Source organism: Heptranchias perlo, unplaced genomic scaffold (assembly GCF_035084215.1).
Source record: "Heptranchias perlo isolate sHepPer1 unplaced genomic scaffold, sHepPer1.hap1 HAP1_SCAFFOLD_637, whole genome shotgun sequence".
Taxonomy (NCBI): Eukaryota; Metazoa; Chordata; class Chondrichthyes; order Hexanchiformes; family Hexanchidae; genus Heptranchias; species Heptranchias perlo.
The window spans coordinates 1-120,761 of NW_027139663.1; the positions used below are offsets into that span (position 1 = coordinate 1).

The 120,761-nt window shown below is 49.2% G+C and overlaps 4 protein-coding genes and 3 non-coding genes across 9 annotated transcripts; 1 reads left to right on the top strand and 6 right to left on the bottom strand.

Moving 5' to 3' along the window:
- Nucleotides 1–2,524: 2,524 nt before the first annotated feature.
- On the bottom strand, nt 2,525–16,166 carry LOC137317890 (serine-rich 25 kDa antigen protein-like). Of its 2 annotated transcripts, XM_067980894.1 has the most exons (8): nt 15,942–16,166; nt 15,256–15,351; nt 14,311–14,406; nt 13,481–13,576; nt 12,818–12,913; nt 12,408–12,497; nt 11,812–11,927; nt 2,525–4,790 (listed from the first exon to the last, which is right to left on the bottom strand). In XM_067980894.1, exons 1-8 carry the CDS (start codon nt 16,150–16,152, stop codon nt 4,701–4,703), a joined length of 891 nt encoding a protein of 296 aa, XP_067836995.1. In that variant the 5' UTR covers nt 16,153–16,166; the 3' UTR covers nt 2,525–4,700. The 2 variants fall into 2 exon arrangements, with proteins under 2 accessions (XP_067836995.1, XP_067836996.1); XM_067980895.1 differs by lacking the exon at nt 12,818–12,913.
- A 380-nt stretch (nt 16,167–16,546) lies between these two features.
- Nucleotides 16,547–32,643, bottom strand: LOC137317892 (uncharacterized). The gene is made up of 14 exons (XM_067980897.1): nt 32,627–32,643; nt 32,469–32,545; nt 31,002–31,097; nt 28,930–29,025; nt 26,237–26,332; nt 25,154–25,249; nt 23,059–23,154; nt 21,976–22,071; nt 20,870–20,965; nt 20,201–20,296; nt 19,141–19,236; nt 18,242–18,337; nt 17,487–17,582; nt 16,547–16,729 (listed from the first exon to the last, which is right to left on the bottom strand). Exons 1-14 carry the CDS (start codon nt 32,641–32,643, stop codon nt 16,587–16,589), a joined length of 1,293 nt encoding a protein of 430 aa, XP_067836998.1. The 3' UTR covers nt 16,547–16,586.
- A 6,709-nt stretch (nt 32,644–39,352) lies between these two features.
- On the bottom strand, nt 39,353–75,073 carry LOC137317891 (zinc finger protein 436-like). The gene is made up of 6 exons (XM_067980896.1): nt 72,238–75,073; nt 65,664–65,813; nt 64,652–64,806; nt 62,004–62,154; nt 45,668–45,717; nt 39,353–39,731 (listed from the first exon to the last, which is right to left on the bottom strand). The coding sequence occupies exon 1, from the start codon at nt 74,893–74,895 to the stop codon at nt 74,050–74,052; it is 846 nt and encodes a 281-aa protein (XP_067836997.1). The 5' UTR covers nt 74,896–75,073; the 3' UTR covers nt 39,353–39,731; nt 45,668–45,717; nt 62,004–62,154; nt 64,652–64,806; nt 65,664–65,813; nt 72,238–74,049.
- A 16,275-nt stretch (nt 75,074–91,348) lies between these two features.
- Nucleotides 91,349–91,442, top strand: trnay-gua (transfer RNA tyrosine (anticodon GUA)). Its single transcript has 2 exons — nt 91,349–91,385; nt 91,407–91,442. It is a non-coding gene; the product is annotated as a tRNA-Tyr (tRNA).
- Nucleotides 91,443–102,604: 11,162 nt separating this feature from the next.
- LOC137317893 (zinc finger protein 585A-like) lies at nt 102,605–120,753 on the bottom strand. Of its 2 annotated transcripts, XR_010961769.1 has the most exons (3): nt 120,666–120,753; nt 113,316–116,036; nt 102,605–105,265 (listed from the first exon to the last, which is right to left on the bottom strand). XR_010961769.1 is itself a non-coding variant. In XM_067980898.1 (2 exons), exon 2 carries the CDS (start codon nt 115,685–115,687, stop codon nt 113,948–113,950), a length of 1,740 nt encoding a protein of 579 aa, XP_067836999.1. In that variant the 5' UTR covers nt 115,688–116,036; nt 120,666–120,753; the 3' UTR covers nt 109,643–113,947. The 2 variants fall into 2 exon arrangements, 1 of the variants encoding a protein (XP_067836999.1); XM_067980898.1 differs by lacking the exon at nt 102,605–105,265 and having other exon boundaries at nt 109,643–116,036.
- Nucleotides 104,286–104,370, bottom strand: trnak-uuu (transfer RNA lysine (anticodon UUU)). Its single transcript is given in 2 exon segments — nt 104,286–104,321; nt 104,334–104,370. It is a non-coding gene; the product is annotated as a tRNA-Lys (tRNA).
- Nucleotides 110,394–110,467, bottom strand: trnat-ugu (transfer RNA threonine (anticodon UGU)). Its single transcript has one exon. It is a non-coding gene; the product is annotated as a tRNA-Thr (tRNA).
- Nucleotides 120,754–120,761: the final 8 nt, after the last annotated feature.

Here is a 120,761-nt window from a genome sequence, read left to right on the forward strand (position 1 = left end):
TTCCCTTTGTCCTCCTCCCTCTCTGTGTGTCTGTGTCTCTCTCTCCCTGTGTGTGTGTGTCTCTCTCTCTCTCTCCCTTTCTCTCTCATTTCCTTATCCCTCCCCCCCCTCCCCCCCTCCTCCCTCCCCTCCCCCCTCCCCTCCCTCCTCCCCCCCCTCCCCCCTCCCTCCTCCCCCCCCCTCCCCCCTCCCCCCTCTCTCATCCCCCCTCCTCTCCCTGGGGGGGGGAGAGGGACTGGGGGGGAAACACCAGGGGGAGAGGGTTTGCGGGGGGAACACCAGGGGGAGAGGGGGACTGGGGGGAAACACCAGTGGGAGGGGGACGGGGGGGGAAACACCAGGGGGAGAGGGACTAGGGGGAAACACCAGGGGGGGAGGAACTGGAGGGGAAAACACCAGGGGGAGAGGGGGACTGGGGGGAAACACCAGGGGGAGAGGGACTAGGGGGAAACACCAGGGGGAGAGGGGGACTGGGGGAAACACCAGGGGGGGAGGAACTGGAGGGGAAAACACCAGGGGGAGAGGGGGGACTGGGGGGAAACACCAGGGGGAGAGGGACTAGGGGGAAACACCAGGGGGAGAGGAACTGGAGGGGAAAACACCAGGGGGAGAGGGGGACTGGGGGGAAACACCAGGGGGAGAGGGGGACTGGGGGGAAACACCAGGGGGAGAGGGGGACTGGGGGGGAAACACCAGGGGAGAGGGGGACTGGGGGGAAACACAGGGGAGAGGGGGACTGGGGGAAACACCAGGGGGAGAGGGGGACTGGGGGGAAACACCAGGGGAGAGGGGGACTGGGGGGAAACACCAGGGGGAGAGGGGGACTGGGGGGAAACACCAGGGGGAGAGGGGGACTGGGGGGAAACACCAGGGGGATAGGGGGACTGGGGGGGAAACACCAGGGGGAGAGGGGGACTGGGGGGGAGGGGAGAGGGGGACTGGGGGGGAGGGGAGAGGAGGACTGGGGGGGGAGGGGAGAGGGGGACTGGGGGGGGAGGGGAGAGGGGGGACTGGGGGGGGAGAGGGGGACTGGGACTGGGGGGGGGGAGGAGAGGGACTGGGGTGGGGGGAGGAGAGGGACTGGGGGGGGGGAGGAGAGGGACTGGGGGGGGGGGAGGAGAGGGACTGGGGGTGGGGGAGAGGGGACTGGGGGGGAAACACCAGGGGGAGAGGGACTGGGGGGAAACACCAGGGGGAGAGGGACTGGGGGGAAACACCAGGGGGCAGAGGGACTGGGGGGGAGAGAGGGACTGGGCGGGAAACACCAGGGGGAGAGGGAGAGAGAGAGGGTCTGGGGGGAACCAGGGGGCAGACGGGGCCCTCGGTTGAACGTCTCATCCCTGTGACGGAGAGGGTGGGGAGACGGGAGGGGAGAGGGGGACTGGGGGGGGGGGGGGGGAGAGGGGGACTGGGGGGGGGGAGAGGGACTGGGGGGGGGGGGAGGGACTGGGGGGGGGGGGAGGAGAGGGACTGGGGGTGGGGGAGAGGGACTGGGGGGGAAACACCAGGGGGAGAGGGACTGGGGGGAAACACCAGGGGGGCAGAGGGACTGGGGGGGAGAGAGGGGACTGGGCGGGAAACACCAGGGGGAGAGGGAGAGAGAGAGGGTCTGGGGGGAACCAGGGGGCAGACGGGGCCCTCGGTTGAACGTCTCATCCCTGTGACGGAGAGGGTGGGGAGACGGGAGAGATGTGGGGGGAGATGGGGCTGGGGGTTTTTGCTGTGAGTCTGTCCAGTCCGAGTTCTCCTGCTACGTTTTGTCAGCAGACGGGGAAAGTTCTGAAACTGGCCAGAAAGGGAAACAGTAACTTCCAGCTCCCGTCGAAATCCCCGATTCCTCGGAAAGTGACAGATGCATCTGTGACAGGGAGATTGGTGAGGACGAGGTGAAATGTGTTTGTTCTCACTGATAATTTAATCCTCAAATCAACAGGATTCCCAGAATGTCCAATGTCACAGGTTTATTAAGCAGACAATAATTACACCCACTTTACAACAATACTTACAATAAAACCCGGCGAGTTTTCGCCTGAGAACTCAAACACGTTCCAGTCCTGAGCTCAGTGTACAGGTTGATCAAATCTTCATCCAATTCCAAAGTCTCGGTTTCAACCCCCACTTTTTGGACCTTTCCCTCTCCCTTCTCCACCACAATTCTCCCCTTTCATCGTTACAATCAAGAGGGGCCTTGGATTATGTTTCAGTCAACGCTGATTTGATGATGTTCTGTCCTTTCAGGGGACAGATCCCAAACTCCCTTAACTTGACTCACACTCCCGAACTGTGCAGCTCCAGGCTCAGCTCTTTCTCAGGCTGGTGCTTATCATCATCTACATTGGCTCCCGGTCCGGCAACGCCTCGATATTAAAATTCTCATCCTCATGTTCAAATCCCTCCATGGCCCTCGCCCCCCCTCCCCTATCTCTGTAACCCCTCCAGACCCTACAACCCTCCGCGATGTCTGCATGGCCCTCCCCCCCACTCCCTATCTCTGTAACCTCCTCCAGCCCCTACAACCCTCCAAGATCTCTGCGTTTCCCTCGCCCCCTCCCCATCTCTGTAACCTCCTCCAGCCCAACAATGTCAATGGATGTTATTTACATGGACTTCCAGAAGGCATTTGATAAGGTCCCACATAAGAGACTAAGATAGAAGCCCATGGAATCGAGAGAAAAGTACGGACTTGGTTAGGAAGTTGGCTGAGCGAAAGGGGACAGAGAGTAGGGATAATGGGAAGGTACTCACATTGGCAGGATGTGACTAGTGGAGTCCCGCAGGGATCTGTCTTGGGTGCTCAATTATTCACAATATTTATTAACGACTTAGATGAAGGCATAGAAAGTCTCATATCTAAGTTTGCTGATGACACAAAGATTGGTGGCATTGTAAGCAGTGGAGATGAAAACATAAAATTACAAAGCGATATTGATAGATTAGGTGAATGGGCAAAACTGTGGCAAATGGAATTCAATGTAGACAAATGTGAGGTCATCCACTTTGGATCAAAAAAGGATAGAACAGGGTCCTTTCTAAATGGTGAAAAGTTAAAAACAGTGGATGTCCAAAGGGACTTAGGGGTTCAGGTCCATAGATCATTGAAGTGTCATGAACAGGTGCAGAAAATAATCAAGAAGGCTAATGGAATGCTGGCCTTTATATCTAGAGGATTGGCGTACAAGGGGGCAGAAGTTATGCTGCAGCTATACAAAACCCTGGTTAGACCGTACCTGGAGTACTGTGAGCAGTTCTGGGCACCGCACCTTCGGAAGGACATAATGGCCTTGGAGGGAGTGCAGTGTAGGTTTACCAGAATGATCCCCGGACTTCAAGGGTTAAGTTACAAGGAGAGATTACACAAATTGGGGTTGTATTCTGTCGAGTTTCGAAGGTTAAGGGGTGATCTGATCGAAGTTTATAAGATATTAAGGGGAACAGATAGGGTGGATAGAGAGAAACTATTTCCGCTGGTTGGGGATTTTAGGAGTAGGGGCACAGTCTAAAAATTAGAGCCAGACCTTTCAGGAGCGAGATTAGAAAACATTTCTACACACAAAGGGTGGTAGAAGTTTGGAACTCTCTTCCGCAAACGGCAATTGATACGAGCTCAATTGCTAAATTTAAATGTGAGATAGATAGCTTTTTGGCAACCAAAGGCATTAAGGGATATGGGCCAAAGGCAGGTATATGGAGTTAGATCACAGTCATGATCTTATCAAATGGCGGAGCAGGCACGAGGGGCTGAATGGCCTACTCCTGTTCCTATGTTCCGAACCCTCCGAGTTCTCTGCATGGCCCTCGTCCCCCTCCCTATCTCTGTAACCTCCTCCAGCCCCCACAACCCTCCGAGATCTCTGCGCTCCTCCAATTCTGGCCTCTTGCTCATCCCCCGATTCCCATCGCTCCACCATTGGCGGCCGTACCTACAGCTGCCTCGGCCCTAAGCTCTGGAATTCCCTCCCTAAACCTCTCCGCCTCTCTCTCCTCCTTTAAGATGATCCTTAAAACCTGCCACTTTGACCAAGCTTTTGGTCACCTGTCCTAATATCTCCTTATGTGGCTCGCTGTTAAATTTTGTTTGATGATCGCTCCTGTGAAGCCCCTTGGGACGATTTACTCCGTTAAAGGCACGATATAAATGCACCTCCTTCTCATTGTATGAAAGGCTCCATGTCCTCCCTTCTAATGAATGGAATCTTTCTCTCCCTCACAAAGGAACCTTTCTCCCCGTCCTGTGTCTGTGCTGAATCCCGTCTTACCCGAGTCTCCGATTAACGTCTCCCATCAAACAGGTGGTTACAACTTTCCAATTGCTAAATAATTCTCACTGTGAAGAGCTCACAATTTAAGAATCTTACTTCCCAACGGAACAAACAAAGGCTAAAAGCTGACATTACTGCAGTATAAAGAGAAACCCATCCCCAGTGTTACATTAGCCCATTTCAAGACTGTCTGATTAACCCTTTCTAAACAAAAACCTCTTCATAAATCACCTTAATAAACAACATTTTTAAACACACTTTTAAACACCCCTTTTAAAAACCCTTTTAAACACCCCTTTTAAACACCCTTTAAACACCCCTTTTAAAAACCCTTTTATAAACCCTTTTAAACACCCTTTAGACTCCCTTTTTAAACACATTGGCCCAGAGTCGGGTTGCAACCCACCCACTGACATTCCCTGATCTCCTGGTTCCGATCTGTTACTTCTTCCCATTCACATCCTCCTCTTCACCGTTAACCTTCAGCGTGTATCTCTTGCAGGGGAGATGGTCTTTCAGCATCTCTTGTATCTGGGAACGGGTGAGAATTACCCGGTGAGGAGTCAGGGAGGAGAGAGGGATCACAGTTATACCGCACGTTACCAGGGGGTCTCAGGAACTATCTCCCCTCCCCATAACACCAGGGGAATCAACGTAAACTGGGGATGGTCAATCAACGTAAACTGGGGATGGTCAATCAACGTAAACTGGGGATGGTCAATCAACGTAAACTGGGGATGGTCAATTAATGGAAACTGGGGATGGTCAATTAACGTAAAGTGGGGATGGTCAATCAACGTAAACTGGGGATGGTCAATCAACGTAAACTGGGGATGCTCAATCAATGTAAACTAGAGATGGTCAATCAATGTAAACTAGAGATGGTCAATCAATGGAAACTGGGGATGGTCAATCAATGTAAACTAGAGATGGTCAATCAATGTAAACTAGGGATGGTCAATCAATGGAAACCAGGGATGGTCAATCAATGTAAACCAGGGATGGTCAATCAATGTAAACCAGGGATGGTCAATCAATGTAAACCAGGGATGGTCACTCACTGTAAACTAGGGATTGTCAATCAATGTAAACTGGGGATGGTCATTCAATGTAAACTGGGGATGGTCAATCAATGTAAACCAGGGATGGTCAATCAATGTAAACCAGGGATGGTCACTCACTGTAAACTGGGGATTGTCAATCAATGTAAACTGGGGATGGTCAGTCAATGTAAACTGGGGATGGTCAGTGTAAACTGGGGATGGTCAATCAATGTAAACTGGGGATGGTCAGTGTAAACTGGGGATTGTCAATCAATGTAAACTGGGGATGGTCATTCAATGCAAACTGGAGATGGTCATTCAATGTAAACTGGGGATGGTCACTCAATGTAAACTGGGGATGGTCACTCAATGTAAACTGGGGATGGTCAATCAATGTGAACTGGGGATGGTCAATCAATGTAAACTGGGGATGGTCAATCAATGTAAACTGGGGATGGTCAATCAATGTAAACTAGAGATGGTCAATCAATGTAAACGAGAGATGGTCAATCAATGTAAACTATGGATGGTCACTCACTGTAAACCAGGGATGGTCACTCACTGTAAACCAGGGATGGTCACTCACTGTAAACCGGGGATGGTCAATCAATGTAAACTGGGGATGGTCAGTGTAAACTGGGGATTGTCAATCAATGTAAACTGGGGATGGTCATTCAATGTAAACTGGAGATGGTCATTCAATATAAACCGGGGATGGTCTATCAATGTAAACCGGGAATGGTCAATCAATGTAAACCGGGGATGGTCATTCAATGTAAACCGGGGATGGTCATTCAATGTAAACCGGGGATGGTCATTCAATGTAAACCGGGGATGGTCAATCAATGTAAACTGGGAATGGTCAATCAATGTAAACTACAGATGGTCAATCAATGTAAACTGGGAATGGTCAATCAATGTAAACTAGAGATGGTCAATCAATGTAAACCAGGGATGGTCAATCAATGTAAACCAGGGATGGTAAATCAATGTAAACCAGGGATGGTCAATCAATGTAAACCAGGGATGGTAAATCAATGTAAACCAGGGATGGTCAATCAATGTAAACCAGGGATGGTCACTCACTGTAAACTGGGGATGGTCAATCAATGTAAACTGGGGATGGTCAGTGTAAACTGGGGATTGTCAATCAATGTAAACTGGGGATGGTCATTCAATGTAAACTGGGGATGGTCAATCAATGTAAACCGGGGATGGTCAATCAATGTAAACTGGGGATGGTCACTCAATGTAAACTGGGGATGGTCAATCAATGTAAACTGGGGATGGTCAATCAATGTAAACTGGTGATGGTCAATCAATGTAAACTGGTGATGGTCAATCAATGTAAACTGGGGATGGTCAATCAATGTAAACTAGAGATGGTCAATCAATGTAAACGAGAGATGGTCAATCAATGTAAACTATGGATGGTCACTCAATGTAAACTGGGGATGGTCAATCAACGTAAACCGGGGATGGTCAATCAATGTAAACCAGGGATGGTCACTCACTGTAAACCAGGGATGGTCACTCACTGTAAACCGGGGATGGTCAATCAATGTAAACCGGGGATGGTCAATCAATTTAAACTGGGGATGGTCAATCAATGTAAACCAGGGATGGTCAATCAATGTAAACCGGGGATGGTAAATCAATGTAAACCAGGGATGGTCAATCAATGTAAACCAGGGATGGTCACTCACTGTAAACTGGGGATTGTCAATCAATGTAAACTGGGGATGGTCAATCAATGTAAACTGGGGATGGTCAGTGTAAACTGGGGATTGTCAATCAATGTAAACTGGGGATGGTCATTCAATGTAAACTGGAGATGGTCATTCAATGTAAACCGGGGATGGTCTATCAATGTAAACCGGGAATGGTCAATCAATGTAAACCGGGGATGGTCAATCAATGTAAACTGGGGATGGTCATTCAATGTAAACTGGGGATGGTCAATCAATGTAAACTGGGGATGGTCAATCAATGTAAACTGGGGATGGTCAATCAATGTAAACCGGGGATGGTCAATCAATGTAAACCGGGGATGGTCAATCAATGTAAACCGGGGATGGTCAATCAATGTAAACTGGGAATGGTCAATCAATGTAAACTAGAGATGGTCAATCAATGTAAACTGGGAATGGTCAATCAATGTAAACGAGAGATGGTCAATCAATGTAAACCAGGGATGGTCAATCAATGTAAACCAGGGATGGTCAATCAATGTAAACCAGGGATGGTAAATCAATGTAAACCAGGGATGGTAAATCAATGTAAACCAGGGATGGTCAATCAATGTAAACCAGGGATGGTCACTCACTGTAAACTGGGGATTGTCAAACAATGTCAACTGGGGATGGTCATTCAATGTAAACTGGAGATGGTCATTCAATGTAAACTGGGGATGGTCAATCAATGTAAACTGGGGATGGTCATTCAATGTAAACTGGGGATGGTCATTCAATGTAAACTGGGGATGGTCATTCAATGTAAACTGGGGATGGTCATTCAATGTAAACCGGGGATGGTCAATCAATGTAAACCGGGGATGGTCAATCAATGTAAACTGGGGATGGTCAATCAATGTAAACGAGAGATGGTCAATCAATGTAAACTAGAGATGGTCAATCAATGTAAACTAGAGATGGTCACTCAATGTAAACTGGGGATGGTCAATCAACGTAAACTGGGGATGGTCAATCAATGTAAACCAGGGATGGACACTCACTGTAAACCAGGGATGGTCACTCACTGTAAACCAGAGATGGTCACTCACTGTAAACCGGGGATGGTCAATCAATGTAAACTGGGGATGGTAAATCAATGTAAACCAGGGATGGTCAATCAATGTAAACCAGGGATGGTCACTCACTGTAAACCAGGGATTGTCAATCAATGTAAACTGGGGATGGTCAGTATAAACCGGGGATGGTCATTCAATGTAAACCGGGGATGGTCATTCAATGTAAACCGGGGATGGTCAATCAATGTAAACCGGGGATGGTCAATCAATGTAAACCGGGGATGGTCAATCAATGTAAACCGGGGATGGTCAATCAATGTAAACCGGGGATGGTCAATCAATGTAAACCGGGGATGGTCAATCAATGTAAACCGGGGATGGTCAATCAATGTAAACCGGGGATGGTCAATCAATGTAAACCGGGGATGGTCAATCAATGTAAACCGGGGATGGTCAATCAATGTAAACCGGGGATGGTCAATCAATGTAAACTATGGATGGTCACTCAATGCAAACCGGGGATGGTCAATCAATGTAAACCGGGGATGGTCAATCAATGTAAACCAGGGATGGTCACTCACTGTAAACCAGGGATGGTCACTCACTGTAAACCGGGGATGGTCAATCAATGTAAACCGGGGATGGTCAATCAATGTAAACCGGGGATGGTCAATCAATGTGAACCGGGGATGGTCACTCACTGTGAACCGGGGATGGTCACTCACTGTAAACCGGGGATGGTCACTCAATGTAAACCGGGCATGGTCAATCAATGTAAACCGGGCATGGTCAATCAATGTAAACCGGGGATGGTCATTCAATGTAAACCGGGGATGGTCAATCAATGTAAACCGGGAATGGTCATTCAATGTAAACCGGGGATGGTCAATCAATGTAAACCGGGGATGGTCATTCAATGTAAACCGGGGATGGTCAATCAATGTAAACCGGGGATGGTCAATCAATGTAAACCGGGGATGGTCAATCAATGTAAACCGGGGATGGTCAATCAATGTAAACCGGGGATGGTCAATCAATGTAAACCGGGGATGGTCAATCAATGTAAACCGGAGATGGTCATTCAATGTAAACCGGGGATGGTCAATCAATGTAAATCGGGGATGGTCAATCAATGTAAACCGGGGATGGTCATTCAATGTAAACCGGGGATGGTCAATCAATGTAAACCGGGGATGGTCAATCAATGTAAACCGGGGATGGTCAATCAATGTAAACTATGGATGGTCACTCAATGCAAACCGGGGATGGTCAATCAACGTAAACCGGGGATGGTCAATCAATGTAAACCAGGGATGGTCACTCACTGTAAACCAGGGATGGTCACTCACTGTAAACCAGAGATGCTCACTCACTGTAAAACGGGGATGGTCAATCAATGTAAACCGGGGATGGTCAATCAATGTGAACCGGGGATGGTCACTCACTGTAAACCGGGGATGGTCACTCACTGTAAACCGGGGATGGTCACTCAATGTAAACCGGGGATGGTCAATCAATGTAAACCGGGGATGGTCAATCAATGTAAACCGGGGATGGTCAATCAATGTAAACCGGGGATGGTCAATCAATGTAAACCGGGGATGGTCAATCAATGTAAACCGGGGATGGTCAATCAATGTAAACCGGGGATGGTCAATCAATGTAAACTATGGATGGTCACTCAATGTAAACTATGGATGGTCACTCAATGCAAACTGGGGATGGTCAATCAAAGTAAACCAGGGATGGTCACTCACTGTAAACCAGAGATGGTCACTCACTGTAAACCGGGGATGGTCAATCAATGTAAACCGGGGATGGTCAATCAATGTAAACCGGGGATGGTCAATCAATGTAAACCGGGGATGGTCAATCAATGTAAACCGGGGATGGTCAATCAATGTGAACCGGGGATGGTCACTCACTGTAAACCGGGGATGGTCACTCACTGTAAACCAGGGATGGTCACTCAATGTAAACCGGGGATGGTCAATCAATGTAAACCGGGGATGGTCAATCAATGTAAACCGGGGATGGTCAATCAATGTAAACCGGGGATGGTCAATCAATGTAAACCGGGGATGGTCAATCAATGTAAACCGGGGATGGTCAATCAATGTAAACGAGGGATGGTCAATCAATGTAAACCGGGGATGGTCACTCAATGTAAACTGGGGATGGTCAATCAATGTAAACGAGGGATGGTCAATCAATGTAAACCGGGGATGGTCACTCAATGTAAACCGGGGATGGTCAATCAACGTAAACCGGGGATGGTCAATCAATGTAAACCAAGGATGGTCAATCAATGTCAACCGGGGATGGTCAATCAATGTAAACCGGGGATGGTCAATCAATGTGAACCGGGGATGGTCACTCACTGTAAACCGGGGATGGTCACTCACTGTAAACCAGGGATGGTCACTCACTGTAAACCGGGGATGGTCAATCAATGTAAACCGGGGATGGTCAATCAATGTAAACCGGGGATGGTCAATCAATGTAAACGAGGGATGGTCAATCAATGTAAACCGGGGATGGTCAATCAATGTAAACCGGGGATGGTCAATCAATGTAAACTATGGATGGTCAATCAATGTAAACCGGGGATGGTCAATCAATGTAAACTATGGATGGTCACTCAATGTAAACTATGGATGGTCACTCAATGCAAACTGGGGATGGTCAATCAACGTAAACCGGGGATGGTCAATCAAAGTAAACCAGGGATGGTCACTCACTGTAAACCGGGGATGGTCACTCACTGTAAACCAGGGATGGTCACTCAATGTAAACCGGGGATGGTCAATCAATGTAAACCGGGGATGGTCAATCAATGTAAACCGGGGATGGTCAATCAATGTAAACCGGGGATGGTCAATCAATGTAAACCGGGGATGGTCAATCAATGTAAACCGGGGATGGTCAATCAATGTAAACCGGGGATGGTCAATCAATGTAAACCGGGGATGGTCACTCAATGTAAACTGGGGATGGTCAATCAATGTAAACGAGGGATGGTCAATCAATGTAAACCGGGGATGGTCACTCAATGTAAACCGGGGATGGTCAATCAACGTAAACCGGGGATGGTCAATCAATGTAAACCAAGGATGGTCAATCAATGTCAACCGGGGATGGTCAATCAATGTAAACCGGGGATGGTCAATCAATGTGAACCGGGGATGGTCACTCACTGTAAACCGGGGATGGTCACTCACTGTAAACCAGGGATGGTCACTCACTGTAAACCGGGGATGGTCAATCAATGTAAACCGGGGATGGTCAATCAATGTAAACCGGGGATGGTCAATCAATGTAAACGAGGGATGGTCAATCAATGTAAACCGGGGATGGTCAATCAATGTAAACCGGGGATGGTCAATCAATGTGAACCGGGGATGGTCACTCACTGTAAACCGGGGATGGTCACTCACTGTAAACCAGGGATGGTCAATCAATGTAAACCGGGGATGGTCACTCACTGTAAACTGGGGATTGTCAATCAATATAAATTGGGGATGGTCAATCAGTGTAAACTGGGGATGGTCAATCAACGTAAACCAGGGATGGTCAATCAATGTAAACTAGGGATGGTCAATCAATGTAAACTGGGGATGGTCAATCAATGTAAACTGGGGATGGTCAATCAATTTAAACTAGAAATGATCAATCAATGCTAATTAGAGATGGTCAATCAATGCCAGCCTTGTCCAGCGAGGCCCACACCCCGAGAATGAATGATGAATCTATCCCTCACCTGATGGAGATGGGCTTCCTTTTTCTCGGGGGTGTCCAGTTTGGTTTTCCCGAAGTACATCACTTGGACCTCGGCACTGACCTGCTCACACGCCTCGTCCGAAAGGACCAGCGCCCCTGGAACATGGAGAGGATAAGTCTTCAGTCGCACCGCCCACCCCCTGAGCAGAGTTAGAGGCCGAAACACCAACCGGGTGCGGGAGAGGGGTGGGGAGGAGAGGAGGGGGCAATCTCGGAGCACCAGGCCAACCCGGTGTCTTCTGCCCTGGGAGCGGAATGAGGCAACGAGGGTCACTGCTTTCACTGTCCCTACCCCCACACCTCCACTTTCACTGGGCAACGAGAGAGGGGGCAATAAATGAGGAACCCCCCCAGAGAGACAATCGAAAGAGAGTCAAGGGGAGGGGGTGATGTTTCCAGGTTCATTTTAGGAGAGACTTGCCCTGGTCACATGGACTGAGCAGTCAGATTATAAACCAGGAGATTTGGGAGGTCCAGTCACTAATGTTGGTGGATTGTGTCGGGGTCTGAATGTTTCTGGGCTCGGACCCTGGAATGGGTCTGATTGGATGGTGCTGACCAGAAGACGACAGATACCTGGTCTGAAATGGTCCTTCTCTGACTGATTCAAATGACGGTCTGATGTTGACTGATCCTCAGCTCTCGGACTTGTCTTCCTCCCCGAATCTGTAACGCAAGAAGAGTCACATGGGAGCTGGAGTGGGGAGAAATAGCCCAGGATCAAGGGTCTTCATATCACCAGAAACTGTACACCACTTAGGAATTGCATCCCACACCCCTCAGACACTACATCTTACTCGCCTCAGTCATTACACCCCACTCCCCTCAGTCACGACATCCCACTCACCTCAGTCACAACATCCCACTCCCCTCAGTCACAACATCCCACTCCCCTCTGTTCGAGACTGGATGATTCTCAGGGACTGAGCATTTCACGAGTGACATTGGGTGAAGAGTCTGTTTGAATGAACCCACGAGACTGATACCTGAGTCTGCAGACCCCGCTGGGATAGAGGACGGACTCTCAGCGGATTCTAGAGTCGTTTGTTCCTCGGGTCCCTGACTTGTGGATGTCTCTGGATCTGTAATAAAGGGACATAAACATGGGAGAGTGCAGGAGTGGAGAACACACGGATAGGTCATCGGGCTGGTACTGGAGTCCGGAGAATGGGAGACACCGGTCTTAATATAACCCACAATCATCCAATCCCACTCCCCTCAGTCACCACATCCCACTCCCCTCAGTCACCACATCCCACTCCCCTCAGTCACTACATCCCTCTCAACTCAGTCACGACATCCCACTCCCCTCAGTCACCACATCCCACTCCCCTCAGTCACCGCATCCCACTCCCCTCAGTCACTACATCCCACTCCCCTCAGTCACTACATCCCACTCCCCTCAGTCACTACATCCCTCTCAACTCAGTCACGACATCCCACTCCCCTCAGTCATTAGATGCCACTCCCCTCAGACACGACAACGCACTCCCCTCAGTCACGAAATCCCACTCCCCTCAGCAACTAAAAACACTCATCTCAGTCACGACATCCCACTCTGTTTGAGACTGGATGATTCTCAGGGACTGAGCATTTCAGGAGTCACATTGGGTGAAGAGTCTGTTTGAATGAACCCACAAGACTGATACCTGAGTCTGGAGACCCCGCTGGGATAGAGGACGGACTCTCAGCGGATTCTCGAGTCGTTTGTTCCTCGGGTCCCTGACTTGTGGATGTCTCTGGATCTGTAATAAAGGGACAGAAACATGGGAGAGTGCAGCAGTGGAGAACACACGGACAGGTCATCGGGCTGGGACTGGAGTCCGGAGAATGGGAGACACCGGTCTTAATATAACCCATAATACTCCAATCACTCTCCCCTCAGCCACCGCATCCCTCTCCCCTCAGCCACCGCATCCCCCTCCCCTCAGCCACCGCATCCCACTCCCCTCAGCCACCGCATCCCACTCCCCTCAGCCACCGCAACCCCCTCCCCTCAGCCACCGCATCACCCTCCCCTCAGCCAACGCATCCCCGTCCCCTCAGCCACCGCATCCCACTCCCCTCAGCCACCGCATCCCACTCCCCTCAGTCACCGCATCCCCCTTCCCTCAGCCACCGCATCCCCCTCCCCTCAGCCACCGCATCCCCCTCCCCTCAGCCACCGCATCCCCCTCCCCTCAGCCACCGCATCCCCCTCCCCTCAGCCACCGCATCCCCCTCCCCTCAGCCACCGCATCCCCCTCCCCTCAGCCACCACATCCCACTCCCCTCAGTCACCGCATCCCCCTCCCCTCAGTCACTCCATCCCACTCCCCTCAGTCACCGCATCCCCCTCCCCTCAGTCACTCCATCCCACTCCCCTCAGCCACTCCATCCCACTCCCCTCTGTTTGAGACTGGATGATTCTCAGGGACTGGGAATTTCAGGAGTCACATTGGGTGAAGAGTCTGTTTCAATGAACCCACAAGACTGATACCTGAGTCTGGAGACCCCGCTGGGATAGAGGACGGACTCTCAGCGGATTCTCGAGTCGTTTGTTCCTCGCGTCCCTGACTTGTGGATGTCTCTGGATCTGTAATAAAGGGACAGAAACATGGGAGAGTGCAGGAGTGGAGAACACACGGACAGGTCATCGGGCTGGGACTGGAGTCCGGAGAATGGGAGACACCGGTCTTAATATAACCCGTAATCATCCAATCCCACTCCCCTCAGTCACGAGATCCCACTCCCCACAGTCACTACATCCCACTCCCCTCAGCCGCGACGTCCCACTCCCCTCAGACACGACCTCCCACTCACCTCAGTCACTCCATCCCACTCCCCTCAGTCACTCCATCCCACTCCCCTCAGTCACTCCATCCCACTCCCCTCAGTCACTGCATCCCACTCCCCTCAGTCACCACATCCCACTCCCCTCAGGAACTACATCCCACTCCCCTCACTCACCACATCCCACTCCCCTCAGTCACAACATCCCACTCCCCTCAGTCACGACATCCCACTCCCCTCAGTCATGACATCCCACTCCCCTCAGTCACTGCATCCCACTCCCCTCACTCACCTCATCCCACTCCCCTCACTCACCTTATCCCACTCTCCTCACTCACCACATCCCACTCCCCTCAGTCACGACATCCCACTCCCCTCAGTCACGACATCCCACTCCCCTCAGTCACTACATCCCACTCCCCTCAGTCATTACACCCCACTCCCCTCAGACACTACATCCCACTCACCTCAGTCACAACATCCCACTCCCCTCAGTCACAACATCCCACTCCCCTCAGTCACAACATCCCACTCCCCTCAGTCACAACATCCCACTCCCCTCTGTTCGAGACTGGATGATTCTCAGGGACTGAGCATTTCACGAGTGACATTGGGTGAAGAGTCTGTTTGAATGAACCCACGAGACTGATACCTGAGTCTGCAGACCCCGCTGGGATAGAGGACGGACTCTCAGCGGATTCGAGAGTCGTTTGTTCCTCGGGTCCCTGACTTGTGGATGTCTCTGGATCTGTAATAAAGGGACAGAAACATGGGAGAGTGCGGGAGTGGAGAACACACGGACAGGTCATCGGGCTGGTACTGGAGTCCGGAGAATGGGAGACACCGGTCTTAATATAACCCACAATCATCCAATCCCACTCCCCTCAGTCACCACATCCCACTCCCCTCAGTCACCACATCCCACTCCCCTCAGTCACGACATCCCTCTCAACTCAGTCACGACATCCCACTCCCCTCAGTCACTACATCCCACTCCCCTCAGTCACTACATCCCACTCCCCTCAGTCACTACATCCCTCTCAACTCAGTCACGACATCCCACTCCCCTCAGTCACTACATCCCACTCCACTCAGTCACGACATCCCACTCCCCTCAGTCACTACATCCCACTCCCCTCAGTCATTAGATGCCACTCCTCTCAGACACGACAACGCACTCCCCTCAGTCACGAAATCCCACTCCCCTCAGCAACTAAAAACACTCATCTCAGTCACGACATCCCACTCTGTTTGAGACTGGATGATTCTCAGGGACTGAGCATTTCAGGAGTCACATTGGGTGAAGAGTCTGTTTGAATGAACCCACAAGACTGATACCTGAGTCTGGAGACCCCGCTGGGATAGAGGACGGACTCTCAGCGGATTCTCGAGTCGTTTGTTCCTCGGGTCCCTGACTTGTGGATGTCTCTGGATCTGTAATAAAGGGACAGAAACATGGGAGAGTGCAGGAGTGGAGAACACACGGACAGGTCATCGGGCTGGGACTGGAGTCCGGAGAATGGGAGACACCGGTCTTAATATAACCCATAATACTCCAATCACTCTCCCCTCAGCCACCGCATTCCCCTCCCCTCAGCCACCGCATCCCACTCCCCTCAGCCACCGCATCCCCCTCCCCTCAGCCACCGCATCCCACTCCCCTCAGCCACCGCATCCCCCTCCCCTCAGCCACCGCATCCCCCTCCCCTCAGCCACCGCATCACCCTCCCCTCAGCCAACGCATCCCCGTCCCCTCAGCCACCGCATCCCACTCCCCTCAGCCACCGCATCCCCCTCCCCTCAGCCACCGCATCCCCCTCCCCTCAGCCACCGCATCCCCCTCCCCTCAGCCACCGCATCCCCCTCCCCTCAGCCACCGCATCCCCCTCCCCTCAGCCACCGCATCCCACTCCCCTCAGCCACTCCATCCCACTCCCCTCTGTTTGAGACTGGATGATTCTCAGGGACTGGGAATTTCAGGAGTCACATTGGGTGAAGAGTCTGTTTCAATGAACCCACAAGACTGATATCTGAGTCTGGAGACCCCGCTGGGATAGAGGACGGACTCTCAGCGGATTCTCGAGTCGTTTGTTCCTCGGGTCCCTGACTTGTGGATGTCTCTGGATCTGTAATAAAGGGACAGAAACATGGGAGAGTGCAGGAGTGGAGAACACATGGACAGGTCATCGGGCTGGGACTGGAGTCCGGAGAACGGGAGACACCGGTCTTAATATAACCCATAATCATCCAATCCCACTCCCCTCAGTCACTAGATCCCACTCCCCACAGTTACTACATCCCACTCCCCTCAGCCGCGACCGCCCACTCCCCTCAGACACTACCTCCCACTCACCTCAGTCACTCCATCCCACTCCCCTCAGTCACTCCATCCCACTCCCCTCAGTCACTCCATCCCACTCCCCTCAGTCACTGCATCCCACTCCCCTCAGTCACCGCATCCCACTCCCCTCAGTAACTACATCCCACTCCCCTCACTCACCACATCCCACTCCCCTCAGTCACAACATCCCACTCCGCTCAGTCACGACATCCCACTCCCCTCAGTCACGACATCCCACTCCCCTCAGTCACTGCATCCCACTCCCCTCACTCACCTCATCCCACTCCCCTCACTCACCTTATCCCACTCCCCTCAGTCACGACATCCCACTCCCCTCAGTCACAACATCCCACTCCCCTCAGTCACAACATCCCACTCCCCTCAGACACTACATCCCACTCCCCTCAGTCACAACATCCCACTCCCCTCAGTCACAACATCCCACTCCCCTCTGTTCGAGACTGGATGATTCTCAGGGACTGAGCATTTCACGAGTGACATTGGGTGAAGAGTCTGTTTGAATGAACCCACGAGACTGATACCTGAGTCTGCAGACCCCGCTGGGATAGAGGACGGACTCTCAGCGGATTCGAGAGTCGTTTGTTCCTCGGGTCCCTGACTTGTGGATGTCTCTGGATCTGTAATAAAGGGACAGAAACATGGGAGAGTGCAGGAGTGGAGAACACACAGACAGGTCATCGGGCTGGTACTGGAGTCCGGAGAATGGGAGACACCGGTCTTAATATAACCCACAATCATCCAATCCCACTCCCCTCAGTCACCACATCCCACTCCCCTCAGTCACCACATCCCACTCCCCTCAGTCACGACATCCCTCTCAACTCAGTCACGACATCCCACTCCCCTCAGTCACTACATCCCACTCCCCTCAGTCACGACATCCCACTCCCCTCAGTCACTACATCCCTCTCAACTCAGTCACGACATCCCACTCCCCTCAGTCACTACATCCCACTCCCCTCAGTCACTATATCCCTCTCAACTCAGTCACTACATCCCACTCCCCTCAGTCACTACATCCCAAACCCCTCAGTCACTACATCCCTCTCAACTCAGTCACGACATCCCACTCCCCTCAGTCATTAGATGCCACTCCCCTCAGACACGACAACGCACTCCCCTCAGTCACGAAATCCCACTCCCCTCAGCAACTAAAAACACTCATCTCAGTCACGACATCCCACTCTGTTTGAGACTGGATGATTCTCAGGGACTGAGCATTTCAGGAGTCACATTGGGTGAAGAGTCTGTTTGAATGAACCCACAAGACTGATACCTGAGTCTGGAGACCCCGCTGGGATAGAGGACGGACTCTCAGCGGATTCTCGAGTCGTTTGTTCCTCGGGTCCCTGACTTGTGGATGTCTCTGGATCTGTAATAAAGGGACAGAAACATGGGAGAGTGCAGGAGTGGAGAACACACGGACAGGTCATCGGGCTGGTGCTGGAGTCCGGAGAATGGGAGACACCGGTCTTAATATAACCCACAATACTCCAATCACTCTCCCCTCAGCCACCGCATCCCCCTCCCCTCAGCCACCGCATCCCACTCCCCTCAGCCACCGCATCCCCCTCCCCTCAGCCACCGCATCCCCCTCCCCTCAGCCACCGCATCCCCCTCCCCTCAGCCACCGCATCACCCTCCCCTCAGTCACTACATCCCCCTCCCCTCAGCCAACGCATCCCACTCCCCTCAGCCACCGCATCCCCCTCCCCTCAGCCACCGCATCCCCCTCCCCTCAGCCACCGCATCCCCCTCCCCTCAGCCACCGCATCCCCCTCCCCTCAGCCACCGCATCCCCCTCCCCTCAGCCACCGCATCCCCCTCCCCTCAGCCATCGCATCCCCCTCCCCTCAGCCACTGCATCCCACTACTCTCAGCCACCGCATCCCCCTCCCCTCAGCCACCGCATCCCCCTCCCCTCAGCCATCGCATCCCCCTCCCCTCAGCCACTGCATCCCACTACTCTCAGCCACCGCATCCCCCTCCCCTCAGCCACCGCATCCCACTCCCCTCAGTCACGACATCCCACTCCCCTCAGTCACGACATCCCACTCCCCTCAGTCACGACATCCCACTCCCCTCTGTTTGAGACTGGATGATTCTCAGGGACTGAGCATTTCAGGAGTCCCATTGGGTGAAGAGTCTGTTTGAATGAACCCACGAGACTGATACCTGAGTCTGGAGACCCCGCTGGGATAGAGGACGGACTCTCAGCGGATTCGAGAGTCGTTTGTTCCTCGGGTCCCTGACTTGTGGATGTCTCTGGATCTGTAATAAAGGGACAGAAACATGGGAGAGTGCAGGAGTGGAGAACACACGGACAGGTCATCGGGCTGGGACTGGAGTCCGGAGAACGGGAGACACCGGTCTTAATATAACCCGTAATCATCCAATCCCACTCCCCTCAGTCACTACATCCCACTCCCCTCAGCCGCGACCTCCCACTCCCCTCAGACACTACCTCCCACTCACCTCAGTCACTCCATCCCACTCCCCTCAGTCACTCCATCCCACTCCCCTCAGTCACTCCATCCCACTCCCCTCAGTCACCACATCCCACTCCCCTCAGTCACTACATCCCACTCCCCTCAGCCGCGACCTCCCACTCCCCTCAGACACTACCTCCCACTCACCTCAGTCACTCCATCCCACTCCCCTCAGTCACTCCATCCCACTCCCCTCAGTCACCACATCCCACTCCCCTCAGTCACTACATGCCACTCCCCTCAGCCGCGACCTCCCACTCCCCTCAGACACTACCTCCCACTCACCTCAGTCACTCCATCCCACTCCCCTCAGTCACTCCATCCCACTCCCCTCAGTCACTCCATCCCACTCCCCTCAGTAACTACATCCCACTCCCCTCACTCACCACATCCCACTCCCCTCAGTCACAACATCCCACTCCCCTCAGTCACGACATCCCACTCCCCTCAGTCACGACATCCCACTCCCCTCAGTCGCTGCATCCCACTCCCCTCACTCACCTCATCCCACTCCCCTCACTCACCTTATCCCACTCCCCTCACTCACCACATCCCACTCCCCTCAGTCACAACATCCCACTCCCCTCAGCCACCACATCCTACTCCCCTCAGTCACGACATCCCACTCCCCTCAGTCACTACATCCCACTCCCCTCTGTTTGAGACTGGATGATTCTCAGGGACTGAGCATTTCAGGAATCACATTGGGTGAAGAGTCTGTTTGAATGAACCCACGAGACTGATACCTGAGTCTGGAGACCCCGCTGGGAGAGAGGACGGACTCTCAGCGGATTCGAGAGTCGTTTGTTCCTCGGGTCCCTGACTTGTGGATGTCTCTGGATCTGTAATAAAGGGACAGAAACATGGGAGAGTGCAGGAGTGGAGAACACATGGACAGGTCATCGGGCTGGGACTGGAGTCCGGAGAATGAGAGACACCGGTCTTAATATAACCCATAATACTCCAATCACTCTCCCCTCAGCCACCGCATCCCCCTCCCCTCAGCCACCGCATCCCCCTCCCCTCAGCCACCGCATCCCCCTCCCCTCAGCCACCGCATCCCCCTCCCCTCAGCCACCGCATCCCACTTCCCTCAGCCACCGCATCCCCCTCCCCTCAGCCACCGCATCCCCCTCCCCTCAGCCACCGCATCCCCCTCCCCTCAGCCACCGCATCCCCCTCCCCTCAGCCACCGCATCCCCCTCCCCTCAGCCACCACATCCCACTCCCCTCAGTCACTACATCCCACTCCCCTCAGTCACTCCATCCCACTCCCCTCAGTCTCTACATCCCACTCCCCTCAGTCACTACATCCCACTCCCCTCTGTTCGAGACTGGATCATTCTCAGGGACTGGGAATTTCAGGAGTCACATTGGGTGAAGAGTCTGTTTGAATGAACCCACAAGACTGATACCTGAGTCTGGAGACCCCGCTGGGATAGAGGACGGACTCTCAGCGGATTCTCGAGTCGTTTGTTCCTCGGGTCCCTGACTTGTGGATGTCTCTGGATCTGTAATAAAGGGACAGAAACATGGGAGAGTGCAGGAGTGGAGAACACACGGACAGGTCATCGGGCTGGGACTGGAGTCCGGAGAACGGGAGACACCGGTCTTAATATAACCCATAATCATCCAATCCCACTCCCCTCAGTCACTACATCCCACTCCCCTCAGCCGCGACCTCCCACTCCCCTCAGACACTACCTCCCACTCACCTCAGTCACTCCATCCCACTCCCCTCAGTCACTCCATCCCACTCCCCTCAGTCACTCCATCCCACTCCCCTCAGTCACCACATCCCACTCCCCTCAGTCACTACATCCCACTCCCCTCAGCCGCGACCTCCCACTCCCCTCAGACACTACCTCCCACTCACCTCAGTCACTCCATCCCACTCCCCTCAGTCACTCCATCCCACTCCCCTCAGTCACTCCATCCCACTCCCCTCAGTCACCACATCCCACTCCCCTCAGTCACTACATCCCACTCCCCTCAGCCGCGACCTCCCACTCCCCTCAGACACTACCTCCCACTCACCTCAGTCACTCCATCCCACTCCCCTCAGTCACTCCATCCCACTCCCCTCAGTCACTCCATCCCACTCCCCTCAGTAACTACATCCCACTCCCCTCACTCACCACATCCCACTCCCCTCAGTCACAACATCCCACTCCCCTCAGTCACGACATCCCACTCCCCTCAGTCACGACATCCCACTCCCCTCAGTCGCTGCATCCCACTCCCCTCACTCACCTCATCCCACTCCCCTCACTCACCTTATCCCACTCCCCTCACTCACCACATCCCACTCCCCTCAGTCACAACATCCCACTCCCCTCAGCCACCACATCCTACTCCCCTCAGTCACGACATCCCACTCCCCTCAGTCACTACATCCCACTCCCCTCAGTCACTACATCCCACTCCCCTCTGTTTGAGACTGGATGATTCTCAGGGACTGAGCATTTCAGGAATCACATTGGGTGAAGAGTCTGTTTGAATGAACCCACGAGACTGATACCTGAGTCTGGAGACCCCGCTGGGATAGAGGACGGACTCTCAGCGGATTCTCGAGTCATTTGTTCCTCGGGTCCCTGACTTGTGGATGTCTCTGGATCTGTAATAAAGGGACAGAAACATGGGAGAGTGCAGGAGTGGAGAACACACGGACAGGTCATCGGGCTGGTACTGGAGTCCGGAGAATGGGAGACACCGGTCTTAATATAACCCATAATACTCCAATCACTCTCCCCTCAGCCACCGCATCCCCCTCCCCTCAGCCACCGCATCCCCCTCCCCTCAGCCACCGCATCGCCCTCCCCTCAGCCACCGCATCCCCCTCCCCTCAGCCACCGCATCCCCCTCCCCTCAGCCACCGCATCCCCCTCCCCTCAGCCACCGCATCCCCCTCCCCTCAGCCACCGCATCCCCCTCCCCTCAGGCACCGCATCCCACTTCCCTCAGCCACCGCATCCCCCTCCCCTCAGCCACCGCATCCCCCTCCCCTCAGCCACCGCATCCCCCTCCCCTCAGCCACCGCATCCCCCTCCCCTCAGCCACCGCATCCCCCTCCCCTCAGCCACCGCATCCCCCTCCCCTCAGCCACCGCATCCCCCTCCCCTCAGCCACCACATCCCACTCCCCTCAGTCACGACATCCCACTCCCCTCAGTCACGACATCCCACTCCCCTCAGTCACTGCATCCCACTCCCCTCAGTCACTACATCCCACTCCCCTCAGTCACTGCATCCCACTCCCCTCAGTCACTACATCCCACTCCCCTCAGTCACTACATCCCACTCCCCTCAGTCACTACATCCCACTCCCCTCAGTCACGACATCCCACTCCCCTCAGTCACGACATCCCACTCCCCTCAGTCACTGCATCCCACTCCCCTCAGTCACTGCATCCCACTCCCCTCAGTCACTACATCCCACTCCCCTCAGTCACTACATCCCACTCCGCTCAGTTACTACATCCCACTCCCCTCAGTCTCTACATCCCACTCCCCTCTGTTTGAGACTGGATGATTCTCAGGGACTGAGCATTTCAGGAGTCACATTGGGTGAAGAGTCTGTTTGAATGAACCCACGAGACTGATACCTGAGTCTGGAGACCCCGCTGGGATAGAGGACGGACTCTCAGCGGATTCTCGAGTCGTTTGTTCCTCGGGTCGCTGACTTGTGGATGTCTCTGGATCTGTAATAAAGAGACAGAAACATGGGAGAGTGCAGGAGTGGAGAACACACGGACAGGTCATCGGGCTGGTCCTGGAGTCCGGAGAATGGGAGACACAGGTCTTAATATAAACCATAATACTCCAATCACTCTCCCCTCAGCCACCGCATCCCTCTCCCCTCAGCCACTGCATCCCCCTCCCCTCAGCCACCGCATCCCCCTCCCCTCAGCCACCGCATCCCACTCCCCTCAGCCACCGCATCCCACTCCCCTCAGCCACCGCATCCCCCTCCCCTCAGCCAACGCATCCCCCTCCCCTCAGCCACCGCATCCCACTCCCCTCAGCCACCGCATCCCCCTCCCCTCAGCCACCGCATCCCCCTCCCCTCAGCCACCGCATCCCCCTCCCCTCAGCCACCACATCCCCCTCCCCTCAGCCACCGCATCCCACTCCCCTCAGCCACTACATCGCACTCCCCTCAGTCACGACATCCCACTCCCCTCAGTCACTGCATCCCACTCCCCTCAGTCATTGCATCCCACTCCCCTCAGTCACTACATCCCACTCCCCTCAGTCACTACATCCCACTCCCCTCAGTCACTACATCCCACTCCCCTCAGTCACTGCATCCCACTCCCCTCAGTCACGACATCCCACTCCCCTCAGTCACTACATCCCACTCCCCTCAGCCGCGACCTCCCACTCCCCTCAGACACTACCTCCCACTCCCCTCAGTCACTACCTCCCACTCCCCTCAGACACGACCTCCCACTCCCCTCAGTCACTCCATCCCACTCCCCTCAGTCACTCCATCCCACTCCCCTCAGTCACTGCATCCCACTCCCCTCAGTCACTGCATCCCACTCCCCTCAGTCACCACATCCCACTCCCCTCAGTAACTACATCCCACTCCCCTCACTCACCACATCCCACTCCCCTCAGTCACTACATCCCACTCCCCTCACTCACCACATCCCACTCCCCTCAGTAACTACATGCCACTCCCCTCACTCACCACATCCCACTCCCCTCAGTCACTACATCCCACTCCCCTCAGTAACTACATCCCACTCCCCTCACTCACCACATCCCACTCCCCAAAGTCACGACATCCCACACCCCTCAGTCACGACATCCCACTCCCCTCAGTCACTGCATCCCACTCCCCTCAGTCACTGCATCCCACTCCCCTCAGTCACAACATCCCACTCCCCTCAGTCACTGCATCCCACTCCCCTCAGTCACTGCATCCCACTCCCCTCAGTCACTACATCCCACTCCCCTCAGTCACAACATCCCACTCCCCTCAGTCACGACATCCCACTCCCCTCAGTCACTGCATCCCACTCCCCTCAGTCACAACATCCCACTCCCCTCAGTCTCAACATCCCACTCCCTTCAGTCTCGACATCCCACTCCCCTCAGTCACGACATCCCACTCCCCTCAGTCACCACATCCCACTCCCCTCAGTCACTACATCCCACTCCCCTCAGCCGCGACCTCCCACTCCCCTCAGACACTACCTCCCACTCACCTCAGTCACTCCATCCCACTCCCCTCAGTCACTCCATCCCACTCCCCTCAGTCACTCCATCCCACTCCCCTCAGTAACTACATCCCACTCCCCTCACTCACCACATCCCACTCCCCTCAGTCACAACATCCCACTCCCCTCAGTCACGACATCCCACTCCCCTCAGTCACGACATCCCACTCCCCTCAGTCGCTGCATCCCACTCCCCTCACTCACCTCATCCCACTCCCCTCACTCACCTTATCCCACTCCCCTCACTCACCACATCCCACTCCCCTCAGTCACAACATCCCACTCCCCTCAGCCACCACATCCTACTCCCCTCAGTCACGACATCCCACTCCCCTCAGTCACTACATCCCACTCCCCTCAGTCACTACATCCCACTCCCCTCTGTTTGAGACTGGATGATTCTCAGGGACTGAGCATTTCAGGAATCACATTGGGTGAAGAGTCTGTTTGAATGAACCCACGAGACTGATACCTGAGTCTGGAGACCCCGCTGGGATAGAGGACGGACTCTCAGCGGATTCTCGAGTCATTTGTTCCTCGGGTCCCTGACTTGTGGATGTCTCTGGATCTGTAATAAAGGGACAGAAACATGGGAGAGTGCAGGAGTGGAGAACACACGGACAGGTCATCGGGCTGGTACTGGAGTCCGGAGAATGGGAGACACCGGTCTTAATATAACCCATAATACTCCAATCACTCTCCCCTCAGCCACCGCATCCCCCTCCCCTCAGCCACCGCATCCCCCTCCCCTCAGCCACCGCATCGCCCTCCCCTCAGCCACCGCATCCCCCTCCCCTCAGCCACCGCATCCCCCTCCCCTCAGCCACCGCATCCCCCTCCCCTCAGCCACCGCATCCCCCTCCCCTCAGCCACCGCATCCCCCTCCCCTCAGGCACCGCATCCCACTTCCCTCAGCCACCGCATCCCCCTCCCCTCAGCCACCGCATCCCCCTCCCCTCAGCCACCGCATCCCCCTCCCCTCAGCCACCGCATCCCCCTCCCCTCAGCCACCGCATCCCCCTCCCCTCAGCCACCGCATCCCCCTCCCCTCAGCCACCGCATCCCCCTCCCCTCAGCCACCGCATCCCACTCCCCTCAGTCACGACATCCCACTCCCCTCAGTCACGACATCCCACTCCCCTCAGTCACTGCATCCCACTCCCCTCAGTCACTACATCCCACTCCCCTCAGTCACTGCATCCCACTCCCCTCAGTCACTACATCCCACTCCCCTCAGTCACTACATCCCACTCCCCTCAGTCACTACATCCCACTCCCCTCAGTCACGACATCCCACTCCCCTCAGTCACGACATCCCACTCCCCTCAGTCACTGCATCCCACTCCCCTCAGTCACTGCATCCCACTCCCCTCAGTCACTACATCCCACTCCCCTCAGTCACTACATCCCACTCCGCTCAGTTACTACATCCCACTCCCCTCAGTCTCTACATCCCACTCCCCTCTGTTTGAGACTGGATGATTCTCAGGGACTGAGCATTTCAGGAGTCACATTGGGTGAAGAGTCTGTTTGAATGAACCCACGAGACTGATACCTGAGTCTGGAGACCCCGCTGGGATAGAGGACGGACTCTCAGCGGATTCTCGAGTCGTTTGTTCCTCGGGTCGCTGACTTGTGGATGTCTCTGGATCTGTAATAAAGAGACAGAAACATGGGAGAGTGCAGGAGTGGAGAACACACGGACAGGTCATCGGGCTGGTCCTGGAGTCCGGAGAATGGGAGACACAGGTCTTAATATAAACCATAATACTCCAATCACTCTCCCCTCAGCCACCGCATCCCTCTCCCCTCAGCCACTGCATCCCCCTCCCCTCAGCCACCGCATCCCCCTCCCCTCAGCCACCGCATCCCACTCCCCTCAGCCACCGCATCCCACTCCCCTCAGCCACCGCATCCCCCTCCCCTCAGCCAACGCATCCCCCTCCCCTCAGCCACCGCATCCCACTCCCCTCAGCCACCGCATCCCCCTCCCCTCAGCCACCGCATCCCCCTCCCCTCAGCCACCGCATCCCCCTCCCCTCAGCCACCACATCCCCCTCCCCTCAGCCACCGCATCCCACTCCCCTCAGCCACTACATCGCACTCCCCTCAGTCACGACATCCCACTCCCCTCAGTCACTGCATCCCACTCCCCTCAGTCATTGCATCCCACTCCCCTCAGTCACTACATCCCACTCCCCTCAGTCACTACATCCCACTCCCCTCAGTCACTACATCCCACTCCCCTCAGTCACTGCATCCCACTCCCCTCAGTCACGACATCCCACTCCCCTCAGTCACTACATCCCACTCCCCTCAGCCGCGACCTCCCACTCCCCTCAGACACTACCTCCCACTCCCCTCAGTCACTACCTCCCACTCCCCTCAGACACGACCTCCCACTCCCCTCAGTCACTCCATCCCACTCCCCTCAGTCACTCCATCCCACTCCCCTCAGTCACTGCATCCCACTCCCCTCAGTCACTGCATCCCACTCCCCTCAGTCACCACATCCCACTCCCCTCAGTAACTACATCCCACTCCCCTCACTCACCACATCCCACTCCCCTCAGTCACTACATCCCACTCCCCTCACTCACCACATCCCACTCCCCTCAGTAACTACATGCCACTCCCCTCACTCACCACATCCCACTCCCCTCAGTCACTACATCCCACTCCCCTCAGTAACTACATCCCACTCCCCTCACTCACCACATCCCACTCCCCAAAGTCACGACATCCCACACCCCTCAGTCACGACATCCCACTCCCCTCAGTCACTGCATCCCACTCCCCTCAGTCACTGCATCCCACTCCCCTCAGTCACAACATCCCACTCCCCTCAGTCACTGCATCCCACTCCCCTCAGTCACTGCATCCCACTCCCCTCAGTCACTACATCCCACTCCCCTCAGTCACAACATCCCACTCCCCTCAGTCACGACATCCCACTCCCCTCAGTCACTGCATCCCACTCCCCTCAGTCACAACATCCCACTCCCCTCAGTCTCAACATCCCACTCCCTTCAGTCTCGACATCCCACTCCCCTCAGTCACGACATCCCACTCCCCTCAGTCACCACATCCCACTCCCCTCAGTCACTACATCCCACTCCCCTCAGTCACTGCATCCCACTCCCCTCAGTCACAACATCCCACTCCCCTCACTCACCACATCCCACTCCCCTCAGTCACAACATCCCACTCCCCTCAGTCACGACATCCCACTCCCCTCAGTCACTGCATCCCACTCCCCTCAGTCACAACATCCCACTCCCCTCAGTCTCAACATCCCACTCCCTTCAGTCTCTACATCCCTCTCCCCTCATTCACTACATCCCACTCCCCTCAGTCACAACATCCCACTCCCCTCAGTCTCAACATCCCACTCCCTTCAGTCTCGACATCCCACTCCCCTCAGTCACGACATCCCACTCCCCTCAGTCACTACATCCCACTCCCCTCAGTCACTGCATCCCACTCCCCTCAGTCACAACATCCCACTCCCCTCACTCACCACATCCCACTCCCCTCAGTCACAACATCCCACTCCCCTCAGTCACGACATCCCACTCCCCTCAGTCACTGCATCCCACTCCCCTCAGTCACAACATCCCACTCCCCTCAGTCTCAACATCCCACTCCCTTCAGTCTCTACATCCCACTCCCCTCATTCACTACATCCCACTTCCCTCAGTCACTGCATCCCACTCCCCTCAGTCACGACATCCCACTCCCCTCAGTCACTGCATCCCACTCCCCTCAGTCACTACATCCCACTCCCCTCAGTCACTGCATCCCACTCCCCTCAGTCACTGCATCCCACTCCCCTCAGTCACTGCATCCCACTCTCCTCAGTCACGACATCCCACTCCCCTCATTCACTACATCCCACTTCCCTCAGTCACTGCATCCCACTCCCCTCAGTCACGACATCCCACTCCCCTCAGTCACTGCATCCCACTCCCCTCAGTCACTACATCCCACTCCCCTCAGTCACTGCATCCCACTCCCCTCAGTCACTGCATCCCACTCCCCTCAGTCACTGCATCCCACTCTCCTCAGTCACGACATCCCACTCCCCTCAGTCACTGCATCCCACTCCCCTCAGTCACGACATCCCACTCCCCTCAGTCACAACATCCCACTCCCCACTGTTTGAGACTGGATGATTCTCAGGGACTGATCATTTCAGGTGTCACATTGGGTGAAGAGCCTGTTTGAATGAACCCACAAGACTGATACCTGAGTCTGGAGACCCCGCTGGGATAGAGGACGGACTCTCAGCGGATTCTCGAGTCGTTTGTTCCTCGGGTCCCTGACTTGTGGATGTCTCTGGATCTGTAATAAAGGGACAGAAACATGGGAGAGTGCAGGAGTGGAGAACACACGGACAGGTCATCGGGCTGGTACTGGAGTCCGGAGAATGGGAGACACTGGTCTGAATACAACCCGTAATCATCCAATCCCACTCCTCTCAGTCACTACATCCCACTCCCCTCAGCCGCGACCTCCCACTCCCCTCAGACACGACCTCCCACTCACCTCAGTCACTCCATCCCACTCCCCTCAGTCACTCCATCCCACTCCCCTCAGTCACTCCATCCCACTCCCCTCAGTAACTACATCCCACTCCCCTCACTCACCACATCCCACTCCCCTCAGTCACTACATCCCACTCCCCTCAGTCACTGCATCCCACTCCCCTCAGTCACTACATCCCACTCCCCTCAGTCACTGCATCCCACTCCCCTCAGTCACGACATCCCACTCCCCTCAGTCACTACATCCCACTCCCCTCAGCCGCGACCTCCCACTCCCCTCAGACACTACCTCCCACTCCCCTCAGACACTACCTCCCACTCCCCTCAGACACTACCTCCCACTCCCCTCAGTCACTACCTCCCACTCCCCTCAGACACGACCTCCCACTCCCCTCAGTCACTGCATCCCACTCCCCTCAGTCACTGCATCCCACTCCCCTCAGTCACCACATCCCACTCCCCTCAGTAACTACATCCCACTCCCCTCACTCACCACACCCCACTCCCCTCAGTCACAACATCCCACTCCCCTCAGTCACCACATCCCAATCCCCTCAGTAACTACATCCCACTCCCCTCACTCACCACATCCCACTCCCCTCAGTCACAACATCCCACTCCCCTCAGTCACGACATCCCACTCCCCTCAGTAACTACATCCCACTCCCCTCACTCACCACATCCCACTCCCCTCAGTCACCACATCCCACTCCCCTCAGTCACAACATCCCACTCCCCTCAGTCACGACATCCCACTCCCCTCAGTCACGACATCCCACACCCCTCAGTCACGACATCCCACTCCCCTCAGTCACGACATCCCACTCCCCTCAGTCACTGCATCCCACTCCCCTCAGTCACTGCATCCCACTCCCCTCAGTGACTGCATCCCACTCCCCTCAGTCACAACATCCCACTCCCCTCACTCACCACATCCCACTCCCCTCAGTCACAACATCCCACTCCCCTCAGTCACGACATCCCACTCCCCTCAGTCACTGCATCCCACTCCCCTCAGTCACAACATCCCACTCCCCTCAGTCACTACATCCCACTCCCCTCAGTCTCAACATCCCACTCCCTTCAGTCTCTACATCCCACTCTCCTCATTCACTACATCCCACTTCCCTCAGTCACTGCATCCCACTCCCCTCAGTCACGACATCCCACTCCCCTCAGTCACTGCATCCCACTCCCCTCAGTCACTACATCCCACTCCCCTCAGTCACTGCATCCCACTCCCCTCAGTCACTGCATCCCACTCCCCTCAGTCACTGCATCCCACTCTCCTCAGTCACGACATCCCACTCCCCTCAGTCACTGCATCCCACTCCCCTCAGTCACGACATCCCACTCCCCTCAGTCACTGCATCCCACTCCCCTCAGTCACGACATCCCACTCCCCTCAGTAACTACATCCCACTCCCCTCAGTCACCAGATCCCACTCTGCTCAGTCACGACATCCCACTCCCCTCAGTCTTGACAAGCCTCTCCCCTCACTTACTACAACCCACTCCCCTCAGTCACTACAAGCCACTCCCCTCAGTCACGACAAGCCACTCCCCTCAGTCACGACATCCCACTCCCCTCAGTCACCACATCCCACTCCCCTCAGTAACTACATCCCACTCCCCTCAGTCACCACATCCCACTCCCCTCAGTCACTACATTCCACTCCACTCTGTTTGAGACTGGATAATTCTCAGGGACTGAGCATTTCAGGAGTCCCATTGGGTGAAGAGTCTGTTTCAATGAACCCACAAGACTGATACCTGAGTCTGGAGACCCCGCTGGGATAGAGGACGGACTCTCAGCGGATTTGAGAGTTGTTTGTTCCTCGGGTCCCTGACTTGTGGATGTCTCTGGATCTGTAATAAAGGGACAGAAACATGGGAGAGTGCAGGAGTGGAGAACACACGGACAGGTCATCGGGCTGGTACTGGAGTCCGGAGAATGGGAGACACCGGTCTTAATATAACCCATAATCATCCAATCCCACTCCCCTCAGTCACGAGATCCCACTCCCCTCAGTCACCGCATCCCACTCCCCTCAGTCACTACATCCCACTCCCCTCAGTCACTACATCCCACTCCCCTCCGTCATGACAACCCACTCCCCTCCGTCATGACATCCCACTCCCCTCAGTCACGACATCCCACTCCCCTCAGTCTCTGCATCCCACTCCCCTCAGTCACGACATCCCAAACACTGAGCCTATCATGACCCGTGCATCTTGGAGAAGGAGTGTGGGGTATCCAGTGAAACACTCGGGGCCTCTCGCCACACGTGGGCACTGGAGAGGGAGTGTGGGGTGTCCAGTGATACACTCGGGGCCTATCGTGACCCGTGGGCCCTGGAGAGGGAGTGTGGGGTGTCCAGTGATACACTCGGGGCCTATCGAGACCCGTGGGCCCTGGAGAGGGAGTGTGGGGTGTCCAGTGATACACTCGGGGCCTTTCATGACCCGTGGGCCCTGGAGAGGGAGTGTGGGGTGTCCAGTGATACACTCGGGGCCTATCGTGACCCGTGGGCCCTGGAGAGGGAGTGTGGGGTGTCCAGTGATACACTCGGGGCCTATCGTGACCCGTGGGCCCTGGAGAGGGAGTGTGGGGTGTCCAGTGATACACTCGGGGCCTATCGTGACCCGTGGGCCCTGGAGAGGGAGTGTGGGGAGTCCAGTGATACACTCGGGGCCTATCGTGACCCGTGGGCCCTGGAGAGGGAGTGTGGGGAGTCCAGTGATACACTCGGGGCCTATCGCGACCCGTGGGCCCTGCAGTGAGCAGAGTTCCGATGGAGACGGACAGCAGCCTGTGATTCCGTGTCCTTCAGTGTTGGTGAAAAGTTCACTTTGTGTTTCAGTTCCTTTATTCATTGTTTCCCGGACAAAAAGGAGGCTCTCGAGTAACTTTGATTTGTTCTGTTGATGACACGGGGGCTTCCCAGAGTCACCCTCCTGGGACATTTATAAACAGCAATCTACCTGTACAATAAGCAGAGTGTCCGCCTGTCGGTCCCAACTCATAAACGAAGTAACTGGTGCAGTTTTTAATTTTTATCTCCCGGGTCCACCTGCAGTTATTTCCACTCAAGGTAAAACAAACTGTCCTCGTTACTGCTCCCTGTCCCACGGTGGGATGAGAACCTGAAATGAGGTTTGTAAATATTGATGAATGTGAGCGATCTGAACAGTGCTGGACAGTGAGTGTAAATCTGAGATTAGAAAGTCTGAAATTACCATTTAACCAGCCTGGGACGTCTGTGGAGCAGCGACGGTCGGGGACAGCAGTCTCCGGAATCTTCCATCCACTAGAACTGAAAAAACAATCACAGAGTCAGACCCTGAACTGATGGAATTTATTAACGGAGAGAGAGACTGGAACCGGGAAAAAGTACCGGAAACCGGGGCCCATCCTTTCCTCTCTGTCCCCGTTCTATATTCCCCTCTACCCTGTGTGTCTCCCTTTATTCCCCTGTTTCTCTCTGTAGAGTCTGTTTGTTCCCTTTCCCTGTATCCACTGCCTGCCCCATTGCTCTGACTGATGATCCCGCTCTCCCTGTAGTTCTCAGTCCTACACTCACACTCTGTTCTCTTTTGTACATTTACTCCTCCCGTATCAACTGGTTTACCTGAAATTTCCCCTTTGAAATCTGTACCATCCTTGGACAAGTTTATCATCACTCTTCAGCTGACCGGTGCATTGAGTCTCAACACAATCCGTGCTCCTCCAGGACTGGTCCAGGACTGTGTGATCTTCACACGGGTCAGTGAGTGCGGAGTCTGCGGCTGAGTGACAGAAAGATGTTTAATGTTAATATTAAGCACAGTTAATGTTGCACAGCGGCATGCAGCCTATCGCGACCCGTGGGCCCTGGAGAGGGAGTGTGGGGTGTCCAGTGATACACTCGGGGCCTATCGTGACCCGTGGGCCCTGGAGAGGGAGTGTGGGGTGTCCAGTGATACACTCGGGGCCTATCGTGACCCGTGGGCCCTGGAGAGGGAGTGTGAGGTGTCCAGTGATACACTCGGGGCCTATCGTGACCCGTGGGCCCTGGAGAGGGAGTGTGGGGTGTCCAGTGATACACTCGGGGCCGATCGTGACCCGTGGGCCCTGGAGAGAGAGTGTGGGGTGTCCAGTGATACACTCGGGGCCTATCACGACCGTGGACCCTGGAGAGGGTGTGTGGGGTGTCCAGTGATACACTCGGGGCCTATCGTAACCCGTGGGCCCTGGAGAGGGAGTGTTGGGTGTCCACTGATGCATTCGGGGCCTATCGTGACCTGCAGGCCCTGGAGAGGGAGTGTGGGGTGTCCAGTGATACACTCGGGGACGATCGTGACCCGTGGGCCCTGGAGAGGGAGTGTTGGGTGTCCACTGATGCATTCGGGGCCTATCGTGACCTGCAGGCCCTGGAGAGGGTGTGTTGGGTGTCCAGTGATGCATTCGGGGCCTATCGTGACCCGTGTGCCCTGGAGAGGGAGTGTGGGATGTCCAGTGATGCACTCCGGGCCTATCGTGACCCGTGGGCCCCGGAGAGGGAGTGTGGGGTGTCCAGTGATACACTCGGGGCCTGTCACGACCGTGGGCCCTGGAGCAGTTGTGTGGGGTGTCCAGTGATACACTCGGGGCCTATCATGACCCGTGGGCCCTGGAGAGGGAGTGTGGGGTGTCCAGTGATGCACTCGCGGCCTATCATGACCCGTGGGCCCTGGAGAGGGAGTGTGGGGTGTCCAGTGATGCACTCAGGGCCTATCGTGACCCTTGGGCCCTGGAGAGGGAGTGTGGGGTGTCCAGTGATACATTCGGGGCCTATCGTGACCCGTGGGCCCTGGAGAGGGAGTGTGGGGTGTCCAGTGATGCACTCCGGGCCTATCGTGACCCTTGGGCCATGGACAGGGAGTGTGGGGTGTCCAGTGATACACTCGGGGCCTATCGTGACCCGTGTGCCCTGGAGAGGGAGTGTGGGGAGTCCAGTGACACACTCGGGGCGTGTCGTGACCCATGTGCCCGGGAGAGGGAGTGTGGGGTGTCCAGTGATGCACTCCGGGCCTATCGTGACCCATGGGGCCTGGTGAGTGAGTGTGGTGTGTCCAGTGATGCATTCGGGGCCTATCGTGACCCGTGGGCCCTGGAGACGGAGGGTGGGGTGTCCAGTGATACACTCGGGGACGATCGTGACCCGAGGGCCCTGGAGAGGGAGTGTGGGGTGTCCAGTGATACACTCGGGGCCTATCGTGACCCATGGGGCCTGGTGAGTGAGTGTGGTGTGTCCAGTGATGCATTCGGGGCCTATCGTGACCCGTGGGCCCTGGAGAGGGAGTGTGGGGTGTCCAGTGATACATTCGGGGCCTATCGTGACCTGTAGGCCCTGGAGAGGGAGTGTGGGGTGTCCAGTGATACACTCGGGGCCTATCGTGACCCGTGGGCCCTGGAGAGGGAGTGTGGGGTGTCCAGTGATACACTCGGGGCCTATCGCGACCTGTGGGCCCTGGAGAGGGAGTGTGGGGTGTCCAGTGATACACTCGGGGCCTATCACGACCTGTGGGCCCTGGAGAGGGAGTGTGGGGTGTCCAGTGATACACTCGGGGCCTATCGTGACCCGTGGGCCCTGGAGAGTGAGTGTGGGTGTCCAGTGATACATTCGGGGCCTATCGTGACCCGTGTGCCCTGGAGAGGGCGTGTGGGGTGTCCAGTGACTCATTCGGGGCCTATCGTGACCCGTGTGCCCTGGAGAGGGAGTGTGGGGAGTCCAGTTATACACTCGGGGCCTATCACGACCGTGGACCCTGGAGCAGTTGTGTGGGGTGTCCAGTGATACACTCGGGGACGATCGTGACCCGTGGGCCCTGGAGAGGGAGTGTGGGGTGTCCAGTGATACACTCGGGGCCTATCGTGACCCATGGGCCCTGGAGAGGGAGTGTGGGGTGTCCAGTGATGCATTCGGGGCCTATAGTGACCCGTGTGCCCTGGAGAGGGAGTGTGGGGTGTCCAGTGACGCACTCGGGGCCTATCGTGACCCGTGTGCCCTGGAGAGGGAGTGTGGGGTGTCCAGTGATACACTCGGGCCCTATCGTGACCTGCAGGCCCTGGAGAGGGAGTGTGGGGTGTCCAGTGATACACTCGGGGCCTATCGCGACCTGTGGGCCCTGGAAACTGAGTGTGGGGTGTCCAGTGATACACTCAGGGCCTATCGCGACCCGAGGGCCCTGGAGAGGGAGTGTGGGGTGTCCAGTGATACACTCGGGGCCTATCGCGACCCGTGGGCCCTGGAGAGGGAGTGTGGGGAGTACAGTGATACATTCGGGGCCTATCGTGACCCGTGGGCCCTGGAGAGGGAGTGTGGGGTGTCCAGTGATACACTCGAGGCCTATCATGACCCGTGTGCCCTGGAGAGGGAGTGTGGGGAGTCCAGTGATACATTCGGGGCCTATCGTGACCCGTGGGCCCTGGAGAGGGAGTGTGGGGTGTCCAGTGATACACTCGGGGCCTATCGTGACCCTTGGGCCCTGGAGAGGGAGTGTGGGGTGTCCAGTGATACTTTGGTGGCCTATCATGACCCATGGGCCCTGGAGAGAGAGTGTGGGGTGTCCAGTGATACACTCGGGGCCTATCGTGACCCTTGGGCCCTGGAGAGGGAGTGTGGGGTGTCCAGTGATACATTCGGGGCCTATCGTGACGCTTGGGCCCTGGAGACGGAGTGTGGGGTGTCCAATGATACACTCGGGGATGATCGTGACCCGTGGGCCCTGGAGAGGGTGTGTGGGGTGTCCAGTGATACACTCGGGGCCTATCGAGACCCGTGGGCCCTGGAGAGGGAGTGTGGGGTGTCCAGTGATACACTCGGGGCCTATCGTGACCCGTGGGCCCTGCAGAGGGTGTGTGGGGTGTCCAGTGATACACTCGGGGCCTATCGTGACCCGTGGGCCCTGGAGAGGGTGTGTGGGGTGTCCAGTGATACACTCGGGGCCTATCGTGACCCGTGGGCCCTGGAGAGGGAGTGTGGGGAGTCCAGTGATACACTCGGGGCCTATCGTGACCCGTGGGCCCTGGAGAGGGAGTGTGGGGTGTCCAGTGATACACTCGGGGCCTATCGTGACCCGTGGGCCCTGGAGAGGGAGTGTGGGGTGTCCAGTGATACACTCGGGGCCTATCGTGACCCGTGGGCCCGGGAGAGGGAGTGTGGGGTGTCCAGTGATACACTCGGGGCCTATCGTGACCCGTGGGCCCTGGAGAGGGAGTGTGGGGTGTCCAGTGATACACTCGGGGCCTATCGTGACCCGTGGGCCCTGGAGAGGGAGTGTGGGGAGTCCAGTGATACACTCGGGGCCTATCGTGACCCGTGGGCCCGGGAGAGGGAGTGTGGGGTGTCCAGTGATACACTCGGGGCCTATCGTGACCCGTGGGCCCTGGAGAGGGAGTGTGGGGTGTCCAGTGATACACTCGGGGCCTATCGTGACCCGTGGGCCCTGGAGAGGGAGTGTGGGGTGTCCAGTGATACACTCGGGGCCTATCGTGACCCGTGGGCCCTGGAGAGGGAGTGTGGGGTGTCCAGTGATACACTCGGGGCCTATCGTGACCCGTGGGCCCTGGAGAGGGAGTGTGGGGTGTCCAGTGATACACTCGGGTCCTATCGCGACCCGTGGGCCCTGCAGTGAGCAGAGTTCCGATGGAGACGGACAGCAGCCTGTGATTCCGTGTCCTTCAGTGTTGGTGAAAAGTTCACTTTGTGTTTCAGTTCCTTTATTCAATGTTTCCCGGACAAAAAGGAGGCTCTCGAGTAACTTTGATTTGTTATGTTGATGACACGGGGGCTTCCCAGAGTCACCCTCCTGGGACATTTATAAACAGCAATCTACCTGTACAATAAGCAGAGTGTCCGCCTGTCGGTCCCAACTCATAAACGAAGTAACTGGTGCAGTTTTTAATTTTTATCTCCCGGGTCCACCTGCAGTTTTTTCCATCCCAGGTAAAACAAACTGTCCTCGTTACTTCTCCCTGTCCCACGGTGGGATGAGAACCTGAAATGAGGTTTGTAAATATTGATGAATGTGAGCGATCTGAACAGTGCTGGACAGTGAGTGTAAATCTGAGATTAGAGAGTCTGAAATTACCCTTTAACCAGCCTGGGCCCTGTGTGGAGCAGTGACGGAATGGGACAGCAGTCTCCGGAATCTTCCATCCACCAGAACTGAAAAAACAATCACAGAGTCAGACCCTGAACTGATGGAACTGATAAATGGAGAGACTGGAACCGGGAAAAAGTACCGGAAACTGTGGCCCATCCTTTACTCTCTGTCCCCGTTCTATTTTCCCTCTCCCCCAGGTATCCCCCTTCACTCTCTGTCCCTGTTCTATTTTCCCTCTACCCCGGGTATCTCCCTTTCCTCTCTGTCCCCGTTCTATTTTCCCTCTCCCCCAGGTATCCCCCTTCACTCTCTGTCCCTGTTCTATTTTCCCTCTACCCCGGGTATCTCCCTTTACTCTCTGTCCCCGTTCTATTTTCCCTCTCCCCCAGGTATCCCCCTTTACTCTCTGTCCCTGTTCTATTTTGCCTCTACCCCGGGTATCTCCCTTTACTCTCTATCCCTGTTCTATATTCCCTCTACACCAGGTATCCCCCTTTACTCTCTGTCCCTGTTCTATATTCCCTCTACCCCGGGTATCTCCCTTTACTCTCTATCCCTGTTCTATATTCCCTCTACACCAGGTATCCCCCTTTACTCTCTATCCATGTTCTATATTCCCTCTACCCCGGGTATCCCCCTTTACTCTCTATCCCCGTTCTATATTCCCCTCTACCCCGGGTATCTCCCTTTACTCTCTATCCCTATTCTATATTCCCTCCACCCTGTCTGTCTCTCTTTATTCCCCCTGTTTCTTTCTGTAGAGTCTGTTTGTTCCCCTTTCCCTGTATCCACTCCCTGCCCCATTGCTCTGACTGATGATCCCGCTCTCCCTGTCGTTCTCAGTCCTGCACTCACACTCTGTTCTCTTTTGTGCATTGACTCCTCCCCTATCGACTGGTTTACCTGAAATTTCCCCTTCACGTTACCTATTAAATCTGTACCATCCTTGGACAAGTTTATCATCACTCTTCAGCTGACCGGTGCATTGAGTCCAATCGCAATCCGAGCTCCTCCAGGACTGGTCCAGGACTGTGTGATCTTCACACGGGTCAGTGAGTGCGGAGTCTGCGGCTGAGTGACAGAAAGATGTTTAATGTTAATATTAAGTACAGTTAATGTTACAGAGCGACTTGTACCCCCCGAAACACCAATAACCTCAGATTCACTCTCCGCCCGGGGTGAAAATCCCCCAAATGAAAGCTGGAAACTTTCCTCCTTCTCTAACCCAGGTTTCCATCTCTCTCCCAGCTCAGCCTCCCCCTCTAACTCTCTGCTCACAGACAGTCCTCCCTTCTCCTGATTAACCAGCAGCTCTCAGGTACCAGAAAGCACCAATAACCTCATCTTCACTTCCTCCCAATAGAAAAGCTGCAAATTTAAAGCTGGAATCCAGCGATTCTGTAAACCAGGTTTCGTTCCGTCTCCCTCAAAGTTGGGCTCTGTTTTACTTTTAGTAACACAGAGACTCGGGATGTCAGGCTCACTCTCACCCTCACCCTCTCCCTCACTCCCTCTCCCTCACCCTCTCCCTCACCCGCACCCTCACGCTCTCTCCTCACAGACAGATCTCTCTGTTCTACATTAACTGTTACCTCCCAGCTGCAGAATGCCCTGTGACCGGGTAACTAATCTGTGAGGAGGACACAAAGAGTCTGCAAAGGGTGGGCAAGAAGGTGGCAGATGGAGTATAATGTGGGGAAATGTGAGGTTATTCACTTTGGTCGGAAGAATAGAAAAACAGAATACTTTTTAATTGGTGAGAAACTATTAAATGTTGGTGTTCAGAGAGACTTGGGTGTCCTGATACAAGAAACTCAGAAAGTTAACATGCAGGTAAAGGAAGCAATTAGGAAGGCAAATGGTATGTTGGCCTTTATTGCAAGGGGGATGGAGCACAAGAGTAAGGAAGTCTTACTACAATTGTACAGGTCTTCGGTTGACGATCCGGATTCTTTCCCCTCAGTCTGGTTCAGTAATAACTGAAGTCGAATACATTTTAAAGTCCAACACATCTTTAATAGCAGGGTTCTTAGTCTGCAGCATTGATTTGGACTCCTGATCGAGTCCCTCTATGCTGGCAGAGCAAGAACAAAAACATACAGAAATCCACACGTTTTTATACAGATGAATAGGGTTGGAACATACTTAACGAGGGTCAACACCAATCATAAGCCGGGCATAGGTTGCCATGCGAGGTTACATTATTTCCGGCCAATCATAAATCGTCCATGTGCTGATCATGCTGCTGTTAGACATCAAAGGGGATAACTTCCTCACTTTCCAACTTGGAATGTTCTTCCCTGTTCCTTCTGTTCCTTATCTCCCAACCTGGAATGTCTTCCAACTTTGGCTAAGCTCGTTCCCTATATTGATCTGCCATAAACATGGAGACATTCAGACCAGTCCTTGACTCACATCAAAGACCTATCATTGATAAGACAATGCAGGCCTGCTGACTAAGCAAACATATGGCCCAGCAGGAGGGCCAGGCCACTTGTATCAATCTCAGTTACTAACTAATTAACCCTTTCTAACCATTTTGCATTCTGCTTCTTTGCCACGTAGACATTTTAATATTTTACTGAAAACTGACCACGTAGGGATTCTCACGGTGAGACCTCACCTGGAGTACAGTGTACAGGTTTGGTCTCCTTCTCTAAGATGGTGAGGGACAGTCAGTGTCAGTGAGAGATATCATGGGGTATCTCAGTCCCCAGGTGAACACTGAGTGTAGATGGTGAGGGACACTCGATGGTCAGTGAGAGATATCATGGGGTATCTCAGTCCCCAGGTGAGCACTGAGTGTAGATGGTGAGGGACACTCGATGGTCAGTGAGAGATATCATGGGGTATCTCAGTCCCCAGGTGAACACTGAGTGTAGATGGTGAGAGACACTCGATGGTCAGTGAGAGATATCATGGGGTATCTCAGTCCCCAGGTGAACACTGAGTGTAGATGGTGAGAGACACTCGATGGTCAGTGAGAGATATCATGGGGTATCTCAGTCCCCAGGTGAACACTGAGTGTAGATGGTGAGAGACACTCGATGGTCAGTGAGAGATATCATGGGGTATCTCAGACCCCAGGTGAACACTGAGTGTAGATGGTGAGAGACACTCGATGGTCAGTGAGAGATATCATGGGGTATCTCAGACCCCAGGTGAACACTGAGTGTTGATGGTGAGAGACACTCGATGATCAGTGAGAGATATCATGGGGCATCTCAGTCCCCGGGTGAACACTGAGTGTCGATGGTGAGAGACACTCGATGGTCAGTGAGAGATATCATGGGGTATCTCAGTCCCCGGGTGAACACTGAGTGTAGATGGTGAGAGACACTCGATGGTCAGTGAGAGATATCATGGGGTATCTCAGTCCCCGGGTGAACACTGAGTGTAGATGGTGAGGGACACTCGATGATTTGTGAGAGATATCATGGGGTATCTCAGTCCCCAGGTGAACACTGAGTGTAGATGGTGAGGGACACTCGATGATCAGTGAGAGATATCATGGGGCATCTCAGTCCCCGGGTGAACACTGAGTGTAGATGGTGAGAGACACTCGATGGTCAGTGAGAGATATCATGGGGTATCTCAGTCCCCAGGTGAACACTGAGTGTAGATGGTGAGGGACACTCGATGATTTGTGAGAGATATCATGGGGTATCTCAGTCCCCAGGTGAACACTGAGTGTAGATGGTGAGGGACACTCGATGATCAGTGAGAGATATCATGGGGTATCTCAGTCCCCGGGTGAAATTAGATTAGGAATAACTTTCTGTTGTCTGTTCTTCATTGATAAAAATATAACATTATATAATTTCCTTTGAATATTCACTATATCAACACTGAATCTGTAAATAAATTGGAGGCTGAATATAAATAGTATTTTAGAGTCATAGAGTCATAGAGTTATACAGCACGGATAGAGGCCCTTCGGCCCATCGTGTCCGCGCCGGCCATCAAGCCCAGTCTAATATTGAATATATCAACACTGAATCTATAAATAAATTGGAGGCTGCATATAAATAGTATTTTAATAATATTTCTCTAAATCCTGTGATAAATATACTCTATAAATACTGAGTATTTTGATATCAAATATAAATAAAGAGAAATATAAGATCTGAATGTAAAAATAACCAATAAATGACGATGGGAAATTGAAACAAAGATATAAATGGAAACGATAATTTAAACACACCGATATATAAAGATAGGAATTAAATTTAAAACCAAATACATTGAGCTAAATATTGGAGAGCAATGTGTAAATATAACTATAATATTTACGGTATCAGTCTATTTGTGTAAATAAAGTACAAGGATTTCAGGACATCTTGAAGATAGAAAACTTTCTCAATTCTCTTCAGGTGAAATCCAGAGTCCAAGAAGGAGGAGAATAAATCATAGAAATCAATAATGTAAATATTTAATACCGATTACAAAGGCACAAATTTTAAATCAAACTCGTCATTAAAAGTATAAAGAATAGAAATTGAGGAATTTAAATATAAACTCCATGTTTGAACCTCTCCAATCAGGTTTCCGCCCCTGACACAACCCTGAAACGGCCCCAATCAAAGTCCCAACTAATATCCTGTGTGACTGTGACCGTGGTGAACTCTCCCTCCTCCTCCTTCTCCACCTGTCTGCAGCCTTTCACACGGTTGACCACACCGACCCTCAGTCCAGACTCGACTATTCCAACGCTCTCCTGGCCGGCCTCCCGTCTTCCACCCTCCATAAACTTGAGCTCATCCAAAACTCTGCTGCCCGTATCCTAACTCGCACCAAGTCCCGTTCACCCATCACCCCCTGTGCTCGCTGACCGACACTGGTTCCCAGTCCGCAAACGCCTCTGATGTACAATTTTCATCCTGCTGTTTAAATCCTTTCATGTCCTCGCCCCTCCCTATCTTTAAACCTCCTCCAGCAGGACAATCCAACTCTCTCTGTTCCTCTGACTCCAGCCTCTTGTACATCTCCCCCCGACTCCCTTCGCCCCACCATTGGCGGCCGTGCCTTTAACCACCAAGACCTCAAGTTCTGGAACTCCTTCCCTAAACTCTCCTCCTCTCCACCTCCCTCTCCTCCTTTCAAACCCTCCTTAAAACACACTCTTGGACCAAACTTTTGGTCACCCCTCCAAACATCTCCTTCTCTGTCACGTCACCGTCAGCAAGTACGCAGAGGAGATGAAGGAGATCCGGGACAAACATCGGGACAAGAAAGAAAAAGCAGGAACTAAGTGTCACAAAACATATTTGAAAGTTCTTTATCTGAATGCACGTAGCATTCGTCACAAAATGGAGTAGTTAACGGCACAAATAACTACGTATGGGTGTGATCTTGTGGCTATTACAGAAACATGGCTAAAGGGTGACAACGACTGGGAATTAAATATGCCAGGGTATTTAACAATCAGGAAGGACAGGCAGGAAGGAAGGGGAGGTGGGGTGGCTATGTTAATAAAGGAAGGAATCACTGTAATACAGAGAAATGATATTGGGACAAAGGATCAGGATAATGAAACAGTTTGGGTCGAGATAAGGAATAATAAGGGGAAAAAAACACTAGTGGGCGCAGTATATCGGCCTCCTAATAGTTGCAACTCTGCTGGAAGAAGTATTAATCAGGAAATAGTCGGGGCATGTAATAAGGGAACAGCGATAATTATGGGGGATTTTAACTATCATATTAACTGGACAAATCAAATTGGGCAGGGCAGCCTTGGGGAAGAGTTTATTGAGTGTATTGGGGATGGATTTCTTGAGCAGTATGTAACTGATCCTACAAGGGGGCAAGCAACCTTAGACCTGGTCCTGTGTAATGAGCCAGGATTAATTAATAATGTCCCAGTTAAGGATCCCCTTGGAATGAGTGACCATAACATGGTTACATTCCATATCCAATTAGAGGGTGAGAAGGTTGGTTCTCAAACAAGCGCACTTGAGCTTGAATAAAGGAGACTATGATGGTATGAGGGCGGAATTGATTAAAGTGGACTGGGAAAATAGATTAAGGGGTAAGACGGTACATGAGCAGTGGTGTTCATTTAAGGAGTTATTTTACAACTTTCAAAACAAATATATTCCACTGAGGAAAAAAGGGTGTAAAAGAAATGACAGCCATCCGTGGCTAAGTAAAGAAATTAAGGATAGTATCCGACTAAAAACAAGGACATATATGGTAGCCAAACTTAGAGGATAGAAGATTGGGAAGTCTTCAAAAGACAGCAAAAAGTAACTAAAGGATTGATTAAGAAAGGGAAGATAGATTATGAAAATAAATTAGCAAAAAATATAAAAACAGATAGCAAGAGTTTCTATCGTTATATAAAAAGAAAAAGGGTGGCTCAGACAAACGAAGGTCCTTTAGAGGATGAGACCGGGAAATTAATGGTGGGAAACATGGAGATAGCAAAAATGCTGAACAAATATTTTGTTTCAGTCTTTACGGTAGAGGACACTAAGAATATCCCAACACTGGACAAACAGGGGGCTCTGGGGGGGAGGAGCTAAATACGATTAAAATCACCAATGAATTGGTACTTAGTAAATTAATGAGACTCAAGGCAGATAAATCCCCTGGACCTGATGGGTTACATCCTAGGGTCTTGAGGGAAGTGGCAGTGGGGATTGTGGATGCTTTGGTAATAATTTTCCAAAATTCTCTGGACTCGGCAAAGGTCCCGGCAGATTGGAAAACTGCTAATGTAACACTCTTATTTAAAAAGGGTAGTCGACAGAAGGCTGGAAATTATAGACCAGTTAGCTTAACATCTGTGGTGGGTAAAATTTTGGAGTCTATTATTAAGGCGACAGTAGCAGAACATATGGACAAACATAATTTAATAGAACAAAGTCAGCATGGCTTTACGAAGGGGAAGTCAGGTCTGATAAATTTGCTTGAGTTCTTTGAGGACATAATGTACAGGGTGGATAAAGGGGAACCAGTGGACGTAGTGTATTTAGACTTCCAGAAGGCATTTGACAAGGTGCCACATAAAAGATTATTGCTCAAGATAAAGAATCACTGGATTGGGGGTAATATTCTGGCATGGGTGGAGGATTGGTTATCTAACAGGAAGCAGAGAGTTGGGATAAATGGTTCATTCTCGGACTGGCAACCAGTAGCCAGTGGTGTTCCGCAGGGGTCGGTGCTGGGTCCCCAACTCTTTACGATCCATATTAACGATTTGGAGGAGGGGACCGAGTGCAACATATCGAAGTTTGCAGATGATACAAAGATGGGAGGGAAAGTAGAGAGTGAGGAGGACATAAAAAACCTGCAGGGGGATATAGACAGGCTGGGTGAGTGGGCAGAGATTTGGCAGATGAAATACAATATTGGAAAATGTGAGGTGATGCACTTTGGCAGGAAAAATCAGAGAGCAAGTTATTTTCTTGATGGCAAGAGACTGGAAAGTACTGCAGTACAAAGGGATCTGGGGGTCCTAGTGCAAGAAAATCAAAAAGTTAGTATGCAGGTGCAGCAAGTGATCAAGAAGGCCAACGGAATGTTGGCATTTATCGCTAGGGGGATAGAATATAAAAACAGGGAGGTATTGCTGCAGTTATATAAGGTATTGGTGAGACTGCACCTGGAATACTGCATACAGTTTTGGTCTCCATACTTAAGAAAAGACGTACTTGCTCTCGAGGCAGTACAAAGAAGGTTCACTCGGCTAATCCCGGGGATGAGGGGGTGGACATATGAGGAGAGGTTGCGTAGATTGGGACTCTACTCATTGGAGTTCAGAAGAATGAGAGGCGATCTTATTGAAACATATAAGATTGTGAAGGGGCTTGATCAGATGGATGCGGTAAGGATGTTCCCAAGGATGGGTGAAACTAGAACTAGGGGGCATAATCTGAGAATAAGGGGCTGCTCCTTCAAAACTGAGATGAGGGGAAACTTCTTCACTCAGAGGGTGGTGGGTCTGTGGAATTTGCTGCCCCAGGAAGCTGTGGAAGCTACATCATCAGATAAATTTAAAACAGAAATAGACAGTTTCCTAGAAGTAAAGGGAATTAAGGGTTACGGGGAGCGGGCAGGAAATTGGACATGAATTTAGATTTGAGGTTAGGATCAGATCAGCCATGATCTTATTGAATGGTGGAGCAGGCTCGAAGGGCCGATTGGCCGACTCCTGCTCCTATTTCTTATGTTCTTATGTCATCCATTTCTTTGATCCGATCTCTGTGAAGCACCTTGAGAAGTTTTTCAACGTGAGGAGTTTAAATAAACACAACTTGTTCTTGTTGTGCAAAGAGTGAACTTTGTCTACAATGAAAATTACTCACTCAGGTAAACCAGAATCAGCAACAGAGTCCTCATCTCACTGGCTGATATTCTGGAAAGAAAAACATGGAATTAGTATTGGAGAGCGTTAAAGGGATAGGGGATCAGAGGGAACTTTAAATAGGGAGTGGGACTGGGAATCAGTCGGTATATCTATCTATAGTGGGTGAGATCGGCCTCTCTCCCTCACTGGGACCCTACAGACAGAGGTGAGATCTACCTCTCTCCCTCACTGGGACCCTACAGACAGAGGTGAGATCTACCTCTCTCCCTCACTGGGACGGTACACACAGAGGTGAGATCTACCTCTCTCCCTCACTGGGACCCAACAGACAGAGGTGAGATCTACCTGTCCCTCACTGGGACCCGACAGACAGAGGTGAGATCTACCTCTCTCCCTCACTGGGACCCTACAGACAGAGGTGAGATCTACCTCTCTCCCTCACTGGGACCCTACAGACAGAGGTGAGATCTACCTCTCTCCCTCACTGGGACCCAACAGACAGAGGTGAGATCTACCTGTCCCTCACTGGGACCCGACAGACAGAGGTGAGATCTACCTCTCTCCCTCACTGGGACCCTACAGACAGAGGTGAGATCTACCTCTCTCCCTCACTGGGACCCTGCAGACAGAGGTGAGATCTACCTCTCTCCCTCACTGGGACCCTACACACAGAGGTGAGATCTACCTCTCTCCCCCACTGGGACCCTACAGACAGAGGTGAGATCTACCTGTCCCTCACTGGGACACGACACACAGAGGTGAGATCGGCCTCTCTCCCTCACTGGGACCCTACACACAGAGGTGAGATCGGCCTCTCTCCCTCACTGGGACCCTACACACAGAGGTGAGATCTACCTCTCTCCCTCACTGGGACTCTACAGACAGAGGTGAGATCGGCTTCTCTCCCTCACTGGGACCCTACAGACAGAGGTGAGATCTACCTCTCTCCCTCACTGGGACCCTACAGACAGAGGTGAGATCTACCTCTCTCCCTCACTGGGACGGTACACACAGAGGTGAGATCTACCTCTCTCCCTCACTGGGACACGACACACAGAGGTGAGATCTACCTCTCTCCCTCACTGGGACCCTACAGACAGAGGTGAGATCTACCTCTCTCCCCCACTGGGACCCTACAGACAGAGGTGAGATCTACCTCTCTCCCTCACTGGGACCCTACAGACAGAGGTGAGATCTCCCTCTCTCCCTCACTCGGACCCTCCACACAGAGGTGAGCTCGACCTCCTTCCATGTCCTCAATAAACACCAATTCCTTGACTCCAATCTTTCCCTGTTTCTCTCTTCAATCTCCAAACCCCCAGTGATTAAACCACATGTGGTCCTGACCTGCCGTCTCTCTCCTCCAGGTCCCTCTCTAGTCTCCCTTCATAGACCCCCTTCTGATATTCACACACAGGTCATTACTGAGCCCTGTATTGGGACAGGACAAGCTGCTCACCCCTGACTCCATACTGAGTAACTCACAAACTTCTGAGCATGTTCTAAAAGTCCATTCATACCCGAGTGCTCACCAGAGTGTCCGAAGGAGGTGTCGCTGTGTGAGATGGAGTGAGTTCAGTTCACCTGCACCCTCCTCAGTCTCAGGTACGACCTGCTGTGAACGGTGTCAGACTTAGTGACAGCTCATCCACTGCCACCTATCACATCGGAGTCATGTGTGACTGAGGCCAGTGCTGGTTGGCTGAAACATTATCTATTAATGGTGATCAATAATATGGCAGAATCCATGCAAATTAAAGCCTTTCAGTGAAAAGGCCTGAGATAAACAAACAAGTAAATATCTCTCCTGGGCCCTTAGTAACCAGCTGGGCTTTGGGGCTGAAAAATAATTTGTCTTCAGCTGCCCAGCATCAAGGGTGGAGGGAGATTGGAACTGGGGGGAGGGTCTGAGCAAGTTATGGTCAGTAATGGGTCAGTATTGGGGAATTGACTGTATATATTGGAGCGTTAATGGGCACTGAGTTTTAGAGGGAGAATATTTACAGGATAAGTCCCTCCCACATCAGTGATGGGTCAGTATTGGGGAATGGGCTGTGTATATTGGAGCATTAATGGTACAGAGTGTTAGAGAGAGAATATTCACAGGATAAATCCCTCCCATATCAGTAATGGGTCAGTATTGGGGAATGGGCTGTGTATATTGGAGCATTAATGGTACAGAGTGTTAGAGAGAGAATATTCACAGGATATATCCCTCCCATATCAGTAATGGGTCAGTATTGGGATGATGTCTAGAGGGGATTGTTGGGACAGAGAAAAGGGCAGAATGATCCAGGGAGGCAAACGGGAGGACGTCCATCTTTGTTCTCTTCAGCACATCGGAGGTGGGACAATGTCGGCCTGTAAAAAGTGGAGTTTGTTGTGTTTCTCAGAGGATGGTCACAGAATGAGAACAAGAGACTCTTCATATCAGAGGCACAGATAAGGTCTCCCAAAGGGCACAGATACACATTGAGCAACACATGCAAACAAGAGTGAGGAGAGAGAGGGAGAGAGAGAGAGAGAGAGCTGGGAGAGTGTTTGAGTAACCAGGACACGGGACATTGTGAGGCCCCTGACCAGATGTCACTGATGTGGGCGGGATTTCTCCCTGATGTGGGTGGGATTTCTCCCTGATGTGGGTGGGATTTCTCTCTGCCTACAATCCCCTGTCAGACAGTGCACTGGGGATTGAAATAATTCTAAATTGAAGGAGTGGGGTGAAAGTGCGGGGAGTCCAGCCCAAGGATTGCCTTACAGGTGAATAGCGGATATATTTATTCATTCTCGGGATGTGGGCGTCGCTAGCAAGGCCGCCATTTATTGCCCGTCCCGAGTTGCCCTGAGAAGGTGATGATGGGCCCTCCTCTTGATCCGCTGGTGGCGGATTGAGACAACTGAGTGGCCACTTCATACGGCAGTTAAGAGGCGGCCATGTTGGTGTGGGATTGGAGTCACATCTCGGCCCAGACTGGGTAAGGACGGCAGGTTTCATTCCCGAAATGGACATTAATGGGCATTGAGTGTTAGGGAGAGAATATTCCCAGGATACATCTCTCCCATATCAGGAATACGATGAGGGATTTCAGTTATGTGGAGAGATGGGAGATGCTGGGATTGTTCTCCTCAGAGCAGAGAAGGTTAAGGGGAGACCTGATCGAGGTGTTCAAAATCATGAGGGGGTTTGGACAGAGCAAATAGGGAGAAACCGTTTCCTCTGGCAAGTGGGTCGGTAACCAGAGGTCATCGATTTAAAATAATCGGCAAAAGATCGAGAGGGGAAATGAGGAGAAATGTTTTCACACCGGGAGTTGTCATGATCTGGAACGCACTCCCTGAAAGCGGGGGGTGGAAGCAGGTTCCATCGGGACCGTCAAAAGGCAATTGGACATGGACTTGAAGGGGGCTAATTTGTAGGGTTATGGGGTAAAAGCTGGGGTGTGGGACCAAATTGGACAGCTCTTTCAAAGTGCCAGCACAGGCACGATGGGCTGAACAGCCTCCTTCTGCCCTGTAAGATTCTATGATTCTATGTCGGTATTGGGGCAATGGTCTATCAGTAACTCCCTCAGGTGTACAGATTACACTAATCCTTCGATAAACACACCCTCGGTGATGCTTGACTTTAAATTTAAATCCAGGGACCATCGCAGTCCCTTTACTGTCCCAATGTTAGTGGGTGAGCAGCAGTCAGTGTCTGGGACATTGACATCTGGTCAGGGGCCTCACAATGTCCCGTGTCCTGGTTACTCAAACACTCTCCCAGCTCTCTCTCTCTCTCTCTCTATCTCTCTCTCTCCTCACTCTTGTTTGCATGTGTTGTTAAATGTGCATCTGTGGCCTTTGGGAGATCTTATCTGTGCCTCTGATATGAAGAGTCTATTGTTCTCATTCTGTGACCATCCTCTGAGAAACACGATATCAGGAATGGGTCAGAATTGGGGAATGGGCTGTGTGTTGATTGGAAGTTTATCAGGAATTGAGTGCTAGAGGCAGAATATTCGCTGGATAAATCCCTCCCACAATTGGTAATGGGCTGAGTGTAATGGAACTTTATATACGAACAGGAGGAGGCCATTCAGCCCCTCGAACCTGCTCTGCCATCCAGTTCGATCATGTCTGATCTGTATTTAACTCCATCTCCCCACCTTGGTTCCATTTCCCTTAATCCCCTCACCCAACGAAAATCCATCAATCTCCGTTTTGACATTTTCAATTGATCCCCAGACTCGACAGCTTTTCCGGGGGAGGGATTTCCAGATTCCCACTCCCCTTTGTGTGGAGAAATGCTTCCTGACATCACCCCTGAACGGCCGAGCTCCAATTTTAAGGTTCTGCCCCCCACCCCCCCCCCCCCCGCCTTGTTCTGGTCTCCCCCCACCACAGGAAATAGTTTCTCTCCATCTACCCCATCAAATCCGTTGATCATCTTAAACCCCTCGATTAGATCACCCCTTAATCTTCAACACTCGAGGGAATACAAGCCTCGTCTCTGCAACCTGTCCTCGTAATTTAACCCTTTTAGCCCCGGTATTATTCTGGTGAATCTGGGCTGCACCCCCTCCGAGGCCAATATATCCTTCCTGAGGGGACGGTGCCCAGAACTGAACCCAGTTCTCCAGATGGGGTCTGACCAGAGCCTCATATAACTGGAGCATAACTTCCTCCCTTTGTATTCCAGCCCCCTTCAGATAAAGGCCAACATTCCATCAGTCTTAGAAATTATTTTCTGTGCCTGCCCATTAGTTTTTAGTGATTTCTGTACATGGGCCCCGAAATCTCTCTGCTCTCTCTAGAGGGTACAATTCTAAAAGGGGGACAGGAACAGAGAGATCTGGGGGTTTATGTACACAAATCGTTGAAGGTGGCAGGGCAGGTTGAGAAAGTGGTTAATAAAGCAGACGGGATCCTGGGCTTTATAAATAGAGGCACAGAGTACAAAAGCAAGGAAGTCATGATGAACCTTTATAAAACACTGGTTCGACCACAACTGGAGTATTGTGTCCAGTTCTGGGCACCGCACTTTAGAAAGGATGTGAAGGCAGGGCTAAAAGGGTTAAATTACGAGGACAGGTTGCATGGACTCGGCTTGTATTTCCTCGAGTATCGAGAGGGTGCAGAAGAGATTTACTGGAATGATTCAAGGCATGAGGGGCTTTAGTTCCGTGGATAGACTGGAGAAGCTGGGGTTGTTCTCCTTGGAACAGAGACGGTTGCGAGGAGATTTGATCGAGGTGTTCAAAATCATGAAGGGTCTCGACAGAGTAGATAGAGAGAAACTGTTCCCATTGGAGGAATGGTTGAGATCCAGAGGGCGTAGATTTAAGGTGAGAAACCACCCAGCCTGACCCCACTTTCCAGCACTCGGTCCGTAGCCCTGGAGGTTACGGCACTTCAGGTGCACATCCAGGTACTTTTTAAATGAGTTGAGGGTTTCTGCCTCTCCCACCCTCTCAGGCAGTGAGTTCCAGACCCTCACCACCCTCTGGGTGAATTAATTCTAATTTGAAGGAGTGGGGTGAAAGTGCGGGGAGTCCAGCCCAAGGATTGCCTTACAGGTGAATAGCGGATATATTTATTCATTCTCGGGATGTGGGCGTCGCTGGCAAGGCCGCCATTTATTGCCCGTCCCGAGTTGCCCTGAGAAGGTGATGATGGGCCCTCCTCTTGATCAGCTGGTGGCGGATTGAGACAACTGAGTGGCCACTTTATAGGGCAGTTAAGAGGCGGCCATGTTGGTGTGGGACTGGAGTCACATCTCGGCCCAGACCGGGTAAGGACGGCAGGTTTCATTCCCGAAAGGGACATTAATGGGCATTGAGTGTTAGGGAGAGAATATTCCCAGGATAAATCTCTCCCACATCAGGAATACGATGAGGGATTTCAGTTATGTGGAGAGATGGGAGACGCTGGGATTGTTCTCCTCAGAGCACAGAAGGTTAAGGGGAGACCTGATCGAGGTGTTCAAAATCATGAGGGGGTTTGGACAGAGCAAATAGGGAGAAACCGTTTCCTCTGGCAAGTGGGTCGGTAACCGGAGGTCATCGATTGAAAATAATCGGCAAAAGATCTCGAGGGGAAATGAGGAGAAATGTTTTCACACCGGGAGTTGTCATGATCTGGAACGCACTCCCTGAAAGCGGGGGGTGGAAGCAGGTTCCATCGGGACCGTCAAAAGGCAATTGGACATGGACTTGAAGGGGGCTAATTTGTAGCGTTATGGGCTAAAAGCTGGGGTGTGGGACCAAATTGGACAGCTCTTTCAAAGAGCCAGCACAGGCACGATGGGCCGAACAGCCTCCTTCGGCCCTGTAAGATTCTATGATTCTTTGTCAGTATTGGGGCAATGGTCTATCAGTAACTCCCTCAGGTGTGCAGATTACACTAATCCTTCGATAAACACACCATCGGTGATGCTTGACTTTAAATTTAAATCCAGGGACCATCGCAGTCCCTTTACTGTCCCAATGTTAGTGGGTGAGCAGCAGTCAGTGTCTGGGACATTGACATCTGGTCAGGGGCCTCACAATGTCCCGTGTCCTGGTTACACAAACACTCTCCCAGCTCTCTCTATCTCTCTCTCTCCTCACTCTTGTTTGCATGTGTTGTTAAATGTGCATCTGTGGCCTTTGGGAGATCTTATCTGTGCCTCTGATATGAAAAGTCTATTGTTCTCATTCTGTGACCATCCTCTGAGAAACACGATATCAGGAATGGGTCAGAATTGGGGAATGGGCTGTGCGTTGATTGGAACTTTATCGGGAATTGAGTGCTGGAGACAGAATATTCGCTGGATAAATCCCTCCCACAATTGGTAATGGGCTGAGTGTAATGGAACTTTATATACTAACAGGAGGAGGCCATTCAGCCCCTCGAACCTGCTCTGCCATTCAATTAGATCATGTCTGATCTGCATCTTAACTCCATCTACCCGCCTTGGTTCCATTCCCTTTAATCCCCTCACCCAACAAAAATCCATCAATCTCAGTTTTGACATTTTCAATTGGTCCCCAGACTCGACAGCTTTTTGGGGGAGGGATTTCCAGATTCCCACTCCCCTTTGTGTGGAGAAATGCTTCCTGACATCACCCCTGAACGGCCGAGCTCCAATTTTAAGGTTCTGCCCCCTTGTTCTGGTCTCCCCCCACCAGAGGAAATAGTTTCTCTCTATCGACCCCATCAAATCCTTTAATTATCTTAAACCCCTCGATTAGATCACCCCTTAATCTTCTATACTCGAGTGAATACAAGCCTCGTCTCTGCAACCTGTCCTCGTAATTTAACCCTTTTAGCCCCGGTATCATTCTGGTGAATCTGGGCTGCACCCCCTCCGAGACCGAAATATCCTTCCTGAGGGGACGGTGCCCAGAACTGAACCCAGTTCTCCAGATGGGGTCTGACCAGAGCCTCATATAACTGGAGCATAACTTCCTCCCTTTGTATTCCAGCCCCCTTCAGATAAAGGCCAACATTCCATCAGCCTTAGAAATTATTTTCTGTACCTGCCCATTCGTTTTTAGTGATTTCTGTACATGGTCCCCTAAATCTCTCTGCTCTCTCTGGAGGAGACAATTCTAAAAGGGTTTGAGGAACAGAGAGATCTGGGGGTATATGTGCACAAATCGTTGAAGGTGGCAGGGCAGGTTGAGAAAGTGGTTAAAAAAGCATCCGGGATCCTGGGCTCTATAAATAGAGGCACAGAATACAAAAGCACGGAAGTCATGATGAACCTTTATAAAACACTGGTTCGACCACAACTGGAGTATTGTGTCCAGTTTTGGCCCCGCACTTTAGGAAAGATGTGAAGTCCTTAGTGAGGGTGCAGAAGAGATTTACCAGAATGATTCCAGGGATGAGGGACTTTAGTTCCGTGGATAGACTGGAGAAGCTGGGGTTGTTCTCCTTGGAACAGAGACGGTTGCGAGGAGATTTGATCGAGGTGTTCAAAATCATGAAGGGCCTGGACAGAATAGATAGAGAGAAACTGTTCCCAGTGGAATAATGGTTGAGATCCAGAGGGCGTAGATTTAAGGTGAGAAACCACCCAGCCTGACCCCACTTTCCAGCACTTGGTCCGTAGCCCTGGAGGTTACGACACTTCAGGTGCACATCCAGGTTCTTTTTAAATGAGTTGAGGGTTTCTGCCTCTCCCACCCTCTCAGACAGTGAGTTCCAGGCCCCCACCACCCTCTGGGTGAAATAATTCTAAATTGAAGGAGTGGGGTGAAAGTGCGGGGAGTCCAGCCCAAGGATTGCCTTACAGGTGAATAGCGGATATATTTATTCATTCTCGGGATGTGGGCGTCGCTGGCAAGGCCGCCATTTATTGCCCGTCCCTAGTTGCCCTGAGAAGGTGATGATGGGCCCTCCTCTTGATCAGCTGGTGGCGGATTGAGACAACTGAGTGGCCACTTCATAGGGCAGTTAAGAGGCGGCCATGTTGGTGTGGGATTGGAGTCACATATCGGCCCGGACAGGGTAAGGACGGCAGGTTTCATTCCCGAAAGGGACATTAATGGGCATTGAGTGTTAGGGAGAGAATATTCCCAGGATAAATCTCTCCCACATCAGGAATACGATGAGGGATTTCAGTTATGTGGAGAGATGGGAGACGCTGGGATTGTTCTCAGAGCACAGAAGGTTAAGGGGAGACCTGATCGAGGTGTTCAAAATCATGAGGGGGTTTGGACAGAGCAAATAGGGAGAAACCGTTTCCTCTGGCAAGTGGGTCGGTAACCGGAGGTCATCGATTGAAAATAATCGGCAAAAGATCGAGAGGGGAAATGAGGAGAAATGTTTTCACACCGGGAGTTGTCATGATCTGGAACGCACTCCCTGAAAGCGGAGGGTGGAAGCAGGTTCCATCGGGACCGTCAAAAGGCAATTGGACATGGACTTGAAGGGGGCTAATTTGTAGCGTTATGGGCTAAAAGCTGGGGTGTGGGACCAAATTGGACAGCTCTTTCAAAGAGCCAGCACAGGCACGACGGGCCGAACGGCCTCCTTCTGCCCTGTAAGATTCTATGATTCTATGTCGGTATTGGGGCAATGGTCCATCAGTAACTCCCTCAGGTGTACAGATTACACTAATCCTTCGATAAACACACCCTCGGTGATGCTTGACTTTAAATTTAAATCCAGGGACCATCGCAGTCCCTTTACTGTCCCAATGTTAGTGGGTGAGCAGCAGTCAGTGTCTGGGACATTGACATCTGGTCAGGGGCCTCACAATGTCCCGTGTCCTGGTTACTCAAACACTCTCCCAGCTCTCTCTCTCTCTCTCTCTCTCTCTCCTCACTCTTGTTTGCATGTGTTGCTAAGTGTGTATCTGTGGCCTTTGGGAGATCTTATCTGTGCCTCTGATATGAAGAGTCTATTGTTCTCATTCTGTGACCATCCTCTGAGAAACACGATATCAGGAATGGGTCAGAATTGGGGAATGGGCTGTGTGTTGATTGGAACTTTATCGGGAATTGAGTGCTGGAGACAGAATATTCGCTGGATAAATCCCTCCCACAATTGGTAATGGGCTGAGTGTAATGGAACTTTATATACTAACAGGAGGAGGCCATTCAGCCCCTCGAACCTGCTCTGCCATTCAGTTCGATCATGTCTGATCTGTATCTTAACTCCATCTCCCCACCTTGGTTCCATTTCCCTTAATCCCCTCACCCAACAAAAATCCATCAATCTCCGTTTTGACATTTTCAATTGGCCCCCAGACTCGACAGGTTTTTGGGGGAGAGAGTTCCAGATTCCCACTCCCCTTTGTGTGGAGAAATGCTTCCTGACATCACCCCTGAACGGCCGAGCTCCAATTTTAAGGTTCTGCTCCCCCTCCCCCCACCTTGTTCTGGTCTCCCCCGCCCCCCACCCCACCAGAGGAAATAGTTTCTCTCCATCCACCCCATCAAATCCTCTAATCATATTAAACCCCTCGATTAGATCACCCCTTAATCTTCGACACTCGAGGGAATACAAGCCTCGTCTCTGCAACATGTCCTCGTAATTTAACCCTTTTAGCCCCGGTATCATTCTGGTGAATCTGGGCTGCACCCCCTCCAAGGCCAATATATCCTTCTTGAGGGGACGGTGCCCAGAACTGAACCCAGTTCTCCAGATGGGGTCTGACCAGAGCCTCATATAACTGGAGCATAACTTCCTCCCTTTGTATTCCAGCCCCCTTCAGATAAAGGCCAACATTCCATCAGCCTTAGAAATTATTTTCTGTACCTGCCCATTAGTTTTTTAGTGATTTCTGTACGTGGGCCCCGAAATCTCTCTGCTCTCTCTAGAGGGTACAATTCTAAAAGGGGTACAGGAACAGAGAGATCTGGGGGTATATGTGCACAAATCGTTGAAGGTGGCAGGGCAGGTTGAGAAAGTGGTTAAAAAAGCATACGGGATCCTGGGTTTTATAAATAGAGGCATGGAGTACAAAAGCAAGGAAGTCATGATGAACCTTCATAAAACACTGGTTCGACCACAACTGGAGTATTGTGTCCAGTTCTGGGCACCACACTTTAGGAAAGATGTGAAGACCTTGGAGCGGGTGCAGAGGAGATTTACGAGAATGATTCCAGGGATGAGGGACTTTAGTTCCGTGAATAGACTGGAGAAGCTGGGGTTGTTCTCCTTGGAACAGAGACGGCTGCGAGGAGATTTGATGTGGAGATGCCGGTGATGGACTGGGGTTGACAATTGTAAACAATTTTACAACACCAAGTTATAGTCCAGCAATTTTATTTTAAATTCACAAGCTTTCGGAGGCTTCCTCCTTCGTCAGGTGAACGATGTGAAAATGAAATCCTCGAAATGAAATCGCATTTATAATTCACAGAACAATGCTTGGTGAGTGCAGACAGTTTTTTCAACTGCCCGTTGCCAAGGCAATCAGTGTGCAGACAGACAGGTGTTACCTGCCAGGTCTCACAGAATATACAAATCACCAAAAAAAAACAACAAACAAAAAAAAACAGAGATAGAGAGGTAGAAACATAGAAAAGACAGCAACTGACCCGTTATATTAAAAACAGATAACATTTGTTCGCTGGTGGGGTAACGTGTAGTGTGACATGAACCCAAGATCCCGGTTGAGGCCGTCCTCATGGGTGCGGAACTTGGCTATCAATTTCTGCTCGACGATTTTGCGTTGTCGTGTGTCTCGAAGGCCGCCTTGGAGTACGCTTACCCGAAGGTCGGTGGATGAATGTCCATGACTGCTGAAGTGTTCCCCGACTGGGAGGGAACCCTCCTGTTTGGCGATTGTTGCGCGGTGTCCGTTCATCCGTTGTCGCAGCGTCTGCATGGTCTCGCCAATGTACCATGCTCTGGGGCATCCTTTCCTGCAACGTATGAGGTAGACAACGTTGGCCGAGTCACAGGAGTATGAACCATGCACCTGGTGGATGGTGTCCTCTCGTGTGATGGTGGTATCCGTGTCGATGATCTGGCATGTCTTGCAGAGGTTACCGTGGCAGGTTTGTGTGGTGTCGTGGACGCTGTTCTCTTGAAAGCTAGGTAATTTGCTGCGAACGATGGTCTGTTTGAGGTTGGGTGGCTGTTTAAAGGCGAGTCGTGGAGGTGTGGGGATGGCCATAGCGAGGTGTTTGTCCTCATTTGATTTGATCAAGGTGTTCAAAATCATGAAGGGTCTCGACAGAGTAGATAGAGAGAAACTGTTCCCATTGGAGGAACGGTCGAGAACCAGAGGGCGTAGATTTAAGGTGAGAAACCACCCAGCCTGACCCCACTTTCCAGCACTCGGTCCGTAGCCCTGGAGGTTACGGCACTTCAGGTGCACATCCAGGTACTTTTTAAATGAGTTGAGGGTTTCTGCCTCTCCCACCCTCTCAGGCAGTGAGTTCCAGACCCCCACCACCCTCTGGGTGAAATAATTCTAAATTGAAGGAGTGGGGTGAAAGTGCGGGGAGTCCAGCCCAAGGATTGCCTTACAGGTGAATAGTGGATATATTTATTCATTCTCGGGATGTGGGCGTCGCTGGCAAGGCCGCCATTTATTGCCCGTCCCGAGTTGCCCTGAGAAGGTGGTGATGAGCCCTCGTCTTGAACTTCAGAGGGCAAATAAACGTCAACCACGTTGGTGTGGGACTGGAGTCACATATAGGCCCAGACCGGGTAAGGACGGCAGGTTTCCTTCCCTGAAGGACATTTGTGAACCAGTTGGGTTTTTACAATCCGACAGTTTCACGGTCACTGTTACTGAGACCAGCTCTTTATTTTCAACTGGTTTATAAACTGAATTCAATTTCTCAAATGGACATGGGGGGATTTAAACTCTCGTCCTACTGGATCAATAGTCCAGGCCTCTGGATCAATAGTCCAGAGACATAACCATGGTGCTACCGTACCCTCAGTAACCTCAATCTTTCTGCAGCACTTTATTCCTCTGTGTCTTACACTGTGTGTGAAAATGGACGCCTGACTTTCCATCTCACTCCCAACTGCCCCTTGTCCAAGGCCTGGTCCCTGATGGTTTCATCGATCTCCGTTATCACCAATTTGCTGATTCCCTGAATCCCCGTGAGTTAACGCCAGGATACAAGGAAGTTGCTCGATCCTAAACTGGACCCATTGTCACTTCTGAGGCTGCCTGATATTCTCATTCCCTGCGACCAACAGATTTGAATGTTGCACCGTGTATTGGGGATCGGACAATGTCGGCCTTTAAAATGTGGGAGCTTGTTGTGTTCGTCAAAGGATGGTCACAGAATGAGAACAATGGACTCTTCATATCAGAGGCTCAGATAAGATCTCCAAAAGGGCACAGATGCACATTTAGCAACACATGCAAACAAGAGTGAAGAGAGAGAGAGAGAGAGAGAGCTGGGGGAGTGTTTGAGTAACCAGGACACGGGACATTGTGAGGCCCCTGACCAGATGTCAATGTCCCAGACACTGACTGCTGCTCACCCACTAACATTGGGACAGTAAAGGGACTGCGATGGTCCCTGGATTTAAATTTAAAGTCAAGCATCACCGAGGGTGTGTTTATCGAAGGATTAGTGTCATCTGCACACCTGAGGGAGTTACTGATAGACCATTGCCCCAATACTGACAAAGAATCATAGAATCAGGGAGAAATCCCACCCATATCAGAGAGAAATCCCACCCATATCAGAGAGAAATCCGACTCATCAGAGAGAAATCCGACCCATATCAGAGAGAAATCCCACCCATATCAGGGAGAAATCCCACCCATATCAGAGAGAAATCCCACCCATATCAGAGAGAAATCCGACTCATCAGAGAGAAATCCGACCCATATCAGAGAGAAATCCCACCCATATCAGGGAGAAATCCCACCCATATCAGGGAGAAATCCCACCCACATCAGGGAGAAATCCCACCCACATCAGGGAGAAATCCGACTCATATCAGGGAGAAATCCCACCCGTATCAGAGAGAAATCCCACCCATATCAGAGAGAAATCCCACCCATATCATGGAGAAATCCCACCCATATCAGGGAGAAATCCCACCCGTATCAGAGAGAAATCCCACCCATATCAGGGAGAAATCCGACTCATATCAGGGAGAAATCCTACCCATATCATGGAGAAATCCCACCCATATCAGGGAGAAATCCCACCCATATCATGGAGAAATCCCACCCATATCAGGGAGAAATCCCACCCATATCAGAGAGAAATCCCATTCCATATCAGAGAGAAATCCCACCCATATCAGAGAGAAATCCCACCCATATCAGGGAGAAATCCCACCCACATCAGGGAGAAATCCCACCCATATCAGAGAGAAATCCCATTCCATATCAGAGAGAAATCCCACCCATATCAGAGAGAAATCCCACCCATATCAGGGAGAAATCCCACCCATATCAGAGAGAAATCCCACCCACATCAGGGAGAAATCCGACTCATCAGAGAGAAATCCGACCCATATCAGAGAGAAATCCGACCCATATCAGAGAGAAATCCGACTCATCAGAGAGAAATCCGACCCATATCAGAGAGAAATCCCACCCATATCAGAGAGAAATCCCACCCATATCAGAGAGAAATCCCACCCATATCAGAGAGAAATCCCACCCGTATCAGGGAGAAATCCCACCCGTATCAGAGAGAAATCCCACCCATATCAGGGAGAAATCCGAATCATATCAGGGAGAAATCCTACCCATATCATGGAGAAATCCCACCCATATCAGGGAGAAATCCCACCCATATCATGGAGAAATCCCACCCATATCAGGGAGAAATCCCACCCACATCAGGGAGAAATCCCACCCATATCAGAGAGAAATCCCATTCCATATCAGAGAGAAATCCCACCCATATCAGAGAGAAATCCCACCCATATCAGGGAGAAATCCGACTCATATCAGGGAGAAATCCCACCCATATCAGAGAGAAATCCCACCCATATCAGGGAGAAATCCCACCCATATCAGGGAGAAATCCCACCCACATCAGGGAGAAATCCCACCCATATCAGAGAGAAATCCCACCCACATCAGGGAGAAATCCCACCCATATCAGAGAGAAATCCCATTCCACATCAGGGAGAAATCCCACCCATATCAGAGAGAAATCCCATTCCATATCAGAGAGAAATCCCACCCATATCAGAGAGAAATCCCACCCATATCAGAGAGAAATCCCACCCACATCAGGGAGAAATCCGACTCATCAGAGAGAAATCCGACCCATATCAGAGAGAAATCCCACCCATATCAGAGAGAAATCCCACCCATATCAGAGAGAAATCCCACCCATATCAGAGAGAAATCCCACCCATATCAGGGAGAAATCCCACCCATATCAGAGAGAAATCCCACCCATATCAGAGAGAAATCCCACCCATATCAGGGAGAAATCCCACCCATATCAGAGAGAAATCCCACCCATATCAGGGAGAAATCCCACCCATATCAGAGAGAAATCCCACCCATATCAGGGAGAAATCCCACCCATATCAGAGAGAAATCCCACCCATATCAGGGAGAAATCCCACCCATATCAGAGAGAAATCCCACCAATATCAGAGAGAAATCCGACTCATCAGAGAGAAATCCGACCCATATCAGAGAGAAATCCCACCCATATCAGGGAGAAATCCCACCCATATCAGAGAGAAATCCCACCCATATCAGAGAGAAATCCGACTCATCAGAGAGAAATCCGACCCATATCAGAGAGAAATCCCACCCATATCAGAGAGAAATCCCACCCATATCAGGGAGAAATCCCACCCATATCAGGGAGAAATCCCACCCACATCAGGGAGAAATCCCACCCACATCAGGGAGAAATCCGACTCATATCAGGGAAAAATCCCACCCGTATCAGAGAGAAATCCCACCCATATCAGAGAGAAATCCCACCCGTATCAGAGAGAAATCCCACCCATATCATGGAGAAATCCCACCCATATCAGGGAGAAATCCCACCCGTATCAGAGAGAAATCCCACCCATATCAGGGAGAAATCCGACTCATATCAGGGAGAAATCCTACCCATATCATGGAGAAATCCCACCCATATCAGGGAGAAATCCCACCCATATCATGGAGAAATCCCACCCATATCAGGGAGAAATCCCACCCACATCAGGGAGAAATCCCACCCATATCAGAGAGAAATCCCATTCCATATCAGAGAGAAATCCCACCCATATCAGAGAGAAATCCCACCCATATCAGAGAGAAATCCCACCCATATCAGAGAGAAATCCCACCCACATCAGGGAGAAATCCGACTCATCAGAGAGAAATCCGACCCATATCAGAGAGAAATCCCACCCATATCAGAGAGAAATCCGACTCATCAGAGAGAAATCCGACCCATATCAGAGAGAAATCCCACCCATATCAGAGAGAAATCCCACCCATATCAGAGAGAAATCCCACCCATATCAGAGAGAAATCCCACCCATATCAGAGAGAAATCCCACCCATATCAGAGAGAAATCCGACTCATCAGAGAGAAATCCCACCCATATCAGAGACAATTTTTTTTTATTCATTCATGGGATTTGGGCGGAGTCCGTCTTGGACAAAATGGCGGCAGGCGCAGCCGCCATCTTGTATATATAATATAAATTATCTATATATTAATTATATATTTCTATGTGTTCTTGCATAGGGACAGCATGGACAAAATGGCGACAAGCGCGGCCACCATCTTGGAAAAAGTATGTTTCGACCACAACCACAACACAACAACAATGTCCCAGTGACCCCCCCAGTGTCCCCAGAATGTCCCAGTGACCCCCACCCCCAGTATCCCCTCAATGTCCCAGTGATCCCAGTGTGCACCCAGTGACCCCAGAGTAACCCAGACATTACTCACGTGACCCCCATCGGGTCCAGGCTGCGGTGAAGGTCTCAGTCAGTCAGTCCCCAGCGGAGAGAACGATTCTTGGCCCAGGATTCCTCCTCCTCCTTCTCACAAAATGTCTCTTTCTGGATCATCTCCTTGCAGCATTTTATCAAACAGATTCCTCAGGAAAAAGAGAGAGAGAGAGGGAATTGATTAAAATACAAAAGCAAGGGATTAAAAAGGCACAGCAAGAGCCCAGAGCTTCCTCCGACCGACCCTCCCTCCCGCCTCTCTCCCCCTCTCTCAGTTGCAGAGAACAGAATCTAAAGAGGAGAGAGTGCAATGCTGAGAGAGACACTCAGGGGTCAGGCTTGAGAGCTCCATCTTGCTCCTCTCCCTAATCCAAGTCTGCAGGATTTTTCTCTCGTGCTTTGCCTCTGACTGCCCCGAACAGGTGCCGCTCTGTCTGTCTGTCTGTGCTGCTCAGTGTTTGCTGAGGGTCCAAACCTCCCCTGGGTTTGTTTTCTCTTCTGTCCCTGGGCCCCGGAGACACAATGTCTGGACTTTGTTGCGACTTCTGTTCTGTTTGTTGCCATGTGGGAAAGTTCGACAGCTTTTCCCTTCACTGTTTTCTCTTGTTTGAATCAGCAGCTCCCCCCTCCCTGTTCAATCTCTCCCCCCTCTCCCTGTTCAATCTCTCCCCCCTCTCCCTGTTCAATCTCTCCCCCCTCTCCCTGTTCGATCTCTCCCCCCTCTCCCTGTTCGATCTCTCCCCCCTCCCTGTTCAATCTCTCCCCCCTCTCCCTGTTCAATCTCTCCCCCCTCTCCCTGTTCAATCTCTCCCCCCTCTCCCTGTTCAATCTCTCCCCCCTCTCCCTGTTCAATCTCTCCCCCCTCTCCCTGTTCAATCTCTCCCCCCTCTCCCTGTTCAATCTCTCCCCCCTCTCCCTGTTCAATCTCTCCCCCCTCTCCCTGTTCAATCTCTCCCCCCTCTCCCTGTTCAATCTCTCCCCCCTCTCCCTGTTCAATCTCTCCCCCCTCTCCCTGTTCAATCTCTCCCCCCTCTCCCTGTTCAATCTCTCCCCCCTCTCCCTGTTCAATCTCTCCCCCCTCTCCCTGTTCAATCTCTCCCCCCTCTCCCTGTTCAATCTCTCCCCCCTCTCCCTGTTCAATCTCTCCCCCCTCTCCCTGTTCAATCTCTCCCCCCTCTCCCTGTTCAATCTCTCCCCCCTCTCCCTGTTCAATCTCTCCCCCCTCTCCCTGTTCAATCTCTCCCCCCTCTCCCTGTTCAATCTCTCCCCCCTCTCCCTGTTCAATCTCTCCCCCCTCTCCCTGTTCAATCTCTCCCCCCTCTCCCTGTTCAATCTCTCCCCCCTCTCCCTGTTCAATCTCTCCCCCCTCTCCCTGTTCAATCTCTCCCCCCTCTCCCTGTTCAATCTCTCCCTCCTCTCCCTGTTCAATCTCTCCCCCCTCTCCCTGTTCAATCTCTCCCCCCTCTCCCTGTTCAATGTCTCCCCCCTCTCCCTGTTCAATCTCTCCCCCCTCTCCCTGTTCAATCTCTCCCCCCTCTCCCTGTTCAATCACTCCCCCTCTCCCTGTTCAATCACTCCCCCTCTCCCTGTTCAATCTCTCCCCCCTCTCCCTGTTCAATCTCTCCCCCTCTCCCTGTTCAATCTCTCCCCCCTCTCCCTGTTCAATCTCTCCCCCCTCTCCCTGTTCAATCTCTCCCCCCTCTCCCTGTTCAATCTCTCCCCCCTCTCCCTGTTCAATCTCTTCCCCCCTCTCCCTGTTCAATCTCTCCCCCCTCTCCCTGTTCAATCTCTCCCCCCTCTCCGTTCAATCTCTCCCCCCTCTCCGTTCAATCTCTCCCCCCTCTCCCTGTTCAATCTCTCCCCCCTCTCCCTGTTCAATCTCTCCCCCCTCTCCCTGTTCAATCTCTCCCCCCTCTCCCTGTTCAATCTCTCCCCCCTCTCCCTGTTCAATCTCTCCCCCCTCTCCCTGTTCAATCTCTCCCCCCCTCTCCCTGTTCAATCTCTCCCCCCCTCCCTGTTCAATCTCTCCCCCCCTCTCCCTGTTCAATCTCTCCCCCCTCTCCCTGTTCAATCTCTCCCCCCCTCTCCCTGTTCAATCTCTCCCCCCTCTCCCTGTTCAATCTCTCCCCCCTCTCCCTGTTCAATCTCTCCCCCCTCTCCCTGTTCAATCTCTCCCCCCTCTCCCTGTTCAATCTCTCCCCCCCTCTCCCTGTTCAATCTCTCCCCCCTCTCCCTGTTCAATCTCTCCCCCCTCTCCCTGTTCAATCTCTCCCCCCTCTCCCTGTTCAATCTCTCCCCCCTCTCCCTGTTCAATCTCTCCCCCCTCTCCCTGTTCAATCTCTCCCCCCCTCCCTGTTCAATCTCTCCCCCCCTCTCCCTGTTCAATCTCTCCCCCCTCTCCCTGTTCAATCTCTCCCCCCCTCTCCCTGTTCAATCTCTCCCCCCCACTCCCTGTTCAATCTCTCCCCCCTCTCCCTGTTCAATCTCTCCCCCCTCTCCCTGTTCAATCTCTCCCCCCCCCTCTCCCTATTCAATCTCTCCCCCCTCCCTGTGTAATGTTCCCCCTCCCTGTGTGATCTCCACCCTCCTGTTTACAACCCAGGGGCTCTGAGAGGGAATTAACCCCCGGGGTAACCCAGACATTACTCATGTGACCCCCATCGGGTCCAGGCTGCGGTGAAGATCTCAGTCAGTCGGTCCCCAGCGGAAAGAACGATTCTTGGCCCAGGATTCCTCCTGCTCCACCTCACAAAATGTCTCTTTCTGGATCATCTCCTTGCAGCATTTTATCAAAGAGATTCCTCGGGAAAAAGAGAGAGGGAATTGATTAAAATACAAAAGCAAGGGATTAAAAAGGCACAGCAAGAGCCCAGAGCTTCCTCCGACCCACTCCCTCTCCCCCTCCCTCCCTCTCACTCTTTGTCTCCTCCCGCTCTCCCTCCCTCCCTCTCTCTCCGTCTCCCCCTCCTCCCTCCCTCTCTCTCCGTCTCCCCCCTCTCCCCCTCCCTCCCTCTCACTCTTTGTCTCCTCCCGCTCTCCCTCCCTCCCTCTCTCTCCGTCTCCCCCTCCTCCCTCCCTCCCTCCCTCCCTCCCTCTCTCTCCGTCTCCCCCCTCTCTCCCCCCTCTTTCTCACTCACTCTCCCCCAGTTGCAGAGAACAGAATCTAAAGAGGAGAGAGTGCAATGCTGAGAGAGACTCTGGGGACAGGCTCGAGAGCTCCATCTTGCTCCTCTCCCTAATCCAAGTCTGTAGGATTTTTCTCTCGTGCTTTGCCTCTGACTGCCCCTAACAGGTGCTGCTCTGTCTGTCTGTCTGTCTGTTTGTGCTGCTCAGTGTTTGCTGAGGGTCCAAACCTCCCCTGGGTTTGTTTTCTCTTCTGTCCCTGGGCCCCGGACACACAATGTCTGGACTTTGTTGCTATTTCTGTTCTGTTTATTGCCATGTGGGAAAGTTCAACAGCTTTTCCCTTTGCTGTTTTCTCTTGTTTGAATCAGCAGCTCCCCCCTCCCTGTTCAATCCCTCCCCCCTCCCTGTTCAATCTCCCCCCACCCTCCCTGTGACATACTCCCCCTCCCTGTGTGATCTCCACCCTCCTGTTTAAAACCCAGGGGCTCTGAGAGGGAATTAACCGCCAGGGTAACAGACAGACATTACTCACGTGCCCCCATCGGGTCCAGGCTGCGGTGAAGGTCTCAGTCAGTCGGTCCCCAGCGGAGAGAACGATTCTTGGCCCAGGATTCCTCCTCCTCCTTCTCACAAAATGTCTCTTTCTGGATCATCTCCTTGCAGCATTTCATCGAAAAGATTCCTTAGGAGAGAGAGAGAGAGAGAGGGAATTGATTAAAATACAAAAGCAAGGGATTAAAAAGGCACAGCAAGAGCCCAGAGCTCCCTCCCTCCCACTCCCTCTCCCAGTTACACCGACAATCCCTCAGCACCAACACTGAGACACAAATCCGGGTTACAAACCAGAAAATCTAAAGAGAGAGAAAAGTTGGGAGAGAGACAGAGAGAGAAATACACTCAGGACAGGCTGGAGGACCCCGGCAGACTGAGAGATTGTCCCCGCCCCTGGGGAGGGTTTGGGACGAGACACACGGCCATCCCCGACCCCCGGGGAGCTCCCTGCTTCAGCCTTTGAGATATTAGACTGAATCTCAATGTGTCTCCCTCAGGGACCTGTCCATTCTCATGTTAATCCAGGGACAGCCCAGGGCAGGACTGGTTTGACCAGGAGACCTGTCTGTTGGAATGAGCCACATTTCAAGGACATATTTTACTGATTTGAAACCCTCACAGCCTGTCTCCCCCTCTTCCCTCACCCCAAACCGAGTCCCCCCACCCTCAGCCTGTCTCCCCCTCTTCCCTCACCCCAAACCGAGTCCCCCCCACCCTCAGCCTGTCTCCCCCTCTTCCCTCACCCCAAACCGAGTCCCCCCCCACCCTCAGCCTGTCTCCCCCTCTTCCCTCACCCCAAACCGAGTCCCCCCCACCCTCAGCCTGTCTCCCCCTCTTCCCTCACCCCAAACCGAGTCCCCCCCACCCTCAGCCTGTCTCCCCCTCTTCCCTCACCCCAAACCGAGTCCCCCCCACCCTCAGCCTGTCTCCCCCTCTTCCCTCACCCCAAACCGAGTCCCCCCACCCTCAGCCTGTCTCCCCCTCTTCCCTCACCCCAAACCGAGTCCCCCCACCCTCAGCCTGTCTCCCCCTCTTCCCTCACCCCAAACCGAGTCCCCCCCACCCTCAGCCTGTCTCCCCCTCTTCCCTCACCCCAAACCGAGTCCCCCCCACCCTCAGCCTGTCTCCCCCTCTTCCCTCACCCCAAACCGAGTCCCCCCCACCCTCAGCCTGTCTCCCCCTCTTCCCTCACCCCAAACCGAGTCCCCCCACCCTCAGCCTGTCTCCCCCTCTTCCCTCACCCCAAACCGAGTCCCCCCCACCCTCAGCCTGTCTCCCCCTCTTCCCTCACCCCAAACCGAGTCCCCCCCACCCTCAGCCTGTCTCCCCCTCTTCCCTCACCCCAAACCGAGTCCCCCCCACCCTCAGCCTGTCTCCCCCTCTTCCCTCACCCCAAACCGAGTCCCCCCCACCCTCAGCCTGTCTCCCCCTCTTCCCTCACCCCAAACCGAGTCCCCCCCCACCCTCAGCCTGTCTCCCCCTCTTCCCTCACCCCAAACCGAGTCCCCCCCACCCTCAGCCTGTCTCCCCCTCTTCCCTCACCCCAAACCGAGTCCCCCCCCACCCTCAGCCTGTCTCCCCCCTCCCCTCGTGACCCAAACACCCCGGGGACCTCCGACACATCCCACCCTGCCCGGCGTCCACATTGAAAGAACTAAAGTTGGGCGGAATCTGCTCCGAATACACAAGGGCTGCAGAGCTGGAATGGCTGCTGTTTCTCAGACAGTGTTTGACCATTTCATTCTCTCTGTGTGTTTACTGTAAAGAGCTGTGGAGGGAGCAGGGACTCCATCTCATTCTCACCTCCCCGGGTCTGGATGGCAAACAGGTTCCGAGCTCAGGGCACAGCACCATTTCAAACACTCAAATCATCCATTGAGAAACGAGATTTAACTGACAGGTTTCCAGCCTCTAATTGAAGCTTTAATATAGAAAACATTTTAATAAATAAAAATGCTGCAGAAAGGTGAATCGAGTACTTGTCAATCAAGAAAAATTCAGAGCGACAAGAGAGTGTGAGGACAGAGAGACAGACAGAGAGAAAGAGGGACAGAGAGAGAGGGACAGAGAGAGAGAGGGACAGAGAGAGAGAGGGAGAGAGAGAGAGAGGGACAGAGAGAGAGGGACAGAGAGAGAGAGGGACGGAGAGAGAGAAAATGATCGGTTCGGTCAGACTCTCTCTGTTTAAATGACATAGAAAGACAGAGAGAGAGGGGGAGAGAGAAACAGAGCGAGAGAGAGAGAGAGAAAAAGAGAGAGAGATGGGGACAGAGAGAGAGGGGGACAGAGAGAGAGAGGGACGAGAGAGGTCTCTCTGGGCTGTTTAATTGTTGTTGTTATTTTGAACAGTGAGACTGAATATTTCAGAGTACTTTTCAATCAAGAAAAATTCAGAGAGACAACAGAGAGAGAGAGACAGAGAGAGAGGGGGCGAGAGGCAGAGAGAGAGAGAGAAAAGGACAGAGAGTGGGGGGGAGAGAGCAGAGAGTGGATTGGTACTGCCTGGTGATTTACCCGATTCCTGCAAGCAGCCAGGCCTCTCTGGGCTGTTTAATGGCTTCTCACCAGTAAGGGGGGGCCCCATCTCCCATCTCGCAATAAACTCTTTCAATCAGATGCTTCCTCTCACCCTCACACATTACCACTGTTGCAAGCTGCACACCCACAACTCACAGGTCACACACATTGGCAGCTATTCAACCATGACAGGCACATCACCCAAACACCCTGCAGGACCCTCACCGACACACGTCCCGCTTTCTGGCAGGAGACCCCCTCACACTCTCTGCCTCTCTCTGTCTTTTTCTCTCTCTCTCTGCCTCTCTCTCTCTCTCTCTGTCCCCCTCACTCTCTCTCTGCCTCTCTCCCCATCTCTTTGTCTCTTTCTCTCTCCCTCTCCCCCCCCCTCTCGGCCTCTCATCCCCTCTGACACTGAGACACACACGGGCCGTACAGTACCAGACAGGTGTGAATCGTTCCCTTTTACCCACTGTGTACTGTACATGTACAGGAGCTGACACTGAGACACACACGGGCGTACAGTACCAGACAGGAGTGAATCGTTCCATTTTACCCACTGTGTACTGTACATGTACAGGAGCTGACACTGAGACACACACGGGCCGTACCGTACCTGAGAACACCGACACACGTCCCACTTTCTGGCAGGAGACCCTCTCTCTCTCTCCCCATTCTTGCCTTTTTCTCTCTCTCTCTCCCCCCCCACTCTCTCTGCCTCTCTCCCCCTCTCTCTCTCTGTCTCTCTCTCTCTCTGTCTTTTTCTCTCCCCTGTCCCTCTCTCTCCCTCCCCCTCTCTCTCTCTGTGTCTCTCTCCCTCTCTCTTTGTCTCTCTCCCTCTCTCTTTGTCTCTCCCTCTGCCTCGCTCCCTCTGCCTCGCTCCCTCTGCCTCGCTCCCTCTGCCTCGCTCCCCCTGCCTCGCTCCCTCTGCCTCGCTCCCCCTGTCTCTCCATCCTTTTCTCTCTCTCTGTCACTCTCTTTCTCTCGGCCTCTCTCCCCCTCTCTCTGTCTTTTTCTTTGTCTCTCTATCCCTCTCTCTCCCTCTGCCTCTCTCCCCCTCTCTCTCTGTACTTTTCTCTCCCTCTGTCATTCTCTTTCTCTCGGCCTCTCTACCCCTGTCTCTGCAAACCTCTCTCTCTCTCCCTCTGCCTCTCTCCCCCTCTCCGTCTATTTCTCTCTCTATCTCTATCTCCATCATCCTCTCTCTCTCAGCCTCTCTTCCCCCTCTCTCTCTCTCCCCCCTCATTCTCTCCATCATTCTCGCTCTCTTTCTCTCTCTCTCTCTCTGTTTTTCTCTCTATCTGTCCCTCTCACTTTCTCTCTGCCTATCTCCCCCTCTCACTGTCTTTTTATCTCTCTGTCTCTCTTTCTATCTCTCTTTCTGTCTTTCTCTCTCTCTCTGTCACCCTCTGTCTCTCGGCCTCTCTCCCCCTCTGTCTCTTCTGTCCTTTTCTCTCTCTTCCCTCTCTCCTCCTCTCTCTCTCTCTCGGCTTCCCACACCCTCTGACACTGAGAAACACACGGGCCGTTCAGTACCAGACAGGAGTGAATCGTTCCCATTTACCACTGTGTGCTGTACATGTACAGGAGCTGACACTGAGACACACACGGGCCGTACAGTACCTGAGTATTTTTCAATCAAGAGAAATTCAGAGAGGCAACAGAGAGAGAGGGGCAGAGAGAGAGAAAAGGACAGAGAGAGAGGGCGAGAGGCAGAGAGAGAGAGGGAAATAGGCAGAGCGGGGAGAGAGTCAGAGAGAGAGAGAGAGAGGGACAGAGAGAGAGGGGGAGAGAGAGGCAGAGAGAGAGAGAGGGGCAGAGAGAGAGAAAAGGACAGAGAGAGGGGGCGAGAGGCAGAGAGAGAGAGAGAAATAGGCAGAGCGGGGAGAGAGTCAGAGAGAGAGAGAGGGACAGAGAGAGAGGGGGAGAGAGGCAGAGAGAGAGAGAGAGAGGGACAGAGAGAGAAAAAAAGACAGAGAGAGCGAGGGAGAGACAGAGAGAGGAGGTGAGAGAGGGGGACAGAGAGAGAGAAAGACAGAGAAAGAGGGACTGAGAGAGAGAAAGACAGAGAGGGACAGACAGAGAGAAAAAGACGGAGAGAGATGGGGAGAGAGGCAGAGAGTGGATTGGTCCTGCCTGGTGATTTACCCGATTCCCGCGAGCAGCCAGGCCTCTCTGGGCCGTTTAATGGCTTCTCACCAGCAAGGGGGGCCCCCATCTCCCATCGACCAATAAACTCTTTCAATCAGATGCTTCCTCTCACCCTCACACATTACCACTGTCGCAAGCCGCACACCCACAACCCACAGGTCACACACACTGGCAGCTATTCAACCATGACAGGCACATCACCCAAACACCCTGCAGGACCCTCACCGACACACGTCCCGCTTTCTGGCAGGAGACCCTCTCTCTCTCTCTCTTCCCCCCCCCCCCCCCCTCTGTCTTTTTCTCTCTCTCCGTCCCCCTCTCTCGCTCACTCTCTCTCTCTGTCTTTTTCTCTCCCCCTGTCCCTCTCTCTCTCTCTCTGTCTCTCTCTCCCCCTCTCTCTTTCTGTCTTATTCTTTCTCTCTCCCTCTGCCTCTTTCCCCCTCTCTCTCTGTCTTTTTCTCCGTCTCTCTGTCCCTCTCTCTCCTTCTGCCTCTTTCCCCCTCTCTCTCTCGGTGTCTCTCTGTCTGCTTCGCTCCCTCTGCCTCTTTCTCTCTCTCTCTCTCTGTCTCTCACTCCCTCTGCCTCGCTCCCCCTGTCTCTCTATCCCTCTGCCTCTCTCGCCCTCTCTGTCTTTTCTCTCTCTATCTCTCTTTCCATCATCCTCTCTCTCTCAGCCTCTCTTCCCCTCTCTCTATGACTTTTTCTCTCTCTCTTTCTCCCTCTCTCTCTCCATCATTCTCGCTCTCGTTCTCTCTCTTTTTCTCTCTATCTATCTGTCCCCCTCGCTTTCTCTCTGCCTATCTCCCCCTCTCCCTCTGTCTTTTTATCTCTCTCTGTCTCTCCCTCCCTGTCTCTCAATGCGTCCTCTAAACTTTCCCATCAAACACTCCCATGGCAGGTACAGCATGAGTTCGATACAGATTAAAGCTCCCTCGACATTGTTCCATAAAACAACCTAGGGTCATGCAAAGCATGGATTAGATACAGAAAAACGCTCTCTATATTGTCCCATCAAACAATCCCAAGGCAGGTGCAGCACGAGTTACAAACAGAGTAAAGCTCCCTCCACACTATCCTATCAAAAACTCCAAGGGCAGGCAGCACGGGTTAGATACAGAGTAAAGATCCCTCAACACTGTCCCATCAAATACTCCCAGGGCAGCTACAGCACTCGTTAGATATAGATTAACGCTCACTCTACACTGTCCCATCTAACACATGCAGGACAGATACAGCACGGATTAGATAAAGAGTAGAGCTCCCTCTACATTGCTCCATTGAACACTCCGAAGTGCAGATACAGCACGGGTTAGATACGGACTAAACTCCCTCGACACTGTTCCATCAAACACTCCAGGGGCTGGTACAGCAAGGGTTAGATACGGAGTAAAGCTCCCTGTACTCTGCCCCAGCAAACACTCCCAGGGCAGGTAGAGCACCGGTTAGATACCGAGTAAAACCCCATCTACACTGTCCCAACAAACACTCCAGGGGCACGAACAGTACGGGTTATATATATGGAAAAGCTCCCTCTACACTCTCTCCTCAAACATTCCCAAGGCAGGTTCAGCACGGGTTAGATACGGAGCATAGCTGTGCTGTCATTGATCTGGGAGTGTTTGATGGGAGAATGTAGAAGGAGCTTTGCTCTGTATATAACCCATGCAGTCCCTGACCTGAGGTACCAGATGCTGACAAGAGCTGCTCTGATTGATCAAATATCCCATTTCCCAGTACAGACACCCATCACCATGATGACGACAAAGATTCACCAACAAAGGTAACACAAGCCCATCAGCTTCTCCCCCGGACACAGATACTGAGGGACAGAGAGTGTCCGGGACAATTACATTTCTTACTCAATAAGCTATAAGTTAATTCTGTACCTCTTCCCATTAATCCTGGGCTCGACTTGGATCGAATTCTGCTCCTGTTTCCTATCCGATAACAGACAGAGCTCAACATCCCATAATGAGCAGGGCTCAGGGAGGTTGGTTGTTAGGCACTGCTGTGATGCAATCAGGCGGTGCCATTCGGCCCATCGGGTCCTCTCCTTGTCCCTTTCAAGGTGGAGATCTGGGACATCCTGTCTCCAAACAAATCCCACCTGTTGATAGTGAGAATCCCAGAGGAAGGGCCAAGGCCCAGAGTGTGGAACACAAGCAAGGGTGAAAAGAGGAGGAGAGATGGGGCACTGTGGGAGATGAGCGAGGAGTCTGCTGATTCCCAGGGCCAGATCAGATAAAGTGCTTTGAGTGGTGGGTCCAGCAGTGAAACTGAAACCAAACCAAAGGGAAAAAAGTTTCATTGGTTACAGGCTAGAGAGAGGAATAATTCAAACTGACACAGAGCTGTGTGATTGGTTCAATCTCAACTAATATTGACTGTCAGAAATGTCCATGAAGCAGTTTTGATCAATAGCGGCTCCCACAGGGATGGGGAATTCCAGAAAAGGAAGGAATCTCTCAGGATTTGAATGGTATTGGCAAAGAATTCAAGGTTTTTTTTATTTTTGGGATCTTTCTTTGGTTTGTCCATTCGAGAAGTTGGATAACAGACTTCCTCCTTTGAACATAGAACTGGATTATTGGGCCATCCTGTGTTTACTTCTTCCTCTTTTGTTCACTATGTTTGCTGAGTGGATTTAAATTTCAGACGAGGTTTGCAGGCCTGATGCTCTATCCACACATCGAAGGTGAGAGAGATGCTGTGGGGCACACGCCAAGTCCAGTCGCTGAAAGTGATTCACAGACTGGGTTTTGTGTTAATGATCCCGGGCGTGTTACCGATACCTTCCCAGGATACCAAGGCCAGGAGAGGCAGTGTGGAAGGTATGGGGAGCTGGGACTTATCCATGAGACTAACCGAAGGTATGAGAACCGAGATAATATGTCGTAATAATCAGGTGTCATCCGTGGTTCAGTGGTAGCACTCTCGTCTCTGTGTCAGTAAGCCGAGAGTTCAAATCCTACTCCAGAGACCTGAGCACATAATCTAAGCTGACACTCTCGTCAGTACTGAGGGAGTGCTGCACTTTCAGAGATGCCGTTTTTCGGATGAGACGTTAAACCGAGTCCCCGTTTGCCCTCTCAGCTGAACGTAAAACTTCCCATGATATTATTTGAAGAAGAGCAGGTGAGTTCTCCCCTGCGTCCTGGCCAGTATTTATCCCTCTACCATTATCACTGAAACAGGTTATCTGGACATGATCACATTGCTGTTTGTGGCACCTTGCTGTGCGCAAATCAATTGCTGCATTTCCTACATTACAACAGTCACTGCACTTCAAAAGTACTTCATTGGTTGTAGAGTGGTTTTGGACATCCTGAAAGGTGCTGTAGAAATGCAAGTCTTTCTTTAACAAAAGAGAAAAGGCTCAAAAAAGGTTAGTTGGTAACAGGACATCAATTAGTCTCCTCTTATCTTGGAGACGTTAAGGACTCGACACACTGTGTGTTTGAATCAAAGCTGATTTATTTGACATATATCCAGGATATCAAACTTCAGCCCAGTTATAGGGGTCATTAACATCAGCAGAATCATACTGCCACAATGAACATGGCTCAGTCCTGGCTGTGATTAACAGCAGCAATAACAGCAGAATCCAACCCCTGCAGTCAGTTGTGAGCTCGCTGGTGTGTCAGCAGGTTGCATGACCGAGTGAATCTCTTCCCACACACGGAGCAGGTGAACGGCCTCTACCCAGTGTGAATACGGTGATGAGCCAGAAGGTGGGGTGAATTTGTGAATCTCTTCCCACACACGGAGCAGGTGAACGGCCTCTCCCCGGTGTGAGTGCGTTGGTGTTTCAGCAGATCATTTCTGCTCTTAAAGCTCTTCTCACACTCAGAACATTTAAAAGGTCTTTTATCGGTGTGAACAAGTTGGTGGGCAGTGAGGTTGGATGAACAAGTGAATCTCTTCCCACACACGGAGCAGGTGAACGGCCTCTCTCCGGTGTGAACACGCTGGTGTCTCAGATGGTGGGATAATTTAATGAACCCCTTCCCACACAAGGAGCAGACGAATGGCCTCTCTCCAGTGTGAACACGCTGGTGTTCAGTGAGGTGGGAAGAACAAGTGAATCCCTTCCCACACACGGTGCAGGTGAACGGTCTCTCCCCAGTGTGAACACGTTGGTGTTCAGTGAGGTTGGATGAATACCTGAACTTCTTCCCGCACTGAGAGCAACTGAACGGCCTCTCCCCGGTGTGAGTGCGCTGGTGTTCAGTGAGGCCGGATGAACAAGTGAAACTCTTCCCACACACGGAGCAGGTGAACGGCCTCTCTCCGGTGTGAGTGCGCTGGTGTGTCAGGAGGCCGGATGAACAAGTGAAACTCTTCCCACACACGGAGCAGGTGAATGGCCTCTCCCCGGTGTGAGTGCGCTGGTGTTTCAGGAGGCCGGATGACGTGGTGAATCCCTTCCCACACACGGAGCAGGTGAACGGCCTCTCCCCGGTGTGACTGCGTCGATGAGTTTCCAGCCTGGATGGGTAATTGAATCCCTTCCCACAGTCCCCACATTTCCACGGTTTCTCCATGGTCCGGGTGTCCTTGTGTCTCTCCAGGTTGGACGATCAGTTGAAGCCTCGTCCACACACAGAACACGTGTACGGTTTCTCCCCGCTGTGAATGGTGCGATGTTTTTTCAGGTTATGTAACTGGTTAAAGCTCTTTCCACAGTCAGTGCACTGGAACACTCTCACTCGGGTGTGTGTGTCTTGGTGCTTTGCCGGTCACACTGAACAGACAAGCATTTCTCCTTCTACATTCAAAGACCGATGATATTCAGGTCCTGATGTATCGAGTGACTGTCAGATCTTGACGTGCTGTTTGGTTTGATTTTGCCGTCAGCAAATCCTCCCCTTCTAATACCCTGTAAAAGGAGTTTACAAAAGTCAGCACTGTAAGTACAGGATAGAAATTCAGAACAAACAATTCGAATTTCTATGGAACATTCTTTCCTCCGTTTTTTTCCCCAAAGCTGCAAATCCCCGTCCCACACACTCTCCCTCCTCCCTGTGCTGAAATCCAAACCTAGCACAACATTTCCAATGTGCTCTGAGTGTTCTCCATTCTCTGAAGGTGCTGAGTTCAGTTCGACACTCACTGGTCCCCCTCCCTCTCCCTCCTCCTCTGAAGGTGCTGACTCTGGATTCATTAGCCACTATTTTATATTTACGACCTCGTTTTGGACTCCCCCACAAGTGGAAACGTTTTCTCCACATCGACCCTATCAAAACCTCTCATCATCTTAAAGACCACTATCAGGTCACCCCTCAGCCTTCTCTTTTCTGGAGAAACGAACCCCAGCCTGTTCAGCCTTTCCTGATAACTGTATCCTCTCAGTTCTGTTACAATCCTTGTGAATATTTTTAGCAATTTCTCCAATGCCTCTATATCCTTTTTATAATATGGAGATCAGAACTGTGCACCGTACTCGAAGCCTGGTCCAACTAAGGTTCGATGCAAATTTAACATAACGTCTCTGCTTTTCAATTCTATTCCTCTAGGAATAAATCCCAGTGCTTAAATTGCCATTTTTACTGCCCGATTAACCTGAATCGCTCCATTTGGTGATTTGTGTATCTGGACCCCGAGATCTCTTTGCTCTTCTATCCCATTTAGACTCTTATTATCTAAGCAATGTGCGGCCTCCTTATTCTTCCCACAAAATGCACCACCTCACATTTATCTGTTTTTAAATGTCTTTCCCATTACACGCCCATTCTGCAAATTTATTAATGTTCTTTTGCATTTTGATGCATTCTTCCTTTGTATTAAATACACCCCCCAATTTGCTGACATTCACAAATTTTGAAATTTTACTTCCGATTCCCAGATCGTTGATATAAATTGTGAACAACAATGTTCCCAGCACTGATCCCTATGGAACACCACTTCCCACCTCTTGCCAGTCTGAGTAACTACCCTTAACCCCTACGCTCTGTTTTCTGTTTTGTAGCCAGCTTGCTATCCATTCTGCTGCTGTCCCCTGACTCCACACACTCTGACCTTAATCACGAGCCCACAATGTTGCACCTTATCGAAGGCCTTTGAAAATTCAAACATATTACATCTACTGCATGAACCTTGTCTATTCTTTCTGTTCCTTCTTCACCAATTCAGTAAGTTTGGTCAAGCATGACTTTCATTTCTGAAATCCATGCTGACTATTCTTTATTATATTTTCCTTCTCTCGATGTTTCTGTTACATTTTTGAGCAAAGTTTCCATTCTCTTTACTACCACTGAGGTTAAGCGAACTGGTCTATAGTTCGCTGGACTTGTTCTATCTCCCTTTTAAATATAGGTTTACATTAGTTGTCTGCCAGTCTTCTGGCAATATTCACTTTTCGAATGAAACTGTATATATATATATATATATATATATATAATGATATAGTGCCTCCGCTATCTCCTCCCGAACTTCTTCTAATATTCCCAGATGCAGTCCATCCGGACCAGGGGTCCTATCCTCTCCAAGTTTGATTAGTTTATCAATTATCTCCCCCCTCTCTATCTTAAATGTCTTTGTATCTTGTTGGATCTCTTCTTCTAATGTCATGGGCACCACGTTAGTCTCCCTGTTAAATATTGAGGCAAAGAAAAATTTTGATTAATAATTCAGTGATTTTGCTGTCATTCCCTGTGAGCTAATTGTGTGTATCACTTAGTGGCCCGATCCCTATGCTCATTTTTCTTTTGTTATTTATAAGTCTGTAGAATACTTTACAATTTATTTTATATTAGTTGATGATTTAATTTTGTAGTTCCTATTTGTTTTCCTAATTGTTTTTAACTTCTTTCCTAACCTCTTTGTATTCCCTTTTGTCGTCCTCTCCTATACTGTGTTTACTTAGACTGTGCCTTTTCCTTTAGTATCAATTTTACCGGATCTCTTTGTTCATCCATGGTGTTTCATTATTGGCGAGTTTGTTCCTGCTCTTTAGAGGAATATATTTCTCCTGAACACTAATGATCACCATTTTAAATATTTCCCACTGCTGTTTTATCTCTTTGTCATTTTTCCCCAGTTCACCTTCCCGAATTCTATCCGCATCCACTCAACATTATTCTTTTTTCCAACCTATTACTTTGGTCTTTGTCTTACTTATTTCTTTCTCAATCATTATTTCAAACGTTATTATGTTATGATCGCTATTGCCTAGATGTTCCCCATACACTTACTTCTCTTATCTGCTCTGGTTCATTTCCCATTACTAGATCCAGCAATGATTCCTCTCTTGTTGGGCTTCCCACATACTGGGTAAGAAAGGAGTCCTGTCCACACTGGAAAAACTCCATTCCCCTTTCACCTTTCCCCACCTTTTCTTGACAGTTTATTTGGGGGGAGTTGAAATCTGCCGTGATTATTATTCGATGTTTTTTAATCATTTTATAGATTTCTCTTCATATTTCATCCTCCACTTCCCTTCCACTATTCCGTGCCCTGTAGATTATATCTATTAACGGGATCGATCCCTTCTTATCCTTTGTCTCAATCCATGTGGATTCTGTTTCTTTTTTAATGTAACCACATCCCTTTTTTCTGTTGCCATTATGTTGTCTCTAATTAGTACAGCTACCCCACTCCCTCACCCCCACTTCTTCCTTCATGATTCTTTCTCAATACTTTATATCCTGCAATATTTAACTGCCTGACCTGTTCCTCATGTTGCCATCTTTCAGTTATCCCCACCACATCTGGCTCCTCCCTTTGAATTATTACCTCCAGTTCCCCCATTTTGTTTCAGATGCTGTGCACATTGCTGTACAGGTATTTTAATTTGCTTTTAGTCATTGTTCCCCTCACTTTACTTTTAACAGTCATTTTGTACTGATGTTCTATAACTGTATTTGTTCCCTGACCACTCATGTTGTCCTGTTTTTAATTCAGTTCCGAACTACCGAAAGTCCCTTTTCTTCCCTGTGTCATTGGTCCTATCATGGACCACGACAACTGGATCTTCCCAATCGCTTTCCATGTTCCTCTCCAGTTGCTCCGAGATATCCTTTACCCTTGCACCAGGTGGTCAACACACCCTCCTGGACTCTCGGTCACAACTGCAGAGGACGCTGTCTGTTTCCCTAATTATTGAATCCTCTATGATTACAACCTTTATATTCTGCTCCTCACTCGCACCCCCACTTGGACTGCCTCCTGCTCCACCATGCCATGGTTAGCATTCTGACTGTCCACCTCACAGCCTGCATCCTTATCCTCACAGGTAGCTAGTACATTGTACCTGTTGGACAGGACCAGGGTCTGCAGGACCTCCTTCTCTACCTCTCCTTGGTTACCCTTACCCTGTTCACTTATGTGTCGGAGTGTCTCTAACTCATATTCAAGCTCAAAGGCTCTCAGCCGCAGTGTCTCAAGTGCTTTGATCGACCTGAATCCTGAGCTGAGAACAGTATCATATTAAAGTCCGCAGTCACCATCAACCAGTGTGTGGTTTTAAATATTAAAAACACTTAATATATCTGTGAAACTTGACTTTAACGTTCCAAAACCTGACTGATTTTCAGGAATAAATTAAACTTCTAATTATAAATAAATGCATCCTCCAACATCTCCAACTTAGCGAACCTGCTTTAACTATTCTCACATCCTCTGGGTCTTGTATATGTCTTTTATTTCTCTACTTTCTCGCCACCTTTACTCTTTTGTTATTATCAATTCTGTCAATTCCCCACCTCCTGTTCTCCACCCAACTTTACAGCTCAGTCGTTTACTTTCCTTCTGTATGTTCTCTCTCTCTCTCTCTCTCCATGTCCAATCATTCTGTCCCGCCTTCTAAGCTATCCAGCTATCCATCTGCAATATCTCCCAGCTCTGCTGAAGAGCTGTCCCTGACCCGTCACCATTTGTCCTTCATTTACAGACACTCCCTGACCCATCACCATTTCTCCTTCATTTACAGACGCTCCCTGACCAAGCATCATTTCTCCTTCCTTTACAGATGCTCCCTGACTGGTCACTATTTTACCTTCACCAACAGATGTTTCCTGAGCCAACACCATTTCACCTTCATTTACAGACCCTCCCTGAGCCATCACCATTTTGCCTTAATTTACAGATGCTTCCTGATGCAATATTTTTCCTTCATTTACAGACGCTCCCTGACCCAACATCTTTCCTTGATTTACCGACACTCCCTGATCGGGATTTATTCCTCCATCATTTACAGTCATTCCCTGACCTGTCAGCATTTCCCCTTCATTTACACACACTCCCTCACTGGTAATTATTTCTCCTTCCTTTACAGATGCTCCCTGACCCATCACTGTTTCTCCATTATTTACACACGCTCCCTTATAGTACACCATCCTAAAAGTTCACCATTTTTCTTTCATTGACAGACGCTCCATGACCAGTTTCTATTTCTCCTTCATTTACAGACGCTCCCTGACTAGTCACAATTTCTCCATCATTTACAGACATTCCCTGACGAGTCACAATTTCTCCTTAATTTACAGACACTCCCTGACCGACAACCATTTCTCCTTCATTTACAGACACTCCCTGACCGATAACCATTTCTCCTTCATTGAGAAACGCTCCCTGACCGTCAACCATTTCTCCTTCATTTACAGACGCTCCCTGACCGATCACCATTTCTCATTCATTTACAGACGCTCCCTGACTGATCAGCATTTCTTCTTCATTTACAGACGCTCCCTGACCGATCACCATTTCTCCTTCATTTACAAACGCTCCCTGACCGATCACTATTTCTCCTTCATTTAGAGACGCTCCCTGACCGATCACAATTTCTCCTTCATTTAGAGACGCTCCCTGACCGATCACAATTTCTCCTTCATTTACAGACGCTCCCTGACCGTTCACCATTTCTCCTTCATTTAGAGACGCTCCCTGACAGATCACCATTTCTCCTTCATTTAGAGACGCTCCCTGATCGATCCTCATTTCTCCTTCATTCACAGACTCTCCCATTTACAGACGCTCCCTGACCGATCACCATTTCTCCTTCATTTTCAGACGCTCCCTGATTCGATGAGTCACGAGGTTTGACGCTGACACTGCGCATGCTCGGAGGCCGCGGGCCGGGTGTTGAGTTTCGGGTCTGATCTAAACCGGAGCCCCCGGAGTGTAGAGAGAGAGAGGAGAATGTTCACTGTTTGATATTCGGGCCCGGGGCCGCACTCGGGGTTTGTGAAGCCCCCGCCCCCTCCCCCGGGGTTTATTAACCCGCTCCCCCCGCCCATCTCTCACCTGTTGCCGACACGATCTCGGCCTCACTCCCCGCCCGCCGCGCATGCTCAGCTCACACTGCCCGGGTGATTGACGGGAGCTCCGGACCAATAGGAAGAGCGGAGAGGGGCTGGAGGACCGAGCGGGCGGTTGGTCCTCCAACCAATGGGAGTGGGTGAGGGGCGGGACTTGCGGCACCGAGTGGGCGGGGCTGAGCCCGGATCTCCCTCATTGGCTGAAACTCTGCATCAATTTTAAACCTGATTGATGTCAAACTCGAGGGAAAAACTGGACTTTAATAAAGGACAAAGAGGAGGGAATATTGGAGGGAATAACACAGTGTAGGGATAAAATGGATTAATTCAGGACAGACAGCAGGGAATATTGGAGGGAATAACACAGTGTAGGGATAAAATGGATTAATTCAGGACAGACAACAGGGAATATTGGAGGGAATAACACAGTGTAGGGATAAAATGGATTAATTCAGGACAGACAGCAGGGAATATTGGAGGAAATAACACAGTGTAGGGATAAAATGGATTAATTCAGGACAGACAGCAGGGAATATTGGAGGAAATAACACAGTGTAGGGATAAAATGGATTAATTCAGGACAGACAGCAGGGATTATTGGAGGAAATAACACAGTGTAGGGATAAAATGGATTAATTCAGGACAGACAGCAGGGATTATTGGAGGGAATAACACAGTGTAGGGATAAAATGGATTAATTCAGGACAGACAGCAGGGATTATTGGAGGGAATAACACAGTGCAGGGATAAAATGGATTAATTCAGGACAGACAGCAGGGAATATTGGAGGGAATAACACAGTGTAGGGATAAAATGGATTAATTCAGGACAGACAGCAGGGATTATTGGAGGGAATAACACAGTGTAGGGATAAAATGGATTAATTCAGGACAGACAGCAGGGAATATTGGAGGGAATAACACAGTGTAGGGATAAAATGGATTAATTCAGGACAGACAGCAGGGAATATTGGAGGGAATAACACAGTGTAGGGATAAAATGGATTAATTCAGGACAGACAGCAGGGAATATTGGAGGAAATAACACAGTGTAGGGATAAAATGGATTAATTCAGGACAGACAGCAGGGATTATTGGAGGGAATAACACAGTGTAGGGATAAAATGGATTAATTCAGGACAGACAGCAGGGATTATTGGAGGAAATAACACAGTGTAGGGATAAAATGGATTAATTCAGGACAGACAGCAGGGATTATTGGAGGGAATAACACAGTGTAGGGATAAAATGGATTAATTCAGGACAGACAGCAGGGAATATTGGAGGGAATAACACAGTGTAGGGATAAAATGGATTAATTCAGGACAGACAGCAGGGAATATTGGAGGGAATAACACAGTGTAGGGATAAAATGGATTAATTCAGGACAGACAGCAGGGAATATTGGAGGGAATAACACAGTGTGGGGATAAAATGGATTAATTCAGGACAGACAGCAGGGAATATTGGAGGGAATAACACAGTGTAGGGATAAAATGGATTAATTCAGGACAGACAGCAGGGAATATTGGAGGAAATAACACAGTGTAGGGATAAAATGGATTAATTCAGGACAGACAGCAGGGATTATTGGAGGGAATAACACAGTGTAGGGATAAAATGGATTAATTCAGGACAGACAGCAGGGAATATTGGAGGGAATAACACAGTGTAGGGATAAAATGGATTAATTCAGGACAGACAGCAGGGATTATTGGAGGAAATAACACAGTGTAGGGATAAAATGGATTAATTCAGGACAGACAGCAGGGATTATTGGAGGGAATAACACAGTGTAGGGATAAAATGGATTAATTCAGGACAGACAGCAGGGATTATTGGAGGGAATAACACAGTGTAGGGATAAAATGGATTAATTCAGGACAGACAGCAGGGATTATTGGAGGAAATAACACAGTGTAGGGATAAAATGGATTAATTCAGGACAGACAGCAGGGATTATTGGAGGGAATAACACAGTGTAGGGATAAAATGGATTAATTCAGGACAGACAGCAGGGAATATTGGAGGGAATAACACAGTGTAGGGATAAAATGGATTAATTCAGGACAGACAGCAGGGAATATTGGAGGGAATAACACAGTGTAGGGATAAAATGGATTAATTCAGGACAGACAGCAGGGATTATTGGAGGGAATAACACAGTGTCGGGATAAAATGGATTAATTCAGGACAGACAGCAGGGAATATTGGAGGGAATAACACAGTGTAGGGATAAAATGGATTAATTCAGGACAGACAGCAGGGATTATTGGAGGGAATAACACAGTGTAGGGATAAAATGGATTAATTCAGGACAGACAGCAGGGAATATTGGAGGGAATAACACAGTGTAGGGATAAAATGGATTAATTCAGGACAGACAGCAGGGAATATTGGAGGGAATAACACAGTGTAGGGATAAAATGGATTAATTCAGGACAGACAGCAGGGAATATTGGAGGGAATAACACAGTGTAGGGATAAAATGGATTAATTCAGGACAGACAGCAGGGAATATTGGAGGAAATAACACAGTGTTGGGATCAAATGGATTAATTCAGGACAGACAGCAGGGATTATTGGAGGGAATAACACAGTGTAGGGATAAAATGGATTAATTCAGGACAGACAGCAGGGAATATTGGAGGAAATAACACAGTGTAGGGATAAAATGGATTAATTCAGGACAGACAGCAGGGATTATTGGAGGGAATAACACAGTGTAGGGATAAAATGGATTAATTCAGGACAGACAGCAGGGAATATTGGAGGGAATAACACAGTGTAGGGATAAAATGGATTAATTCAGGACAGACAGCAGGGATTATTGGAGGGAATAACACAGTGTAGGGATAAAATGGATTAATTCAGGACAGACAGCATGGATTATTGGAGGAAATAACACAGTGTAGGGATAAAATGGATTAATTCAGGACAGACAGCAGGGAATATTGGAGGGAATAACACAGTGTAGGGATAAAATGGATTAATTCAGGACAGACAGCAGGGATTATTGGAGGGAATAACACAGTGTAGGGATAAAATGGATTAATTCAGGACAGACAGCAGGGAATATTGGAGGAAATAACACAGTGTGGGGATAAAATGGATTAATTCAGGACAGACAGCAGGGATTATTGGAGGAAATAACACAGTGTGGGGATAAAATGGATTAATTCAGGACAGACAGTCGGGATTATTGGAGGAAATAACACAGTGTAGGGATAAAATGGATTAATTCAGGACAGACAGCAGGGATTATTGGAGGAAATAACACAGTGTAGGGATAAAATGGATTAATTCAGGACAGACAGTCGGGATTATTGGAGGAAATAACACAGTGTAGGGATAAAATGGATTAATTCAGGACAGACAGTCGGGAATATTGGAGGAAATAACACAGTGTAGGGATAAAATGGATTAATTCAGGACAGACAGCAGGGATTATTGGAGGAAATAACACAGTGTAGGGATAAAATGGATTAATTCAGGACAGACAGTCGGGATTATTGGAGGAAATAACACAGTGTAGGGATAAAATGGATTAATTCAGGACAGACAGCAGGGAATATTGGAGGAAATAACACAGTGTGGGGATAAAATGGATTAATTCAGGACAGACAGCAGGGAATATTGGAGGAAATAACACAGTGTGGGGATAAAATGGATTAATTCAGGACAGACTGCAGGGATTATTGGAGGAAATAACACAGTATAGGGATAAAATGGATTAATTCAAGACAGACAGCAGGGATTATTGGAGGAAATAACACAGTGTAGGGATAAAATGGATTAATTCAGGACAGACAGCAGGGAATATTGGAGGAAATAACACAGTGTGGGGATAAAATGGATTAATTCAGGACAGACAGCAGGGAATATTGGAGGGAATAACACAGTGTAGGGATAAAATGGATTAATTCAGGACAGACAGCAGGGAATATTGGAGGAAATAACACAGTGTGGGGATAAAATGGATTAATTCAGGACAGACAGCAGGGATTATTGGAGGAAATAACACAGTGTGGGGATAAAATGGATTAATTCAGGACAGACAGCAGGGATTATTGGAGGAAATAACACAGTGTAGGGATAAAATGGATTAATTCAGGACAGACAGTCGGGATTATTGGAGGAAATAACACAGTGTAGGGATAAAATGGATTCATTCAGGACAGACAGCAGGGATTATTGGAGGAAATAACACAGTGTAGGGATAAAATGGATTAATTCAGGACAGACAGCAGGGAATATTGGAGGGAATAACACAGTGTGGGGATAAAATGGATTAATTCAGGACAGACAGCAGGGAATATTGGAGGAAATAACACAGTGTGGGGATAAAATGGATTAATTCAGGACAGACAGCAGGGATTATTGGAGGAAATAACACAGTGTAGGGATAAAATGGATTAATTCAGGACAGACAGCAGGGATTATTGGAGGAAATAACACAGTGTAGGGATAAAATGGATTAATTCAGGACAGACAGCAGGGATTATTGGAGGAAATAACACAGTGTAGGGATAAAATGGATTAATTCAGGACAGACAGCAGGGATTATTGGAGGGAATAACACAGTGTAGGGATAAAATGGATTAATTCAGGACAGACAGCAGGGAATATTGGAGGAAATAACACAGTGTGGGGATAAAATGGATTAATTCAGGACAGACAGCAGGGAATATTGGAGGAAATAACACAGTGTGGGGATAAAATGGATTAATTCAGGACAGACAGCAGGGATTATTGGAGGAAATAACACAGTGTGGGGATAAAATGGATTAATTCAGGACAGACAGCAGGGATTATTGGAGGAAATAACACAGTGTAGGGATAAAATGGATTAATTCAGGACAGACAGTCGGGATTATTGGAGGAAATAACACAGTGTAGGGATAAAATGGATTAATTCAGGACAGACAGCAGGGATTATTGGAGGAAATAACACAGTGTAGGGATAAAATGGATTAATTCAGGACAGACAGCAGGGAATATTGGAGGGAATAACACAGTGTGGGGATAAAATGGATTAATTCAGGACAGACAGCAGGGAATATTGGAGGAAATAACACAGTGTGGGGATAAAATGGATTAATTCAGGACAGACAGCAGGGATTATTGGAGGAAATAACACAGTGTAGGGATAAAATGGATTAATTCAGGACAGACAGCAGGGATTATTGGAGGAAATAACACAGTGTAGGGATAAAATGGATTAATTCAGGACAGACAGCAGGGATTATTGGAGGAAATAACACAGTGTAGGGATAAAATGGATTAATTCAGGACAGACAGCAGGGATTATTGGAGGGAATAACACAGTGTAGGGATAAAATGGATTAATTCAGGACAGACAGCAGGGAATATTGGAGGGAATAACACAGTGTAGGGATAAAATGGATTAATTCAGGACAGACAGCAGGGATTATTGGAGGGAATAACACAGTGTAGGGATAAAATGGATTAATTCAGGACAGACAGCAGGGATTATTGGAGGAAATAACCCAGTGTAGGGATAAAATGGATTAATTCAGGACAGACAGCAGGGATTATTGGAGGAAATAACACAGTGTAGGGATAAAATGGATTAATTCAGGACAGACAGCAGGGATTATTGGAGGAAATAACCCAGTGTAGGGATAAAATGGATTAATTCAGGACAGACAGCAGGGATTATTGGAGGGAATAACACAGTGTAGGGATAAAATGGATTAATTCAGGACAGACAGCAGGGATTATTGGAGGAAATAACACAGTGTAAGGATAAAATGGATTAATTCAGGACAGACAGCAGGGATTATTGGAGGAAATAACACAGTGTAGGGATAAAATGGATTAATTCAGGACAGACAGCAGGGATTATTGGAGGAAATAACACAGTGTAGGGATAAAATGGATTAATTCAGGACAGACAGCAGGGATTATTGGAGGAAATAACACAGTGTAGGGATAAAATGGATTAATTCAGGACAGACAGCAGGGATTATTGGAGGAAATAACACAGTGAAGGGATAAAATGGATTAATTCAGGGCAGACAGCAAGGAATATTGGAGGAAATAACACAGTGTAAGGATAAAATGGATTAATTCAGGACAGACAGCAGGGATTATTGGAGGAAATAACACAGTGTAGGGATAAAATGGATTAATTCAGGACAAACAGCAGGGAATATTGGAGGAAATAACACAGTGTAGGGATAAAATGGATTAATTCAGGACAGACAGCGGGGATTATTGGAGGAAATAACACAGTGTAGGGATAGAATGGATTAATTCAGGACAGACAGCAGGGATTATTGGAGGAAATAACACAGTGTAAGGATAAAATGGATTAATTCAGGACAGACAGCAGGGATTATTGGAGGAAATAACACAGTGTAAGGATAAAATGGATTAATTCAGGACAGACAGCAGGGAATATTGGAGGGAATAACACAGTGTAGGGATAAAATGGATTAATTCAGGACAAACAGCAGGGAATATTGGAGGAAATAACACAGTGTAGGGATAAAATGGATTAATTCAGGACAGACAGCAGGGATTATTGGAGGAAATAACACAGTGTAGGGATAAAATGGATTAATTCAGGACAGACAGCAGGGATTATTGGAGGAAATAACACAGTGTAGGGATAAAATGGATTAATTCAGGACAGACAGCAGGGATTATTGGAGGAAATAACACAGTGTAGGGATAAAATGGATTAATTCAGGACAGACAGCAGGGATTATTGGAGGAAATAACACAGTGTAGGGATAAAATTGATTAATTCAGGACAGACAGCAGGGATTATTGGAGGAAATAACACAGTGTAGGGATAAAATGGATTAATTCAGGACAGACAGCAGGGATTATTGGAGGGAATAACACAGTGTAGGGATAAAATGGATTAATTCAGGACAGACAGCAGGGAATATTGGAGGGAATAACACAGTGTAGGGATAAAATGGATTAATTCAGGACAGACAGCAGGGAATATTGGATGAAATAACACAGTGTAGGGATAAAATGGATTAATTCAGGACAGACAGCAGGGATTATTGGAGGGAATAACACAGTGTAGGGATAAAATGGATTAATTCAGGACAGACAGCAGGGAATATTGGAGGGAATAACACAGTGCAGTGATAAAATGGATCAATTCAGGCCAGACAGCAGGGATTATTGGAGGAAATAACACAGTGTAGGGATAAAATGGATTAATTCAGGACAGACAGCAGGGAATATTGGAGGAAATAACACAGTGTAGGGATAAAATGGATTAATTCAGGACAGACAGCAGGGATTATTGTTGGAAATATCACAGTGTAGGGATAAAATGCAATGGATGTTGTGAAGATGGATTGTTAAAAAGTGTTTGATAAGATGCCGGACAGGAGGCTTGTTGATCAGATTAAAGCTCACGGTGTTACAGGGAATGGGTCAGTGTGGATGGGAAGTTTGATAAAGGGCAGAGTATTGGTTAATGGATGTTTTTCAGACTGTGGGGATGTAAACAGTGGTGTCCCCCAGGGGCAGTGTTGGGACCATTGCTCTTCTCAATACAGAGCAATGACCTGGGCTTGGGTACAAGGGCATAAGATCAACATTTCCTGACAACACCAAGATTGGGAGCATTAAGAACTGTGAAGAGGAATGTTAGCAACTTCAGTGTGACATCGCAACATTAGGAACAGGAGTCGGCCATTCAGCCCCTCGAGCCTGTTCCACCATTCAGTGCGATTTGTGTCAGTGACTGTGGGGTTGGTTTATATCAGACAGGAGGAGATTGGTGTCAGTGACTGTGGGATTGGTTTATATCAGAGTGGAGGTGATTGGTGTCAGTGACTGTGGGGTTGGTTTATATCAAACAGGAGGAGATTGGTGTCAGTTACTGTGTTTTTTTTATATCAGACAGGAGGTGATTGATGTCAGTTTCTTGTTTCAGGAACTGGAATTAACCATTTAGCCCCTGAAGTCCACTCCGCCATTCAATTGGATCAGGACTAATCTGTACCACAACTCCATTTGCTCTTCTTTGCTCCACGTCCCTTTCACCCCTCACACAACACAAATCTATCAATCTCAATATTGAAAATTTCAATCGAGCCCGAGCATCCACAGCCTTTCGGAGAAGTGAGTTTGTAATTTCCACTAACCTTTGTTTGAAAAATTGCCACCTTATTTTGCTCGTAAATGACCGAGCTCTAATTTTAAGATTATCAAGAAGGTGGCAGATGGAGTATAATGTGGGGAAATGTGGAAATTATTCACTTTGGTCGGAAGAATAGAAAAGCAGAATATTTTTTTGAAAAGTGAGAGTCTAAGAAATGTTGGTGTTCAGAGGGATTTGGGTGTCCTTGTACATGGATCACAGAAAGTTAATATGCAGGTGCAGCAAACAATTTGGAAAGCAAATATTATGTTGGCCTTTATTGCAAGTGGGTTGGAGTATAAGAGTCAGGAAGTCTTTCTGCAATTATATTGGGCCTTGGTGAGACCACACCTGGAGCACTGTGTACAGTTTTGGTCTCCTTACCTGAGGAAGGATATACTTGCCTTAGAAGGGGTGCAACGAAGGTTCACTAGATTGATTCCTGGGATGAGAGGTTTGTTGCATGAGGGGAGATTGAGTAGAATGGCCCGATATTCTCTGGATTTTAGAAGAATGAGAGGTGATCTCATTGAAACGTCTAAAATTCTTAGAGGGCTTGACAGGGTTGATGCTGAGAGGAAGTTTCCCCTGGCTGGAGAGTCTAGAACGAGGGGGCATAGTCTCAGGATAAGTGATCGGCCATTTAGGACTGAGATGAGGAAAAATTTCTTCACTCAGAGGGTTGTCAATATTTGGAATTTTCTACCCCAGAGGGCTGTGGATGCTCAGTCATTGAATATATTCAAGAATGAGATCGAGAGATTTTTGGACACCAAGTGAATCAAGGAATCGGGCACGAAAGTGGAGTTAAGGTAGAAGATCAGCCACGTTCTGACTGAATGGCAGAGCAGGCTCGAGGGGCCGTATGGCCCACTCCTGCTCCGATTTCTTATGCCCTCTTGTTCTGGATTCCTCCTCCAGAAGAAATCATTTCTCTGTATCTAACTTATTGAATCCCTTTATTATTTTAAACACCTCGATGAGGTCACATCTCAATGTTCCAAACTCAGTGTTATAAAAACCAAGTTTATGCCACCTATCCTCATAATTTAACCCTTTTAACCCCGGCATCATTCTGGTGAATCTGCACTGTACCTTTTCTAAGGCCGATTTATCTCTCCCTCGGTTCGGTGCCCAGTTCTCCAGGTGGGGTCGGACGAAGGTTCATTACAACTGAAGCATCACTTCTGTATTCCAACCCCACTCGAGATAAAGGTCAACATTCAATTAGACTTGTTGATTATTGTCAAGATTTGTAAGGTATTTGCAAAGGATTCGAGGGGATCTCAGAGTTGGGATTTTTCTTTATTCTGTCCACTCAAGGAGTTTGATAACAGACTTACTCCTTTGAATTTAGTGCTGGATTATTGGGCCGTGATGTGTTTACTTGTTTGTATTTTGTTAAATACATTTGCTGAGTGTATTTAAATTGAAGACGAGATTCCCAGGCCTGATGCTCTATTCACACATCGAAGGTGAGAGAGATGCTGTGGGACACACGATAAGTCCAGTCGCTGAAAGTGATTCACAGACTGGGTTTTGTGTTTCGTGATCCCGGGTACATTACTGATACCTTCCCTGGATCCCAAGGCTGGGAGAGGCACTCAGGAAGGACCGGGGAGCTGGGACTTGGCCATGAGAGTAATTGAAGGTATGAGAACTGAAATAATCGACAGTGAGAAAGGAGAAAAGGCAGAATAATCGGTAATGAGGACATCAATTAGTCTCTTATCTTGAATTCATCAAGTAATTGACCCATTCTGTTTGAAACAAAGTTGATTTATTTGACATCGATCCAGAATATTGAATTTCAGCCCAGTTATAGCGGTTATTAACATCAGCAGAAACAAATCCCAACTTCCAGAATGATGTTCTGCTGCTGAAATCCTCATCTGTGCCTTTGTTTATCTCCAGACTCGACTATTCCGATGCTCTCCAGGCCCGGCCTTCCACTTTACACCCTCCGTAAACTTAAACCCACAATCTCCAGATCAATAATCAGTCCCATTATTCATTGTGTCACTGGCCCAGGCTGTGGAGAACACGGAGCAGCTCCCACTCCCACAGCACTGCGGTATGAGCAGGTACCGAGTCAGCCTCAGTCATGAGCACTGGAATCCACGAGTCCGGGTGTGTCAAAGGTGCACGGTGAACAATCACCAAAGTGAAACATTTTTGCCGCTTCCCTTCGATACCTCAGCTGGTCGAGTGACAAGACTGTCGTGGAAAATAAGACAAAGTCATCCTTCCGTCATTTGTTCAATTCCTGCTCGAAGGAGAACGTGTGATTTTGCAATAAGCAGCAATTAGTTCAAGGTCGCTCTCTTAACTTTACAGGCACCTCACAGATTAACATGTTGCCATGAAGGCACAGGACGTCTCTTTTCCTTTCTCAAACCTGAAAACTTTCTGTGTCTGCCCAAACAAGGCTGCTCTGCCTCTGCTCACCAGCAGGGAGCGCTTTTGAGCAGCAATACTTCAAAACACTCAGCTCTCGCTTTCAGGCAAAAGAAGTCTTCGATCAGCACCGGACTCCACGAGTCTGAACGTGTCAACAGGCGCACGGTGAACAATCACCAAAGACAGCACTGTTTATCACTTCCCTTCGATAGCTCAGCTGGTAGAGCGGAGGACTGTAGTGAATAAAACAAAATAAAGTCATCCTTAGGTCGCTGGTTCAATTCCGGCTCGAAGGAGTTAGTGTGATTTTGGAATAAGCAGCAATTACCTCAAGGTCACTCTCTGAACTTCACAGGCAGCTCACAGATTAACATGTTGTCACTCAGGCACAAGACACCTCTTTTCCTTTCCAAAACCGAAAAGCTTTCTGTGTCTGCCCGAGCACGGCTGTTTCACTCGAGCATTTCCCTCTGCTCACCAGCAGGGAGTGCCTTTGAGCAGCAACACTTCAAATCGCCCTCAATTTCAGGCAAAATGGTCTTCGATCAGTCAGTCAGTCAGGGCTCTCGCTGCTCCTCGAGCTCGGGCGGCTGTTGTTTTCCGGTGACCTCGTCTTCCTTCCGAAGGCTCGGGCTCTTCTCAGCATCACTCATGATTACTGTGGCTTCCCGTTCTGCTGTTCCTCACTTGCTGATGCTCGATACCGCCGATTGGAGCAAAGTATTTAATATATTCAGGGAGCGGCAACCCAAGGCAAGATTTCTCTGCTGGTCTTGGAGCAGCTTGAAGGCGAGTGTGAGGCAGGAACTGTGAGGGGTGATTTACAAACAGCAAACGAGGAATTAGCTCAACTGGTGGAGCGCTCACTTGGCCTGTGAGAAGTAGCGGGATCGTTGATTATATTCTCCACTCACCGTTTGCCTTGGTCCAATTATACAGAAACAAGAGTGTTGTCAGTGAGTCCATCGCCCATGGACTTCCTAAACTTCACTGTGTGTTTGGATACAGAGAGATCAAGGGGCAGCAAATCTTTTGATGTGCTGCAGTAAGCAAAAGTTCTTGATTTTGCTATGCAGCAAAGATGGAAAGATGAGGTGAGAGATGGAAAAAAAGCTTCGTAATCCTTGATGCCTTCTCTGAAGATTGAATTCAGGACCTTCAGATTATGACACTGATGCACTGCTTGCTGCACTGAGAAGGCACTTACCAGGTATGGAGCCAGGCAGCACCACCAAGTAGGACAGCTTGCAAGGTATTGAATGCCATAAAATTTTGCATTAAAAAATCCAAGCCAGGTAGGAATCGAACCTAATGTGTTATCCATTGCACCACTGGCCCAGATTATAACGAATTAGTAGCAGTGGGAGGCAGTGGGCATGGCGGAGGTACTAAATAAATACATTGCATCTGTCTTTCCCAACGAAGAAGACACTGCCAGAGTGTCAGTGAAGGAAGATGTTGTAGAGATACTGGATTGGCTAAAAATTCATAAGGAGGAGGTACTGGAAAGGCTGACTGTACTTAAAGTAGATACGTCATCTGGTGCGGATGGGATGCATCCTCGGTTGCTGAGGGAAGTAACGGTGGAAATTGCAGAGGTACTGGCAAAAAACCTCCAAACATCCTTAGATATGGGGGTGATGCCAGAGGACTGGAGAATTGCAAATTTTACACCCCTGTTCAAGAAAGGGTGAAAGAATAAATCCAGCAACTACTGACCAGTCAGTTTAACCTCGGTCGTGGGGAAAGTTCTAGCAACGATAATCCGGGATAGAATTAGCAGTCAATTGGACAGGGATTAGGGAAAGCCAGCACGGATTTGTTAAAGGCAAATCGTGTTTAATTAACTTGATACAGTTTTTTGATGAGGTAACAGAGACTCGATGAGGGCAATGCAGTTAATGTGGTGTGTATGGACTTCGAAAAGGTGTCAGATAAAGTGCCGCATAATGGGTTTGTCATCAAGATTGAAGCCCATGGAATAAAAGGGGCAGTAGCAGCATGGATACAGAATTGGCTAAATAACAGGAAACAGAGTGTAGTGGTGAACGGTTGTTTTTCGGAATGGAGGGAGGTGTACAGTGGTGTTCCCCAGGGGTCGGTGCTGGGACCACTGCTTTCCTTGATATACATTAATGACTTGGACTTGGGGATACAGGGCACAATTTCCAAATTCTTGCTACCAAAATGCTCCACTTCACTGTCATCTGCATTAAAATTCATTGGCCAATTATACACCCATTTTGCAAGTTTATCAATGTATTTTGTATTTGGTCGCAATCTTCATCAATATTATCCAAACTCCACCCCACCCCGCCAATCTGGTGTCATCTGTAAATTTTGAAATTGTACTTCCGATTCCCGAGTCCAATTCGTTGATGTGAATTGTGAACAGTGGTCCCAGAACCAATCCTTGTGGAGCCCCACTTTCCACCTTATACAGTGTGAGTCGCTACAATTAACCCCACTCTCTGTTTTAGAGCAGTCGTCAAGAGAAACTTCTTTACATAGGGAGTAGGCAGTCTGTGGAATTCACTTCCACGGTTAGTGTTTGGGGCACACAGTTCTGTAATGACAAGTGGTCCTCATGTTTTTATCCAAGACAGGCCTCAGCCCAGTCATTTACTCCAAATGTTGGTGCAATAGTTCAAGCTCAGAGGTGCCAGGTATCGGGAGCAGCAGTAGCTGTAAATAAAATCTAAATGTAAGTAAATACCAATATAGTTCATCTTCATCTATTTCTAGTTTAATAACTTATGCTGAATGTGGCCCAGGCCAAGTGCCAGGATATCGGGTCAGGTTCACCATAGGAAATGAGTTTGACATCCCTGAGATAGACAATGTGAACCGGATTACCCTCATCCACTAACCCAGCAACTTCTTCAAAAAACTCAAGCAAGTTTGTCAGACACCATTTTCTTTCCCAGAAGCCGTGTTGAGTATCTCTAATGGCTCCTCCTCTTTCCCCATGATCATAAACAGCATCTCTTAGGATCCCTTCAAGCATCTTCCCTCTGATCGAGGTCACACTGATGGGCCTGTCATTCCCCGGCTCTGATTTGTCACCTTTAATGAAAATGGGAACTACATGAGCTCCCTTCCAATCTCAGGGGACAATCCCTGACTCTATTGAGCTGTTGAAGATACAGGCAAGGGGCTCACAGAGCACCCGTCCCATCTCTTTAAACACCCGGGGGTGGATATCATCTGGACCTGGAGCACAATGCATTTTGAGAGTTCATATTTTATCCAAAGTGACATCCCATTCTATTTTAATATTTATGATGTTATTGTTGACAGCACATCCCACAGCTGGAATCTGAGCCTCATCCACAGGAGTGTAGACTGTTGAGAAATAGTCATTCAACAGCTCTGCCATAGCCCGGGAATCTGTCCTGAACTGTCTTTCAGTGGCCCTGAAGCATCTTTAATGGTGTTCTGACTCCTGACGGAGCTGGAAAGACATTTGCTATTATTCTCAGAATTGGGCACCATCTTCTTTTCCAAAGATCTCTGAGCTTCTCTAATGGCTGCTTTTGTCTCCCTCGATTGTGGGTGATATTTGACCCAATTCTCCTGTAAACTGAATTCATCCTGATCCGATCTGGGTTAAATGTAAGACAGTTCGGGGAGTCAGGAATCATTCACCGCTGGACCCACACTGAGAGGTAAAACCCCAGACGGTTCCTTAGTAAGGATTCCTCTGGTACCTCAGCATATCTTTGTCAGCTATCTTACAGTCCACTCCTGGAGGCCCCACTCCCTGAGCCTACAACCTTCAGCAGGGTCAATGGTGGAGTTCCGCAGTGGGAGTGATCCCAGAATAACTGTCGGGATCGCCCCCACCCTGTGGATGGTCCGGATCGTGTATTTTTAGTGATCCTGGTGTCTAACACGCACACATCAATAAAACCGGGAATTCTGGAAACACACTGCAGGTCCTTCTTTATCTGGAGATCAAATGACTGTTGTATAATTGTACCAGCAGTTAACAGGCTCCTGTGAACTCCTCCCTCTGCTATTTTCATGCAGACTTCAACCCATTTATTTTAAACAGGTTTATTTTAAATGAGTGAACACCTGCCTTAAATGGTAGACTCAGGACTGTCACACAAACAGGTTAAATCTTCATAGAATAATTACCACAGTCATTTTTAGACTGGACACCGCACGGTGACTTTTCTGTCAGTGAAGAGAGACGAGAAAGACCAAAGTGCCGTTTGCCCCTCTCAGTGTGGCCCTGAAGGACTGTGTCCAGGCTGAAGTTCTGTTCCCACCGGACGATCCTCCCCCCAGATTGTCCTTTCTGAGCTCCAGTCAGGTGATGCTAAACACTCAGGTGGGAAAGACCAAAATCTACAACAAGGTGTTTGAAACAAAGCTGATTTATTTCACAAATATCCTGAATATTAAACTCCAGCCCAGTTATAGGGCTTATTAACATCAGGAGAAACAAACCCCAACTGTCACAATGAACATGGTTCAGTCCTGGATGGGATTAACAGCAGAATCCAACCCCTGCAGTCATATGTGAACTCGCTGGAGTCTCAGCACGTGTGATGACTGAGTGAATCCCTTCCCTCACACGGAGCAGGTGAACAGTCTCTCAACCAATGGGCATGCGTTGATGTGTCAGCAGTTCATTTGTGCTCTTCTCACAGTCACTGAGTTAAAAGGTCACTCAATCGTGTGAACAAGTTAATGTTTCAGAAGGTGGGATGAATTAGTGAATCCCTTCCCACACACGGAGCAGGTGAACAGTCTCTCCCCAGTGTGAGTGCGTCGATGTCTCAGCAGATAATTTCTGATTTTAAATCTTTTCTCACAGTCAGAACATTTAAACGTCTCTTATCAGTGTGAACTCGCTGGTGTGAGAGAAGGAGGGATGACCGAGTGAATCTCTTCTTACACACAGAGCAGGAGAACGGCCTCTCACCAGCGTGGGTGCGTTGGTGTGTCAGCAGGTGGGATGATTGAGTGAATCTCTTCCCACACACAGAGCAGGGGAACGGTCTCTCCCTCGTGTGAACTCGCTGGTGTCTCAGCAGGGTCGATGACCAAGTGAATCCTTTCCCACACACGGAGCAGGTGAACGGCCTCTCCCCAGTGTGGGTGCGTTGGTGTGACAGCAGAATACTTTTGCTTTTAAACCTCTTCTCACAGTCAGAACATTTAAAAGGTCTCTCATCAGAGTGAACTCGCTGGTGTCTCAGCAGGGTGGATGACCGAGTGAATCTCTTCCCACACACGGAGCAGGTGAATGGCCTCTCCCCAGTGTGACTGCGTCGATGAGTTTCCAGCTCTGAAGGGTAATTGAATCCCTTCCCACAGTCCCCACATTTCCACGGTTTCTCCGTGGTCCGGGTGTCCTTGTGTCTCTCCAGGTTGGACGATCAGTTGAAGCCTCGTCCACACACAGAACACGTGTACGGTTTCTCCCCGCTGTGAATGGTGTGATGTTTTTTCAGGCTGTGTAACTGGTTAAAGCTCTTTCCACAGTCAGTGCACTGGAACACTCTCACTCGGGTGTGTGTGTGTCTCGGTGCTTTTCCACTCAAACTGATGTTAGAAATCTTCTCCCACAGATAGAACAGACAAACATTTCTCTTTCCACATTCAAAGGCCGATGATATTCAGGTCCTGATGAATCGAGTGACTCTGTCAGATCTTGACGTGATCTTTGGTTTGAGTTTCCTGTCTGCAAATCCTCCCCTGTAAAAGGAGTTTATAAAAGTTATCACTGTAAGTGCAGGATGGAAATTCAGATCAGATAACTCTACTTTCTATGGAACATTATTTCTTCTCTCATTCCTCAAAGCTGTAAATCCCCGTCCCACACACTCTCCCTCCTCCCTGTGCTGAAATCCAAACCCATCGCATCATCTTTCAGTGGCCCTCAACCATGAGTGAAAGGGTGAGAGAGGAATGTGAGAGAGTGAGAGAGTGAATGTGAGAGTGATTGTGAGAGAGAGTGTGAGTGAGTGTGAGAGAGTGAGTGTGAGTATAGCAGTGGACTCGGTGTGGAAAATGAAGTGGGGCAGGTGGAGCATGTTTCAATGGGGCAGCAGTGATCATAATCTCATTAGGTTTAGAACAGTTATGGAAAAGGACAGGGGACAGTCAAATGTGAAAATTCTTAACTGGAGGAGGACTAATTCCAGTGAGTTAAAAAGGGATCTTGTCCGTGTGGACTGGAATCAAAAATTGGCAGGCAGAACAGGAATTCAACAGTGGGAGGCCTTCAAGGAGGAGTTGGTTCAGGTGCAGAGTAGACAGATTCCCATGAGGAGGAAAGGAACGGCATCCAAAGCCAGAGCTCCCTGGATGACTGAAGATATAGAGATCACCATTTCTCCTTCATTTACAGACTCTCCCTGACTGATCACTGTTTCTCCTTCATTTACAGACGGTCCCTGACCGATCACCATTTCTCCTTCATTTACAAACGTTCGTTGACCGATCACCATTTCTCCTTCATTTACGGACTCTCCCTGACCGATCACCATTTCTCCATCATTTATAGACGCTCCCCGACCGATCACCATTTCTCCTTCATTTACAGACTTTCCCTGACCGATCACCAGTTCTCCTTCATTTACAGACGCTCCCTGACCGATCACCATTTCTCCTTCATTTACAGACTTTCCCTGACCGATCACGATTTCTCCTTCATTTACAGACGCTCCCTGACTGATCACCATTTCTCCTTCATTTATAGATGCTCCCCGACTGATCACCATTTCTCCTTCATTTATAGACGCTCCCTGACCGATCAACATTTCTCCTTCATTTACAGACTTTCCCTGACCGATCACCATTTCACCTTCATTTACAGGCGCTCCCTGACCGATCACCATTTCTCCTTCATTTACAGACGCTCCCTGACCGAACACAATTTCTCCTTCATTTACAGACGCTCCCTGACCGATCACCATTCTCCTTCATTTAAAGACGCTCCCTGACTGATCTCAATTTCTCCTTCATTTACAGACGCTCCCTGACCGATCACCATTTCTCCTTCATTTACAGACGCTCCCTGACCGATCACCATTCTCCTTCATTTACAGACGCTCCCTGACCGATCACCATTTCCCCTTCATTTACAGACGCTCCCTGACCGATCCCCATTTCTCCTTCATTTACAGACGCTCCCTGACCGATCCCCATTTCCCCTTCATTTCCCGGCGGGTAGTGAGGGGGGGATAATGTTCACTGTTTTATATTCGGGTCTGGGGCCGCACTCGGGGTTTGTAAAGCCTGAGCCTGGGCCTGAGCCCGGACCCGGGCCCCGGGGTTTATTGAGCCTCTTGCTCCGATCCTCTGACCTGCACCGAACGCGCTCCTCCCGCAGCCTCGACTGGCCGCGCATGCTCAGTACACACTGACCGATAATGAGTCACTACTGCGCCTGCGCTCTGGACTCCACTGATTCAGATAGGGCACAATCTGAACCGCGCTGCATGCTGGGTGATGCAGCCGCCATTGATTCTCTTAATATCAGGCCGAAAAACAAAGACATTGGAAGCAGGGCGAGCGCTTTTGGACCAAGGAAAATGAAATAAACTGAAAGCCCAGCCCTTCGTGCCATTTAAACCGGCACAAACACACAGCATAGAAGCCCCCCCCCCACTTTGGTGAACTCCAGATAATATTTTTTTCATTTACTTTTATTAATTTCGTTTTATTAATTGTTGCAACTGACGGGTTCAATTAATGTTTATTTTCCAACTGCACCACAGGACCGTCAGTTTCACCATTAACCCCGCCCTGGTGATTAAGGAGATATCCGGACCAATTGGAGCAGCAGGAATTTATCGGAATTTCCAGTAATGAGTGGGGTGCCGCAGCGATCAGTGCTGGGGCCTCAACTATTTACAATATATATTCATGGCTTGGATGAAGGAACAGGGTGTCTTGTGGCCAAATTTGTTGATGATACAAAGAAAGGTGGATAAGCAAGTTGCGATAAGGACACAAATTGTCTGTAAAGAGATATTGACAGGTTAAGCGGATGGGCAAAAAATTGGTGGATGGAATATAATGTGGGAAAATGTGAAGTCATCCCCTTTGGGAGGAAAAATAAAAAAGCAAAATATTATTTGAATGGAGAAATACTACAAAACGCTGCCGTACAGAGGGACCTTGGTGTCCTCCTACATGAAATATAAAAAGTCAACATACAACTGCAGCAGGTAATCCGGAAGACATACGGAATATTGGCCTTTATTTCCAGCAGGATGGAGTATAAAAGCAGGGAAGTCATGCTACAACTCTACAGGGTGCTGGTGAGACCACATCTGGAGTACTGCGTACAGTTCTGGTGACCTTATTTAAGGAAGGTCATACTTGCATTGGAGGCAGTTCAGAGAAGGTTCACGAGGTTGATTACAGCGATGGAAGGGTTGTCTTATGAGGAAAGATTGAACAGGTTTGGTCCATAATTATTGGAGTTTAGAAGAATGAGAGGAGATCTTATTGAAACATACAAGATTCTGAGGGGACTTGACAGGGTAGATGCTGAGAGGATGTTACCCCTCATGGGGGAATCTAAAACTAGGGGGCATAGTCTCAGAATAAGGGGTTGCCCTTTTAAGACGGACATGAGGAGGAATTTCTTCTCCCAGAGGGTTGTGAATCTTTGGAATTCTTTACCCCAAAAAGCTGTGGAGGCTGAGTCATTGAAGACATTCAAGGCTGAGTTCGAAAAAAATTTTGATTCGCAAGGGCGTCAAAGGATATGGGGAAAGGGCGGGAAAGTGGAGTTGAGGTAAACATCAGATCAGCCATGATCTCATGAAATGGTGGAGCAGGCTCGAGGGGCCGAATGGCCGACTCCTGCTCCGATCTCTGATGATCTTATGGTCTTATGGTAAATTGACTGGAGGGATGAGAGAACAGTTGGTCCTCCAACCAATCGGAGTGTGAGAGGGGCGGGAGTTGCGGCACCGAATGGGCGGGTCTGAGCCCAGATGTCCCTCATTGACTGAAGCATCATTTTAAAAAAATAATTTATCTTAAGCTCCAGGAGAAAACACGACCTTTCTGTTGTGGCTTGAAACAGATGAAACCAGATGAGATGGAGCAAACATTTCAACATTTGTTGGAAAAACACATTAATTAAGAATAGCCAACATGGATTATTTGAGATAACTCGAGTGTACTGATAAAGGGAATGTAGTGGATGTTGTGTAGATGGATTGTGAAAATGTGTTTGATAAGATGCCGGACAGGAGGCTTTTTGATAAAATTAATACCCACGGTATTAAAAAGAATGGGGCAGTGTGGATAGGAAGTTGTGTAAAGGGCAGAAAACAGAGAGTAGTGGTTAATGGATGTTCTTCAGACTGGAGGGATGTGAACAGTGGTGTCCCCCAGGGTCAGTGTTGGGACCATTGCTCTTCTCAATATAGAGAATGATCTCAGCTTGGGTATGTGGGACACAAGGTGAAAATCTCCAGATGACGCCAACATTGGCAGCATGGGGAACTGGGAAGAGGAGTCAGTGACTTCATTGTGACGTCCACGGGTTAGTAAATGGGCCAGGTGAAATTTAATGCAGAGAAATGTGACGTTTTGCATTTTGAGAGGAATAAAAATGAGATGAAATGTACACTGAATGGTCAAAGTTTAAAAGTAGACGAGCAGAGAGACTGTTAATTCGACTCATAGAATCAAAGAAATTGATGGCACAGAAAGAGGCCATTCGGCCCATCGTCTCTGTGCCGGCCGAAAAAGAGCTATCCAGCTTAATCCCACTTTCCAGCTCTTGGCCCATAGCCTTGTAGCTTCCGGCAGTTCAAGTATTCTTAAAATGCGATGAGGGTGTCCGCCTCAACCACCCTTTCAGGCAGTCAGTTCCAGACCCCCACAACCCTTGGGTGAAATAATTTCTCCTCAGTTCCCCACTAAACCTTCTACCAATCACTTTAAATCTATGCCCCTGGTTATTAACCTCTCTGCTAAGAGAGGTGGGTCCTTCTAATCCACGCTATCTGGGACCCTCATAATTTTGTTCACCTCAATTAAATCTGCCTTCAGTCTCCTCTGTTCCAAAGAAAACAACTCCAGCCTATCCAATCTTTCCTCATAGCTAAAATTCTACAGTCCAGGCAACATCCTTGTAAATCTTTCTTGCCTTGTGTATAAAATGTCTGCTATTTGAAAGTCGTGACATTGATCAAAGTCCACGTTAAGTTTTCTTGCCATTTGTGTCATGATTTGGAGAAGATCTGACACTTTAAATACTGCAGACCTTTAACTGTAGCTCACAGTGTCTGAACAGTCACTGTTATCAATATCCTTTTATGTATCTCTTTGTGCTCCATCTCCTTAACAGCACAAGCTGATCACAGCAATGTTTTCTTCAAATGGAATCCCAATGTGAGAAAATGCAAAATTTCAAAGTGAAGCATCACATGCAGGATTGGAAGGAGAGTGCGAGTGGAGATAATTGGCTTGGATCAGTGATCTCTTGAGCATTAAGACTTTCATTATCTGAAAGAAGCACGGAGATGAGATTTTTGTCTATATTTATCAATATAGAAAAGAAGCAGGGCGTTGAGATACTTTTGTCCATTCATCCTGCCATCTACAAAATCCATCACCTCTCAATGCCCAGCATCTTTCGTTCCAACTCCTTGCTCTACAGGGAAGTCTTGGTTTCATTAATTCTCCGTGTTTTCAGCAAACATCTCATTCACCTCGCAAATCTGACTTATAAGTCATCCCATCGTGTTGACATCATGTTAGCAACTCAAGATAAGCTGCTTTATGTTGATGGAATTAATTCGAGTCAGTTTTCAGGATCAATATGTCGTGGAATCTACAAGGGAACAGGCTATTTTAGATCTAGTGTTGTGTAATGAAACAGGGTTAATTGGTAATCTTATAGTAAATGATCCTCTGGGGAAGAATGATCATAATATGGTAGAATTTGATATTGAGTTTGAAAGTTTGAGAGTGATGTCATTAAGTCAGAAACTAGGGTCTTAAATTTAAACAAAACCAATAACGTAGTGATGAGGATTGAGTTGGCTAAGGTAGTTTGGGAAATTAGATTTAAAAATATGATGATAGATAAGCAATGGCGAACATTTAAAGAAATAATTTATAATTCCTCAACAAAATTACATTCCCTTGAGGGTTACAAACTCCACCGGAAAAGTGGTCCAACCTTGGTTAATTGGAGAGATTAATGATATTTTAGGTTAAAAGAGGCTTATAATGTTGCCAAAAAGAATAGTAAGCCTGAGGATTAGGAGAGTTTTAGAAATCAGCAAAGGATGACCAAGAAATTGATAAATATGTATAAAGGAAGAGATTAGCGAAAGTAAACATGGGTCCATTGGAGACAGAGACAGGAGAATTTATAATGGAGAATAAGGAAATGGCAGAGACGTTAAACAAGTATTTTGTATCTGTCTTCACAGTAGAGAACACAAAAATCATACCAGAAGTATTGGGGAACCAAGGTTTTAATGAGAGTGAGGAACCTAAAGCAATTAAGATTAGTAAATAAAAAGTACTGGAGAAATTAATGGGACTAAAAGCTAACAAATTCATTGGCCCTGATGGCCTACATCCTAGGGTTTTAAAAGAGGTGGCTGCAGAGACAGTGGATGCATTGGTTTTATCTTCCACAGTTCCCATGATTCTAGAAAGTTCCCCATGGATTGGAAGGTACCAAATGTAACCCCTCTATTCAAGAAAGGAGGGAGTGAGAAAAGAGGGAACTACAGGCCCTTTAGCCTGACAATAGTAGGAGGGAAATTGCGGGAATCTATTACTAGGGACGTGGTCACAGGGCAATTAGAAAATCATAATATGGTTAGGCACATGCAACAAGTTTTATGAAAGAGAAATCGTGTTTGACAACTCTATTAGAGGTTTTGAGGGTTTAGATAGCAGGGTAGATAAGGGAGAACCAGTGGATGTAGAATATTTGGATTTTCAAAAGGCATTCGATAAGGTGCCACACAAAAGTTTGTTGAACAAGATTAGGGTTCATGGGATTGTGGGTAATATATTAACATGGATTGGGGATTGGTTGACTTACAGAAAACAGAAAGTCGGAATAAACAGGTCATTTTGGGGTTGGCAGGTTGTAACTAGTGGGGTGCCGTGAAGATCAGTGCTTGGGCCTCAGATATTTACAATCTATATTAATGACTTAGATGAGGGGACCGAGTGTAATGTGTCCAAGTTTGCTGACGATACAAAACTAGGTGGGAAAGTAAGCTGTGAGGAGGATGCAAAGAGGATGCAAAGTGATACAGACAGGTTAAGTGAGTGGGCTAGAAGTTGGCAAATGAAGTATAAAGTGGGGAAATGTGAGGTTATTCACTTTGGTAGGAAGAATAGAAAAGCAGAATATCTTTTAAACGAAATGTTGGAATTCAGAGGGATTTGTGTGTCCTTGTACACGGATCAGAGAAAGTTAACATGCAGGTGCAACAAGCAATTAGGAAAGCAAATGGTGTGTTGGCCTTCATTGCGAGGTGGTTGGAGAACAAGGATAAGGAAGTCTTGCTGTAATTATATAGGGCTTTGGTGAGACCACATCTGGAGTACTGTGTACAGTTTTGATCTCCTTACCTGGGAATGATATACTTGCCTTAGAGTGGGTGCAACAAAGGTTGACTAGATTGATTCCGGGGATGAGAGGTTTGTCCTGTGAGGAGAGATTGAGCAGAATGGGCCGATATTCTCTGGAGTTTACAATGATGAGGTGATCTCATTGAAACATATAAAATTCTTAGAGGGCTTGACAGGGTAGATGCTGGGATGCTGTTTCCCCTCGCTGGAGAGTCCAGAACTAAAGGTTATAATCTCAAGATAAGGGGCCGGCCATTTAGTTCAGAGATTTCTTTGCTGAGAGGGTTGTGAACCATTGGAATTCTCTACCCCTGAGGGATGTGGATGCTGAACCATTGAATAGATTCAAAACTGATGTAGATCGAATTTTGGACACGAAGGAACTCAAGGGATATGGGGATTGGTCGGGAAAGTGGAGTTGAGGTCGAAGATCAGCGTTATCAAATGGCGGAGCAGGCTCGAGGGACTGAATGGCCAACTCTTGCTCCTTTCGCTGATGTTGGTCCGCTGGAAAAGCAGAACTTGCCAGCTGTTTTAAAACTTTTAGCCTGAACAGGGACTTGAACCCTGGACCCTCAGATCACTACCTGTTTTAAAAGTCTGAAGCTCTACCGACTGAGCTATCCAGGCTCGTTGTTTGATTGGTTTCCATCGTACAGATTCATGGTGGGACTCAGAATTATCCCTGTCAATGTCGAATTCGGGGGAGCATCTCTTTCATACAATTCTCAGCAACGTGTTGAGGAGAATCCTTGTTTCTGTTGAACATGATGTAAGAAACATGGACAGCGAACTCGTGAGTTTACAATTCTTCTTGTTTGTACAAAATGTTTTGTCATTCGTTCGCAGCAATAAAAAAAACACTTTACCCAATGGCTCAAAAGGTAAACTTGTTCCACACGGGAGCTGGAAAAGGCCTCTCGACATTTCAGCCGATCAACAATTGAAAGCTGAATAATTTCACCCGTTACACCGTGACACCAGGCAGCAGATTTGCCTCCCGAATTTTCCCTACACGACACTTCAAACCGATGAATCTCTGCTTCACGGAAAGAAGAATTGTGTGTTTGGTTCTTTCGATTTAAAGATGTCGTGCCGGCCGCTTTACCATTTCAGCTCTCGCCAATCGCCCCCTCTCCCTCCTATAAACAAATAAACTCTCGCCTGCTATTGCAAGACGGGAGGTCAGAGGAGCCTCAGTGCCCACATGGGGACATGAAGAAGTCGATGTGTTATGGAACTGGTTGTACCTTGAACTCCGGTCAAAATGTTTAGAAGGTTCAACTACTTTAGATGGCGCTGGAACTCACAACCCCAGCATTTCTCGAGTGTATAATTATTGTAGAAATAACGCGCGCTGACCGATTGCTCCACTGGAGCCGCGCACGGTCTGTGTCCCCAGTGCTCCCATCAAACAGCTTCATCCTCGGTCTCTCAATTATCGCTTCCTGATCTTTCCCACACAGAAACCTCCAACCAAGAGGCGATTCGTTAAACATCAGCAGATCTTTAAAAGCCGTGGAATCTGAAACAAAACCCCAGACAATAAGAACTTTTAATTATATTATTATTATTAACTTAAGGACAATTATTTTCATGCTACTTTGAGGATTTCGGAAATTGGGAGCTGAAACTGAGAAACTCTCTCTGGGCTGTCGGTGATTGGAGAAATGGGCGTTATTTCATTTGAAAACCGAGGCACGGAACTTTCTGATGGAGAAGTGTGAGAGAAGATTGTGGTTAGTGGCAGTTACCGGGGAGATCCAGAGGAGAGGGAGAAAAGTCAAAGTCACAGCTGTGACAGCTCAAGTGCTCTGCTTATCTGTAATATTTAGAAAGTAATGTGCAGCACAGGACAAACCAGTTTGGTATCGGTTATCAAAAATACTAAAAGTCCCGGGTTCAAAGGCGGGACTTTTAGTATTTTTAGTAAAGAGGGAACGGTTTTAACCGCCAGACCGAAATCATTCCCCATGAATCTGAAGCGTCTTGCGGAAAATGGCAGTGCGAACTGTTATGTTCGTGTCATGACTTGAAAGACCCTCCAATTCCCGACAGTATCTTTGAACGAGTTTTGCAGTAAAACCGCGATAGAAGCCGCTTTGCATTCGTCAAACGTGTCGGTGACGATATTGGGGGTGATCAGGGTCGATTTCAATTATTTGAAATCTCACCATGTGACCCGGAGATTGACGGCAGAATCGAGTTTTTCCTGTAAGTCCTGAATTGAAGGGAAAGGCGCAACAAGTAGGTCGGAGGAATGAAGAGCAGAAAATGTGGATGAAACTTGCACGAGTGAAAATCCCTGTATGTTGGAAGACTCAGCCCCCAGTGGTGGAGAGGATTGGGATTTCAAGCTGTCTCACAGCTCACACACACACCATTGGCTCATTTAATCACCTTCAACAACTCAAATACATCAACACTTAATCTTCTATACACAAGGAAATACAAACCTTGTCTGTGCAACTTGTCCGCATAATTTAACCATTTTAGCCCCGGTATAATTCTGGTGAATCTGCACTGCACCCCCTCCAAGGCCAATATATCCTCCCTGAGGTGCGATGCCCAGAACTGAATGCAGGACTCGAAATGTGGTCTCAGCAGAGTTTATATAACTGGAACATAACTTCCACCCCTTTGAATTCCAGCTCCCTTAAGATAAAGGCTAAAGTTCCATTAGGCTTTTGAATTATTTTTTGTAACTGTCCACTGACTTTTCATGATTTCTGTACTTGGACCCGTAAACATCTTTCCTCCTCCACAGTTCGCAGCTTCTCACCAGTTAGAAAATATTCTCATCTATCTTGCCTCGGTCCAAAGTTCACACTTCCCCATATTGAAAGTTTGAACAGACTGGGCCTCTTTTCCATAGGAAATAGAAGGCTGAGGGTGACCTGATGTAGGATTTTAAGATCATGCAAGGATTTGATAGGTCAGATGTAGATAAGGTGTTTGCATTTTTGGGGGTGAGGGCTTCAAAACTTGGGGCCATGAATATAAGATAGTCACTAATAAATCCAATATTGTATACAAGAGAACCATATTTACAAAGAGGCTCGTTAGAATGTGCAGCTCGCTACAACAAGGAGTAGTTAATGCGAAAAGCATGGATACATTTACAGGGAAGCTGGATAAACACATGGAGGAGAAAGGAATATTCGGGTTTGCTCATCGGGTTAGATGAAGAGGGGTTGGAGGAGGCTCGTCTGCAGCATAAACACCGGTGTAGTCTAGTTGGGCCGAATTGCCTGTTTCTGTGATGTACATTCGATGTAATTCTATGTAAGCTCCATCTGACACAGTTTTACCAACTCACTGAATCTATCAATTTCCCTTTGTAACTTTATGCTCCCATCTACACTACTCACTGTGCCACCAAACTTGGTGTCGTCGACACACTTGGATATATGGCTTTCTATTCCTTCATCTACCTCATTTATACACATAGTAAAAAGCTGATGCCCCGGTACAGATCCCTGGGGGACATCACTAATCACATCCTGTCAATTTGAGCACAGACCCAATAACCCTACTCTCTGTCTCCTACCTCCTAACCAACTCCCTACCCATGTCAATAGGTTGCTTTAATTTCCATCTGTTCTCATTTTTGTTAACAGTCGCTTATGTGGTCCCTCATCGAATCCCTCTGGAAGTCAATGTACATATAACACCCATAGACACTCCATTATCTACCACATTAGTCAAATCTTCAAAAAGTTCAACTAGTTTCTTTGAACTTGACTTACCCTTTACAAATCCATGCTGACTCTCTCTGATCAATCCATGTGTATCCAAGTGCTCAGTCATTCTTTCCCTAATAACAGATACTGGAAACTTCCCCGCAATTTCCGATCTTATCTCTCCTACCATTCCTAATTAATGGAATGACATTGGCAATTTTTCAATCAATGGAATAATTCCTGAATCAAGAGAGTTTTGAACGATCATGACTAAAGCATGTACAATTTCCTCACCTACTCCTTTTAATCCCCTGGGATGGGAACCATCAGGTCCTGGAGATTTGTGTCTTTATTCTAGCTATTTTCTCGATTACCATTATTTTATTTATACTGAATCCCCTTGATTTATTTTCAGTATTCTTTGTGTCTCTGGTATATTATCCTCATGCTTTTCTGTGAGTATTTAGCTGGTCTGCCATTTCCCAATTTTCAATTACAATATCACCTCCATCTGTCTTTAAGGGGCCCACATTACTCTTAGTAAACGGGCAAGCGAAGTAGACAAAGATAAAACAGTCTGAACCCCCAACAGAATGTGACGTGTAGATAACGTGACGTGAGATAAGTTCCCCTCAATTGGCTCTGTGGTTTAGTTGGTTAAAGCACTTGTTTAATAAATTAAGTAAATCATAGATTCAACTCCCAGTGGCGCCTTTGTGTAATTTATGATGTTTAGTGAATTTGGCGAGCAAAAATACACAGTGCGGTGTTTGGACTTTGTTTTGCATCCAACACGGAACTGATCAGAATGTCTCTTCAAGAATGCCCCTTCATTGGACAGACAGAACACTCACAGATGGTGTACATTACACGTTAATATCAGGACAGGTTCATCTTTCTGGGCTCGATGAAGTCGGGGTATAATTCTCGATTCAAGGTTCATATCCCGGAGAATCCCTAATTTGTCCCTAGACTTTGGATCTTGAGCTGCGGTTCAAACTTTTGCAAAGAGGGAAAAGAAGTCCCCAAATCACTCCACCTGAATCTCAAGCGCTTTCGGAAGAAGTTCAGGTCAAACAATCAGGACTTTAAAGGCACCTCAATGACCTGCACTTTCATTGATTGAGCTTTGCTTACAATTGCATTCGACCTTGAAACCGCTCTGGGCTTTCATCTCACTGAAGCAGAGTGTGGCCGCTCTGTATCTGTGAGCATGTCGGTGACGAGGTTAGCTCTGATATTGGTCGCTTTCAATTTTTAACATTTCACCAAGCGTCAGGGAAAAGAAAACGAGAATCGAATTGTCCCTGTAAGTGATGAATTGAAGGGATTGGTGCTCCAAGCAGATCTGGAAAATGCGCAGTGCAGTCTCTCAGGAGTTCCAAATCCACCCTCTCACCACTCGGCGATCATATTAACTGAGCTTTACTCTGGCCCAGTGTCACCGCGCTGAAATCGAGTATTTCTCCGGCATGTTTCTCTTAACTTCACAGTTGCTGGTTTAAGAGTGAAGACCGGCTCATTGGATTTTCACTCCTGCAAGTTTCAACCATTCATTTTGGACTGACTGCAGACAACTGTTTGGTCACTGCAAACTCAAAGTTTAGCTCAATGAACTACTGGTTCAGTGGGTGACTTCTTCACCTGTCTCGGTGGTGCTATCGGTCAGTGCGAAAGTTTGATGTTTCGAGCCCTAATTTTATTTTCCCAAAGGAATCATCACCTCAAAGTTCCAAGGTTTCACTGTGTGTTTTGTCTGCGAGAAAATGTACCGTGATCATTGCCGGCTGAGCAGGGCTGATATTCCACCATTTACCCTGTTGTCGGAGAGCAGGCACATGAATCATATAAAGGAATGGAACATTGGCTTCACGGAAATCACAATTCATAACCCATTTATTTTAAGCGGGTTTATTTTAAATGAGTTAACGCCTGCCTTAAATGGTAGACTCAGGACTGTCACACAAACAGGTTAAATCTTCATAGAATAATTACCATGATTAGTTTTAGACTGGACGCCGCACGGTGACTTTACTGTCAGTGAAGAGAGACGAGAAAGACCAAAGTGCCGTTTGCCCCTCTCAGTGTGGCCCTGAAGGACTGTGTCCAGGCTGAAGTTCTGTTCCCACCGGACGATCCTCCCCCCAGATTGTCCTTTCTGAGCTCCAGTCAGGTGATGCGAAACACTCAGGTGGGAAAGACCAAAATCTACAACAAGGTGTTTAAAACAAAACTGATTTATTTAACAGATATCAGAATATTAAACTCCAGCCCAGTTATAGGGCTTATTAACATCAGAAGAAACAAACCCCAACTGTCAGAATGAACATGGTTCAGTCCTGGATGGGATTTACAGCAGAATCCAACCCCTGCAGTCACTTTTGAACTCCCTGGTGTCTCAGTACGTGTGATGACTGAGTGAATCCCTTCCCACACACGGAATCATAGAATCAGAGAAAGCTGCACCACAGAAGGAAGCCATTCGGCCCATCGTGTCTGTGCCGGCCGAAAAAGAGCTATCCAGCTCAATCCCACTTTCCAGGGCTTGGTCCGTAGCCCTGTAGGTTACGGCACTTCAAATGCACATCCATGCACTTTTTAAATGAGTTGAGGTTTTCTGCCTCGACCACCCTTTCAGACAGTGAGTTCAAGACCCTGACCACCCTGTCCGCTTCTGTGTATCCTCGAACTTTATCACTGCTATCCGGAGGTCGAGGAGACAACCATTCGCTCCTCTATGACATAAATCGTGAATTATACCCTGACCCCGACGAGCCCAGAAACAAGAACGTGTCCTTAAATTAAAGTGTTACAGACACATTCTATGAGAGGTCTGTCTGTGCGATGAAATGGTGTTTTTGAACAGTCATTCTGATATCGGTTTCCTCCTCAAACCTCAACAAATACCAATTCCAAAGTGTGACTTTGTCGCTGAATTCCACAAATTAGGTAAAAATAATAAGTGACACAAAACACTGCTGGGAGTTGAACCCAGGATCGCCTGTTTACAAGACAGATGCTTTAACCAACTAAACCACAGCACCAATTCACTGCACCTGTTCCCCACCTCGTCTCACTAATATCGATCAGCGACACGTTACTGTCTGTTCGAGGCACAGACCGTTTTATCTTTGTCGATTTCCCTTGTCCGTTTCCCTGTGCATCCTGATACTGCCTGCATTTCTCGCTGTGTTTATCTTTGTGTATCCATCAGTGTGTTGATACACGGATGATTAAGTGTGCTTGTGTTTGTTACATTAAATAAATTCGGGGTTCAGATAATTCTCGCTCTGACATTGGAGAACTATTGAGTTGAACTTTACAGCGAAGTCTTGTTTATTGTGGGGCTGAAACGAAAAAACCGAAGAGGTCCAAAAAGGGAAAAGGAGAAAAAACTTGTGAAGGAAAATAACGACAACAATCAAGGTATTTACAGGTATATTAAGAGAAAGAAGGGTGACTAAGAGTAATGTGGGACCCTTAAAGACAGATGGAGGTGATATTGTAATTGAAAATCAGGAAATGGCGGAGTTGCTAAATATTTACTTTGCATCGGTCTTCATAGAAAAGGATGAGGCGAACATAGCAGAGACACGAGGAAAACTGTAAATAAATCAAGGGGATTCAGTGTAAATAAAATAATGGCAATGGAGAAAATAATGAGATTGAAGATTGTCAAATCTCCAGGACCTGATGTTTACCATCCCAGGGTAATAAGAGGAATAGGTAAGGAACTTGTACATGCTTACTCATGATCGATCAAAACTCTCTTGATTCAGGAATTGTTGCTTTAATTGAAACATTGTCAATGTCACTCCATTATTTCGGATGGGTCGGAGAGATAAAGTTGGAAATTCTAGGTCTATCAGTCTGACGCCTGTTGTGGGGAAGTTACCAGTATCCGTTATTGGGGAAAGAATGACTGAGCACTTGGATAAATATGGAGTAATCAGAGAGAGCCAGCATGGATTTGTAAAGGGGAAGTCAAGTCTAACAAAGCTCGTTGAACCTTTTGAAGATGTAACTAACGTGCTCGATAATGGAGTGTCTCTGGGTGTGAGATGGACATTGACTTCCAAAGGCATCCAATAAGGGACCACATAAGAGACTGTCAACAAAAATTAGAGTGCGTGGAATTTAAGGCAACCTATTGAAATGGGTCAGGAGTTGGTTAGAAGGTGGGAGGCAGAGGCCCGGGATAATAAGGGATGTACTCAAATTGGCCGGATGTGATTAGTTCTGGGGCATCAGCTTTTTCCGATATGTATAAATGACGGAGATGAAGGAATAGAGAGCCGAACACTCACGTTTGTCGCTGACATCGAGTTAGGAGGCGCAGTGAGTAGTGTAGATGGGAGCATAAAGTTACAAAGGGAAATTGATAGATTCAGTGAGTTGGTAAAACTGTGTCAGATGGAGCTTACATAGAATTACATCGAATGTACATCACAGAAACAGGCAATTCGGCCCAACTGGACTATACCGGTGTTTATGCTGCAGACGAGCCTCCTCCAACCCCTCTTCATCTAACCCTATGAGCAAACTCTAATATTCCCTTCTCCTCTATGTGCTTATCCAGCTTCCCCGTAAATGCATCCATTCTATTCGCCTTAACTACTCCTTGTGGTGGTGAGTTGAACATTCTAACGACTCTCTGGGGAAGTCTGTTTCTCTTGAATGCCAGATTGGACACATTAGTGACTGGATTATATTCATGGCCCCAATGATTTGGAGTCCCCACTCCCACAAGTGCGAACACCTTGTCCATGCCTAACCTATAAAGCCCTCACATAATCTTAAAGCCCGATATCAGGTCACCCTCAGCCTCCTCTTTTCTATACAGAAGAGCCCCAGCCTGTTCAAACTTTCAATATGGGGAAGTATAGGGTCATCTACTTTGGACGGAAGCAATATAGATCAGAGTATTTTCTAAATGGTGAGAAGCTCGGAACTATGGAGGAGCAGAGAGATTTAGGGATCGAAGTACAGAAATCACTAAAAGCCAGTGGACTGCGAAAAAATAATTTGAAAGTCTAATGTGATGTTGGCCTTTATCTCAAGGGAGCTGGAATTCAAAGACGTGGAAATATGTTCCAGATAGAAAGCTCTGGTGAGACCCCATTTAAAGTATTGCATTCAGTTCTGGGCACACCCCTCAGGAAAGACATATTGGCCGTGGAGGGGATGCAGCGCAGTTTCACCAGAATGATACCGGGGCTAAAATGTTTAAATTATGAGGGCAAGTTGCGTGGACAAGGTTTGTATTTCCTCGTGTATAGAGGATTAAGTGGTGATGTAATTCAGGTGTTGAAGGTGATTCAATGATCCAATGGTGGGTGTGTGAGTTGGTGCTGAATCGGTCCCCTTCAGTGAAGAGAGGGTCAGCGGGCGCCTGACAGACACGGCTCGGAACGGGACTCGCTTCTCTCCGGCGGCAGCGGCTGGTTTAGAGAGATCTCCCTGTCTGCTGCTGTTACTCCGCCTCCCGCACTCTGGGAGAACCGCGGAGGTCGGTCCTCATTTTTCTCTTATGGATCCGGCTCCATCCGTTTACTGTTGACGGGAGTGCGTCTGATACCAAGTCAGTCAGAAGCGGGTGCAAATCACAACATAGGCACAGGCCCAAGGACTGGGGACTGGTTTGATATTGGGTCCTTTTTAAGGGATAGGCTGGAGAATGTTTGTATAATAATAATGATCAGACTTAACTTTGATACAATGAAGTTTTTCTCAGTTATTTCCCATTTCCACCCTCACCAGTTTTATACAGTAACAGGTAACAATGTTTGAGGGATGTGATGTCCAGTGTTGGTGGAATCAGTGTAATTTAACTTAATACATTGAAGAATCTCTTGTCTATCCCAGGCTCTTACCTTAGGTTTAGACCCTCACCTAGTTTAAAATCGGTCACTCACTGATATAAATAAACCAGTAACAATCCCGAAACCTCAGCGGGGATATTTGTTCCGATACTTAATGACAGTCCCAATTTCCACTGAAATTCTCAATCAGCAAATCCCAGAGGCTGTTTCGGGTTTGACAAACTGTGAAACAGATTGTTTTAAAAGCCGGAAAGAGGGAAAAACTGGTGGTTGATATGAAGTGTTGTACATTATCTCTTTCTGTTTCAGATTTACAATTTCTCTTTGTGTGTTACTGACAGGAGAGGCTATAACGGAGCCCAGTGACTGGGTAACGAGCTGCACTGAGTCATTGGCCTGTGTTACAGACCGGCTCGTTGGACCTGCTCATTTCGTGAACTCGCTGGTGTCTCAGCACGTGTGATGACTGAGTGAATCCCTTCCCACACACGGAGCAGGTGAACAGTCTCTCAACCAATGGGCATGCGATGATGTGTCAGCAGTTCATTTCCACTTTTAAAGCTCTTCTCACAGTCAGTGCATGAAAAGGTCACTCAATAGTGTCAACAAGTTAATGTTTCAGAAGGTGGGATGATCGAGTGAATCTCTTCCCACACACGGAGCAGGTGAAAAGTCTCTCCCCAGTGTGAGTGCGTCGATGTCTCAGCAGTTCGTTTCTGATTTTAAATCTCTTCCCACAGTCAGATCATTTGAAGGTCTCTCAGTGTGAACTCGCTGGTGTTTCAGCAGGGAGGATGACCAAGTGAATCCCTTCCCACATACTGAGCAGGTGAACGGCCCCTCCCCAGTGTGGGTGCGTTGGTGTGTCAGCAGATTAAATTTGCTTTTATAGCTCTTCTCACAGTCAGAACATTTAAAAGGTCTCTCATCAGTGTGAACTCGCTGGTGTCTCAGCAGGTTGGATGGCCGAGTGAATCTCTTCCCACACACGGAGCAGGTGAACGGCCTCTCCCCAGTGTGAACTCGCTGGTGTTTCAGCAGGGTGGATGACCCAGTGAATCCTTTCCCATACACAGAGCAGGAGAACGGCCTCTCCCCAGTGTGAGTGCGTTGGTGTGTCAGCAGATTAAATTTGCTTTTAAACCTCTTCTCACAGTCAGAACATTTAAAAGGTCTCTCATCGGAGTGAACTCGCTGGTGTCTCAGCAGGATGGATGACCGAGTGAATCTCATCCCACACAAGGTGCAGGTGAACGGCCTCTCCCCAGTGTGGGTGCATTGGTGTGTCAGCAGATTACATTTGCTTTTATACCTCTTCCCACAGTCATAACATTTAAAAGGTCTCTCATCGGAGTGAACTTGCTGGTGTGTAAGGAGGGTGGATGACAGTGTGAATCTCTTCCCACACACTGAGCAGGTGAACGGCCTCTCCCCAGTGTGAACTCGCTGGTGTGTCAGGAGGTGAGATGACCGAGTGAATCCCTTCCCACACACAGAGCAGATGAACGGTCTCTCCCCAGTGTGAGTGCGTTGGTGTTTCAGCAGTTCAATTTTGCTTTTAAACCTCTTCTCACAGTCAGAACATTGAAAAGGCCTCTCCCCAGTGTGAACTCGCTGGTGTGTCAGAAGCTCAGATGACCGAGTGAATCCCTTCCCACACACAGAGCAGATGAACGGCCTCTCCCCAGTGTGAGTGCGTTGGTGTATCAGCAGATTACTTTTGCTTTTAAACCTCTTCTCACAGTCAGAACATTTAAAAGATCTCTCATCAGAATGAACTCGCTGGTGTGTCTGGAGGCTGGATGACCGAGTGAATCTCTTCCCACACACGGAGCAGGTGAACGGCCTCTCCCCAGTGTGAACTCGCTGGTGTGTCAGGAGGAGGGATGACTGAGTGAATCCCTTCCCACACATGGAGCAGGTGAACGGCCTCTCCCCAGTGTGAACTCGCTGGTGTGTCAGGAGGAGGGATGACTGAGTGAATCCCTTCCCACACACGGAGCAGGAGAACGGCCTCTCCCCAGTGTGGGTACATTGGTGTGTCAGCAGATTCCTTTTGCATTTAAACCTTTTCTCACAGTCAGAACATTTAAAAGGTCTCTCCCCAGTGTGAACTCGCTGGTGTGTCTGGAGGCTGGATGAAATAGCGAATCCCTTCCCACACACGGAGCAGGTGAACGGCCTCTCCCCCGTGTGAGTGCGTTGGTGTATCAGCAGATTAATTTTGCTTTTGAACCTCATCTCACAGTCAGAACATTTAAAAGGTCTCTCATCAGAGTGAACTCGCTGGTGTGTCTGGAGGCTGGATGACCGAATGAATCCCTTCCCACATACGGAGCAGGTGAACGGCCTCTCCCCAGTGTGACTGCGTCGATGAGTTTCCAGCTCTGAAGGGTAATTGAATCCCTTCCCACAGTCCCCACATTTCCACGGTTTCTCCATGGTCCGGGTGTCCTTGTGTCTCTCCAGGTTGGACGATCAGTTGAAGCCTCGTCCACCCACAGAACACGTGTACGGTTTCTCCCCGCTGTGAACGGTGCGATGTTTTTTCTGGCTGTGTAACTGGTTAAAGCTCTTTCCACAGTCAGTGCACTGGAACACTCTCACTCAGTGTGTGTCTCGGTGCTTTTCCACTCACACTGATGTTTGAAATCTTCTCCCACAGACAGAACAGACAAATGTTTCTCCTTCCACATTTAAAGGCCGATGATATTCAGGTCCTGATGAATCGAGTGACTCTGTCAGATCTTGACGTGATCTTTGGTTTGAGTTTCCCTCTGCAAATCCTCCCCTGTAAAAGGAGTTTATAAAAGTTATCACTGTAATTACAGGATAGAAATTCAGATCAGATAACTTTACTTTCTATGGAACATTATTTCCTCTCTCATTCCTCAAAGCTGTAAATCCCCGTCCCACACACTCTCCCTCCTCCCTGTGCTGAAATCCAAACCCATCGCATCATCTTTCAGTGGCCCGAAACCATAAGTGCAAGGGTGAGAGAGGAATGTGAGAGTGAGTGTGAGAGAGTGAGTGTGAGAGAGTGAGTGTGAGAGAGTGAGTGTGAGAGAGTGAGTGTGAGAGAGTGAGTGTGAGAGAGTGAGTGTGAGAGAGTGAGTGTGAGAGAGTGAGTGTGAGAGAGTGAGTGTGAGAGAGTGAGTGTGAGAGAGTGTGAGTACAGCAGTGGGCTCGGTGTGGAGAATGAAGTGGGGCAGGTGGAGCATGTTTCAGTGGGGCAGCAGTGATCATAATCTCATTAGGTTTAGAACAGTAATGGAAAAGGACAGGGGACAGTCAAATGTGAAAATTCTTAACTGGAGGAGGGCTAATTCCAATGAGTTAAAAAGGGATCTTGTCCAGGTGGATTGGTATCAAAAATTGTCAGGCAGAACAGTAATTGAACAGTGGGAGGCCTTCAAGGAGGAGTTGGTTTGGGTGCAGAGTGGACAGATTCCCACGAGGAGGAAAGGAACAACATCCAAAGCTGGAGCTCCCTGGATGACGAAAGGTATAGAGATCACCATTTCTCCTTCATTTACAGACACTCCCTGACCGATCACCATTTCTCCTTCATTTACAGACACTCCCTGACCGATCACCATTTCTCCTTCATTTACAGACGCTCCCTGACCGATCCCCATTTCCCCTTCAATTACAGACGCTCCCTGACCGATCACCATTTCTCCTTCATTTACAGACGCTCCCTGACCGATCCCCATTTCCCCTTCATTTACAGACGCTCCCTGACCGATCCCCATTTCTCCATCATTTACAGACGCTCCCTGACCGATCCCCATTTCCCCTTCATTTCCCGGCGGGTAGTGAGGGGGGGATAATGTTCACTGTTTTATATTCGGGTCTGGGGCCGCACTCGGGGTTTGTAAAGCCTGAGCCTGGGCCTGAGCCCGGACCCGGGCCCCGGGGTTTATTGAGCCTCTTGCTCCGATCCTCTGACCTGCACCGAACGCGCTCCTCCCGCAGCCTCGACTGGCCGCGCATGCTCAGGACACACTGACCGATAATGAGTCACTACTACGCCTGCGCACTGGGCTCCACTGATTCAGATAGGGCACAATCTGAACCGCGCTGCATGCTGGGTGATGCAGCCGCCATTGATGATCTTAATATCAGGCCGAAAAACAAAGACTTTGGAAGCAGATAATTCAAGTGTTTAATTTATAATATAAATAATTCAATCGTTCAATTCATTTCATAAATTATTGAACAGTTCAATTCATTAAATAATCAATTGTTTAATTTGTTACATGAACAATTAGTGTTTATTTATTGTATCATAAAAATAATTCAATAGTTTAATTCATTATATAAATATTCCTTTGTTTAATTTATTATATAAAGAATTCAATATTTAGTTGAATTATTTATATAATGAATGAAACACTTGAATTATTTACATAATAAATTGGATACAAAATTGTTGTAGAGGGTTGTTTTTCAAACTGGAGGCCTGTGACCAGCGGTGTGCCTCAGGGATCGGTGCTGGGTCCGCTGTTATTTGTTATTTATATTAATGATTTGGATGAGAATTTAGGAGGCATGGTTAGTAAGTTTGCAGATGACACAAGATTGGTGGCACTGTGAACAGTGAAGAAGGTTCTCTCGGATTGCAGCGGGATCTTGATAAATTGGGCCAGTGGGCCGATGAATGGCAGATGGAGTTTAATTTAGATAAATGTGAGGTGATGCATTTTGGTAGATCAAATCGGGCCAGGACCTACTCCGTTAATGGTAGGGCGTTGGGGAGAGTGAAAGAACAAAGAGATCTCGGAGTACAGGTTCATAGCTCCTTGAAAGTGGAGTCACAGGTGGATAGGGTGGTGAAGAAGGCATTCAGCATGCTTGGTTTCATTGGTCAGAACATTGAATACAGGAGTTGGGATGTCTTGTTGAAGTTGTACAAGACATTAGTAAGGCCACACTTGGAATACTGTGTACAGTTCTGGTCACCCTATTATAGAAAGGATATTATTAAACGAGAAAGAGTGCTGAAAAGATTTACTAGGATGCTACCGGGACTTGATGGTTTGACTTATAGGGAGAGTTTGGATGGACTGAGACTTTTTTCCCTGGAGAGTAGGAGGTTTAGGGGTGATCTTATAGAAGTCTATAAAATAATGAGGGGCATAGATAAGGTAGATAGTCAAAATCTTTTCCCAAAGGTAGGGGAGTCTATAACGAGGGGACATAGATTTAAGGTGAGAGGGGAGAGATACAAAAGGGTCCAGAGGGGCAATTTTTTCACTCAAAGGGTGGTGAGTGTCTGGAACGAGCTGCCAGAGGCAGTAGTAGAGGCGGGTACAATTTTGTCTTTTAAAAAGCATTTGGACAGTTACATGGGTAAGATGGGTATCGAGGGATATGGGCCAAGTGCAGGCAATTGGGACTAGCTTAGTGGTATAAACTGGGCGACATGGACATGTTGGGCCGAAGGGCCTGTTTCCATGTTGTAAACTTCTATGATTCTAATTGTTTCTTTATATAATAAATTTAACACTTGTATTATTTTTCTAATGATTTGAGCTTTTGAATTATTGATATCATAAATTAAACATTTGAATTATTTAGATAATCAAATAATCAATTCAATTATTTATATAATAAATTAAAGAATTGTTTCTTTATATAATAAATTTAACACTTGTATTATTCATGAAATGAATTAAGCTATTGTATTATTTTTATAATAAATTAAATACTTGAATTATTTATATAATGAATTGAGCAATTGAATTATTTATACAATAAATAAAACAATTCATTATAAATTAAACTATTGGATTTCTGCTATAATAAATTAGACACATGAATTATTTATATAATATAAACTATTGAATTATTTATATAATTAAATAGTTGAACTAATTGTACATTAAATTAAATAATTATTGATATAATACATTAAACAATTGGCTTCTTTATGTAATAAATTAAGCAATTGATTATTTTTATATTGAATTAAACTATTGAATTATTAACATTACATTTTAAACAATTGAATTATTTATATAATAAATTAAACAAAATAGCGGCCGGCGAGACGCAATCTTGGACAAAATGGCGGGCAACGCAGCCACCATCTTGGACAAAATGGCGGCAGGTGGCCGACAGAGTGCCCCCGGTGATCCCGCAGTGACCCCAGAATGTCCCAGTGACCCCAGAGTGATGGCAGAGTGCAGCCGGTCAGCCCAGAGTGCAGCCGGTCAGCCCAGAGTGCAGCCGGTCAGCCCAGAGTGCAGCCGGGCATCCCAGAGTGCAGCCGGTCAGCCCAGAGTGCAGCCGGGGATGCCAGAGTGGCGGCCTTTGTGTTTGGGCCACCACCACAACAACAACTTGTATTTATAATATATTATCTATATATTTATAATGTATTTATATATTTCTGTGTTATGGCACGGGGACAGCATGGAGAAAACGGCGGCCGGCGTGGCCCCCATCTTGGACAAAATGGCAGCCATCCCTTCCCCTCTCCCTGTTCAATCCCTTCCCCCTCTCCCTGTTCAATCCCTTCCCCCTCTCCCTGTTTCAATCCCTTCCCCCTCTCTGTGTGATCTCCACCCTCCTGTTTAAAACCCAGTGACCCCCAGTGTCCCCAGAATGTCCCAGTGATCCCCCCCAGTGGCCCCAGAATGTCCCAGTGGACCCCCCACCGTGGCCCCAGAATGTCCCAGTGAACCCCCAGTGACCCCAGAATGTCCCAGTGACCCCCCAGTGTCCCCAGAATGTCCCAATGACCCCCCCAGTGTCCCCAGAATGTCCCAATGACCCCCCCAGTGACCCCAGAATGTCCCAGTGATCCCTCAGTGTCCCCTGAATGTCCCAGTGACCCCCCCAGTGTCCCCAGAATGTCCCAATGACCCCCAGTGTCCCCAGAATGTCCCAGTGACCCCCCAGTGACCCCCCGGATGTCCCAGTGACCCCCCAGTATCACCTGAATGTTCCAGTGACACACCCCAGTGTCCCCAGAATGTCCCAGTGACCCCCCAGTGTCCCCAGAATGTCCCAGTGACCCAGACAGTGGCACCAGAATGTCCCAGTGACCCCCCCAGTGTCCCCTGGATGTCCCAGTGACCCCCCAGTGTCACCTGAATGTTCCAGTGACACACCCCCAGTGTCCCCAGAATGTCCCAGTGATCCCCCAGTGTCCCCAGAATGTCCCAGTGACCCCCCAGTGTCCCCAGAATGTCCCAGTGACCCAGACAGTGGCACCAGAATGTCCAGTGACCCCCCCAGTGTCCCTGGATGTCCCAGTGACCCCCCCAGTGTCACCTGAATGTTCCAGTGACACCCCCCAGTGTCCCCAGAATGTCCCAGTGATCCCCCCAGTGTCCCCAGAATGTCCCAGTGATACCCCAGTGTCCCCAGAATGTCCCAGTGATCCCAGAGTAACCCAGACATTACTCACGTGGCCCCCATTGGGTCCAGGCTGCGGTGAAGGTCTCAGTCAGTCAGTCCCCAGCAGAGAGAACGATTCTTGGCCCAGGATTCCTCCTCCTCCTTA

Coding starts and splice junctions, on each gene's coding strand:
- LOC137317893 (XM_067980898.1), bottom strand. CDS start 115,687: ATGGAGAAACCGTGGAAATGTGGGGACTGTGGGAAGGGATTCAATTAC.
- LOC137317892 (XM_067980897.1), bottom strand. Junction 19,237..20,200: donor AGCGGGGTCTCCAGACTCAG/GTATCAGTCTCG, acceptor CCTTTATTACAG/ATCCAGAGACATCCACAAGT. Junction 18,338..19,140: donor AGCGGGGTCTCCAGACTCAG/GTATCAGTCTCG, acceptor CCTTTATTACAG/ATCCAGAGACATCCACAAGT.
- LOC137317891 (XM_067980896.1), bottom strand. CDS start 74,895: ATGGAGAAACCGTGGAAATGTGGGGACTGTGGGAAGGGATTCAATTAC.
- LOC137317890 (XM_067980894.1), bottom strand. CDS start 16,152: ATGGGTTATATTAAGACCGGTGTCTCCCATTCTCCGGACTCCAGTCCC. Junction 14,407..15,255: donor AGCGGGGTCTGCAGACTCAG/GTATCAGTCTCG, acceptor CCTTTATTACAG/ATCCAGAGACATCCACAAGT. Junction 13,577..14,310: donor AGCGGGGTCTCCAGACTCAG/GTATCAGTCTTG, acceptor CCTTTATTACAG/ATCCAGAGACATCCACAAGT.